The following is a 144,179-nucleotide window of genomic DNA, read 5'->3' as shown; positions in this document are numbered from 1 at the left end:
ACGAGGTGGGGCTACTCTTCGTTGCAGTGCATGGGCTTCTAATTGCAGTGGCTTCTCTTGTGGAGCATAGGCTCTAGGCACACAGGCTTCAGTAGTTGTGGTGCCCAGGCTTGGTAGTTGTGGCTCATGGGCTCTAGAGTGCAGGCTCAGTAGTTGTGGTGCATGGGCCTAGTTGCTCCGCGGCATGTGGGATCTTCCCAGACTAGGGATCGAACCCGTGTCCCCTGAATTGGCAGGCAGATTCTTAACTACTGCGCCACTAGGGAAGCCCCCAGAGTATTTCCACTGCCCTAAAAACTCTCTGTGCTCTACTTATATATCCCTCCCCCCTTCCAACCCCTGGCAACCACTGATCTTTTTACTGTCTCCATAGTTCTACCTTTTACAGAATATCATATAGTTGTAATCATATGTAGAATATAGCCTTTTCCGATTGTCTTCTTTTTCTTAGTGATATGCATTTAAGTTTCCTCCAGGTCTTTTTGACGATTTAATTTTCATATGGTTACATATGAAGAAATAGATTTTTCAAATATTTAAAGCTGTTGTTTGAATCATATAGCTAAAAAGTGATGAAATTAGGACTCATAACCAGATCACCTTCAACTCATTTGTAGGTTCAATTATCTTCCCATTATATCTTGTTTCTTCCATATGATGTTTCTATTCATTTCTTTGTATTTAATATTTAGGCGTAGGATTTTCTGAGGGCCTTATAAAGATATGTGAAATTTTAAGAAGGACTACATTTATATTTAATAGACTACTCCATAGAATATTGGACACAGGAGGGTAGGTACTCGGTCTTTTTTTTCCTTTTCTTTCATAAGAAATTGACTGTCTAGCACAGAATCTGCCATATAACTGAGTTTTAAATAAATATTATTGTATAAACGAATAATCCAATGAATGGATGACTGGATATTACCCTTTGTAGGAAGCATGTATATCCTTTCTGTGTATAACTGATAAGTCTGTTCATGGGGAAGCTTAAACATTTGTACTGCTACCTTCATTTCCATCTTCTAATTATTTTCTTCAGACATATTATCATGGACCCAGATTTTCATTTTTTTAATACACAAAGTAAAAGGGTGTGTCACAAACTCCTCCCAAACGAGAGGTATGTCACCCTTCCAAAAAAAAAAAAAAAAATTGACGAGTCAGTAGTCCAAACTCCTTGGGAACAAAATGTACGGTATAACAACTACAATAATAATGATAGTTGACATATATTAAACACTTGTGCCAAGTACTGGACCTGTTACCAGGGATTTCAGAGTGCACAGTTCAAATTGGTGAATAACTAAAATGTTGACCAGGTTTCTTTACTGCTGGACTTCTTTGGAACTTTGATGTACTAAAATGTGTTGTAAATTTTCATTAGGGAGATAATGTGTTATATTTATAAAATGTATTTATTTGACCATGGATATTTTATTTCACATGACTAGTATTCTCTGGAACATACTTTGGGAGAAGCTGCTTTAAAGGTTTGACAACGTTCACCCCTTTCATTCCAAGAAGTAACCAACTGGCCATCAACCCAGCCTGCCTGTGACACCAGAGACATGCTTGATTGAACTTGGCTATGCTCTTCAGTGTGAATGGAATGTCGTATTTAAGCAACTCAATTTAAGCCCATGTTTAATATCAGAGTTCTTAGGAAAATGAATTATTCTTTTTCAGTAGATTTATAGTTAGTCTCTTAGGACACTAGTAAGTAACGTTAACTTAGCCAAATTTTGTAGAATACTTTAGAGTTTATGAAGCTCATATATTATTTCATTTCATCTTCACAAAAACTCCATGAGGTCAGAATTATTTTACCCTCATTTTGTATATGAGAAAACTGAGTCTTAAAATCGCCTTTTAGTTTTCTCAGTTTCTCTTGGTTTCACACAGGCAGTGAATAATGAAGTGGTAACTCAAGTGCAATTCTTCAAATTCTAGTACTTCCAAATTGTCATATTAATTCTCTTCACTCAAACCACACACCTTCCACCTTCTGGAGTGGCTAGAGAATATACCCTGAGGTTTTCTTCTTCTAATCCACGGAGGAAATCATTAGAACATTCTCTTAGCCTTTTAGTTTCTCTCTTCATGAATTTCGTCCATCCCAACTTTTCCTTTTTTCTTTTATTCTCTTTGCTTTTTTCCTCTATTTTTGCAGATTTTATAAAGCCCTTAGATATACCAAAATTATTGTGTTTTCCATCTTAACTATTCACATGATGCCAACTTCTATTTTGTCAACGATGGAATTCCTAGCCCATGGATTTTTTCATGACACAGCTGAAGAAAGTTTCAGTGTTTGGGATGTTTGGTTTTTCTTTCTCGCAGGTTGACTGTTAAATTTGTATTGTACATTTATCAAGGATGCTCTAAATGGTAGTAAAGCTGACAGAGAACAAGCAGGGCCTGATGGCTTCACTCCAGTTACAGCTGATTAAAGGCTGCTGAGGCCTGAGGGCCCAGTTTCTGAAAAAGGACCACTAAAACTTGACCAAACAATTCCAGCCTGAACATTTTATTCTGGCTACAGTGGAAATGTCTGGATCTTGCACTGGTAAAAAGGGCTGTGCAGAATGAAAGCCAGCAGTATAATAGCAGAGAACATGGGCTTAAATTGAGTTGCTTCTTCTTTACTAGAAGAGAAATGCATAGTTTGGAAAATAAAATAAATGCACATGCCAGTGTACCAAGTGTGCAGGTGTACAATATGCACAAACAGAAAGACCGCATATAAACTTACAGACATGCCTACATTTCTAATGATGCCCCTTAATGATTATTACCAACTATTATGATGCTAAGTAATTGATGCACAAGAATACATAATAATAATAGGTCTTATATTTGCCTAGCACCTTCAAGTCCCCAAAATGTTTTCACATCTGTTATCTCATTTGCTCTTATCTCATAATTGCACAAGCTAAGAAGAGAAATCATTATCCCTATTTTACAGATGAGGAAATTAGAGTACCTCAAGTTTAGGTAAGTTAAGAGTTATTGCATGGCAAAACTGATAATTAATTTAACTTTCCACTCTTGCTCTTTCTGTAAATCTAGTGCCTATATTTGATAATTATAGATTTGGATCATTTTTTGCAAATATTACCTGCACTACAGAGACCACTTTGCTTATTATTGCGTTATGTCAAACAAATTCTCTATTTGTGTGTCTTTGACATTCTAAGATTCTAAGTTACTTGATGGTAGTATAGAATCGCAAATCAAAACCGCAATGAGATATACCAGTTCACACGTACTAGATGGTTAAAGCAAAAAAAGTGGAAAACAAGGATTGGCAAAGATGTAGACAAATTAGAACCTTCTTTCATTATTGGTGGGAATATAAAGTGGTACAGCCAAAAGAATTGAAAATAGGAATTCAAATAGATACTTATATGCCAATGTTCATCACAGCATAATTCACAATTTTCCAGTGCACAAATTATTCAAAAATTTCCAATTTTTCTACCTACCTTAGATATATTCCCAGGTAAAGCAAATATCTACATACCCAAATAATGAGCCCAATTTATTATATGCATTTAAATATTCCTCTCTTTATAAATTCTCTTATTTGGGGTGATGTATTTATCCTACTAAATCTGTAACTTATTTGCTAAAATGCTTTAGTTAATCTAATGGGATCAATCAGGCAAATGATAATTTCATGCATCACACATATTGGTTATTTTTTACTTTTAAATCAGTTGCTTTATGCTGCTTGGGAAACCATTTTAATAAAAGCTTTTCATTTTAGGTTTATTTTTCAGTCAACATTTATATTATTCTAGTAACCATTTGTGTTTCTGGTTCCCTGTGTATCATGCCATTACATAAGTTCTTCCATGTAAAGAGATTTCTAATGAATATAGGACATTTTGTCACTTTTCTTCTTGCTTTCCTTTCAAGGATTCTGGACAGATTTTACTGTGCTAACTCACGCTGGCCAAGAATTTAAATTTTGGCATATCTTGACTCTACAATTGGTGATTGTTTTCCAAATACTAAGGTACCTTGTGATTGCATTTATGCATTCAGACAACCATTTAATAGTGAAAATGTAGTTTACTTTAGCTTTTTCCAAATTAATTTTATTTGGTATGGGCCATTGACCATTTTCTTCTGAAATGTTCATAATTTCCAAACATTCATACAAGGGTGTGTATTTTTAAATGTTTTTGCTAAAATCATTAGAGTATTTTTTCTTTTTCTTTTTTACTATTTTAACCAGGAGCTTTTCATTACACTATCCCACCACATTTTCCTCTTTAACTCTCAGCCTTCATTTATTAGTACCTGAGGACTGATTCTCAAAAATACTGATAAAAACTCCCCACATAGTCATTAGAAGACCTCAGCTTAATACAGTACTTATAAAACATGTTTGAAAAAGAGAAATTATTGCTTGTGGTTTGAGAATAATGCCAACTATAACTATAATAGGTCAGAGAAACATAAGCTGCTATTTTCCTTTATATTTAACTTTGGGTTTATTATAAAATTTACTTAGAGTGCTATTTCTCTATTTGTGTTTTAATAGTAAATCTTAGAAAATGATAACTAAGGTATTTTAATGTACATACTTAGAAATTCTATTTCGAAATACAAAGCTATAATCTTGAAAAAACTTTCTCTAAATATGACAAAATCCACAGCTACTCTAATTCAGAATCTTATTATTTCAGTTTTTTTTTTAATCACAGATTTTAAAAGGCAAAAAGTTTCAAAATATCTTTTCAAGTATTCCATCTTACAAATTTTTAATTTGTTTATTTATTCACTTGTTGAATTAATATTTGCCAAGTGTCACATTTTACACCAGTTTCTGTGCTCAGTATTCATGTAAACAAAGAAGAATAAGACGTGTACAGTGACCTAATGATTTACTAGACAAGAAGGCTAGCTAGGATGTGGACGTCAGTACTAGCAAAATGCTTTATGAGGTCAAAGAATTGATTCCTCCTAGAGAGTCATGGAGAATTTCCTCAAGAAGGTGATGTTTAAGATGTGCCTTATCAGGTTGAACAGGGTTCTGACCAAGACAGATGGAAGAGGAGTGCATTTTGGGTAAAGGGTCTGGAATGAACAAAGCCCCTAAGAAGTGAAAGCACCTGGGGCATTTTGTGAATATGTGGAATTTGATATGGTAATAACATAAGATGCTGTAGGAACGAGGGTAGGACACAAGACTGGAAATCTAGCACGGGGGTATTTCAAGAAGAATATGCATAGGTTTACAAATGAAGATAAATTTGAGAGTTTTCCTTTGGCTCTTCTTACCCATTATATATACTTACACTAACAAGAAAGCCTAAAGAACACACATATTCACCCCAAAGTAAGCTGTTATAAATCCATAGAGGTAAGTTCTAGGAACCTTCAGCTCTTTACTAAAGAGACAAAGTGTTTTCTCCTTCTTCTTCTTAGACCCAGCGCTGCTCTGCCAAAACTGAGTCCAAGACGTGAAAGGGGATGAAGCAGAGAAGAGTGAACAAGAAAGAGTAGATGGAGATGAACGCAAACCCCCAGGGGAGGAGGATGTGGACTAGGCAAGGGACAAGGGAACATGAGATAAAGAGATCCAGAGTCTAGACCAAACTATGCAACATCTGGTCCCAAGGTTTGTGAAATTTGCTTAACCTTTCAGAGGTTGCATTTCCTTTTCTGAACCAAGAGAGTTGACTTGGCAATATTGGACGTCCTTCTGGATATAATATTTCATGGCTATAAGACTTAGGATTATGAAAAGGACATTGAAAATCAGAAAGATAAATTTCAATCATAGCTTTGCCTTTAATTAACTGCATATCCTTGAATATCTTCACCCAGTTTTAATATTTATAATATAGGTTAATAATAGCTATATCTACTCTGCGCATGCATACTTGAAAATACATGGGGAGAATTTCACAGACTACACAAGGGCTGACGTTTCTATTTTTATAACGGAATTTAACTAAGTGTAAAATCAGTGTGAAGGTATGCACCCTATTAGGTCCAGTTCTACCACAGCGTGAACAAATTGAGCAACCTCTGAGAGGCTGAAGGCAAAAGGGATCAAGGTTCATGCAAGATTAATTGTCCATCTCTTACTGGAAATGCTCCACCAAAAATCATGGCCAAAGCAGCCAGGCAAAGGGTAGCATTAACAGAGCACCTCTCATGTACAATCCATATCACATATACAATCATAACCAGGCCCATAAGTTCTGACCATTTAAATAAATAATTCCATGGCCAGAGTCCCTTACCTTACAAATGATTTTCTGTTGTGACTGAGCCAACCATTGTTCTGGGTCATCTGATAGCCTCACATAGGCTGACGAGAACTTTCACCAAGGACAGAGTAAGAACCATGCTATGGACTGTGACAGACACAGCTAGAACAAGTCATTTATTATTTCTTTTCAGCTTCTCAACAACACTGAAACATAGATCCTCTTGTTCCCACTATATAGATGAGAAAATGTTGAGTCCCAATAAAAGGAAGATTTTTTTCCCAAGGGCATACAACTAGCACTGTCACAAGGAGCCTTTGAATCTCCTTCTATGTGATGAGAAAGACAAAATGTAGGCAGGTGCATGTTTGTGTGCATGCATCATACATGTATGTATGTGAGTGTGTGTGTGTGTATGTGTGTAACTTATTGAATGATGAATATATAGTAACATCTTTTGGTTACATGAGGTTAATGTGGATTGAATAAGCATAAATGGCTATCTTTTTCTCACAAGTCAAAAAGAACTATTTGTCAGCTTTGAAAAGCACTTCTCCCGCTAATAGAATTACATTGACGGTGGAATCCATTTATAAGAAAGCTACACATAAATGTCATTTACCCTGATCATGTCCATAAATGGGATGTGCAAACCGAAGTGGGAAACATTATTTTAAAAGAAAAAGCAATGCATATTTGTTTTGCAAATTGTTTTCAAAATATACTAGATGAAGGATCCTTCTTTCTCCTAATAATGATTCCTTACCCAGTAGCTAAGTACAAGTCTACATGTCTACTTACTGTCAACTCATCTTCCTTCCCAGTAATCGAGATTTATGGTACATCTACTTTTCTCCTTCATCTGCGAGGTCCTAGGACATTCAGGTAGCCAATCTGCCCTTAAATATGTCTCTAAGGAAATGGTGCTAATTAGTATTGGAATTTACAGCCTTCCATTTTATTGACTTGTCCTACTTTCTTCGATAATTAACTAATGAGTAAAGTAATGAGCTATGTTAGTCAGTCATGCTGTTCAATTAAATGGCAAATCAATTATTGAAAATAGTTTCGGACAGCTCTAATGTTGGGATGATGTGTGCGTGTATGTGTGTGTGCATATTGAATGCAAGTGTAATTATGTCCTAGATATTACAAAGTCAGTCTACGTGAGGATGTTATGACAGAAAAGGCCCTTCCTTTATGACTGCAGTGCAAAGAAGATCCGATGCCGAATACAAATACGTCATTATTTGTCTATGTCCATTCTACAGTTTGTAATTTTTACTTGACTGAGACATTGTAGCTTCTTTGGCTTGTGTGAAACACATTACAAAGCAGTGTCTAGTGGATGGGTAATAAGAGAGAAGGTGAAGAAGCAGGGATCAACTTTTTCACTTTAAAAAAGTGTTAAGGGCAGTATGGTTGAAGTGGAAAATAGGTCTAGTGGTGATTTAACTCTTTAATCTCAGGTGATTCATCTTAGATATTTTCCTGTTCTTCTTTAATTATATTGGAAACATCCTTAAGTGTGAAAAGTTTGTCTAAAATACAACAGATAAAAATTTATTGGGCATGAGAGCATAATTCAATCTCACTATAGAGTGGGAAGAGAACAGGTACACACACACACACACATATCTGGTAGACTAAAAGCCAAATTGGCAAAGTGCAAAGAGCCTTTGTAAGTCTCTGGCCTTGAAGCTTCCCTGGAAGATAGGTAAACTGATAGTTGGCTCCTCACCAACCACACTGTCATTTTATAACTGAGCAGGACCCTATGGGGCCTTCCCAGGACAGGCCCTCCCCCATATCCTCTGCTTTAGTTCCTCTCTGAAGTGCCTAGATTAACAGTACCTGATGCACATTTCCTGAGTTGTCTTACAGATGCTAAAACCACAACCAAATGGAAGAAATTAACTACCTGATGACCAAGAGTGTGTAGCCCCCAGACCTACTGGAGCCTAAGGATTGGTTGTGTAAACCCCTGTGGCTCCACCCTGTGACCTCACCATCAACCAATCAGAGAACTGTGAGCAAGTTCGTCACATATCCTGGGACTCCCCTTCCTTACCTGGCCTTTAAAAACACTTTGCCGAAATCCTTCAGGGAGTTCGGGGTTTTTGAGCATGAGCCACCCATAATCCTTGCCTGGCACCTTATAATAAATGCTGTACTTTCCTTCACCACAAGCCGGTGTCACTAGATTGGCTTTACTTAGTGGGCAAGCAGACCCAAGTTTTGGTTCAATAACAATTTGTGATCTTTTCTACTTTCAGTTTCTCACTCAGTTTCTTCAGATGTGCCTGCCACCTACACATCTTCCCTTTGCATTGCCTTGTACTGGTAATTTACTGTGAGTTTTAGACAGAACACCCTATAGTTTTTCCACCTGCTCTATATTGATCTCAAGTCTAAGATATAATCACTCATTATCTATCAGGACTTTTTCCCTAATCATAAAATTACAGTGTAGAAAAAAAGTTGTCCCAAATGATGATAGCAAAATTCTGCTTTGAGAAATAATTTTAAATATTTTAACAATTCAGGAAAATGCCAAATGAGTAAGATGTGAAAGGAATATACCAATTAAATAAAATAATAGAACTTCTGTTATTAATTGAATAATTCATTGATTAAAGAAGTTTTTGTTTGTCTGTTCCCTCTCCTCCAGCATTTATTACCTACAAAGAGCGTTATGTTAGAAGCAGGAGATCCCCCAAAATTCAAGAAATACAGATTCCATGTTGTGGGCAGGGATCTCAATCTAAGGACAGAAAACATATTAGCTAGACATTAGGTAAGAGATTTTCCTGGATATTTTTGGTATACGTTACATGTTCAGCCTAGTGCATTTTTTTTTAAACATGGCATATCTTAGCTCACAATTCTTCAAAAATATCAGTTACAACACCAAAGATTATTCAGACTCATAATAATCTATCACTATTTTTAAAAAAAGAATTTTTAATTTGAGATCTGCTCCATCCTTATTTCATTTTCATGACAGCCTGTTACCAGCAAGACAGTAGAATGATTATTATATTTTCCTTTAATATAACTTATGAAGATTCTCATTTTAAGGTTCTTAGATTCTTAAGAATATCTTCTTTCAGGGAAAACTTGAGTAAAGCTTTAAATGATAAGACTTTTGTTAGCTTGAGAGAATGCAGTTTGCACCTTCAAAACATCCTCAAATTCTTTAAAGGTGTAAATATTGTTTTTATCCCCTAAAGTACAGTTTAAAATCTTAAGCTTCAAAAGTGATTAAGCACTATTATAGGAAAAGCAAAGCAAAGCAAATCAAAACCAGGTCAAAAAAGGCAACAGCAAGTTTTCATTTCCAAACAGTTTTAATTCTGTGTTTGTGTTCTTGCCTGAAACGAGGCAAGGAACACAAACATTCCCATATGAATCAAATTAGAATTTACATATGAATTACATTAGAAATATGAGCTCCATCAAGGAATAATTAGCACTGTCCTGGGTTATGTGAAGGCGAACAAAATTAAATAAGAACGATTTCAAAGGCAAGTTTTGTTTTGCTTCTTCAACTAAGCTGGTTTAATCAGTGATAATGACTGAAATAAATCCACTCCATCTAAAGTAATGTACAGCCTACCATATTGTGTGAAATGCCAGTACTGACTTAGTAAATCATAAAGTCAGTGAGAGGACATCACTCATGAGTCTCTGACGTGGTTACTTTGTGCTTAATGCCAAGTGTAGGGGTGGGAGAAGTTGAACCAATCAGAAAGCACAGTGGGGCTAATGTTACAAAAATATTCCAGGGAGACATCATAAAAGTCAAGGAGACTCGTAGAATCACCTCATACCTGTTTCGTGTTGCATTTGTTGATGTTGTTACTGCAATTGTTATTTTATGCTCACTGAGGACAAAGACCGAAATTTCTCTCTACAAAACGGTAGTGCTACTTAAGAAATAGAGAGAATACAATACCAACTGGAATCAGCCCGGTGACATAGATGTGCTTCAGACACTAAACAGGGCTATGGTTTATGAGTGCCTCCTCTAATGAGCTAAACTCCAGTGACCATAAAACTGAAATATAATTATGACATTAAAGATGCCTATATTTGAACTTAATTATTAATTAATTTAATGAGAGGAGAGGAGGTTGTAAAATTGCTAATTAAATGGCTCTGTAAAACTGCAGACGGTGGAGGATTTACCAAATGATGAATCCCACAACAGTATTTTTGCTATATCAATATTCTATTAATATACAGTATGCCAGAGGAGCTAGCTAGAAGGTGGTTGTTAAGTTGATGTGCAGGTGTGCAGTGTGGCATGACCTAAAATTCTAAATGACAGCAACCTTGAGGATACTTCAGCCCCTCCATTTAGAGTGGATACTGGAGTCTGTTAAATGAACTGAGTAGGTCAGGACGCAGCTCATCTGACTGCAGGTACACAAAGGGGTTATTATTTTTTGGTTGAGCCACTGTCTTAGATCTTGTCTCGTGATGATTGGAGTGTCAGGGTCAACTTGCTTTGTATTAACCAAAAGTGTGGGTTTGCAAGAAGTCTAAATATTAATCCATCTTAAAAATAAGACAACACTTCATATCACATGCTTGTGGAAATGCAATTCAATTAAGATGGCAATTCTTGGCAATTAATGTACTGGAACAAACAAACTTGGATTTTAGCATGAGATAGACATAGGTTCAAATTCTGGCTGGTTCTAACCCATCAGCGAGGTGACCTTGGGAAAGCAGATACACTTCTCTGGACATCAGTTTCTTCATCCGTAAAATGGGATAAATATTCCTAAAGTCATAGGGCTATTGGGAGGATTATATTAATATAATCTGTAACGCAACTAGTTCAGTGCTTACCCATAGAAGGTGCTTAAAATGAGAAATAAGTAAAGCAAAACTCTAGGTGTTCAATTAGGACTTGAGAGGGGCAATTTGTGAGATGCGCACACCACACCATGGTGTGAAATGGTCCTTTAACCTCAGCACATAGGAAGCAGTATTCAACTAATGGCAGGCTTTAAACCTAGAGTCATCAGGAGAAAAATGTCCCTTTTCATTGTTCAATCTAATTCAGAGGAATTTTTATTGAAGCATTTTTACCCTACTGAAGTCAAATTTGAGCTGGAAAAAAATATTTAATGACACATTTCAAAGAATAGCTAAGTGAAATTCAAGGTAATTAAAAATATGGTATGCTAATTGCTCATACAAGCTTTAAAATGTCCTTATCAATTTGAAAAGTATAGTACACAGATTTTCTTATCATGAAAAGATACAAAAATGGATTCAAATTAAGTGCATGACATTGTGTGAATTACTTAAGTAAATCCAAAGTCCTTGCTCTTTTTTCATCCCCTCTTATTGTACAAACAAGCATTTCTTATTAATAAGGAAAATGATTGTCCTTCTTATACTTAGAGTAAATGTTCATTACACTGACATTCCCACTCTTCCACTACCTAGTCAACATGAACTTCAGTTCTTTCAAAAGCCAGCGACCATTATAAAAATCAGAATAATCAATGAGTTAAAGAATCTACCTAGGAGGGAAGGCAAATCTTTCTATTTACTAACAAAATGAATAACTGAAAATGCTATTGATTATATTAGAGTGGCAAAATGCATAAACATCCTTGAAAAACTTGGGCTTTTACTAAAAATCCATTTATGGGTGAGGATTTAACTATACACATCTCATGCTGAGCATGTCTTAGAGGTCTGCTTATGATTTCATGATATCTTGATTCCTAGAGGGGACTTATGATTACAAGGAAAGTCTGAAAAGATTAACTAACTAATCTTGGATTAGCTACTTTCAAACTAACTGAACAAGGGAAATAATTCAACTCATCAGCCAATTCCCTGATTGGTATCATACAGCACAAGATGATACAGCGTATTGTATAATTACAGTTGAACGATGTCACAGTAAAAACTTCAGAGGCAAGGAAGGGCCTTTTCCTTAAGTCTGAAATAAGTGGAAGGATTTATGGTGAAAAAAATCAGTGTATCAGTAGCAAGAATATGACGCGAGAGAAATATTATTCATAACGAGGTTTACACGTAACATTTTAGTCTTTCCCTACACGTGCATGCACACAAGCACATACAGGCATATTGATACACAAATACTGGGTAGTGGAAGCATGTGAACATTTATTCTAAGTACAAGAAGGAACAATTTCCTTATTAATAAGAAATGTTTGCTTGTTTTTTAATGAAAGCGTTTGATGAGTCTTAAAGGCCGGATGAATATCTCAAGGGGATCCCAGGAGGCCCCTCACCCAACCACTTCAAGATGGACAGCATGGACGCCCTTCATGCTGAGAATCACTAACAATATCCTTCCATCCCTTACCCTGTTAACAACAGTCATACAGCTCAAGCTTTTCCACTCACTGCTTTCCTGGGTCCACCTGCCAGCACCAGGGGCTGCAAGGAAAAAGGGGAATCCTGCTGTGCACAGAGGCCCACCAGCCTCCAAGAGATTTCAGTTCTAGATTCACTGTACCTCATAAACCCATTTCACATAGTCATCAAGAAAGCTTAAACATGTCGGAGCTATCAATTTTGTCAAAGACTATCATCACCTCTTCCTCACTTTTAATCCATTCTCTATAGGAAGCCAGAGGAGTCTTGATCTGACAGATCAGTGCAAATCTGATCTGGCCATCTTCTTTTAATGACTTACCATTGTTTTTAAGACCCAATTCCAGATCCCTACACTGACTACCAGGCCAAGGCCCAGGAAGAGTTACCCAGCTCAAACTGTGGCCAGCATCCCACTCATTGGTCCACGTGACTCTCCAAGGATCTTCCTGCCTCAGCCTTTTGCAAAAGGTTTTGCTTCTGTCACGTATGCTTTTTCTCCCTCTTTTCACCAGTCTAACTCACCACTGCTTGCTACCAGGTGTTCTTAACAACACAGTATCATCAGACTTTGTAGATCACTGTTAATCTGAGGGAAGACGATGTGTATCTCAATGATTTTAATATTTTAATATACCTTTCTATTATTATGCATGACAATGAACATCTTTTCAAACTATGTGTACTCCCATTCCTCTGAACTGCCTATTCATGGCTTTTCTTTTTATTGATATGAAGGAGTGCTTCCTGCATCAAAGTAACTAAACTTTTCTATTTGTTTTACAAATATTGTAAATATCCCCAGGATACTCTTTGTTTTTGACCTTTTGTACTTTTTCCACTTCAGATTTTTAATACAATTTTTATGTATTCAGATTTTAAAACATTAACTAAATAGTTTCTGGGTTTTGTATCATTCAAAAGGATTGATACAAAGGATTCCACATGTATAAAATTATAAAAAATAAATATTTCCATGTTTTACTGCATAAATTTGTGGTTTTATTGTTATGTTTGAATTGTTAATCTACCTAGAATCTTGAGTGAGTAATGAGAAAGAGATCTGTATTTTTTTAAGGTGGACATCCAGTACATGTACCATCATACATCTTCACTAATACGAGTGTCACCTTTATTGTAAACCATTATATTTCTTGGGATCTATTATTGGAGTCCATTATGTTCCATTGATGAATTTCTTACTAAATGTTTGTAATTATGACAGCTTGTTATATCTTTTTCCCCTAGAATTTCCTCAGAAATTGTATATGTTCATTTTTTTAATATTTATTTCAGTATAGCTGAAGTAGTAACAGAATAATCATTTTGGTATTTTTATTGAATTTTGTTACCTGTGTAGATTAATTAGGGGGAATCATTTGTGTTATAATGTAGTCTTACTTCATAAGATGAAACAGATGCTTTATTTATTCAAAAATTTTAAAAGTTTTCAGTAAAATTATAAAGTTTTTTATATAGAAATTGTATATTTTTGTTGTATTTATACCAAGGCACTTTATATTTTTGCTACTGTTATAAATTGAATCTTTTCTTCCATTGTATACATATGTTTTCCAGCTTTGTTGAGGTATAACTGACAAATAAAATTGTACATGTTTAAGGTACACAACTTGAGGATTCGATGTATGTATACATTGTGAAATGATTACCAAAATCAGGTGAATTAACACATGCCTCACCTCACAAATTTACCTTTTTTGTGTGTATGGTAAGAATACTAAAAATCTACTCTCGGCAAATTTCAAGTATACAGTACTCCATTATTAACTACAGCCACCATGCGGTGCATTGACCAGCATCTCCACACTTCCCCACCCTCCAGCACTTCTCAACCACCATTCTACTCTCTGTTTCTGAGTTCAACTTATTTTAGGTTCTACAGACAAATAAGACCATACATACAGTATTTTTCTTTCTCTTCTTGGCTCATTTCACTTGGCATGATGCCCTTTAGGTTCACACATATTATCGCAAATGGCAGGAGTTCTTTCTTTTTTATGGTTGAATAATATTCCATTACAGATATGTTACATTTTCTTTATCCATTTTATTTTTTAACTATTGGTTTTATAACAGGAAAGTTATGGATTTTTCAAAGTAACTTTTTATTAACCTTATTAGGTTTTTTTTCAGTTTCTCAATTGCCTCTATTGGGTCTCCTACTTACATAAAATAATCTTAATAATAATATTTCCTTACCTTTTCATTTTATATGCCATTTTGTTCTCTTGTTTAATCGTATTAGCTGGTACCACCAAATATTACTATCTTTTAAATGGTAAGATAGTGACAGTGGACATTTTTGTTTTCTAACAATTAAATATTAAACTGCAACTACATCAAAGTACATGTTAGACACTCTGAGGAGAGTCAAAGGATACCTCGTGATATTTGGATTATGTTATTAGAAAATTTATTGCATAAGAGGAGAGTTATAACTTAATAACTCTAATTTTAGATAAAAGCTCTAGGTGAGAGAAAAATGAAATACTGTCAAAGTTTAGATAAAATAGAGATTTGTTCTTCTAGGTAGGTAAGTTTATATGGCACCAGTGCAGTAATGCTGAGCTCTTCACAGTAGCACTTGAGGTCAAGGGGTCATATTGATCAAAGGTTTGGAGGTGGAATTGCTCGTATGCATACCAGGAACAGTAGTTTATGATAATGAAGAGACTGGCTAACCACAGGTTCGATGTTTAGTGTGGACACACATCAACTCATAATAGTTACATGCTAGCGAATATCTTCTTCCTCTGGGTGCACAGGATTTACTCCTTGACTTTTCAGCTTGGGTGGTTCCCATCTAAGCTCTTCATGATTAATAACATGTATTCATTTGTATGTACTTTATGTCTTTTATTTTCTGATGAGGGAAGTGTATGGAACTAGAATAAACCTCAGTTCCTTAATATCCATGTTACTTCTGGAGGAAGGAACTGAAATTTTAGAACAGAGGACTTGTTGAAACGAGAACAACAAAATCTCGTAAAAGAAATTCTTCAGTTGAAAAAAACCAGATTAGTTTATTGAGTAAAGTAAGCATGATTAAAGTAACTGTACATTCAGATGTAATAGACTGGTGAGGGTAGGAAATGGGAAGTATAGTGAGTTAGGACCTGTACCTAGAGTGGAGTGAAATGGATGTAGTAGCAGACAAGAAATTTTAGAATTCTAAACTCAGCTCTGTCACTGGGCAGCTGACTGACCAAAATAAAGTTATTCAATTTCTACACGTACCCTATATCTTACAAAATTAAGGAAACAGCTCTAACCCACCTTTTCTTTAAAGTTAAAGTAAAATCAAGAATGTCTATATTAAATACGTTACCAATAAATCATAAAAATGTAACCACAGCAAGAGACTTTCTGAGTTACAACACATGTTGGTCTTTATCTATGGCCCACTGCCATTTAGGAAGAGAGCTTTATTTTTAAAAGCTATAATTTTTTTAAAAGGACATATGGGAACTCAATGCATTCTCCAACAAATAAAAAAGCCAAAACATCTGGTATACCAAATGGAGAGGGAGAAGAAAATGGGCTATTTAGGGACGCCATCTTTTAACAGTGCAGGTGTATATTGATAATTATTTGGCTAGAAAAATGCTCTGCCATACCTGGCTCCAGATTTCCGCTTTGAAGGAACTGTAGATAATTGAGACTAGGTTATAAAAGCTTTGCTCTCCATTCCTAATTATGACATAAACTTTCTACCTACTGGGCTGTTTTACATTTATGACCCTGCATTTGTAATCTGAAAAGTGTTAAATATGCTTCGCTTTACAAGCACTTGATCCATCATAAGTTAAAAGTTGCATTGGGGAGGTGATGAAATGTCCCATAATGTGGGTACATAAAGAGAAGACAGTTTTTCCTATATAAAAGAGAAGAGTCAAGAGGGAGCTGATCAAACTGTTGAATCAAGGAACAAATGAAAGAAAGTTGGGGCTGGGAGATTATTCATGACTACTTCCTTGCATGGTCTTAAGAAGAAAGTAGAATATCAATAAGTAATGTGAGCAAGAAAGGAATGATACCTTGTCCATCTCTCATCTATAAATTCATCAAGTAACATTACTGTTCCTATTCAAATCTCAAATGTACGAAGGAATTTGAGATAGTGGTACTATTAAAACTTTATCTAAAATAACAGTATTTATCTTAGATTAAATGCAAAACATAATTTTATATTAATATTCAATAAAATAATAAGCAAGGAATTAAAGGGTATTAAAATGTTATCTCCCCATATAGTTCTGTGATAAAAATTGTGTAGGAAATTCTAGGAAGTTCTTGGTAGTAGGAATTCTAAAGATCTTTAATATAATCCATTCATGTGCATTATAAATCCCCAAGAGAAGAGAACTCTAATGCTGTATTTCCCAAAGGTATTTTATAATGGAGCCCTTGTACAATGACACAATGGAACAAAGGCTCTGAGGCTCTTTCTAGCTCCAAGATTCTTCTTTTCCATGAAATCTCTTTATTCAAAAAACTTTTGAAGTAAACTCTGTATGGAGTTTCACATTAGAAACCATAGATGGACACAAAGGAACGTTAAGTTATTGTCCTCAAGGACCTGACAGTCTATGGAGAATGGAGGGTGACTAGAAAGTAATATCAGGGAAGGCACTGATTTTTGTCTTTTTAAAAAATCACTGCTGTATTTCCAGACTACTCTCTGGTAGATAGCAGGCATTTAGTAAATACTGAATGAATGGATGATGGTATGTGAAAGGGCTAGAATGGTAAATAACTGTACTTATACTGGATTGTTCTTTCTGCAGTGAATAGGGAGTAGTTTAGTTCACTTGAGCAGGGAGTGTTGAACAATCCCTCTTTTACAGAGAGGACTGTACGCAAGCTGTCTTAGAGCTTGCCAATGAAGTATGCAAACTAGACCAACATGAAGCTAATAGGATTAAGTAAAGTTTACATATTTTATTATCCACAATATGTAATTAAAATGAACATAAGCAAAATTCTCCACACAATGGCTATTCAGTTTTCACACAAAGGTAAAGCCTCAGAAATATGAGTTTATTTTTCAAAGACCAGACCTCCAAGTGACAAAGATATTGCTCTTATAAAATGTTGTTACATGACACGGATATATTTAGGGACTTTACAGTGAAGTAGAACTGGATTCAAATCTTAACTCTCCTTCTTAACTCTCCTACTTACTATATAACTTCTCTTATGTTAATTTTATTCACTAAAAGATTTTAATAAACCAATCTACCAGGGAATTCAGCCCGCTGTTTTTATGCCATACTGTAAGTCTATTTCTTCATACTGTGTCATCAGTGAAGAAGAAGAGCTAGTTTCCATTCTCTTTATTGAAGTATTTTAATGTGTGTATGTTTTTATACATTTTCCAGTTCTTTCTTTGTACCTTTAGTCACAATTTGTATTTGAGGTATTTTACTCTGTTCATTTGTCTTTTCCTAGCATATTCATATCTTAACTTTAATCACCTCAGTGAATTCTTAGGCTTAGCATACAAGGTGGCATACATCCAAGGTTCACAAAAGGATCCAAATTTATATATGTATAACCAGAAAAATATAATAATCACAACCACAAGAACAATGGCAAACAAATGCAGAGACAGAAATGAGATCTAAAGCAAAGGTATATTAAATAAATCATCCGTAATACACCCAGCTGTAGTAGAAGCACCTGAAGCAGACCTCTCCACCAGGCACAGACTTAGTCCGATAACAAATCATATTCTTAGTGAGATATCCCCAAATTTGATTTGCATTTAAACACTGAGTAAATATGAAAAGACTGCCAAGTCTCCCCCAGCAATCTCATATATTTACATTCTCTGTATTTGACAATAATAAAGGAGAAAATAGGAGATATTTCAGTTGTCAAGAGGAAATACAGACCATGCAGAAAGAAAGAGAAGGGGCTGTTTTGATGCTATAAAACATTGCTCTTATAAACTAAATAACACCTAATATTTACTGAGTACTTATTATATGCCACACATTCTGTCTTATTCTTTATATTCATGATTTTATTACAGACTCTCAGCAACCCAGTTAGGCAGATAATCATTAACCCCATTTTAACAGTTCCAAGGAGTGAGTCTTAGTAAGTAGCTTGCCTGAGATTATTGGACTAGTGAGTGAGTGAAGAGAGATCTATAGTAGGACCGTCTAAGTACAAGTAACTACACTGATATTTACATTTTCTTTTTTTGACATTCTATAAGTAATTATTTATATTGGACTTTGAATAAGAAAGCTTAGAGAAAGATGGGTTTGAAGAGGAATGTTATAGAAACAGACACCCAGCTAGGCTTTTCTCAATATCTACTTATAATATAAAAATCAATTAGAGTCAAATTTGTAAAGCAGGTAATGTATCATACATGGTCTTAGTCACCGTGGTTACTTACGTTAAGCTTTCTCTCTGGTGCTTCTTGCTTTTTGTTTCTGCTTGCAATTAGGCTTACCCAAGAAGAAACGTTTTCTGTTGTTATTCGGTACTTTTATAAAAAGCCATGGACGTTGTCATCCAAACGTAAATTTGTTATGAGAGCCATTCAGTAGCTACCTAGGCCAACATATCATCAGAAGATACCAGAAGGCGAGCGCGTCTGGAGCCTGTGCTCCGCAACAAGAGAGGCCGCGATAGTGAGAGGCCCGCGCACCGCGATGAAGAGTGACTCCCGCTCGCCACAACTAGAGAAAGCCCTCGCACAGAAACGAAGACCCAACACAGCCAAAAATAAATAAATAAATAAATTTGATTTAAACAAATAAAATCTCATGAAATCAACGTTGAACTTCATCCCAAAGATAAGAAAAGACTGTAAAAGTACACTTGTTTAAAAAAACAAAAGAAGATACCAGAAGGCTTGTTAAAACACAGCCTGCTGGGCTTCTGACTTACTAAGTTCCGACTTCCTCGTTCTGGGGAGGGACCCGAACATCTGCATTTGTTAACAAGACGCCAAATGATGCTCATGCTTCTAGTCCAGGGACCACACTGTAAAATAAAACAACTGTGAGGTTAGTATAAAGTTGTTTAGTTGGTCACGTTCTTGTGCTGTAATATTTTTGGCAAGTGGTTCTAGTCAAGAAAGCTCAACTGCATATCAAATTGAGCTGCTGGAGAAAGAACTAGATCTTGCCCATTCCTAAACTGTAGAGACATAAACATCTGGGATGGACCTGAGCATTCCTGAAAGAGGTTCACTTTCAAGGAGGGACAGTGGGGAGCCCTGAAAGGGAACTCACGGTGTCACAGTAGTAGAGTACGAAGTCTAGGAAAGGGAGCCTGAATTTGTGGAGACAGTGGTTTCAGAAGAGGTAGGTGCTAGAATTTATCCCAAACCAGTGACCCCCGTACATGTGTGGTTTCTGGAAGAGAGGTACTGCATTTGATCATTAAAGAAACCTAAGAGTAAATGCTACCATATTTTCAGGCTTAAACAGCATTCCTGTGGATCCCTAGCTTAGGGTAGCTTAAAGCAACAGAAGTTTATTTGCTCACAGTTCTGTTGCCTCTTCTAGTTTCCAGGGCCTGCCAGCATTCCTTGACTTGTGGCCACATCACTCCAGTCTCTGCCTCTGAGGTCACACTTCCTCCTCCTCTTCCTTCTGTTAATTCTCCCTTTGTCTCACTCTTATTAGGACATTTGTCATTGGATTTAGAGCCCACACAGATAATCCAGGATAAATCCTTCACTCAAAATCCTTGACCTAATCACATCCTGTGCCATATAGGGTGACATTTATTCTTTTACTATATAAGGTAGTTGTATTAGTCAAGGTTCTCCAGGGAAATCAGGAAAATGGAACCAAGAGGATATATATATATATATATATATATCTTCCATATTTGGTTTCCAGACTTTTGCATTTTTCCACATTTGGTTACATATATCAATATACAGAAGGATTCTTCATCTAGTATACTATGAAAACAATTTGTAAAACAAACATGCATTGCTTTTTCTTTTAAAATAATGCTTCCCACTTTGGTTTGTACATCCCGTTTATAGACATGATTGGGGTAAGTGACATTTATGTGTAGCTTTCTTATAAATGGATTCTATTTTCAATGCAATTCTATTAGAGGGAGAAGTGCTTTTCAAAGCTGACAAATAGTTCTTTTTGACTCATGAGAAAAAGGTAGCCATTTATGCTTATTCAATCCACATTAACCTCATGTAACCAAAAGATGTTACTATATATTCATCATTCAATAAGTTACACACATACACACACACATTCACACACATACATGCATGCATGCACACAAACATGCACCTGCCGACATTTTGTCTTATCACTCTTGCTTTTATATTGAGAAATTTGAGTTTCACAGAGTTTAGTCATTTGCCTCAAATCATACAACTTGTTTACGGCAAAGCTGAAACTTGATTTTTAGCACAATTCTCTCCACATAGAGGACTTGGAATATTTCTTTTATTTCTTTTCGGTCATTTTCCCTTTAACAACCCCTAAATTGACAGCTGAATTTGAAAATGCATTCTGGCATATGAAACGTGACTCTCTCTCGTTGAAAGGAGCTACTAACACTGTTCTCCCACCAATTGAAATCGGAGATGCAATATTGTGTTATTTCTACCTGAGAAATGGTAAGGAAATCTGTGGGTTTTCATTAAACTCCTTCTGGTATATTGTGGGACGGAAAACATCTTCAAAATTATATTTTACAATTTGATACATGCTTTGGAGGAGAGTATAATTTAGATCAGTTAGCTCTGTGGTTCTATTTTTGGAGCCACCAAAATATAGAGGCAATGATCTTAAAACATGTAAATAGATAACAGAGGAAAGAACTGGTTGGCTGAGCTTGGAACGCATTAAAGTTCTGGTACTGCAATACTAGAGGTAGGTGTGTGGTGGTGAGATGTGGCACCTGCGTTCAGGACTCAAGGGGTCTTAGGGCCATAGATAACTACGAGTGGGTGAGGTGTGGACAGGAAGAATGGAGCACTTCAGAAAGAACAGAGAATTATGTTTGATTTCACTGCTCAACGTTTATAAAATTTTTCTGTATTTCTTTTCTTTTTTAGCTTTTTTTTTTTTTTTTAAACATCCTCCTCCCCTGTAAATTTTATGTGCCTCCATAAACCATTGATTCTTCTAACCAGAGAAGGAACACAAGCTGAGGGAGACCAATGGCAGGGAGGACAGCAGTGTACACTGATCTAGTGTCTATGAGAAAACACGGTCTAAAGGTAACAAACTTATCTATAATGTTTCCCATTTCAAATTATCCTTATAAATCCCTATATCAAAGGGGGAAACGGTATGCAATTAGAAACTACTGACCACTTGACCTCCTTGTACTCCTATTACTTCCCTGTTGTCTCTCTTTAATATAATTTAAAATGAAATTCTGACAGATTCTATCTCTCCTTGCCTCGATTTACTTATTTAATATAGTTTATTTATTCAACAAATACATACTGAATAATTTGCAATCTGGGTGACATACGGTTGGTGGCAGAACATGAAACAAGAAATCCAGCATTGGAGTCATAAGCTTAAAATGAAATTAGATTATTTATCAGGGACTGTTCAACATCAGTAGATAATGACCTTCTAAAATAAATGTCTACAAGTTATGCTATACCTAGTAAAACAGAGATAAAAATTTAACTAAATCTACATAATGTGCTAACATAAACTTAAATAATAAACCATATTATTCAAATGTGTTGAGTGAAATGTAACTGTGTGTAGGTGTGTGTTCTTTTGATATAAAGATGCCACTCCAGCAGATCTTGTGATCTTATCATATTTTACTTATTTCATTTATTCGAAAAAAATCACAAACTCATTCTATTAAACATAATAGGTGTAATAACTGAATTCTTAAGAGGTCAGTATAGAGTCAATCGTGACTAAGATGGGATTTTGATAGGCATTTACAAATTCTGTTAAATGCTTGCCCCTGTGACAGATTCAGATACCTAAACAAGTGAATAAGGGTTTCCTGCATTGGATTAAATTCAAAAAAGATGATCTAGGTCCATCCACTTCACTACAAATAACTCGGGAGGATGGAAGGGAAGCTCAAGAGGGAGGGGATGGGGGACATGTGTATGCATATGGCTGATTCGCTTTGTTGTGCAACAGAAACTAACACAGTATTCTGAAGCAATTATACTCCAATAAAGATATACTAAAAAAAAAAAAAGATGATCTATGTTTAATAACACACAGTAGAACTTCAAATACAATTTAAAAATTTAGGTAAGCACTGCTCAAAATTGCCTACGATGACTTCTCACCTACTGTCTATGGCAGTATTTATAAAATAATAGGCAAGGTTTAAAATGATCATTGATCACTTGACACTCTTTACCTGGATTGATCAATGAAAGAAACAAAACAAAACAAAGCAATTCCATGACATTAGACATACATTGAAAATCACTGCCAGGCAAATTTTGGAAAATATAGTTAAAACAGCACACCCAAATGAACCCTGAGGAAATGTAAGCCTTACGAATGTGTGTGTGTGTGTTCACTTGTGTACTAAGTACACAATTAATCTCAGTAGATTAAATCCTTTATGTATTTAATCTTATTTAATCTTCACGCTGATTTACAAATTCAGTATTATTGCTATATTACAGAGAAGTAAACTGAAGCAACAAAAGGTTGTCCAAGAAGGAAGACTTTGGGTAAAGTCCTTTTATACAGTGTCTCTGATGCCAGCAATGATAAACCTGCTTTATTATGGGGAGTAGATGGGATTGTCTACTGCTGTTGTCTATTCTTTTCAAGTGAGATATATACGCATTTTTTGGTCTCTCCTAAAATTTAAAATTCTAAGGAAGAAAGCAGTATAATGTCTTCAAATTCCCCTCACAAGTCTTTTTTTTCCCTTAGATCTCCTTTTTTAGAAATGTTATTTTTAAACTGCGCTTATTTCTATAAATAGGAGAAATTTGCCTCTTTGTGTTCTGAATACATGTCATAAAATTGAGGGCCATTTATTTTAACCTGAGGATGGTATCTTAGTCCATTTGGGCTGCTATAACAAAATACCACAGTTTGGGTGGCTGATAAACAACAGAAAATGTATTTCTCACAGTTCTGGAGGCTGGAAGTTTGAGGAAGGGAGGGTGCCAACATGATCAGGTGAGGGCACTCCTCCAGACTTCCCATTGTATCCTCATATGGCAGAAGGGGTCAGGGATTGTTCAGGAGTCTCTCTCATAAAGGCACTAATCCTATTCACAAGGATCCCACCCTCATGACCTAAGCACCTCTCAAAGGCTCCACCTTCTAATACCATCTCTTTGGGCATTAGGAGTTCAATACATGAATTTGGTGAGGACACAAACATTTAGACCATAGCAGAGATGGCTACCAGGTTCTGCTGGCAGAGATTCAGGTGCTGGGATTCTTGCTTATTCTGCAGTCCTAAGTCATTCATACACTCGAATATTTCTGCATTCAGAGAAAGGAGAGCTCTATAAGATATCCTTTGACATTACTGGATACTGAATTTGGTAGGGACAGCAGAAATATTTTGGCTGATTTCTGTCTCCTGGAGACCAGTAATTTTTATCTTGTGTGATAAAAAGTCATTTCTGATGACTTAAACAAAAGGCAAACTGTGGAATAGTCAAGCTACTGGGAAGTACAAACCTTCTGCTCTTCATGCAATGAATTTTTGTCTTACTTGTTTTAAGAGCATGGCTTGAGGAGGGTAACATATAACTTTTTAAAAAACTTTCTGTCCAAATGAATACAAGTTTTTAGTATTTCAAACAAGACTCAATTCTCTATGTTGTATGGCAACAAATTTTATCACTAGTATAATAGTTTAATCGGCAGTCGACACACAGAAAATTTTGAGTGTGGGCTTCCCAGGAAGTGTCTCTGCCCTGTCTTTAGGTATACACTCCAGATCTGAGACTTGGCAGGATGTTGAGACTCAGTATAAAAAAGGAGCAGTATGTGGTGGTATTGACATTTGAATGATTAGTGTTATTGAGGACCCATTTGTAGAAGAGACTTGTGATAGCTGGGCAAATTCCTTAAGATCATGGAGCAAGAAGTTATCTTGTCAGACAAGCCTTTCAAAACATAGTATCCAAGGGAGAAAACTGTTTAGAAGTAGAATCACTGAAATATATGAATAAAGTTTAAACAATGAGATTTAAGGCCCTAACGCACAGCAGAGTAAAAATTAGAGGCAACATTTGAGTTGGCTTTTCCTCAATTTTTCTTCTTCTATGACTTCTATGATTCATTCTTTCATGCATTTATTCACCCAATAAACATTTCTTTGTTGTGATGCATAGAGATATATACTGGTAAATATAACAGACACAGTTCCTGTGCTTTTAGAGATTACGGTAATTTAGGGATTACAGTTACTGAGGATGAAGCTCTGAGGATGAAATTTCAGTCCATGGGGAGAGACAGAATTCAGAGATGAACCTCTTTCCTATTATACCAAAAATCACAGCACATAACCATTCCTCTTTTCACTGGGAAGGGCAAGTCTCAGATGAATTCTCCAATGAATGTTCCAACTGTTTAAAATTTCTTAAAAAGAAAAAGTTAGGAGTGAAAAATTTAAGAGGCTAGAATGTATTGTTTCCCCAGAAAGTAAAAGACAGTGCTCAAAGAATCATGCTAGGGTGTGTTAAACGGACAAAAGAGCCAACTTGAAAGAGCCCTGAATAGTCAAATATAGATAATTTAAATATCAAAATAAATTATTATAAAAATGGATTGTAACTCATTCAATAAAATAAAACCTAATAGCCCACATGAATAAAATAAAATAAATGAATAAGTAAATCAACAGAGAGAAGGAAAATCTCTTCCCTGAGCAGAAAGTTGACTAATAATTATGTAACTATATGTGGTTAGAAAATCATCAATAAATAATAAAACTAGTCATGAAAATGTGATAAAGAGCAACATGCTTACATAGACTCATAGTATCTCCCAATAACTTTCTTATTAATCATGGAGGAAATATTACCTTTATACTGTAGAAACCTAGTGGATACTAATTCAGTCTTCAAACATTACATCACTAATATTTGGACAAACTGACAACAAGCACCTTCTAATAAAATGAACTGAGAAGGAAAGAGCATCACTTTTGTAATATTCCTACCAAAAACACATAATCTGAATTGAATTATGAGGAAACATCAGGCAAACCCAAATTAAGGGACATTCTACAAAATAAACAAGAAACAGAAAGACAGAGACAGTATTCCAGATTTTAAAGGTGATTAGCTAGACATTACTCAAATCAATGCAATGCATAATCATGGCTTTGATCTTGAACTGGTTAAAAAAAAAAGTAGCTATGAAGGGCATAACTGGAATGATTGATACAATTTGAATAATGACTGTAAATTAGACAAAAGTAATTTATCATTGTTAAATTTCCTGATATTGATAACTGCACTGTGGTTCTGTCAGAGAATGCTCTTTATTATCAGGAAATGCAGACTGAAGGAAGTATTTACAGGACATGCTATTTACATGTCAATGGGTTGTCAATTGGTTTAACTCTCAATTGGTTAGGAAAAATAAGTATCTATCTACTTATCTACATTATCTATCATTCTATCATCTATCTATCTATCTATCATCTACCTATCTATCGTTTTATCTGGAGAGAGTAGAAAAGTGAGAACAAAATGATAAAGCAAATAGGGCCACATGTAAACAAATAGTGAATAATAATAGTAAATGGTAAAGGGTATATAGGAGTTCCTTTACTGATTCTTGAAACTTTTCTGTGAGTTTGAAATTATATCAAAACAGAAGACCATGAAAACAATATACAGTTACTTGAACTGTCTGAAGAATGTAGGTGAAATACTACCTGCAAGTAGTAACAAAGTTGTTTCCTTGTTGTTATTTTTAAAACCAGGTTTCTTTCTCCACCCTTGAGTTTGAATTGAGAGCTTTTCATTTTTTTCAACCCTAAACATCAAGTACACTTCTTACTTTACCTATGAGCAAATATACCATTTGTTCAAAGGCTCGCTCTCCATCTCCGTATCCCGTTATATGTGTGACCAGAATCCCACCACACTTCTAACAGGCAACATGCAGACTCTAAAATTCACGTTTTAGACACTTGTTCAACTGAACTTTTCAAAAATAAACCCAGAGAGCTTTATAAAAATAAATAAATATGAGACTTCTTTGAATAATAGTTTTTAATAATTTTAAAAATTAGGTGACCAATAGACCAATAATTTAAAAAATTAGGTGAAATTGATAATTTTCTGGTAAAAGATAAATAACTTAAAATGACCACACAGAAATACGGAACAACAGAATAGATGGGCCAGATGGTTTTCCAGGAGACTTTTATCAAAATTTCAAGAAAGAAATAATCTATAACTTATGTACGCTGTTCCAGAGAGTAGGAAAAACCAACTCGGAAACCTCTAATGTATGAGTCAAGATAGCTTCAATATCAATCCTAGGTAAGTACAGCACAAGAAATGGAGTCACTTATTAATTCCTTTTATAAGCATAGAAACATCTATACAATTAAATACCAACATAGATAAAATAATTATAAAGTGAATCTGCGGTACTAGAAATATTCTAGCTCTTGATCTCTTAATCTGGGTGGTAATTACATGGATATATACATACCTAAAAAAAAATCCAGCTGTATAATTAAGACTTGTGCAATTTATCCATTCACTTGCATACAACATTGGGATGCAATAAAAAAAAAAGTTTTAAAATATTAGTGTGGATTGGGGAGAGTGGTATATCACCTTTGCTTGTATAAACACTTAATTTTAAAATCTCTTTTTTGTGATGTTTTAATATACATTATGTCATTTTTAGATGTTTCATTGGATTCCAAAAGGTTTTAATCCCATCCCCTCACTTATTCCTATAAAAACCCATTTAACCTTTGCTCACAGGCATTAAATAATCTAAATATACAATCTTAATTGCAGATGTTGAAAGACCGTGAATGATAAAAATCAAAAGGATGAGTGATGTTTCTTTAGCTTGCATAAATGGCATTTTTGATTTCCCCAAACTTTATTTTCTCTTAGCATTTCCAGTCTTTTATAACTGGCTGTATGGCATGGCAGTCTTCCAATGCACTTAAAAAGCTCGGAGGAGCCGTCCAATGTATATTAATCCACTGTGAACACAAATAACTTGAGTGCTCTCTCTCCTGCAGTCTCAGTCACTAATGTTGGTGGTTGGTATTGACGCTACGATCTGTGTGCTGCCAAAGCAAGGCCTTGGATGGAAACTCTCTCTAGACATTCCAACGACTTTTTTTTTTCTCCTGGTCTTGGGTACCAGCTACATTTGATATCAGTTGCTTTCTCCTCGGTGCAAATCTTACCTTCATCCCTCAACTGATAGATGGGGACAATTACAAAACCACAGATAGTAGCTCTTCTTGATTTAGGCAGGGAGACTCTGGGAAAGATCTGGCAACACTAAAGGGAGAAGCTCCATGGTTGGGATGCATCAAATAAAATGTAACCAAACCAACAAAGAAACAAAATGAAAGCTATTGGCTTTCCAGCATTACATCTATTATGATATCTTTTCTGAAAGCCACCCAAGTATAACTATTTATTTTAACTAAAGTAATCGAGATTAATGTCAGCAGTTATGACACACACTGTTTGCTAAAGAACACATAGAACAATTGCTCAGGGCAAGCTTCATTAAGAAATCAGATAAAATTAGTAAAACTGATTATATTTCAAAACTCAGCAGCAGCTAAAATTGCCATTCAGGAGCTTCCAATTAACACAATTGGTCTTGTTCACAATCAGCTATCCTAATCTCATTAGCTTATTATATTTTAATCATTGTGATAACAGCATGGCAAAATTTATTTTATTTTGCCTGGGTGGAGACTGGCCAGGTTGGGTGTGTAGCCTACCTAGTATTAGACACACACAAGCTTTTGGAATTTGGCATCTCTTCCAATATTTTTGGGAATTATCCTATCAAGTGTCAAATGCACATAGAGCCCCCTACTCTACCAGTGAGGGGGCATTACGGAAACAGACATCTAATTTGGCATCCACTGATGGGAGGATTAATTATGTAGCTGACACTGTGACTGAAATCATTTTGTAATGGCATTTGGAGAAATGACAGTTTATGGAAGAGAGAGAGAAAGAAAGAGATTGAAGAGAAAAGAAAAAAAAAGGAGATAGAATTCTCTGAGTACCTGCATCTAATTACTGTACCTCTTTGTTTTCCTACCTTGTTTTATAAATATAGTTCTGAAGATACTAGTCACTGTGAAAACACAAAATATTTCCATCCTTTAGGTAGGAGCGGTCAGCACATGTCTAAAAATACTGTTTCATTGATATCAAGTATTGCCTGCTGCAATGAGATTATGTTCTATTCATGGGAACTGGGGTGTAACAGCCATCTACAGAAAGCGATAGGTTGCCCTCTTTTCTGGCTGAAAATGCTGCATGTTTTATGAACTGCCTCTATCTTGCACACCAGGGATGTGTCTGTGGCTAAGGCCATAATAGGATTTTCCTAAATGATACAAAAATACAAATATTCAGACCAACCAGCTTGCAGAGGTTGCTTATTTTCCAGCAAGTTTTCAGACTGCATTTTGCCACCATCTTTTAAGAATCTTTTTGATTTCCCTTTTCCATTATCAACGCTTCCTGTAAAGTCATCCATGATCACTAATTGTGTTCTGCAAAAGGGAAACAACAGAGGCAGGGCGCCAACATACGTGAAAATCCTTGTTCTTGGCAGGACCATGTACAACAGGACAGATATGAAGAGGTGAGCATGAAGAGAGGTGCACACTGGGAAGCTCAGAAATCCTCTGTAATCTCAAACCACCACTATGTGTTTTGGAGTAGTTGATACTAATTCTGTCTTTAAAAAACAGCCTCTCAGTTCCTGATATTATTTTTAAATTTTATTTTATATTATTTTTTATACAGCAGGTTCTTATTAGTTATCCATTTTATACATATTAGTGTCTACATGTCAATCCCAATCTCCCAGATCATCCCCACCCCACCCCGCTTTTCCCCCCTTGGTGTCCATACGTTTGTTCTCTACATCTGTGTCTCTATTTCTGCCTTGCAAACCTGTTCATCTGTACCATTTTTCTAGATTCCACATATATGCATTAATATACGATATTTGTTTTTCTCTTTCTGACTTACTTCACTCTGTATGACAGTCTCAAGGTCCATCCACGTCTCTGCAAATGACCCAACTTCGTTCCTTTTTATGACTGAGTAATATTCCATTGTGTATACGTACCACATCTTCTTTATCCATTCATCTGTCAGTGAGAATTTAGGTTGCTTCCATGACCTGGCTATTGTAAATAGTGCTGCAATGAACATTGGGGTGCATGTGTCTTTTTGAATTATGGTTTTCTCTGGGTATATGCCCAGTAGTGGGATTGCTGGGTCATATGATAATTCTATTTTTAGTTTTTTAAGGAACCTCCATACTGTTCTCCATAGTGGCTGTATCAATTTACATTCCCACCAACAGTGCAAGAGGGTTCCCTTTTCTCCACACCCTCTCCAGCATTTGTTGATTGTAGATTTTCTGATGATGCCCATTCTAACCGGTGTGAGGTGATATCTCATTGTAGTTTTGATTTGCATTTCTCTAATAATTAGTGATGTTGAGCAGCTTTTCATGTGCCTCTTGGCCATCTGTATGTGTTCTTTGGAGAAATGTCTATTTAGGTCTTCTGCCCATTTTTTGATTGGGTTGTTTGTTTTTTTAATATTGAGCTGCATGAGCTGTTTATATATTTTGGAGATTAATCCTTTGTCCACTGATTCATTTGCAAGTTCCTGATATTTTAATGTCCATAAATAAATACATGAGGAAAGTGCCCTTATAAATCCCAGGAGAGAAAGTTAAATGAAAATGGAAGACGAAGTCCTTCTGTGACTGTCATATTACCATACCTAAGCACTAAAAAGGTGAACGTTCATCATTATTAAAATCATTCAATTTGTGTCTTTAATTATAACTTTTGGGGGCATGAATGGCTCCAGAGAAATTAGTCTTCTATTTGCTTTATGAAAGAATTTAATAAGTAATACATTATGTTAACTGATTTTTAAAAATCCATTTAATTTTTCCCTGAATTCTATTTTAGGATGATGAGTTTTGATATCACAGAAATTCTTGTCTAGCATCTCCTGCTTAGACAGTGACAAATTTGTGTTTCTTAAACCATAAGGTCCTGGACTTTGTTTATTTATGATCTAAGTTCTAAATTACTTGTCAGTCTTTCATAATTTAAGCCATGGCCTCCTTCACCATGTAGTAAGCAGCTGCAGTCTCAGATTCTCTTTATGAAAATCCACACGAGTTGTTTGAATGATGGTCTCAGGCTGCCTCCAAGTCATTGTCTTCATTTCTAATGGTGACAGTTGCATATTTAGATCAGCTCAGTTGTGCAATCAATAAATCTCTTTTCCCTGTCTATGACTGATTTGCAGATTAATATCCATGTGGTATGGAATCTGCATGGGTTTAAGGACAAAAAGAACTTCTCATAATCCTTCACATCTATTCTGATGACAATAGATAATTATGGAATTCTCATGTGCTACAGCACTTACAAACCACTTTGCAGAATGTAGCTTTGTAAATTCGTGATAAAACTCCTATACCTAAAACGAACAGGGAAGGCAGGATTTTAAGATTCAGCATCTTACTTCATGCAATTTCAGATAAAGATGCTTTTTATAGGCAGATTATAAGTGCACATATCAGTATAAATAGGTACATGTGCATTAAAGAAAAAATATGGTTCTAACTGTTAAAGAAAACAGTTTTCCATGACACTTATTAAAGAATGGTAAAGCAGACTTTATTCAATGGGTGGAGTGGCATCATGTTGGATGTAGGGACCACGGCAACGGGGTCTTACATGGGACAGAGAGATTGGACTCAAGTTCAATTGTTAAAATTGGGGACAAGTGGGGATTTATAATGAATGAGCAGTGTGGAGGGTCAGTGGGTGAAAAATCACTAAGAGAAGGCCTCAGGGTTAAGGGGGATTCTTGTTAGATCAACTCAGTAGAATTCCTGCTGAAGGCAGGCCAGGATAATAAGATATTAAGGGTGGTCAGATATTAAGGGTGTGGGATTTTCCCTAACCTGATTTAGCAGAATTCTTGCTCAACTGGATTCTACAGGATAGAGAGAAAAGCAAGATCAGGCCTAATCCATCAGAGGGTTCAGAGGAACCTGAATAAAGTTGGGTCAGGAAGAGAGTCTGTATGTAGTTTGTTACAAATAAATATATTAGTATATTTATATCTATATTTAAAGAAGGCTAAATATATATAACTTTCTGTGTTTACACATACACATACCCAAGTATCATTTGGTAAAAATCTGCCAAATATGAAAACACTAAGTTTTGAATATTTAGCATGAAAAATATTATTACAACTATCGACCATCGCTTGTTCAATGCTTATTGTGAGCCAAATATGTTCCATTCAACAACTACTGTCTGTTTCTAAGCATTACAGCATGCATTTGCTGCATGATATTGAAGACTTTATGCAAGTGTCATAGGCAGAAAATTTCAGCAACACATGGCAATGATTTTTGGTGAATTTTGTTGTTCTTGTTGTTGCAGAGAACTTTCTTCCAATGAAATCTTACTTAGGTGAACAATTTTAAAATAGATGAAAGCAAAGTTTCCGTATTTGAAGTGAAGCTGGACTCAGAATCCCCTTTACTTCTCTCTCTCATTGTCACCCACTCTGAAACTTTAATAAAATAACAGTTCAGTACCAGTTTGAAACCGACCCTAATACCATCAACTTGGTGCAGGTACAGGATGCTATTGTGAAACAGGAAAAGAAGGCATCTGGTCTAAAAATACGGTTCAGTGGATGCTACATGGAGATGATGATGCCTGAATTGGAGTAGGGGTGAGAGTTGACCAAAAGAGTAAACAGTGAGAATGCTATTAAAGGCGAAGGGAACAGTATGAGAAAAAGCATGGAGGATGAAACAACGCATGTGGGCAGCAGGAACTGGAAACTGGTTAGAAATTATCAGAGGGCTAGGAAGTGGCAAAATATGATGGCGGAGAGAACGGTAACTGGGATCAGGGATGGTACTGAACCCAATACTAAACAACTGAATTTTAGCATATAGGCAGTGGGGCTGCAATGAATATTTTTAGGCAGGGGCATGGCGTGATTAGGCTCTGGCTACAAGATGGAGAATTAATTTAATGGAGGCAAGACAAGAAGTAGATGAACTTATTTAAAGATTTAATGAGGTTAAATAACTTAATCCAAGGTCGTACAGCTAAAAATGGTGGTGGCAAGGGAAAAGCAAGAACAGACTTGAAAACGTGCAGGTGGTTGTATAGGCAACATGGTCATGAAATTAGTCAACGTCAGACGCATAGGAGGATAACAACTAACAGACTGGTGGTAGTTAGGAAGGGGTGTAGAAACAGAGACGTTAAGTTGCAAACATACTGCATTGGCGGGATTAGACATATTGGCTATTCATGTCTGGAGCTTACAGGAAGCAAGCACCGGGATGGAGAGAACAGATTATAAAGAGTCATCAGTATGTGGCGCACACTTAATAAAATTATGAATGTAGCATGAGCTGGTCCTAGTAAAAACTATAACAGAATGAGCAGACGATAAGATGATTTCCTAAGTAATGCCAAGGTTAAAGGAATAAGGCATATGAGGCAAAGAAAAGATCAGGGAGACGGAAGGCAAAACGTTAAGTGAGAACCGACACTGAAGCCAAAGAAAAAGAATCTTGAAAAATGGCTTGCGCTTCCATTTTGAGTTTTCTAAATAGTCCTTTGGAAGTCTGTTCTGCCCAAGGGTTTCTTGCCATAAAATAGGACCAGGCACTTATTCATATTTTTCTCAGGTGGATTTCTCCACTTAAACTCGATACTATATCTGAGGCTACAGTTACTGTTATTTATATCCAAATCCTCTAACTCAACCACAAGATCCACATCTTCTGGGATCTCTATGCCAGCCTGGGATTCACCTTAATTAGCCTTTATCCATGGCAGGGTGCCCCTCTTTGGACTAGAATTTCTACTCCTTTCTCCAGGTAGTTTCTCTCCTGCCGTTTATCCTTTCCCTTCACCTACTTCATAGCTGCGTAGTGGAATATATACAGATCCATATGCATCAGCTGAAGCTGACAGTGGATTATCATGGTTACTGATTAGGAAAATTGCTCTGTTTGCACAAAGACGTTGTTGTATATGTTTTACCTCATTTATCTTACGCATCTTTTATTTAGGTTGAACCATGTAAAATTGCCATTCTTGTAGGTCAAAAGGTTAAATATTAGCAGTTTCATAAGTTTTGACCTATTTTATGTCTCTAACTTAGTTTTGCTTCTCAGTCTTTGAAACCAGTATGCAAAGAAGACAAAGTACAAAATATCCATGAACTTCTTGGTAGCGGATTATTTTGGATACGCTATTGATCATAAAATGCTCCAGGTCTTAAATGTATGCATCTGCCCATAAACCATCAATTGTCTCTTACACAGTAAGGATTGTACAGGTGAGCCAACTGCTTCTGTGTGTATCAGTACCTCTGAGGTCTGCATCCGCCCTTTAAAATCCCTAAGGTATTTGTCATTAAACCACTCCTGCTGGGCTTAGTGACTGAGAAGATTCAGTAAACCTCTCTGAGTGCGGACATCCCAAAATAGTTAGCTCATCTGTTTATTCATTCAATTAAAAAACAATTATTCTTCTGTTCATTAAGTGAACATTTATCTAGTGGCCACCATGTGCCGTTTAGTAGTATCTGGTTCACGGGTGATTGCAGGATTTAATCTGAGCAGCTGGGTGCCTTTTCATTTTACAGATTATTATTACCAGATAATTTTTAATAATTTCCAGCCGCTGGTCACAAAAGTGTGACAAGCTGAATAGACAAGCCCTGGAAGTCCCTTTTGGTTCAACCCTGCCGCACCTGCATGAGCCTTTGCTGGATTCCCAGTTTTCACAGAACTGATGGCCAGGCCAGTTCTGTCCCTGCCTCCCCACTACCATCCTCCCAGCATTTGAAGTCAGGGCTCCTTTTCCCATTTTCACCCTTGGCACCAGAGTTTCTCATCCTTGCCACTATTGCCATCTGGGGCTAGATGGTCGTTGTGGCGGGGCGGGGGCTGCCCTTGCTTTGTAGGATGTCTAGCTGCATCCCTGACCTCTACCAACTAGACACCAGGGACACACCACCCCCCAACTGTGACAATCAAATGTGTCTCCAGACATTGTCAAATGTCCCTTGGGGGTGAGGGGAAAATCCCATCCAGTTACGGATGCTGCTATAGACTTAACAACAGCGTGTTTCCTTGCAAGACATCATCCAAGGGTTTTCCTCCACCTTCATGACCTCAGGCTACCGAAGACTACAAGCAAAATTGGGCATCCCTTTACCACATATATACTTCAATGGTTACAAAAGTGTGTGTATATGTATATATATACATATGTATGTATACATATACATATATATGTATATAGAAATACATGTATATTTATATATTTACATATAGTTTTATTGGAATCCAGAGGAGAGTGATCTTGCCTCCTGAATCAAATCACATGACGTAGCTATATTACTATAGCTAGTATAGGCTGACCTTGAACCCCCTCCATGAGCAAATCAAGACACCCCAGCTTGCCACGTGTCAGAGCTGTTATCATCATCAAGCATGGTGAGATTGTCTCCGTGAATGTAGATGATGGAAGATTTCCCTGTTTTTATTCCCTTCTTTGCTAATAAAACCAAAGTGGTACAAATGCTAAGCTCTCCAAGTACAAAGCATTTTAATAGTTTGCTTTGGCAGGCTGGGACTATAGTTCCATTTCAAGAATTCACCTTTGCACGGCTTCCCAGGGGTATTTGGACCCCTTGATGTGAGCTGAGATCTATAGGAGGAAGTAGAGATACAGGGAAGGACAGGCCTTGGTTCCCTTCCTTCATCTCTCACAACTAAAACTATATGACTTTTATTTCCTAAGGAAAACAAAATTAATTTGGAGTCTTTCAAAAATCTTGGCATGTAAAATAATGCAACAGAACCCCAATTTTGGGACTGCTGTGATTGCATTCCCTAGTTAAGCACCCTAGATATCAATACTTAATGGTATTCTCTAAGCTCAGCCAGTGAAGAAAATAGGGTTGTTATCTATCAAAGCACATTTTCGTTTCTGACAAGTAAAAAGCAGCATGGGGAATGCAGGAAGGCTGAAATGAAAGCCTAAAAGAAAACTCATATAACATCTGGTGTCCTTTATCCCCTGTTGGCCTTTCATAGTATGATATGATGGGCTTGCTCTGATTTAAGACCTGATGATTTGGTTTGAAAAAAACAGGAGGAGGGGGCTAGATGCAGCCAGGCTGGCAGCAAATTGGGATACAAAAATCTGCTCAAATAATTGGAAACACGACAGACTTTTCCTAACTGCTGCCAGTGGCATCTTAGTTTATCCATCTCTCTCAGCTGAATTTGTAAAGTGCATTATCTTATTGGTTTTAAAGTTTCCATCTCACTTATTTGCAGGGGGAAATGTGAGCAAATCAGTCATGATGGATTGCCTAATTTTCTGGGCTGAATAAACCAGTTTTATGAGATTGTTGATTCCTGGGTTATTAGTTAATAGAAACACTGATCAATTTTTAACCTAAGAAAAGCTTATCAACTTATTACACTTAAAATGTTTCATTATTGTTACCATAGTATTGGTAATGAATATGCTAATTGAAGAATTGAGAAAGGATTTCATAAAGGAGTTTTTCTTTGCTTTTTAAATTTTCAGTCCAAATGTTAACATTGTCCTGAGCCACAGATGTCAGAAGATTAGTAATTACTCTACAAGAAATCATCTTTGATCAAAAAGCCAGAGGAAGGGGCCGAGAAAGATCATTTCCTACCTAGAAAATACAGGCCCAATTTAATCCATTGCAAATTTCTTACTGCTTCATTTACAAGAGCCGGAAAATAAGGAGAACCAAATACTACGGAGCCATATTTTTTAAATTAAATGAATCATTTAAGGTTCATTGGACGTGGAAGTACACGTGGTAATTAACAAGGAGAAGAGTTTTTATTTGCTAATTTGAACCTTTGACGAGAAATTGGTCTCATGGATGCTCCAAATTTTAATGCTCCAATGAAAGCATTTTTCCAAAACTTTCTTAAAAATATCAAAATTACCAGATATATCTATTCATCAAAAAACTATGTATACCGGGGAGAATCCCAAATAGAAAAAAGAAAAATTGTATCATTTTTTCTCAAATTCAAATTATAATCATAAAAAAAAAAACTTCCTTTTGCTTCTTAAAACTAAAAGTTATAATAACTATGCCATGATGGCTCAGGAATAATGAACATAAATCCAGGCATCCTTTTTTGACAGAAAAGGTGTTCCTTTTTGGTTTTTTTTTTTCCTTTCTGTCCAACTTTTTCATGGATGGGTTTCATCTTTGTGAATATATGCTCTTCCCAGTCAGAATCACAAGCGAAGGAAGTAGTTCCTTTATAAAAGGAAAGAAGGGAGTTAAAAACTTTTATGCAAGCAGACTTTACTGTGAATTGTTATCTTTTGTTAGTTTAAAGGTTCCCAAAGATATAAATTCTTCAGAATTGCCCTGAGGTGCTGGGGATGTAAATTGAATACTTTACAATTTGTAGACTGTTCCTGCAGTAATGTGTATCTCCTCTGTGAGTGAGTGTTTGGGGATTTTTCAATTACTGGAGTCTGAAAACTCAGAGATTCTTTAGGGCAGAAAAAAAGACTCTTCTCAAAGTTGAGTCACTGCTGTTCAAATTAGCTGCCAAAAGCACTAAAATGATCTGTGTTCCAGATTTCGCTAAACAAGGAAAAATGGCCCATTTTTGTCAGAGGGAAAATAACCTCCTCTAACTGCATCCATGGATAACTGCAGATGGGCTATGGGATAGGTTAAAAGTGAAATAAATTGTTGATATGTGCCATATACAATAGGCCAATGTTATTCCTAAAAGACTCAAATGAGCTGCTTTATATTTTTTTAGAGTGATAACTTAAGCATGGCTTTTTAGGCTGTTAACAACTTTTTAGAAAATAATGAATGAAAAACGATAGAATGGTATATGTGCATTTAAAATTTGGCATACTTCAGAATTATACAGAATATAATTATATTATATATCATATTATATACAGCTGACAATCATGGGATGACTGAAAATGATAATTCCCAAATTTCCATCTGATTCTCTGAAACTTTTCTTATTCTAGTATCTTTCTCCCTTCCCCAATTTAGTGGAATTGACTGGTTTAAGTTTCTTTTTTTTTTTTCCTATAGTAGAGCTGCTAAGCATTAGTAAAACACAATACTAAAAAGTCAGCAGGAAGAAAAAGTCATGAAAAATGAGCAAAGAAATAGCTTAACACTGGTACCCTTCAGCCCTCTTGAAAGGAATATGTTGTGAACAAGGGCAATCTGAATTAGAGAAACATCTCTTATGGGATTTTAAAACAGGCTAAAAGGTGTTACCAAGCAGTCATCCTTTTTTTGCTAAATGAAGGATCTATTTTAATTAAAATATCTAAAAGGATTTATTATCATGCAATTTTGAATTAAAATACATGATTCCGTATTGTTTAAAACAGCTTGTTCTTCTAAGTAGGTCAAGCTATTTTCCTTGTGTTGTCATTTCATACGTGTTTTATGTCCTTTGTAAGTGCAAACTGATTTTGAAAGAAAAAAAGCCGCAAATAAAGCATTCTTTAACTGTCAGAGTTAGACCTATGTTCATGTCAGATGCTCAGGAAGACAATCATTTTGGGCAGACTGGGTTTTATTCTAACAGAAAGGAAGAGGGAATTTTCTAAAGCCTCCATTAACACACTCACAACCTCATAGAACCTTTAATTTATGGGACATTTTCTGACTCACTTTTTTAATAGAAAGAGGCAGAAGATTACAAACTAAAAAGGTAAGACTAAGATGCAATTACATTTCTGCTTGAATACTTACTAAGAAGATGGGTTAAAACCTTTTCAATGCTAGTTAATAAACATTTATTGAGAAACTACTGTCCTCCAGGCAGCACAACTCATGCAGCAGGTACAAACCTAAAAATTCATCTTTGAGCATTTTAACTCCAAGATCTTTACTCTGAATAAAATATGCAAAGTAGAACTAAGACAAAAATGAAGCAATGGGTGCTGAGAAAATGTTCAAAATATCCAGTCTTGGGAACTTGGGAAGGTTTTCCAAGGAGGAAGGGACATTTAAGTTGAGCAAAGATGAAGAAAAAGAAGATAAAAAAGGGCCCAGGCTAAGGTCCTTATGACAGAAAGGCCTGTGTAAGTAAACAAAGGTGCAGGCAGATAACAACATGGTGATTGTAGGGAACTATTACAGTTCAGTTACTCAGACAATCAAGTTGTGAAATTGAAAGAAGTAAGGCTGCTGGAGCGAGTAGAGCCAGTTACAAAGAGCATGTTTTATACATTTTTTAAAATTATTAATTAATTAATTTATTTTTGGCTGTGTTGGGTCTTCGTTTCTGTGCCAGGGCTTTCTCTAGTTGAGGCAAGCGGGGGCCACTCTTCATCGCGTTGCGCGGGCCTCTCACTATCGCGGCCTCTCTTGTTGCGGAGCACAGGCTCCAGACACGCAGGCTCAGTAGTTGTGGCTCACGGGCCTAGTTGCTCCCCGGCATGTGGGATCTTCCCAGACCAGGGCTCGAACCCGTGTCCCCTGCATTAGCAGGCAGATTCTCAACCACTGCGCCACCAGGGAAGCCCATACATTTTTATAATCACTGCCTCAGTAGGTTTTAGTTCTGAACTTTTGTCATAAGACCAAGGGTCCTCAGCAATCCCACTCCTGGACATAGACCCTGAGAAAACCATAATTCAAAAAGAGTTATGTACCACAATGTTCACTGCAGCTCTATTTACAATAGCCAGGACATGGAAGCAACCTAAGTGTCCATCGACAGATGAATGGATAAAGAAGATGTGGCACATATATACAATGGAATATTACTCAGCCCTAAAAAGAAACGAAATTGAGTTATTTGTAGTTAGGTGGATGGATTTAGAGTCTGTCATACAGAGTGAAGTAAGTCAGAAAGAGAAAAACAAATACCATATGCTAACATATATATGGAATCTAAAAAAAAAAATGGTTCTGAAGAACCTAGGCGCAGGACGGGAATAAAGATGCAGATGTAGAGAATGGACTTGAGGACACGGGAAGGGGGAAGGGTAAGCTGGGACGAAGTGAGAGAGTGGCATGGACATATATACACTACCAAACGTAAAATAAATAGCTAGTGGGAAGCAGCCGCATAGCACAGGGAGATCAGCTCCGTACTCTGTGTCCATCTAGAGGAGTGGGATAGGGAGGGTGGGAGGGAGACGCAAGAGGGAGGAAATATGGGGATATATGTATATGTATAGCTGATTCACTTCGTTATACAGCAGAAAGTAACACTACATTGTAAAGCAATTATACTCCAATAAAGATGTTAAAAAAACCCCAAAAAGATTAAGGGTCCTGAGCGACTCAAGGTCGTGATTGGAGATATCACCTTTCTATACTAAATTAGTGGATGTCACTGATTTATTTTTAATTAGGTCAGATTGGCATTGTTCAACAATCACTTTTGCTTTCTGAGTCATTCAGAATTTTTAAAGCCAATTTAACAAAAGTCAGCTTGCCAGAAGGCTATTTAATGAATAAATGATAAACCAAATGACCAGTTCACCAAAAGGCAATTCATCATTTTCTCTGAGTGAGCCTTCTTGCCAAACTTTCCAAATATATTCAAGACTATGAAGATGAAGCCACCCATGAACCTTAACTTTCCAGAAATACAGCACTCCTTAAAATGAATTTTCCAAGAAAAATTTTCCTTAAAATATTTAGTAAATAGAAAAAAGTTGCTAAACTTGTCAATTTATCTTTGGACAAATGAATATCCTTAAACAACAGATACATTTCTCATATTGATCAATAGTCATGTGCATTTAACAGCTTGGTCTATTGACAGAATTTGGCCCAATATCTTGTTATAATTTACCAACTCTGGCTAAGTAGATATTTAATGATGCAAAGTTCAAAGAACAAAATAGCAGTAACAAAAAAATAACAAAAAACATGGCAGCTGCTCTACTATAAATTGGGGATATAATCTTAGAAAATATTAACTTTTTGTCGGTTTGGAAACTTCTAATACAAAATAACATTAGCTGGCTTTTAACTGATGAAAATTCATTAACATCAGTTTTCATATCTTAACTCTGATCCCTTACATGTGTACATCTACACTTAATTTATTTATCTAGTAAAGAAATATACATGTTTATATAATTTTAATGTGACTGTGTACATTATATAGTCACATTGGTGAACCAGTAGTTCATTTAATGTGTTCTTAAAACATCTTAATACCATATTTCCTATGTCAAGGGCCGACTACGTTTTTCTCCAACTAATTTTAACTTTTTAAGATCACAAAACATTTTCCATACTCTACAATTTGTTCTGCAACTGGTAGGCCATTCTGGTTTTGTTGTAAAAACATCCTGCCATGCAACGCCAGATTGTGTTAACTCTGGGTAGAGCAATAACAGATGTGCTGAGTTGTCCTGTTTCCTGGAAACGCCAGCATCTCTCTCCCCGATAGTTCCCTGACTACAAAGATGACACGAGCAGCAGTGCACTGGTGGTTCCTGGCAAGGGTCCCATTCCTTGGCTTCAGTCTCTGCTCACATCCAGTCGGCCCCAGTCCCACCGCACAGTTTTCCAGGGTAACAAACAGACCGAGGTTCACGCAAGCTCGTTAGCACAGCGAGGCGGCTTTCCAGCCTCGCCGCCAATGGAGTTGTGGCATCCTCCAAGGACCGCGAGGGAAGAGAGAGGAGGGGCGGGGGATGGGAGATGGGCGGAAGCTGTCCAGGCCGGGGCGTTAAAGACCACAGTGGCCCAGGCTCCGGCGCTGACCGCTGTCAGGGCCGTGTTCCATCTATTTTTCTCAGCTCCCCAACCCCGCGCTAGGCATCCTGCCTCCCAGTGAAGTCAAGCAGTGGGCAATGACAGAGAAAGCTCATCTATCTGTGAGGAAAGAAGCCACGTTGACGGTTCCCTAGTGGACGTAATTGTGCTCATTACTGCCCATTTACATTTCATCACTTGATTATCACAAATGCCTCATTACTGCTGAAAAGGGTTTTCTGGTGAACTACTTGCTAACTATTCATTCCTCAGCTCCGATGTCACCAGACAGGCTGATTGGAAACGGAGGGGGAGAGGAGGAGCCGGAGAGGGGGGAAGGTGAAAAAGGTCTTCTATCAGATTTGATTAAAGGCCGTGATTTAAATCGATATTTAATAAAGTGGCTGCTACCACATAACACGGGCAATTCCCCATGCAGTCAGAGTCGTGATTAGGAGCCCCTCACTGCCTGCTACATAACTCAATTGGGTTTTGTGCACTGGTCTGGCACCTGTGTCCCTTAGCGCTGCGCCTCCAAGGTAATAGGTTTATGAGCCGATGAACAGAGCTGATAGGTTCTAAATGGATTAACTAGGTGTCTGCAGTCTGGTGATGAATACATCAGGAAAAAAAAAAAAGTCCGCATAAGCAGGCAAGTGATAGGGAGTGTTGACAGACATGGTGTGTGTCGTGAGCCCCACAGGGTAAACACTGGCTCCGGGCCTGTCATTCAATGCGCTCTCTCTCAGAGCAATGCGTGAAGATACCTGGCTGGGCTGCTTAACGGCCTGTCCTGTACCAGGGAACAGAGCCCTGCTTCTGCAAAGGCTTCCGCAGGCCTCCGCTGGCCCACCAGCTATAGCCAGCATAAGAATAAACCTCCAAATGCATGTTTTTAATGTCCCAAGAATGACAAATAGATAGAAATTCCTGAGCTAACTTTTAAAAAAAATTTTATTGGAGTATAGTTGCTTTACAATGTTGTGTTAGTTTCTACTGTACAGCAAAATGAATCAGCTGTATGTATACATAGATCCCCTCTTTTCTGAATTTCCTTCCCATTTAGGTCACCACAGAGCATTGAGTAGAGTTCCCTGTGCTCTATAGTAGGTTCTCATTAGTTATCTATTTTATACATAGTATCAATAGTGTATATCTGTCAATCCCAATCTCCCTGAGCTACCTTTAATTTGTAGTGGCTGCCCAGAGCATGGTGTTAAGAAAGATTCTGAGGTTATATCTACATTCAGCAGAAGACTGATTAAATAGCACTATCTGCTATGGACAGCACAGGGAGGAGTGAGGTGTGATTTCCATATAGTTTTCATCTCTTCGTTTTGTTCTCCACCCTCTTTAGACGCCTGAAATAGCTAGATTTGTATATTTTATGGTTTCAACATGATAATGCAAATACTTGTATACATATATAGCTGAAAGGGATTTAAATTAAAATTCAATTTAATAATCCTTATCAGGTGCTCATAAAGGAAAGTACAGTATAGTGGGGGTTATCATGCATTCCCAGTATTCCTAAACTCTTTTAAATAAGATCATAAAGCTACACTTTTTAGTTAGGTAAAGCTGGTATAAATGTAGAAATCAATTACATGGCAACTTCCCCCCCAAGTCTTATCAAGCTATTAAGTTGAGAAACAGTGCCATTCATGGAAAAAAAAAAAAAAGAGAGAGAGAGAAACTGACTTAAAGATACAAAAATGCAATTTTTTGCATTGAGTATATATTCATGAATGATTCAGTAGATTTAGTCAGAACCTATACTGACATAAAGAGCAGTGAATGTCATGACCTTTAAGAATTATTATGGAAACAATCCTGAAAGCATTAAATAGAGAGAAACTATGTATCATTTGGTGAAACTGCTTAATATGTAATAATTGAAGAAAAATTGCTGAGAAACCTAAATTTGGTTCCAATGTCATCTGAAAATAAGAATTTTATTTAGAAATAAGAACAAAATAATATTTAAGAAATGGCTTTATGGATTTGGGAGAATCTCAGGTCCAATGTGTTCTTAGAGTGAGACACTGTCAATGCTTTTCTGACATTTCTGAGTTCCATTAATTGCCATCTCAGTCACTTTTTATTTTGTAATTTTTATTTCCCATAAACATCAAAACACAAGTGGGTGCTGATGAAATGACAGACAGCTATAAAATCTATGTGTTTTCAGTGTCTATGTAAGAGAAACTGAGGAAAACAAGAGGATGTCTTTAGGACCTAAGAATTCAGAAATAACCAAAGACACTCATGAAAAAAATAAAATAAATGTAAAATTAAAATTAAATTGTACATGTATGTTAAGGGTGGGGAGAGAGAGCAGACTAAGGAAATCTCAGAAAGTTAGGCATCATATTTTTTAAACATTTCACAGGAACAGAAGAGAGACTTCTAGAGCTATCCTAAAAGTTTCCTAGAAGTTGGGAAAGTATCTTAAAGTAAATTTTCCCTCTAAAAGTTAAGAAAATTAATTTCATGTAAAAATTAGCTACAAAAGAATTAAGATCAGCCTATACAATGTTATCTTAAGGAAAAAGAGATTAAATAGAGAATAACATTCCTGTAGACAGTGAACATCTTCCAGAAAGGCATTCCATAAAACCGAAGAAAGCTATTATCAAATATTTCCAGAAAAAGAAAAAAAAAAAAACTAGAAACTAAAAATCCTTAAGAAAGTAATACAAGATATGAAAGTATAGTAAAATAAGAATTAGAGAAAAGCTCATAAATTTGGTGACAGACCTTCAGAAAAAATTAGAAATAAAAGATATGTCATTTTAGAAACACTAAACTAGAAAACACACAAAGTGAACAAACTCAACAGACAATTCCTTAAAAGATATAGAAGATAAAATAAAAAGTACTTAAAATCAAAAAGAGAAAAAGAAATGAAGAAGAATGAAGAGAAAGTGACACAGAAACCAGGCAATCAAGATCCCAGCCCGCATATAATGGAAGTCTCTAAAGGAAGAAGACTAAAACTGGGAAAGAGAATAATTATAAAATCACAATTCTAGAAAATTTTTCTGAAAAGAAAAAGATTCAGAACTATACATTGAAAAGGCATAATTCATATCTTGGAAAATAAATCCAGAATTACCAAAACTGAGATGTAGTCTAGTAAAATCTTTGGATTTGTAAAACCACTGGGAATTAAAGACAAAGAAAATCATTTGAGTGTTCAGTACTTATAAAGAAAATCAGTTTGTCATCAGACATTCTAACAGCATCGGCTTATGCCAGAAGACAAAAGAATATTAATTATAAGATAGCCAAGAAAAGAAAATGTGAATGAAAGATTTAATATCCAGGCACACTGACTTTTACATATAATGACCACAGATAAACTGACTTTGCATGAAACTCAAACAATATTGTTTCCATGAGCTAGCTGTTCCTTGGGAATAAATTAGAACATAAGCTTCAGACAACCAAAATAAATGTAGAGACATCAACATAAAAACCAGTTATAAACATTAATTATGCTTACCTATAGCACTGAAACTATCGAATTTAGATTTATAAGTTAGAGATTATAGCAACTAAGACCCGTATGTACATACAGTATAACTGTAAGCAATACGGAAAGAAGAGGAGGATTATATGCAAAAAAATTTTTTTAACTCTTTTTAGTAATCATATTATTGGTGGTAGTACTGGCATCTCATTTTATGTATTAATATAATTCTATCATCTCTGGCATATTAAGAGTCAATAGGTTGAGAGAAGTAGCTAGTTGTAGGATAGAAGAGGTTGAATAAACAGCCTTTAGTCCTGACTGCTAAGTGGAAATATCAATATGAAAGCAGAACATTTTTTCTCTTAAAAATAAGAAAGAAATTTATCATTCAAAACTCTAAGTGGATTTATAGGTATATATTTGCAGACACGTTTTCAAATTCAAATTTAAATTAAGAATTTTAAGATGTTTCCGTCACTGAAAAAGACTAGAAGCAATGAACCACCAACCTGGTAGAAACACACATCACATCCCAGTGTCCATTTCTTATTTTATTTTATTTATTTTTTCCCAGTGCCCATTTCACATGGGCTTCTTGGAGAAAGGACTGATTGCAAGTTGGGGGCAGGAAGTGTGCAAGTTAAGGAACTTGGGATAGTTTATCATTCTAGATAAGAAAAAAGTCTTCAGAGATTATGGAAAGGATGTGGGAACCTGCTTGGGAAGGATCTTACTGGTCAAAAATTGGACGAATTAAGTACCAATAAGGACAGGTAGAAACACATCATATGAGTTCATAATCACAAACACATGCATGAGAACACACATGCACACACACATATAACAAACAGAAAACAAAAAAAATTCTAATGGGTCACTTTGGAGGATAGTAGGGAAGCAATAGCTGAAAAAGAGTAAATAAAGAGATAGAATCAAGAATTTATTCTGCATTTCCTTTACAAAGTATATCCATTGGGAAACCAAAAAGAAGGTGGCGTAAAGTTTCTCTTTGTAAAAGCCCCCCAGCAAAGAAAGTGTTATCAGTTAATTATCATAAGAATGAAGCATAATAAAACATCTCCTCAAATCTCCAAGTCTTAAAATAGCAAACATTTATTCTCAAGGATCTGAGGATCAGTTAAATGTTGGCTGACCTAGGCTGGGCTCAGCTGAGTACTTGACTTCAAGCTGCAGGTTCAGTTGGCCATGGCTATTCCATAGATGTACATTCTGGGGCGCAGGGTGAAGGTATGATTGACATTGTGATTCAGGGGAAGCTTTTCTCATGGTGATGGCAGAACACAAGATGGAAAATAGAAATATAGGAGGCTCTTAAAACCTAGGCATGGAACTGGCACACTGTTAATCCCACCTACATACCATTGGCCAAAGCAAGTGACATGTCCAAGGTCGAGGTCAAGAGGCAGAAAATGCACTTTGCCTTTGTGATGCCAAGGCAAGGGTGTACAGTGGGTACAGGGAAGGGTGAAGAATTGGGACCAATACTTCAATCTTCCTCAGATATAATTAGAATATTATTGTTTTGCCACCACGAATAAATGAAAGAATCTATGCATTGATGTCAATACTGACAACATCATGAAAAGAGACAGTCTCCAACACAAATAAATTAAAGGATCTAGGCATTGATGTCAAAACTGACAACATCATAAAAAGAGACAGACACTGCACACCTCTTGTTGAAGAACAGTCCACCACTTATAAAGTTATCTTGTCCCTTCCCCCCAAATAAACCAGATTACATGTGATTAACTCTCTAGATATAATAACTAATTTACAGGAAATATTACGTGAAGAGGAACATGTTAAACTATATTGTGAGAATGCAACCAGCAAAACTCAGACTGAAAAACTCTATAAGAAAAATGATCAAGCTTCTTCAGTAAGTACAGTGAAAAAATAAAAAGGTAGAGAGTAAAACTTAGCATTAAAGTATATGTGTGTATATATATATATATATATATATATATAATGTATATATTCATATACATATGTATACATATATACTATATATAAAAATTTTAAACTATAGTATTACCCATCAATTGCATTGTTGGTATTTATCCCAGAGAACTGGACATGTATTACGTTCACACAAAAACCTGTACACAAAGGTTGAAAGCAACTCTACTCATAACAGCCACAAACTAAAGCAACCCAAACGTTTTACAATGGCACTTTGAACTTTGGTACATCCATACTGTGAAATACTACTCAGCAACACACAAGGAACGAAATATTGATGCATGCAACATTTGGATGGATCTCTGGGGACTTACGCGGCATTAAAAAAAAAAAGCCAATCTCAAAAAGTTATAAGCTGTAAGATTCCCTTTCTACAACAGTCTCAAAATTACAGATTAGAGAGAACATGTTAATGATTTCCAGGGGTTAATGATAAAGGGAAGAGGGAGTCTGTGAGTATAATGGTGAAGGGCTGGAACCCAAGTTTTGTATCTTGACCATGGTGATGCTCCGTGGTGATGGTCACAGAAATATACACATGTGATAAAGCTGTATATTGGTGAAACTCAGATAAATTCTGTAGATTGGACCAATGTCAATTTTCTAGCTTGATATTTTACTGAAGTTACGTAAGATGCTATCATTGGAGGAAACTGAGTGAGGGCTAAGTGGGATCTCTCTGTCCTATTTTTTAAACATTTTATTGACCTATAATTATTTCAAAAAGTTAAGAGACTAAAAGCTATACAATTTGGAGACATACACTAGGTGATAAAATTATACAGGAAAGTATAAAATTGAATAATAAAAGTCAGGAAAGTTGTTACCCTGGTGGAAGAGAGAGGGTTGGGATTGGGTGGTAGTTTATAAAAGGTTCTGGGATGGCTGACAATGTCAATTTCTCATGATTTTTGATGTTTATTGTAGGACAAGGCATTCGCCTTATAACATTTTGTTAGGCTGTGCATTTGTTTTACTCAGTTTTCTGTAGTTGAGTTATATTTACCAATAAAAATATTTTAAATTACAAATAATTAGAGTGAAATCAGCTAGTAATTATTTGGATACTGAGGAGTAACCACAGCACAGTAAATGGTGTGGGTATTTTCTGAGTTAGGGAAAGAACAGGTTGGGTAGCATGAAAATAATTTCGGTTTGAGAAAGAGGAAGCTACTCGGAGGCAACTTCATCTAGCAAAACAATGTAGCCCTTGAAGTCTGCCAGTCGTGAGTTTGAAACCTGATCTGACCAATTACTACTTCTGTGACCTAGGACAATTAATTTCTTAGTTATAATGTCCTCAAATATATAATAGAATTAATATTATTCCAATAGATTTCCAGTAGAATTATGTAATATATATAATGTTCTTGCACAGCATATGATACTTTACCAGTATTTAATAAGTATTGGGGACTGTTATTTTTAACTAATTCATTATGTAGACTTAGAGTTATGAATATGAAGCTCTGGCAGGCTGGGGTATTGGGCAGAGGGTTAGCATGTTGGTAGCAGTTAAAACCAAGAGAGTACATGAGATTATCCCAGGAGAAGGCAGAGACTAAACCAGAACAGTGGAACTAGAGGACCTTGAAGATCGTTAACAGTTAAGTAGCAGCAAAGGAAGGAGAGTCCACAAAAAGGCCAACAAGTGCAGAGTCAGGATTGCCAGAAGTTAACAGAATTCTGGATACCAAGGAAATGGAGTAGTAGCTCTTCTTCGTCAGTCCCCACACTTTCTGAAATCTTCTCAGAGCAGGACTGTCACATACAGTGGTACAGGTTGTGTACTGCACAACTCTAGAGATGGGCAGCCTATGTGAATGGAGCACTCAGAGTGATACAGTACACATCCTGCGCGGCCACAGTCAGGACCAGTAAGCCTCCATGACAATCAGGACTTATGGGATTCTTTTCACTTCTCAATGCACTATTTGCTCAGATGTTTACTCTGTCTCGAGTACATTTTTATTCTTCTCACATATCCCTTTGCCTTGGAGTCTGATGGCAAATTTATACTAGTCTGTGAAATTTTGTGGAAAACTACCCAAACTCACTTTGATTGAGTAAGTTTCCCTTTGATGTCTGCAAGGTCTCTCAGGAAAATAAAAATCACTATGTTTTAACATGCGTTCTTTGCATATTTGTCTTGATCTTACTTTGAGAACTTCTTGAACACAAAGGTTATATCTTAATATGGATAACCTCCACAACTGGCACGTCGAGATTCAGTAAGTATTTGTTGAATAAAGGAAAGAATGAACAGAGTAGCCAACACTCACCTCTAGACATGGCTCAGTTACATCTTAACATAACAGTCATAAATAAAATCTCAACAAGACATTATTTTTGAGCAATTAACTCTGTTATTTATTCTATAAAATCAGAAAAGTTCCCTTATATAAAATACTCTAACCACCAATATGCATGTAAGATTGAAGCAAAGAGAAGATTAAAAAAAAAAAAAGCAGTAATAGCCTTGTGACCTTGCTTCTGTAGAGGCTAAATCAATGTCAGAAGATTTCTCTGGTGGATTTAGAGACAAAGCATGAAATTTCTTTGATGGATTTAGACAAAAGCCCCTCAGATAAAATAGCTTAAATGATTGTCTGTTTCTAGGGCCTGGAATACTCACCAATGGATAGGAATACTTGAAGTCAATTAGCACAGTAACAGATGCCCACTAATGTGGCTTTTCATGTATTATTCTTTCTCCTGTTGATACCCCTTTTCTCCCTTTAGACAATTTAATATCATTCTTGATGCCATAGTTTTAACAAGTGAATAGGGCTAATATCAAAGGCTAGACATCTCAAAGGAAATGGTGCCAACTATGCATTTACCATAAATTGATTTGGCTGATGATTTTATATTTTAAATTTTGTCTTCTAATGTTCAAACTTTCTCCTCAGTCCAGTTGTTATCAGTGATTAAATATGACTAAAAAATAAATGTAAAATATTGTTATCTATTTGTCACCACTTTTGTTAAACACTACCCTTCCTCACTTTTTGATGCTTGATGACTTTTAGGAAAATACAGCACTTACCACTTTGAACACAAGAGAAATATTAATACAGGAGAAGAGTGCTAAACTGAAAACTACTTGACCATACCACAGCTTGAACAGGAGGTAGACTGAGAAAAAATTGTCCCTTTCTGATGCTGCCTTCATTTTCTCATGAATGATGCACCTGTAGGTTTCTGGCAACGTACCTTCTAGGAAGACACCGAAATGTAGAGTCACCATTGTGTCTCGGTTGCCTCTGGTGGCTTTTGCCATATTTGTAACCAACATGTCTGAGCTTCTGTGCTGTAAATGCACAGGAAAGGCAAACATACGAACTTTTGCCGGCACCTTTCAACTGCCCTCCTGTGAGCAGAGTTGAAAGTCATGGTCAAGATGTATAGGGAAATTACACTAGATTTATTTACAGAAAGCATTTATGTTGAACTAGCAGTTTCCTAGTGTGCCAGCAATTTTCTATTGCATTTATTTGTTACTACAGTACTTGGCAAGAGTGCAATCCTATTAAACCTGTACAATACGTTACCCAAAATTGTAATCATTTTCTATTTTATAAAATAAAAAGAACTGTGAAATTTATACAACTGTGGAATCCTAGTAGATTTTCAAGACACAAATGTATAGTCTTGGGCAAGCTAGTGCCAAATGCACTCTTCAGTTCTTTTCTTATCTCACTTCCAATGTTTTCTCTTTAGTTGATATGAACAATAACCTACCTATGAGACCTGACTTCGTGAATCAAAACGAAAAGAAAGAAAGCCCTGAAAGCAAGCACTTTTTTCTTCTCCAGAACACTGGCTCAGCTTGTGTTTTCCATAAACCAACAGCCTGAAAGCTTATTATTTTAAAATAATAAGCTATTGGCATTTTCAGTGTTATGTTTTATGAAATGTTCTTATCTTAAAATGAGATTAAGGTTTACATTAAATCATTCCTTGATATTAAATTGTGACTAGTCCCACCAGCCAACTGCTGACTGTTCTTGCCCTGTTCTGCAGCAGGTCCTGAGCAACTCTGGCTCTGCTCCACTGAAGAAAGTCCACACCCAGCAGTGAGCCTGGTGTGCAATCAGTGTTGCCACCGCAAAACATACGTGGTGTACCCAGGGCAGCAGGCTCCTGTGTGCCAGCAGAGCTACAACACTCCATGCTATGTCCCAATAATTTGGCATAGCTTACAGAGGACAGGACTTCCGGTTGATTCCCTGTACAAGACAAAGGGCGAACCCTATGTAAACTGTTGGATTTAGTTACTAACCAAGTATCAGTACTGGCTCACAAATTGTACCAATGTACGAGAAATGTACCAATGCAAGATACTCCTAATAGGGGAAACTGGAGGTGGGGTGAAGGGGTATATGAGGGCTCTCTGTACTTTCAGCTCATTCTTTTCCTGTAAACCTAAAACTGCTCAAAAAATAAATTTTATTATTTTAATTGCAAAACTAATAATTTCAGGGACAAGAGGCCGTAGACCCATTTTCTCCTCTTCCTCCCCACAAAGCACAACTATAAACCCTGGAAAGGGCACAAGTAACAGACAAAGGAGAATTCTGAAAGGTGAGCTGGTTTGGGACCCCAGAGGTGGAGGGACAACACAACAGTAGGGCATGTCTGTCCTCCCACCCAACAGAGAAAGGCCACCCAGATATGCCATTTTCCTTCTCCAAACCTAGCAACAGAAGGCATTCCAGCTAGACTCATTTCTCCTCTAGATAAAATGCAATTCCCTCTGACAACGTCAGATAAACCCTATGTCCCCACCAGCCAGGAGGACTGATTGGAAGCCCTGGCAGAAATAAGTGGTCAGGAGAGGTACTCCCTTCTCTGTCAAGCTTCAGACTCCTTTTCTCCACCAAGAGATGCCATACTAAGTGGAGTGGGCAGAGATGGCAGAAAAGACCCAGCTACAGCAGGCAGCCTCGTCCAGGAAGCCTCCTTGTCCCTGGGGGCTCAAGCTCTCCTCCTCTGTGGAGGGACACCAGAGCAGCTAGGAGGCAACTATAGGGTAACGCATGTACCCCTTTCCTACAGAGAAATACCCAGCTTCCCAGGGGAAAATCCTTCTCAGACAACTTCAGCAGAGATCACTAGGAGCCCCAACAGGCCCAGATAAACCAAACAGGTCAAACAGCACCACAGAAGCTTGGAAGGGTGAACTGCCACCGGAACCACAGCCTACGGAAGTAGGGCAAGATCCATGTAGAGAACCTAAACAGGGTGACTGCCTGCTGAGATAAACTATTTGAGTAGCGCCCAGAGTCTCCAAAACCAAAAGAAAAAAACAAAAGGAAACAAAAACCGAGCTGTCGTACAGAGAAGCAAGAAAATTACAAGTTGAATGAGATAAGCCAATCAACTGATATCAAGCCTGATCAATCAGATGTTGGAACTGTCTGACAAGCACTTTAGAGCAGCTGGAATAAAAGATGCTTCAACAATCAGTTACAAATTGTCTCGAAATGAATGAAAAAATAGAATGACTCAGCAAAGAAATAGAAATTACAAAAAATGTGGAAACTATAGGACTAAAAAATACAAAAAAGTAGAAATAAAAGAAGACTTACTAGATGGTCTCAGCAGTAAAATGGACATGACGAGGATGGAATCAGTGAATTTGAGTACATATTAATGGAATTCACCCAATTTAAACAATAGAGATAAAACAGACTGGAAAAAAAACCAACAACAACAACAAAAAAACAAGAACAGAGCCTCAGGAACCCGTGGGACAACAATGAAAGATCCAACATTTGTATCAGCCGTCCCAGAAGAAGAGAAGAAAAAGGAGGGCTGAAAGAGTATTTGAAGAAATAATGACTGAAAACATTCCAAATTTGGCAAAAGTCACTACGTTCAGATCCAAGAAACTGAGCAAACTATAAACAGATTAAACTAAAAGAAATCTACACAAAGACACATTGTAATTAAAGTTTTGAAGACTAAAGATGAAGAAAAAATATCTTGAAAGCAGCCAGATAAAAACGATTCATTACCTCTGGGTAATCTATCAAATTTCTCATCTGCAACCATAGAGGCCAGAAGGAAGGGGTACAGTATTTTTCAAGTGTTGAACAAAAATAACTGTCAACTATGAAACTATGGAGAAACTCTTGTTCAAGAATAAAGAGGAAATGAAACAAAAGCAAAAGAAATTTGTCTCTAACAAACTTACCCTTAAAAACTGGCTAAAGTAAGTTCTTCAAATAGAAAAGAAATGATAAGGGGAGGCTTTTGAAGCATTGGGAGGGAAGAAGGATTGAAGATGGAAACAAAAATGTTAACACTACCTGGTCTTTAAAACATTGATATATAGAAAAGGGGCGCATAAATGTAACCAAATAGAAGTGAGGTTTTCACACTTTACTCAGGGTAGTAAAATGCTGATACCAGTAGACTTTTATAAGTCATACCTGTGTACAGGTGGTCCCCGACTTATGGGTCGACTTAACGATTTTTTGACTTTACAATGGTGTGAAAGCAATACTCATTCAGCAGAAATAGTACTTTAAAATTTGTGCGCACACACACACACATTCACACACCACATACACACAACTCTTAGTAATAAGAAGTGAGTTCAGCAAGGTTGTAAGATACAGAATCCACACACAAAGATCAAGTGCATTTCTATAACTAACAATGAACACAGAGACCAAATTTTTTTTTAAATTGCAAGACCATTTAAAATTGCCCCAAAGGAAAAAAAAGTATGTAGGTATAACTCTAACAAAACATGTACAATACATACATGATGAAAATTACAAAATGCTGATGAACTAAATCGAAGGAGACCAAAATAAATGGAGTCACTTATTGTGTTCATGGATTGGAAAACTCAACAGAGTGAAGATGCCAATTCTCCCCAAATTTATTTTTGCATTTGAGGCAATTCCAACCTAAATCCAAGAAGGCTTTTGGCAGAATAGGCAAGCCTATTCTAAAATTTATCTGGAAAGGCACAGGCCCTAAGAATAGCTAAAACAATATTGACACGTAAGAATAAGAAAATGGATATCCATAGTGCAAAATAAATACACAAAAAAACCCTCGACTTAAACTTCACACATTATACAAAAATTATCTCTAAATGGATCATAGAGATTAATGTAAAGTGTAAAATTATAAGACTTTTGGAAAAATTGAAGAAAATATTAGGGAGCTACGTGTAGGCAGAGTTCTTAAATGTGACATCAAAAGTGTAATTCATAAAACAAAAATTAGTAAATTAGACCTCATCAAAAATTTTAAAAATTGCTCTGTGAAGACCCATGTGAAAAGGATGAAAAAACAAGCTCTCAGCTGGGAGAAAATATTTGTAAAACACATATGCAACTAAAAGGTGGCAGAATATTTTACCCCCAAATATGCTACTTTAGCATAAGGATTATTTGGGGCTAAAGGTACTTATAAAAGAACAGATATAAGAAAGACATTCTAATCTCCCCTTTTCTTCCTAAAAACAGGATATAAAACTTCCACGTGAAAGATGCCCTCCCTGTACCAGAAAGAAAGTACTAATATTCTCATCAAAAAGGACAAGAAGTTGAGACTAAGAGAATTCTACACAAACAGACCTTGTTAAAATAACTCTTATCATCCCTTAGCCTCCCTACATAATTCAATTAGTTTTCCACAATTGCCTGTCTTTGTTCAACCTAAAAAACTTGTAGGTTGCAACATTTCTTTGGGTCTTCATTTCCTTACAAGGACTCCTGTGTCACATAAAACTTATGTAAATGTGTATGTCTTTCTTCGGTTTAATCTGTCTTACGTCAGTTTAATTCTCAGGCCTGGCCAAAAAATCCTAAGAGGGTAAATGTAAAATTCTGCCTCCCCTACATAACAAAGGACTAGTATCTAGAATATATGAAGAACTCTCAAACTCAACAGTTTAAAAAAATCCAATTAGAAAATGTACAAAAGACATGAAGAGACATTTCACCAAAGAGGATATGCATATGGCAAATAATCACGTGAAAAGATGTTCAACGTAATTAGCCATTTGTGAAATACAAATCAAAACATACTAATATACAACTGTGATACCTATCAGAATGGCTAAAATAAAAAAAAATACTGACAATATGAAATGCTGGTGAAGATGCAGAGAAACTGGTTCACTCATGCATTGTTGGTGGGAATGTAAAATGGGAAAGTTTGACATTTTCTTAAAAACTAAACATGTGATTACCACATGACTCAGCAATTGCATTCCTGAGCATGTATCCCTGAGAAATGAAAATTTATGTTCACAAAAAAACCTGTACAAAAATGTTCATAGCCGCTTTATTTTTAGTAGTCAAATACTAGAAGCAACCCAAACGCTTTTCAAGAAATATATGGTTTTGTCTTACTCTTTCTGACTTACTTCACTCTGTATGACAGATTCTAGGTATGGAATTTAAAAAAGCAGTACTGAAGAACCTAGGGGCAGGGCAGGAATAAAGACGCAGATGTAGAGAATGGACTTGAGGGCACGGGGCGGGGGTGAGGGGGGAGGAAGGGGAAGCTGGGATGAAGTGAGAGAGTAGCACTGACATATATACACTACCAAATGTAAAATGGATGGCTAATGGGAAGCTGCTGCATAGCACAGGGAGATCAGCTCGGTGCTCTGTGATGACCTAGAGGGATGGGATAGGGAGGGTGGGAGGGAGGCTCTAGAGGGATGGGATAGGGAGGGTGGGAGGGAGACTCCAAAGGGAGGGGATATGGGGATATATGTATACATATAGCTGATTCACTTTGTTGTAGAGCAGAAACTAACACAACATTGTAAAGCAATTATACTCCAATAAAGATGTGGAAAAAAAAAAAAGAAATATATGGTTAAACAAACTATGTAACATACCTTCTATGGATTACTACTAGGAACTAACTATTGATAGATGTAAAAGTTTGAATGAATCTCCAGACAGTCATGCAAAGAGAAAAATGCCAGTCCTAAAAGCTTGATACTGAATGAGTCCATTTATTTAACTTTTTTTTAATAACAAAGTTTTAAGATGATGACATATTAGTGGTTATCAGGAGTTATGGACTGGGGTAAACGGGGTCATGTGCAGGATGTTGTAATAAAAAAAAAAAAATAGAGATCTTTGTGGCATTGGAATCGCTCAGTATCTTGACCATTGTGTAAATACATGAACCTACAGGAACAACCCAGCTGCCCATTAGCAATAGAATGGTTACACTGAACTATGCATAGACAAGGGAATATTCTATGGCAATTTGAATTGGATGAATTACTGAGAAAGCAACAGAATGGATGAATCCCACTAAAAATATTGAGCAAAAAGTCCAGTCAGACATAATGCCTGATTCCATTTGCACAGAGCTCAAATATGGGCAAAAGTACTATAGGTATTAGAAGTCAGGATAGTGATTACCTTTGGAATGGAAGGACTAGTACTGACTAAGATGCGTTGAAGAAGGTGTTCTGGGAGCTAGAAATGTTCTATTTCTTGATCTAGGTGTTGGATTAAATGGGTGTGTCCATCTGGTGAAAATTCCCTGAGATGTACAACTATGATTTGTAGTTTTCCTATAGATGGTAATCATTTGATAACGTCTATGTATATTAAATCATCACCTTTGTACACTTTAAAAAATATTTTAAAAAAAAATTAAACAAAAAGAAAACTTCTGACTGTGCTGAGGAGGGGCCATAACAAGAGTCTCAACAATCATTCCATTTCTTAGCCGTCCCTCTCAGGGAGTGACATTATAACGCACAGTTCTTATCTTGAACCCCCTCCTCAAAAACCCTCACCATTCCTCATTAACTGAAGAATACCATTTAGACTCAACAAGATGGCATGTAAGGCTTTTTGTTATTGGATCCCACTCTTTTTTGACCCTCCACTCCCCTCACCCCACACTCTGCATTCACTCATTTTTCACTAATATTTGTTGAGGGCTTCACTGGTGCAGGGCGCTGTGCTAGGTGACAGGAATACATTTTGCAGCAATATAAACATCTCTTCCTCTCTTTCAGGGTTTACTGCCCAGTAGGGAGGACATAGTGTGAAATAGTTAATTATATTTAATAAGGCTGAGTGCTATGATAGAGGAAAAATAGGATCTTATGGGAACATAAAAAAGAAACATCTAAACTTATCAAAAGAAGGCTGAAAAGACTTCTCATCGGAATTAAGGCTGTCTCTGATAAAAGCATTAATAGATGCTCACAGGGCACGATGCTATATGTGTGTGCGAGAGAGAAAAAGAGAGAGGGACAGAGAGAGAGAGAGAGAGAGGGACAGAGATCTTAAGTAGTCACTGATGTATTTATTATGAGTGATTTGTCTTAGATGGTTACATTGAGTAGAATTAAAATAAATAGGTGGAAGTCATAGAAGTAAAGATTTAATATTTTTAAATAAATTTATTTATGAAGAATTAGAGCTTTTTGAAATTAGGCTATTGGTTGAATTGTTAATTACAGTAGCTTTTGAAACCAAATGACATAAAATATTATTCCTCTTACCTGGGGCATCTAAACAGTTAAACGTATAGAAGTAGGCAATAGAATGATGGTTACCAGGGGATGGAGGGAGAAGGACATGGGAGTTGTTCAATGGGTATAAAGTTGCAGTTGTACAAGGCAAGTAAGTTCTAGAGATCTGCTGTACAACATAGTGTCTGTAGTCAACAATAAAGTATTGTGTACTTAAAAATTTGTTTAGCAGAGATTTCATGTTTGTTTAGGAGAGATTTCATGTTAAATGGTCTTTATACACACACACACACACACAAACCCAAAGGGATACACACACACACAAACCCAAAGGGACACAAGTAAATTTTTGGAGGTGATGAATAAGTTTATCACCTGCCTTGTGGTAATAGCAATATGAGTATATACACTCATGTACTCACCCTACTGCACACTACAATGATTATATGAAGTTTTCATATACCAATTATATCTCAATAAAGCTGGAAAAATAACATTATTCCTTTTATTTCAAAAACAAACAAACAAAAGAACATTTCATCTTAAGAAGGGGGAATTGGACTAGATCCCTTCTGACACCATGATTGTACGATAATCATATACTCTGTTTACTACCTATTGGTCCTCAATGATTCATGAAGATGGCACTGCTTCTAAAGGCCACATTTGGGTTATGCTTTCTCAGTGGATAGCACCCACGAGAACACAGAGGAAGATTAAGACACTGCTTATATATCCTACGAAAATTACAAAGCAGTGGCTTATCTTTCACAAAAGTTCCTACCACATACTAAATCATAATTAAAAGTTAACTTACATATGTTTTTCCTCTAAATATCTACTTTTTCCCCCTTCACTTTGTAGCTGGCAGTATTTACTATCTGACAAACAACAAGCAGACCATGCTTTCTTAAGGTGTTCTGAGTGGTTAGGGCTAGGAAATAAGGGAACATCATGAAGCCATTCTGTTTTGTTGTCTGTCTGATAGTCTAGCCAAGTTTCTAAACCAGGGAAGCTATGCTTTGATTGTGCCTGTAAATTGCTTTAATGGAACCTTCTATTAACTGGAGCAGATAATTTATTGGTACGTGAGTATTTAAATATTTGGATTCTTGCCAATGAATGAGTACATATGAAGCTGGGCCTTGCATTTTGAGTGATCATGAGACTCTTTAGATTTCTCATCTTTCATTGTAACTATCATCCAAGTCTGATAATTTTCTTCCTCTTTTCCTTTATGCAACCACCTCCTCTCAGCGCATACTTCTGAGCCTGAAACTTCTTTGGACCTGGCTGGGAGATGCACGGCATATGTGGTTATGGGACTGGACTTGCTACCCCATAGAAGATCCCACAGAACCCAAGGGTCAAGGGCAGCAATTAATCACCAGCTCACATGCTCAGTTCTGTTCCATAACCAAAATAAATTAGAAAGAGGAAAACAAAGAAAAAAAGGCATATATGTTGGGGGACTGAGTTTCGGGTCTCCATTCTGTCAAGGACTCTGACTGGGTCCTACTAGAGCACAAGCAAAACAAAATAAAATTGTTTGACCTGAAATGACCAAATTCAAGACAAAACTGGGTTTGGAGTATAGTCACAGTTGATTAATTACTTCTTCACTTCCCATGGCCAATATACCATTAGCTTTGGAGAAGGAACTCTGGAAGCACCAAAACCTTTGTTTAAACATTTTATTAAACCTATTTCCAGGTCTTTTCTTTTTATTAAGGAAATTTTCCAATTATCTGATAATATATTTCCATATCTAGATTTAAAAAAGAAAAAACCCGTCTTTGGAATTTCTATCCAGCGGATTTGTGTTTCCTCTTAAAATTCCGAGTTCTAAAATAAATAAATAATAAGACAACAAAAAAAAAAATCAATACATAATTTAAATTGTAAAATCCCATTACATCTTCATTAAACTGTCCTGTGTGGCCAAGTTTATATTATTGTCACACATGGAACATATATATCTATCAAAGCAAAATACAGTCTTCTTTTGATGTAAAAAGTGAAGCATGGTTAACTTTTTATGAGATAGTGACACAAAGCATTATTTTATCTTTATGATCTGCATCTAAAATGTTTAACTTAGCCTGGCTCATACATTAAAAAGAAAAAAAAAAAAGGAAGGAAGGCAAGAGGGAGATAGGAAGGGAAAGAGGGAAGGAGGTGAGAGAGAGGACAGATGGAAGGAAAGGGAGGAGAAGCAAAGAGTAAAGATATGAGTAAAAAGGAAAGAAAGGTTGGAACATCTATTTGAAGCATTATAGAAGAACCTGTAAATCAGTGTTAACGCTGACTATCTTTGGTGTTATGCTATTAAGGACACACAAGGCAATATCAAGATGTTAGGTCTGGACTCACAAAGATCTACTATAAACTTACCTTAATTGGAAACATTAGCAACAGGTGTTTTTCCCATTAAATATCTATCCTGCAGCATTAGAACTACCAGCCTAAATATTTAAATATTTTTCTCCTGTGGTTGACTGTTTACATGCCAAATAATAATTAGCACTAGCCAGATCGACTTTATTTGGGCATATTTGGTTATTTGGTTATATTCTTTAATTAACTGTTATGCAAAGCAAGGTGTGTGAACATCTGTTTTCCCTCTTATATATATTTTTAAACACTTCGTCTGGAATGTTAAACCTCATACGGAAGAAATAACATATTAGTATTGAAGGTATTTGCAAACATATATGCTATGAATCATGTGTTAACATGATAATTATTTCCACACACACATACCTACAACCCACAACAAGAGTTATTAAAATAATTTAAGGGAAACTTACCATAAAACTTAGAACTCATATTTTGAGCAAGCTTTTTTTTTTTGGCTAGCTGGTAAATATATCATAAGAAATCATTAAATTTGTAGTTTTCTTTGCATGTTTATTCATGCTAATAGCTTCTTTATATCTTAAGAATCTCTCTCTAAACTCTCCATATACAATTGTAACTTTAAAATGTTTATAATTAGGGCAAAAATGCAATAAGGTAAAAAGCCACCAAGTTATTAACTAGCCAAAATTAAAAATATTTGCCCCAGATTCTGAAAGTTAAAAATTTCAGGTAATGAAAGACTATGAGGAAAAGGAAATCCTAGAGAGGGATCTCTTTTATCGAAATGCAGAAGGCCTGGAACTTATCCCTCCATCTCACATAACTTTTCCACTCACCTTCCCCTTATGTTACTAGCAAAACAAGGAAAGGCCTTTGGGTCACCAATAAGATCAGTTTTTAAAAAAGAAAATTAGAGCATGCTAACCAGTAACACATGAAGGTGCACAGCACAAGCATTCTCTGTTGGAATTTGAGCCAAGGACCCTCTGGGTCCAAAATATCAGTTTTACCAAAATACATATTGTCTTTCTAAAGATATAAGCAATAGGACTCCATTAAGATTTGTAATATCCAATAAACAAATCAGGAGCAGGTTTCTAGATATGAAATTATTTAATAACGCAAAGGAAACTGGACACAGCCATTTGAAAGTTACAATAAATACCATGTTTAAAGTTCTCGTTGTTACTGAGAGTTTTGCATGAAGGTGTGTTTTGGTTTGTGTTTCAATTTCTCCTCTTCACTGTGACCAGGACAGAGTCATGAAAAAAGAAAGGCCGAGAGAAAACTCACTATTCTTTCCTTTGATAATAATGACAGTTAATCTGGTCACATTTTAACCTTAAGGGAGACATAAATTTGACCTAAATGGGGGAATCATATTCGTTTTTTTTCAAATACATTTATTTATACCATTTTTAAAGTGAACAGTGCAGTCAAGTACCTAACATAACTGACTTTTAGAACATTAGTTTTCCTCCCAAGTCCCAAACTAGTCTTGGGAAAGTCTCTGTATCAAAGTTTCCTCACATCAATGCTTTCTTCCCATCTTTTGTATTTATCAGAAAATACCCACTTATTTTTTCTTAATTCTTTGGGACAAAAAAGTCACATAAACCAAAAGAAAGAGAGAGATACCGTCAGGAAATCTAAAGAGTGCCCTGAGAAACGTAGAGTACAAGAGGAATGTTATACTATAATATTTTTGACATCACAAGAAGTCTAGAAGTGATTATCCAGGTGCTCAGAGATGCTTGAAAGGTTTCCAAAGTCTCAGGACATTTTTAGCTTTCTCATCGCCTGTACCTTGTGGCTACAGTCCTCATGCTCACAATATAGCTGCTCCACCTCCACACATCACAGCTGTGATGTGAAGAAAGGAAGAAGAAGAAATGGTAATGGTGAAAAGGGGTGTGTGTGTGTGTGTGTGTGTGTGTGTGTGTGTGTGTGTGTGTGAGAGAGAGAGAGAGAGAGAGAGAGAGAGAGAGAGAGAGAGGGGGAAATTCTGTCTCTTTTTAAGAAAAAAATAATAGTTTTCCAGAAACTCTACCCAGTTGAACTCTACTCATTCCATTTACATCTTATTGCCTAGAGCTGAGTCACATGATTACCACAAGCTGCAAGCATAAAGTAAGTATTTCTAACAGAATAAAGTCAAGGTTCTGTAGATAATGGAGGAAGGAAGAGTGGACATGGAGAGGCAAACGTCAGTGTCTACCCCCAGGGATGAGACTGCATCCTACTGATTTCTGCATTTCCACCTAAGTCTTTGGGAAAGATAGGTAAGAGGAAGGAAAAGTTGGATGAATGAGGGAATGAATGAATCAATGAATTCGATGTCCTTGAGGACAGGGGATATTATTACTGTTTATAATCGTCCCATTATCTAGCAAAGTTCCTGGATCAACATAGGCTCTGAGCACTTATTTTAAGTACTGAACTTCAGGAAAGTGAGTGCTCTTCTAAACCCAGCACACACCTGTCCGGTCTTGTAGCCATCTGAATTTAAAGTTCAAGGTCAAGGCTGATGTTTGAAGACAAAGAGACTAACAAGGAAGGAGAGTCTGAGTTTCTGAAAAAATGTTCACATCTTAAATACACATACGCACACAATTAAATGTAGGAAAATTTACTTGTAAATGTAGGAAAATTTACATAGTTTGGGGTGACATTGAAAGGATAGATTTTTGAAATTTTAAATCTCTACCTTTTTAAGCTAAATCTAGCAATAATATAAAAGATATTAATCTTAGTTTATTATTTATTTTTAAATCTAATTTCTAAGTCACAGTGTGTTTTCAGTAATATCTCTTACTAACTTCCTATCCCTTCCTTCTTTTTCTTTTACTGTATACTGGCTCAAAAAAAAAATCTGAAACCTGTATTTTTTCATATTTCAATGATTATTTTTGTAAATGCCTTTAGATGAACAATAAGAAATCTTAGTATTATTTCTAAAAGCATAGAGTAAAACCCATAGCATATGAACAAATATTGATTCCTGATGTTATAAAATTCAGCATCTTGTTGTCTTCTGAAAATTTACTATGATCATAGGAATTATGTATCAATAAAATTATTACCTTACATTTTCCCCAGCCTCTATGGTGACTGCTTTTAAAAAGTATCACATAGCATAATACATACTCATTAATATGAGGGATATTGACATGTGGCATATTTACACTTTTTCATATTTTAAACTTAATACAATCTTAAAGTGAATTTAAATATCTTGAATATATATTTTATTTCAATCATCTACATTGCTGAATTCAAGTGATGATAACATAAACACATTAAGGTCTTAGGAAAGCTATACTTAGGAAATGATCTGTTTTGTTCCTCAAATATTCATTTATTCTGACTTTTAGCAAGCTGCAGAAACCTAGCATCAAATCAAAGACTCATCATCAGTGACCTAGAAACTGTGTCTAGTGAGTTCAGATGGTTGTTATATAATCATTGACTAGATCATTATGGAATGTTTTGTCTTTTTCTCCCTACTCCCAAAACATATTAACCTCATCCGTGATATCCAGGCATTAACATGCATGCTGATAGTATAACATTTAACATAAAGAAGAAACTTAAAGACCACTTTTTTCCTAGCTCTCCCATTCTTCAGATGAAAATCTGAACTTCAGAAGGTTAAAATTCAAAAGGTTCTTTATCAAAGGACATTTTAGTTGGTTGGGGAAGTTTGACCCAAAACTTCCAACATCCTGAGCTTTTCTCTATACTCTACCGCCCCATTAACCACAACAATGTCTCAGGTCTCAGAAGCTGGGAGTTAAGAGAACCACTGGAGTCATCTGTTTCAGAGGTTCTCAACCAAAAGTAGGCAAACAGCAATTCTCAAAACCAAGGACGAGTCTCTTCATCCCCAAGGGTGGGGTTTGTGGTCTCCAGACCCCATGGGCACGTGGCCTATACATGTCAGCTACACGTCAGGCGGTTCCGTTGTTAACTGTATACACTGAACAAGTATCATAATTTTCCATGTGTGTCACAGCAGGAAAATCATTGGGAAGCATTAATCTATTTCAACATACCTCTCAAGACAGAATCCCCTTTATCTTACCTCCAAATGGTGACCATTCATTCCTCCTGGCTGTATATATTCAATAGGACAATGGCCTGAATGATGCAGGGTTAATTGCAGACGTGTTATCCAGGTCCCTGACTTTGGCCAAGATCCCTCCACATTTTCTCCATGGGCTGAAGACTGTGGTGTACTAAGTGCAAATGCTTATGGGGTCTCTTTAACAGACCCTATTTGAATTTATCTGAGAGACAACCCTAGACCCATCCCCAGCTCCTTTAGGTCAACCTCAGCGTGGAATTAAAAAAGCAGCATCACTCAGCACATCGGAAAGTAACACTTTAAATAATTAGGGAAATCCACTTGTTGTCCATGTAGTCAGCATCTGCTAGTCAGAACTATTGTGCAGTGACCCCTGGCTAACGTGATCTGGGAAAAAGGGCACAAACATTACCAAAGACTGGAAAAATAACTCAAGGGGCAAGCTCCCCTGATGGTGGCTCATTTCGATTATAAAAGTCAGTATTAGCATTTAAAGTACAAATATGCTTAAGCTACTTTTATAAATTTTAAAATTAAGTCCTGTGCTCATGACTATGGGGAGAGGATACCCCATGTGTGCTCATGCACACATCAGCTAGCTTGTGATGCAAAATAAGGCACCACAGAAATCCCAGTGGTGTACGACAGTAAGCATTCCAGGTGACTGGCTAGACAACTCTACTGATCCTGGCTGTGCCCGTCGCAGGTCCAGGATATGGCTCGCCTGTAGCTCCCCTGGGAGAGCTGGGGGCACTGGGGCAACCTGGCCTGCCCTCAGGTCTCTCTAGCCAGGGCATGTGTTCATGGCAATGGCAGAGACTCAAAAGAGACCAAGCCCAGTTGTGCAAACACTTCTCAGTCCTTTGTGTGTATCGTGTTTGCCAAGAGTCTTGGGGCTAAAGCAATCTCGTGGCTGAGGGCAATGTTAGAATAGATTTTCATTTCAAACTGATATTTGGAAAGGTAGAGATTTAAGAAGGGCTGAAAAATTGAAGCCAATTTTTCAATTTACTGAAAAATGTAGCTTTAAATTACATTGTAAATCAAAATTTCACAGAAAAAAACTATTTCTAATGTTCCTTCTGTAAGAACACAATGAAATGACAAACCTCAAACACCAGGGTAATATACATTTGCTTTACTTGTGAAAACACTATACTTCCCTTTGGCCGTGAGAATCATATAATCACTTTTAGTACCCTGTGCCTTAGCTGCCAAGAAATGCAAAGTTTTAAAATAGATGTTTAATAAGCTTTTTTTTTTTTACAGAAGTCTGTTTTTTGTATACTTCTTTCCTTATTTTAATGTGACTTAGAGGTTGTATTTTTAATCATATGATCTTATCTCTTATTTTACGTGCGTTAATTTAAGCCATTTAATAAAGTAGGCAGATTATATTTTGTAAATAAAGAATGCACTGCAGCATGATATTGTGACTTGTAAGGCCATGTCCTGAGTTTCTTACTGACATCTGACTCCTAGTGGAATAACTAGAATGGAGGGTCTCTATAGGAATTCAATTGATATAACAGAGCTATAATCAAATACCGTTGTACTTCCATAATTCACTTCCCTTTTGATCCAAATATCAACCACCCAGACATGCTTTTCTGGAATCAAGAATTTACATTTGCATTTTTAGTTTTCATCTGGTTGAGGGGAAATCAGTTATACTTCTCACAAAGGGTCTGCGAAACTCTTCTGTAATATTGAGCTACATTATAGGAGAAAATGTAGACATGCTAAGGCCAAGTGATTTACCCTGTCATTCAACTAATCAATAGCAGGGTAAGGAGGAGACCACAGTCACAGCACTCGTTTGGCAAGTGAGGCCTTATTAAACAGTGTGGACTTATGTATATCTGACACTCAGCCCAGAGTATCGAAATTGGACCACTGTATCACACAGGTGGGAATGTGTGTACAAGGTCTATTAAAAATGATATATTCCTAATGTACTGCAATTACTGAAACACCTGTGGCATAGAACACACTCTGTTCTTGAGGGAAAATGTGTAGCTCATTCAAATAGTTTGTTTCATATTTCATTGCCTTTACCTGCGGTTATATGATCTAGTGATTCCATGTTAGGGTAAGTTCCAAGAACCATTTCTTAATTAGAATGACTCTGGGGTGTGACTGTGTTGATTTGTGGGCTGTATTTTTCTTTCTTAGAATTTTTGCTCGTGTCAGTAGCCTGTTATTAAAAAAATGTGTTTCAACTGCGTATTTGACAGCTCTGGGAAAGCCATCTGCCTAAGTTATCAGTGGGTGGAAAATACTCCCACACTGAAATAGAATTCAACATCCACTTAGGATTTGGAAATTTCCCACTTAAGTCCTTGGGTTCCATAACATGCTGCGGGCACATGCTGCCCAAGAGGTGGAAATCGGTTTGACAGAGGGATTGCAGTTCTCTTTCCATGACACACTCAGCCTTCGGGAAGCATATGTTTATATGTATATGTTTATACAGTTAGATAAGTTCAATCCCTGATTGTTTGTGAGGGATAAAAGGGTAAGTGGGAAAAATATAAATAAAAAGTGTGATGACATAACAAAGGTGAGAAGAAATAATTCTTACAAGTCAATCTTCTGGTCAAAGAAGGGAAGAAAAGCATTGTAGCTATATTTTTTCATAGGTTTAATGGTAGTTTTCAGATTTTCAGGATTCTGTTGTCTCGCTTAAATTTCCTATATAAATGGTATATTTATAATGCATCTAACTACATGCAATAATAAGAGATGAGAGCATATGGTTTGTGAACAAAGTTGGAACTTTTTTTTTTTAGCAGGTGATAGAATCCCATTGATACTGGGTTTTTACTATATCCATCACAGTACCATGCAAAGAGATAGGAGCAGAGTTAGTGCATAAAAAATACTAAAAAGCATAAATTATTAGGCTGGAAGAATGTTTCAAGATAATATAGAATAGTAAATGCCCACCCCTAGCTCCCAACCCCACAACAGATAACAAACCTTTGAACATCAATAAACCTACCCCAGGCAAGAAATGATGTGCACTAAGCCCAGACTACCTAGAACAGATAAATTTTGAATATAGGTTTCCTGATTTCAGAGTCCACTTCTTTTCTACCATTTCATCTCATTCCATTTTTTTTTAATAAATGGTTTAGACAAATGTACTTCTATACTTAAATTGAGTATTATGTGTATCTGTTCCCTCTCTTCTTCCTCTCTTAAAAATATTCTGAAGATCCTAAAATATTTTAGAGCCAGAATTATGATTAAAGAATAATATAAAATCTGTGTTCCTAATAACCATGTATGAAATTCAATACTAAACATATAAAGAGATGAAATTTCCTTTGCCGCCCTTCCAGTTTGACCGGCAGTGGATATCTTTTTCCTTTTTGTGAATGTCAATCATTCTCATACTTCACTTTACACTTTTACTACATGTGTAAACTTCTTTAAAATTCCTAAATCTATGCAGCATTCTTTGCAAATTAAACTTCTTAAAATTATATCATACCATGTGTGAGCTACTGACATTTTCTTTTTAGTTTTGAGACTTGTCTATACTTATCTATTTAGCATTAGTTGGTTATTTTTACTGCTATATGTTATCCTATCATATAAACATAGTTCACTTCAGTATCTATTCCCCTGCCGATGGATAGTTGTGTTGTATATGTAATGACTTAATGAGATCTTTTGAGTTTCTAGGCTTTGTTTTTGTTTTGTTTTGCCATGTGTGCATACATATATATATACACATATATACAAATACTGCTTAGCTAGTTCACCAGCATCTGAAGCTATATATTCTTTTGCTATTACATTCAATTTAGAGCTGTGTAACATCAACACTAAGGTTCAACATCATAAGAAAACAGATGAGCAGTAGTTCTGTCCATGATCTAAGTGAAAGGTCATGGTAGGGGAGAGGAAGGTAGCAGTGAATAGAGGAAGCCGTGGACCAACCTGCCTGAATTCAAATCCTGACTACCACTTACTACCTGCTTGACACTAGGCAATTTACCTCATCTCTGGATACCTCAGTTTACTTCATCTGAAAAATGGCCATAATAATAGTGGCGACCTCCTAAGGTTGTTACAATGATTTAATGAGTTAATGCTTATAAAGAGCTTGTAACAGTGTCTGCCATGTAACAAGAACTTGGTCAATAATAGGTATAATTATTAGCTGTTATAGAGAATAACATCAGAGCCAAATATTGCTGCAAGAGTTTTCTGGTGATGCCAGGATCCTAACAGAAAAATAAGCAAGATGAGAGAGTAGGGAAATGGTTCAGGCATATTTTTTACAACACACTGTAATCTAGCATCCTCTTACCATCATTAAACTTCAAATTTTTTAAAAGTAGGGCTCCTTATTTACTTTATATCTCCAGTTCTTAACATATCGACTGGCACACCACTGGTAATAAGTGTGTGTGTGTGTGTGAGAGAGAGAGAAAGAGGGAGAGAGTGAGAAGGAAAAGAGATTCAGACATAAGTAGCACAGCGGGTGAAGAATAATCACTGCTGAGCCCTGTAGATTACAGTGAGAACACATTCAGCTGTCTCTGCCAGCAGACTTATTGGCTAGAATCTGTTCCTTATGACCTCATTCTGTTTGGTGGCCTGCTTATTTCTTGTTTGATCAAAAAATGGCCTCTATTAATGGCCTATGTGCTATTGATTGTCTTTCAGCATAAAAACTATTGAAAGAGAATTATCCTGTTCCACATTAATTTACAGAGAATACCTTGGAGTACATTTAATGCAAGCAATTGCTTTAAAAGAATTCAAAAACATTATAAAATTAATTCTTTTTATATGTAGTATTAGTCATTATTTAAACACTCAAACTTTAAAAATTTGTGTGATGCTTTCTAAATCTAAGAAATGAAAATCTGAGTATTCTAATCACATTTCAAGGTAGATTATGTGTATTAGATTCAACACTACCAATGTACATAAAAAAATAAATCAGTAGCTTTGCACAATTATATTATACACTGTAACTGCATTGAATATAAAAAAATAACAAAATTGCTTTAGGAGTCAGAGTTGGATATTTAATGGGCAGTTCATGAATTTTGAAAGTTCTTTCGTACATTGAATGTTGCTCTCCAAAGTATAGAAATTAGTACAATTAATAACTAGGGAAATTTGAATAATAGGGAAATTATATCCACACATTTTCTTGTTATATATTTTAAATGAAATAACACTTTCTCTAATTTTAAAACCTTCAACCACTAAGCTCAAAGAAGTACTCTACGCCATAACCGACTACTTCCACCCCCGCAAGCAAGAGTGTTACAGTTCTTCAGCCAAAGTTAACATTGCAAAAGAACTCCATTGCCTGCGATTTAATAATTTTCTTCATATAGCAAAAGAAAAAAATACAATAAAACAAAAACTTATAATCACAGGTGGTTTCCCAGTCTTCAATTTTCTTGGAATAAATAACATTTACTGGTTTTTAATGCTATGAGGGCACAACAGAATATAGCACATTTATTATTATAAAGTCAACAAAATATACATTTGAAAAGCAAATTTAATGCACTCTTTTGCCTTTGCAGAAAAGCAATTATGACTGTTTATTCTTTATTCACAAAAAGGCTGCTTCAAGACTTCAAAGTGTTATTTTTTTAAGCTGTTGGAAATTGTTTTCCATTTTCACCTGTATTATGAAAGTTTTGAATAAATCTGTTTTCAGCATCTTTACTGAGTGTGTTTCATCTTGAACGTCGTCTGCCAAGTTCACATGGAAATGCTAAGGTACAAAAGAAACCTAGTAATTCTGCATACTTTCATTCAAACTATTCCAGATTGAAAGTGATGTATAAAACCTTTAAAAGTGTAGCACAATATTCCCAAAAAAGCAATGAATAAATACTAATGCTCTCCTGATTAATTCTAGTTCTATTCAAACACCTTTTCAAAGCAAAAATAATATTAAAAATAAAAGTTTTAAATGTAAAGGTAAAGATAGCTTTGTTACACAGTGTATTAGTTAGGAATGATTTTTAGCTGCTCTAATGAAAATCCCACAGTGGCTTAAACCAATAGAAAAGTATCCCTTTTCCATGTGACAGTCTAAATATAAGTAACCTGAGACTGACATGGTGGTTTCATTGTGTTTCGGACTCAGGCTCTTTCTATTCTTCAGTCTGCCACCCTCAATGCATGTTTCATTTCCTTGTCTAAGATGGCTGCTCCAGACTCCATCCCTGCGTCGCGGCATCCGAAGGTGAGAAAGGCAGGGCGTGCATGTGGTAACTGCATTCCAGAGACTAGAGCTTCACCATATGGTTATTTCTTGGTGCTGCTGCTTCTCCGGCACATGTAGTCTTTATGCCGAGCGTCCAAGTGCCCAACAAAACACAGGGCTTCATTACTGAGGGACGAATGTGAAACTGGACATTTGGGGACAATTAGCTATCTCTGCCATAACATATTAAAAAATTATGAACCCAGAATATCTATTTTATCTAGCCTATGGAAAAAGAAATAAATTCGTAGTATTTTTATAGAAACAATTTCTACTGAACTTGAATGACAATTTTAGACTTAATGTCTGTATTCTCAGTATCTAAGCATTAGGCTTTTGACCTTCTCAAATATATATTCCATTCTCCAAGAACACTTTTCCACACTAACCTTGTTTTGAGTTTTGAATACATTGTTTTTTCTTCTAGTTTTACTTTCTTTCTATATGAGTGGAACATTAAGTACCCAATAATATAACAGCATAGATGGTAAAATTAGATGTTAATAATATCATACTGCTCTAGTTACACCCTACAATTCACTCTTATTTAAACACCACACTTGGTACATGACACAAGACTAGACCCATGCATTAAGCAATGTATGCAGAATTTTACTTCAGAGGGATATAGAAAACTCGGAGAAAACCAAAAATAATATAAAAAGGATGAAAAGGTTGGGAAATTGCCCCTTTAATGAAAGGTAAAAGAATTGGAAAGGTTTAGCAGTAAAGAGAGAAATGAATAGATGGTTTAATAACATTATTTACATCTATGAGGTGTCTTTTTTTTTTAATGAAAACCAAGTGACATTGGCTCTTGGTTTCAAATAAGAAAAGAATAGAAAGGAGTAAAATAAACTGAAACATACATAGACCAATGAATACCAAATTTTTCCTAGAGGTCATATAATTCAGTTAGGAGAACATAGACTTTAACACCAGAAAGACATGTAAAGGAATATACAAACCCAAAAGACTTCAAAATCTTTCGGTTGGGTAAAATGGCTACCCAGAGGAAGGTTTTATAGCAGATATACTGGTGCCTCATTGGATCTCTATGTTGGAAACAATTGCCAGGAAATCCTAGAGATGCTTTTGAAGTAGAAACACACTTCAAAGTTTAGAATCCTTTAGATTGTCTTATTAAAGGAAGAGAAATAGACTGAGAAAGGGAACTTTATTTTTTGATGAAAACTCTGATCAGATTTTTTATGAGATGTCTTTATAACATGGTGATAAATCAAGATGAAAATATTTTCTGGGGCTGAAGCTTTGAACATTTCTTGGATATGGCTAGAACATGGCAGATAACTTACTGCAAAGAAGTGACTACATCCATACTTTTGTCCTTACCCTAACTCATTTGTTGTTCATTTCTCAGTTTACACATGTCTCAATATACTTCTGGCCTAGACTATTAAGCAGAAATCACGAAGGCTACAGTTTTGCAGTCAGGCTTTGTTGGCTCCACTAACTTGCAGTGATACCTCAGGCTCCTTTAACCTTTCCATGTCTTAGTTTCCTCAGCTGTAAGTGGAGGTAAGAAAGCTAACCTACACAGACAGGTGTCAGATGGATCAAAGAAATCACTATTTTAAGGGCACATTTTAATGCTATGATTAATCTTTTGATTCCTATTGGTCATGGCAACCTGTGAAATATACCCACAATCTCCTTATACACCACTATTCAAAACACTCATTAGTTTACCAACACCTAAGATTTTGAAATGTTGAAAGATTGTGTGTAAATTAAAAGTCAAGCCCCCTCTGCAGTTCTGCAACTCTTCTATAAATTAATTTTGTGATTTACCATATTCTCATGTTTTCAGTAAAGGTCAAGTGTATATTATAAGATGATAAAAGTAGAATGCAAGACACTAATTTGTTCCTAATGATATACTTAATAAAATTATTGAACTTGCAACTTACTGTGCATCCAAAAAAAACCAACATGCATTCACACCCTCTCATAAATCAGTGGTTGAAACTGCAGGGGTGAGGATGTTAAAGGCTCATGTTTGGATGTAAGCGTTAACCTGCAGTGAGTATTTGGGGAACCAAACCCCAATAAAGATACTTAGTTTCAGCCCTTCAATGTGGTGAATTTCTAAAATGAGCAAATTTCTAACTTAATCCACACAACTGTGTCCCTTCTCCCAGTCTTCTATCTTTTGTCTTCCACCCCAACACAATACATATTATTTTCAGTAAGAAGTTAGATGGTTCATCATTATATTAAGCATGATGCCTAGCAGTTATTATATCCAAAGAAACATAAGCATGCTTAACATTTAATACTTACTCAATATATTTTCAAGGTGTTTTCAAAAGTCACTAATCTCACAAGTTTAAAGATTTCTGAGAGGCAGTAATACTTTAAATGTTTATTTGTATGATGTTAGTAATAAAGTTGTTAAATGCAGTTGTATTTCTACTTTCAGCCACGTCCAGCCATTTCCTCCTTTTTTAATCTTTTCATTTATCTTTGGTAGATAATTCAAGTACACGTTAGACTAAAACTTTCTTCAATAAATTTATATCAAAATGTATTTTAAATAAGTACAACCTTGCTTGGAAAATGTAGAATTACCATGTCAACTTCAAGGTTAATAAACTTTAAGTACAATCTTAAGCTAAACTTTATTCCTCCAGGGTCACCTGGATATTACGTATGACAATCTTTCATGTAAATAAACTGAATAGAAATCTTGGAACTGAAGCATCATATAAAATTTTAAGTGACTGCATCAAAACTGAAAGAGCTATTTTGCCAAAAAAAAATTATTCTCCTCATTTATGCATTTCTTTGAAAATACTGATATTATAATTGATATTATTAAATACTAAATATTGAAGGTATTTTCTGTTTTTTGTAGTAATGTGTAGAAGTATTCCCAAGTGTATTCACATCAAATTTCTACTAAAACAAGTGCTTGTTAAAGCAGGAATTGTTGAAACCAAATGTATAGTCAAAACATATTTTGACCAAAATGTTCTCAAACAAAAATGAACATATTTAAATAACATACATGTTTATAGGAAAACATTATTATTTAGAACATACTTGTCAATGTAGAGATAAGTCTAGCGCTCATATCTAACATGTGTTTTTCCATAAAGCATTTTAAGGACATGTCATCATCCACTAAAAAAAACGAAGGGACATTGAAATGTCAGAGTCCTGAAGCAGAAATCCCCTTCACCATCTCCCTTTTTCCATGGCTTCCTGACTGGAGGAATCACAATTTAGTCAAAGAGTACTGCTATCATTTTTAGAATCACAGTCTTAGAGCTGTAACCTACCTTAAGGAATGTCAGGTGTAAGTTTATCATTGTACGTAATTTTTTTTCAGGTTCATTGAGATATAATTGACATACAACTCTGTATATATTTATGGTGTACCGCACAATGACTTCATATACTTATATTGTGAAATGAATACCACAATAAGTTTAGCTAACATTCATCTCCTGATATAGTTACCAAAAAAACCCAAAAAACAAAAAAAATTTTTTTTTCCTTGTGACGAGAACTTTTAGGATCTACCCTCATAGCAACTTTTAACTATACCATACAGCAGTGTATACTGAGCTGATTGTTTTAGATGTAATGAAAGGAGATCGCAGGGAGATTAATTCAGAAGTAGATGATCCAGCTACGCACATTTCTCACTCCAATTTATTCTATTACCCCTTTATAGTTTGGTTATGCTCTCTTCATTTCCAAGATCAACTTTTTAAGTTTTCCTGGTCTAGGTTCAAAGTTCTGTTGTCAATGTCTAGAACATAGTGGAAGAATTTGTTTTCCTTAATTATTCCCATGACTGATATATTTTCATGATGGTGACATCACTTACACCATATGATGCAGTACCAACCCTAAACTGCCGTAACAATGAAAATTCAAATAAATACACAGGAAATTCCAATAAAACATCTCTCTTACTATACTTGTCATTATAACACAATAAAAGTTATAGAGTGATGTCAGGAAAGTTACAGGCACGTTCTGACTTATACTTAGTGAACAACTTTATTCTAACATATAACTTCGTTTGCTTTTAATATAAAAAAAGTGTCTCAAACTGTACTATCTCATCTTTCACAAATGTGATATAATTCAGTGTGCTACTGATGCTAGGAGATTTCCCATAAATTGGTTGATTCATTAATCAATATATAATCCATTCACAGTAAAAGAGAAACTATATTAAACTGTACTTCAGGAATGCTACTCTGAAATTTAAATACAAAATTAATTGTAGTTAGTTTAATGTTCACTGTTTGTTAGCATATATTTTAGTATCAATGCATAGGTCTCTGCTAACTGATGCATGGGGGTAGAGATCATTGTTTACTAGTGCAATACCAGCTCTGTCATTTCCTAGTCGTGTGTCATTGGATAAGTTTTTAACCTCTTTGAGACTGAATTTTAATAGCTGGCTTTTAGAAGCATCATAGATAATGTATGTAAAATGTAATATATGTAATTAATAAGCTTGCACCTGATGTTTCATAATGTTCCATAAATAGGCATTAAAAAATCAACATCATTAGTTTTAGTAATAACATAACCACACGAACAATACCCATTATCTGATGGGATCATTAACAATTAGAAAATATACAGGTAAAATGTAAAAACCGTGTAGAACATAAAAAAATGCTTCTGCACTCATAAATTTACATAATTAAAAGATTATTCAGACAAGAGGCTGAAATATTTCACAGTTCTCTACAAGTCAACTAATGATTTGTTTAGTTGAAGATATCTGTTTCCTGTTGTGTAAACCATTAGACACAACAACTGAAATGAAAAAGTAGAGAAACTGGATTTGTCCTCCAAGATGACCCATTTGTACTTTACTATAATATATATTGTACTTAAAAATATACTGACTCTTCATAACAACAAGAACATGGCCTTATTAGTCTAGAGTCCTCTTTTTCTAATTTATGATCATTTTTAAAATACATATCTGAATTCATTTTAGATCACAATGGCATTTATAACTTATGATATATAAAACTCATAAACTGCTTTTTCCTTTATAAGCTTTTAGGGTCCTCAGTTATTTTCAAGCATTAGTGTTCTCTCATTCAGATATTCTTAAGAGATATAGGGTTGCTGTCTGCCTATGTTGGACTACTTCCATAGACACTTTAGCAAGCTTTGGGTCCTCTTTTCTGAAAACCAAACAAAGAAAATAAATTAAACTGGTCATACAGCCAGTTCAAGAAGAAAATCAGAGGTTCACTCATTTACCCATTCATCTATCTGTGTTTTGACTCATTCACTGAAGATCAATAATGCATCTATCAACCCTCAAGGAGCTGGCATGAGAAATTGTTCTTTTCCTGTTCTTTAGGAAACCATCAGGGTACACCTCCTACCACCACCCAGCCTGAGTAAAGGAGGTTGTAAGGAAGCAGGGTTTTTAAATCCATAATTAAAATAACATACTTTTTATACAGAATCCTATCATATACTTCATGTTAGCAAGCATTGCTAAAAAAAAATTTGTATGAAAAGCATTCTAAAATTGATGTTCAAATTTAGCATTATTTCATTGAGGATCTCTCCATTCAAAGTTATATTTTTAAAAAGATCCAAGTTTCCTGTCACAGACCATGAGAATTATCATAGTCCTGAATTTGTGAAGTTCAAGGATCCTGAGAGACCAATAGAAGCTGACAATCTATAAATGTGAGTCTCACAATTTTCTCCCTTTGTATTTAGATGTTTTGCCCAAGATATTTCCACTAAGCACAGGGACCTGGAGTTGTCTAAAGCTAAAGTAAGAAACAGAGCCTGGAAGTCTCAAGGACTCTCCTTCCAGTTTCATCATTTGCTGTAAGGTCTTAGGCAAGTCATTTAACTTCTCAGAACTTCTACTGTCTCTTTTAAAAAAGCAGACAATAATTACATCATTGGTTATTGGGATAATTAATTGATAATGTATGGGAAATGGCTAGTCACTATTAAACTGTCAGTAATTATTCCATAGGTCACTATTGAAAACTTACTGGAAAAATGTTGCACTTCCTTTCCAACTTCTTTCACACTGTGTTCCCCTCCCTATTAGAAAAACAAATATTACTGAACATTTTGTTACTTAAGATTTCCAGCCACAGAACTGTCACCAAAACAATGTGAAGAAGATATTTTAACAATTGCTTCTTCATCTTTAAATAATATGTGACTGATCTTTCTGGACATAAGTGGCCATGGTGGGAGTGGGACCTACCTTCCTGAAGTTCATTAGGAGCAGATGAAGCTGATGCAGCCAGCTGCCCCAGAGTAGTTGTCATTCATGGATCCATGTCATAACTGAGATGACATTAGGCGATCTCTAGAAGCTGACAGGTCATGAAGGCAAATTAAGTCCATATTGTGAGTGGGTGTAAACCTCGACAGTCTTTGGCAATAGCTGGAGGAAGAGCTCCAGATGGTTACCTCCTAAGGCTATGGAGAGCTCATCGTAACAGAACCAAGTTGGAAGGGGGCTGTTAGGCAGATCAAGGCAAGTGAGAAGAAGAGTAATCTAATCTGAACTTTCCACAATTTGACCCATATCAGATGTCCTAGGAGCACTGATTGACAGGAAGGGAAATAGGGCATCATGACAAATATTGACACATGAAGTCAGAACAATGTATCCTTAAGGCTTGAGTCAAAGTAATGGTCTGCTCTTCTCCAGAGCTTACTAGACATGGTTTTCTAATGATTAGCATAGGTGATTAGGCCTGGCATATGTAAGAGAAATGGTGATGCTCTAATGCACCAATCATGTTTCAGAACTTGCTATCCTGTTGTTTTTATAGAAAGACCATTGTGAAGGGTTCAGTCAGGAAGGGTGACAGAGATACTCAGGAACATAAAGAAGCAAACCAATCATTCCTCCCTGGGTGCTGCTCCAGGGCAGAGTTCTTGAACTTCCATTTGTCACATGTATATTCTTGAATTAGAGCCTGTAAACTCTGCAAAGACAGGGATTTTGTATCCTTCATCTTGAAGCCCTACCTATCTTTCTGACGTTCAATTCTTCACCCAGGACCTGTCACATTGCGTAGGAGCTCAACATATGTAGTGACTTAAATTTAAATTAAGCCACAACAGTTCTTGTTTTGAGGGGTGATACAAAGGCATACTACTACTACTAACTACCAATAATAGGTCATCAATTGACCTGCTGCTCCTGACACAGTCAGGAATCTGCCAGCCACCTGATGAATATGGAAATTTCATTAAAGCTTGCAGCTCAAGGACCACGCTGCTCTGTTGTGATTTGTGCCAGTAAAATGGATACCTCCTACTCTTTCTCCCTCTTGCTCTCTTCTGATTTCACATCTTACAAAACCTATGTCACATTAGCGACATTATTTGAAGTGAATCTAAGACCTAAGGTTTTAGCCTTTCAGCTTTTTCAGGATAGAAAAACACTAGCCGTCATCAGAGTAGCTGTGGAGCAAACCAATCCACAGCATCTGACAGTGTCCTTATCTCCACCTGGAACAGGATTAATTTCTGTTTGTTTTTTATTATTTGCCTCCCACAGGTAGGCTGTAAGCTCCAAGACAGAAAAGATTGTTTTGGTTTTGTTCACTTTTGGATCTCTATACCTGGAAAAGAGTCTGGCACTTTTTGTCCACTCCTTAAATATTTATAAATGTAGAATGAATGGATCATTTAAATAATGGATATGCAGCCACACTTGAGAAGGATGAAGTTTAAGTTGTGTTTTTAGAACATAGCTCTGGGCCAGAAGGTTGGAGAACACTGATGAAATAAATAGAGGAAGACACCAAAAAAATGGAACAATATCCTATGTTCATGTACTGGAAGAATTAATATTGTTAAAATGTCCAAAACGTACTATTCAAAGCAATGTATAGATTTATTGCAATCCCTATCACAGTTCCAATGACATTTCTCACAGAAGTAGAAAAAACAATCCTAAAATTTGTATGAATCACAGAAGACCCCACGCAGCCAAAGCAATTTTGAGAAAGAAGAACAAGGCTGGAGGAACCACATGTCCTGATTTTAAACAATATTACAAAGCTAGAGTAATCAAAACAGTATGGTATTAACATAAAAACAGACACATAGATCAATGGAACAGAATAGAGACCCCAGAAATAAACCCATGAATATATGGTCAATTAATTTATAATAAAGGTGCCAAGAATATACATTGGGGAAAGGATAGTCTCTTCAATGAATGCAAGGGTATTTTTTAAAGGGTTAATGGAACAAATTGCAGTTTTTATTGTTTCACCTGGACTTGATGTTCATCATCTTAATCTCCTACCACCCTTTCTAGAATTTCTACACTTTCCACCAGTGTTTAGACTCATCTGGGTAACTTGATTGACATGGAAACCCACATCTTCATTCCTGAATAGTCTAAGATCATTGCATCTTGCCTTTGTTGGACTATGGTTGCTGCAACTGTTCACTTACCGTTATCACCAGGAATAGAAACACCAAAAAACACCCCTGTGAATCCTGTGGGTTACAGTTATAGCCTTTCCTGTCCTCAGATTGTAGTAGCAACATGAGCTTGTTATGGTTATTAGAATGAATTATCCCAGCTTTCAGGCAATTCTTTTTCTTGTACAAAGGTGGTGACCAGGTGGTAATCATAGCTACAAGTTCAGTGGAAAACTTGCTGGGTTTCCTGGTGGAAGCATTTCCCCTTTGTGGAACCAGGAGGTAGAGGTCAAGAATGTGAAGACAGGATGTTCACATTCCATAAATAAATAAATCACTGGGAGTAGTGTTGGGAGATTGGAAGTAAATGCGTGGAAAAATACACAGCAAGTAAATACCAATAAGGCTGGAGTGACTATGTTAGTATAAGATGATGGACTTCAAGATAAAATGTATTACAAGAGATGAGGAGAAACATTTCAAAATGATTAAAGTATCAATTTATCAGGATTTTTTATAAGCATAAATAAGCATGTGCAAAATTTGACAGAATCAAAGAAATAAATGTATAATTCTACAATTACAGCTACAGATTTTAATTCCCCTCATAGCAACTGACAGAGCAAATAGGCAAAATATTAAAAATCAGAAGACAAAGAACATAAGATATGAACACTATTAATTACCCTCATCCAATTGATGTTTACAGAATACTACAGACTACAACTGCAGAATACACACTATTTTCAAATACATTTAGTATACTCTCAATACACTTAACATGACTGGGATCTTACAGAGTATGTTCTCTGACCCCAAAAGAATTGAATTAAAAATGTGTAACAGTGAGACATTTAGGAAGATCTCAACTATTTGGAAATTAAATAAATAATATATATCTGTCAAATCTATGGGTCAAAGAAGAAATCACAAGGAAAATGAGAAAATATTTCAAACTGAATGAAAATGAAACATAATGAAATTTGGGGAATGCTGCTAAAACAGGGCTCTGTGTGTAATCTCCTCTAGAAATCCTCTGCTACGCTGCTTGATATTTCCTAAGTCATCGATGGGTAGGACACTAACAATTCTGGTACAAAATCTGGAGTTTATATTCTTGCCCATCTTGCGGGGAAAGTAGCTATTTTATCCACTGCTGAAAATACTGGTTTTAAATTTCTTCTTTCTCTCCTAAGAATTATTGGCAATTTGAATACATAAGGAGCTCAAGATATAATTTCCATGTAATTTGAAGCTATTTAGAGGCAGCTTCTATGATCTATTTTTACTTACAACACTGCTGACACCAAACGTGTAGGACTTTTTTCACACTCACAACCAATTCTCTAACTCTACGGTCACCAGCTGGGAGTCTAATGATTCACTTCAATTCTGACACTAACTACCTGGGGTTAGCACAGAACCCACAGGTTCAGGGCTCAGTCCCACAAAGACTGTCCCCACCCCCATTTCAGATGCCAATCACAAGGCCTCCTGTACTTCTGATTGATGGGCTACAAATTGAGGGTGCCCAGGATCCTGTCCTCGGGTTCAATAATTTGCTAGGATGCAGGAAAGCACTTTACTTACTACTACTGGATTGTTGTAAAGGATACAACTCAGAAAATTCAAATGAAAGAGACGTGTGGGGTCAGTTATTTTCATGGCTGGGCACGTGGAACTTCCACGCCCTCTCTGGGCACACTACTCTCCCAGCACCTCTGTGCGTTCACCAATTTGGAAACTCTCTGAACTTTGTCTTTAGGGGCTTTTATGTAAGTTCCATTACTAAGGGATGGTTGATTAAAATATCGGTTATAGGTGATTAACTCAGTCTCAGCCCCTGGAGTTCTGAGATGGGGCTAAAGTTCTAAACCTCTAAGCACTTGGTTGATTCCTCTGGCAACCAGACCCCGTCCTGAAGCTATCTAGAGGTCCACAAAGAGTCACCCTTATCACCCAGGAAATTCCAAGGGTTTTAGAAGCTCTTGTGCCAGGAACCACAGAGTAAGATCATATACATATTTCTTATTACATCTTCCAATTATCACAACTTCCAATTAGGAAGCCAATCAAGTCACATTCAGCTGTAGGGTCCTTTCTAGTTAAATCAAAGAGGGTATTTTATGAATCATCTCTTGGTCTCACTGATTGGCTTAAGCTGCTTGGAATGAAAATGTGTTAAATTGTTAGGAAAATTAATTTGTTACTATATTCTAAAGTACATAATTTCTTATTTCAATCAATTATCAAATTCCTACTATGTGTACAGAATTGTTATGTGCTCTACACAGTTTTATATAGCTCAACCAAGTTTGGCGTTATTTCTCTGAGGAAAAAGTCTTCACTTGAAAATTTATGTATTTCATTCAGAATGTAGCTGACAAGGAATGCAGACAGAATTTCACGTAAGAATCTCTCTTTTAATACGCAACATAAACTAGTGGCTTCTTGTTTCTTATTCTTTTTATGGCTTGTTTGACCTGTCCTGAAAGACTAAGTACAGTCCACATTTAGAAATTTTCTTAGATAAAAAAAGTTTCCAGTAGAGCAACTAATGAAATGCTCAATGGGATAAGGGCTGCATTATGGCTCCATCATTGTGCGGATAATGTGTGCCACTAGCGTAAGTACTGTATTAGTCAAATGCCTAGAAACCTGTTCACCTCCACTCCTGACTTGAAAATTACAGAATTATGCTCCCTCTAGGTTCATTTGTACACAATTAAACAAAAGGCACATGATTTTCCAAGTGCAATAATTTGTGTTTCACTAATTTTTTGAGTAGCGAAGTTGACTTGAATAAAAGGCTGCTGAGATGTTACAGGTCTCCACTGAGTTTGATTTGTATATATTTTAGAGATAGGTTTGTTTAAATTCAGTCAGGCAGGCAAAAGGGCATACGATTAAATGGCCTGTTTTAAACCAAAGACAACGTTCGCATGTGCGTAGAGCCATAAGTGGGAGAGAAGGCTGGAAACACTTGGATTTATACTTTTCGCCATTGTATTCTGAGTAAAGGATTCTTTTTCAAAGATGAGGAAAATTTCCCCTCACTTTAACGGAAATTACAATGTTTCCCATGTAAATAGAAATCCTCATTTTATGTCGATATCGTACGGTAAATTAACAACCACAGTATCATTCATGTGCACAATCCATTTACCTTTTCAGCAAATGGATCATTTGTTCATCTCAAAGGAATTTCTGAGAGCAGAAAAAGCAGAATATGTATGTAGAAGAAAATAACAATTTGTACCAGAGTATCAGGAGTTCAGCTTATAACTTTACAAAAGCTTATTGATAAATACAACTTCACCCAACTTGTTATGCTTGCTATTAAGTACTGGATATTTTCTATTTCAGTGGGAATCCATTAACTGTCTGGTGTTCTGTGGATGGTGTTGTACACAATAGGGACATTTGCTAATTCCTTCATAGATAGAGACTGAATTTAAAATAGACTAAAGTAAAAATTCCTGTGTCTTTTGTTTGATGTTAGAGCAGAGTTGGGAGGAAAAGGGCATGTACATTACATAAGCATACATGCACAAGCAATATGATGCACTAGCCAGAATGTTTAGCTGTGGCTCTTCACTGACAGACAGTGCCCTTTAAACGCATAGTGGGAAACAGCCTTCTGTATCAATCCAGGGCATCTTAGGTAGTTCAGCAAGTGAGGGAATGAGAGGGAGCCAAAGAAAATAGAATCTAGAGGACAGCAGTCTTGGTTCCAACCATCTAGAGACACATTATATCTGTCATCGGTCGAACAAAGACTTCTGAAACATAAACCTGAGGAATTCTAGAGAAAATCAGCTTCTACCTAGAAAGAAGGTGAAGCCTGATGCTGTCTTTACACTCTCTCAATAAGTATCCTGTCATAGATATCCTTCTTCTCGGTCTTCTGAGGGTTTTTAATTACCTCCAATGTGTGACACACTCAGCATAGTTTGAAGTGTGTTCTCCTTGGGATCAACATGCCTGAAGGCTGAAAGGAGACTTTCTGTTTTCAGCTGGCTTTGTAGGCTGCAGGCTTAGCTATAAACTAGATGATTAAACTTGGTTACAGTGTAACACTTTACACTGATGCACCAGGGGCTACTTTTGAGTAAGAGTGGGTTTGACTTGCAGTTGTCATTTCTTTAAAAATAGGTGGTGCAGCCACTATGGACAACAGTATGGAGGTTCCTTAAAAAAGTAAAACTAGAGTTACCATATGATCCAACAATCCCACTCCTGGGCATATATCCAGAGAAAACTCTAATTCGAAAAGATACATGAACCCAACTGTTCATAGCAGCACTATTTATATACAATAACCAAGACACGGAAGCAACCCAAGTGTCCATCAACAGATGAATGGATAAAGAAGATGTGGTATATATACACAATGGAATATTACTCAGCCATAAGAAAGAATGAAATAATGCCATTTGCAGCAACATGGATGGACCTAGAGATTATCATACTAAGTGAAGTAAGTCAGACAGAGAAAGACAAATATCATGATGTCGCTTATATGTAGAATCTAAAAAAATGATACAAATGAACTTATTTACAAAACAGAAATAGACTCACAGACACAGAAAACAAACTTATGGTTACCAAGGGGGAAGGGGGGAAGGGATAAATCAGGAGTTTGGGATTAACAGATACAAACTGTTATATATAAAATAGATAAACAAAAAGTAACTACTGTGCAGCACAGGGAAAATTCCTGGCCACATTACGCATGAGACAGGACTACATCCAGCTGCCCTCCAAGAGGGAAGGCTATGGTGGTCTCCCCAAGCAATGGAACATGCAACCTCTGAGACCTGCTGCCAGAGACGTTTTTCACACACGGGTACCCAGTCACCATCCAAGCAACTCACTTTCCTTTTCTGCAAGAGTATGAGCTGCCTGAAGGAGGGATAATGTGTAGCCTTTATCTTCTATCTTTGTGTGGGACCCTGCTCTTTCTTGCCCTCTGGCCTACAGGGGAAGACAGCTAACATCAAACTCCTTTGGGTCTTACCTGTATCTACTAAGGCTGTCTCTGTGTAAAGACCCTCCATTCAGGAAGAAACAAACTATCCACAAAATCTTCTTCCATTCCTGACAGTTAAATATCATTTCCAAATCAGATTAATTAAAATGGGATGTTAGTAACCTCTCTTAAAAACATCAGTTATTGGTTCAATGAGAGGCATCAAATTTGTTGAGTGACACCCCACAGAATCACCAGAACAGGTGAGCAACGCCTAGGGTACCACTTCTAGAGCAGCCTTCCTAGGCAAGGCCTTCTCCTCCCTTCTCATCTCACTCAAATTTGTTCTGTCAGAAAGGGGCATCTTATCATAGCTCACTCCTTCATTTAGTCGTATTTGACAAGACTGTTATACAAAATGAGAGATTATTTTCATGGTACCATTTATTCCTAAAACATATTCAAACATGTATCTTGCTTAGTGAGATAAAGCTTAACATACTAGGAGTCAAGGGGTTTTTGTTGTTAGGCAAAATGATGGTCACGGTCAAGTTATCTCTATTTTATTTTCTCAAAAAATGCATTATAAAGTAAGACTTATTCTTTCTGAATTTACTTCTCCTTTTTTCCCCCAGGTGAGCCATTAAAACCAGTGTAACATACTCCTTTTAAGAAATGGACGTCTAAATAAGTGGGATAAAGGCCATTTAAGAGAGTCCAGCCATCTGTGTCTGAGTGGGTCTCTTGCTCTTGTTTCTATTTCTTGCAGAGCCCATTACAGAGTCTGGTACAGCTATTACTAAATCAAAGGCTTAATTTTACTTCTATTTTCAAATTTGTGTTAAAGTATTATCCTAGTGACATGTTTCCAACCTGGGTTTTACAAACCCCAGAAGGTTTCCATTTGCCTCAAAGGATACCATAATCTCAAAGTTTTCTCTTGACAGTGATTTTTTAAAATTTACTTTTAGTACTAAAGACTATGATTTTACATGATCCCTTGAAAATGAGAAAATATTGGTGAAATTTCTTAAATGGTCTTTGTTTGGCTCTTCCGGAGAATTAATGCAATTTTAAAAATCAATACATTTTTTCACAGGCCATATTTTCCAGCAGATTATGATGTGTGAAGTAAGAATGCTTATAAACTGCTGCTAATGGTAATTCTGCAAAATGTGTACAAAATCTTCCATAGTCACTAATTATCAATCAATTCATATGAGGTTAAATATGACTTTGAAAGTCAGTCCCATTATTTACTAGTTATATTTTGTGGTATTTCATTCACTTAATATAAAAAGCTATTGTTTGAAACATTGAGTACCAGTTGATATATCAATGTATAAAGACATATTTGCCAGTAGGAACCTGAGTAGCACAACTAGACCAGTAGCTACCGTCTGACATAAATCATTCTATAAATATATGCTACATAAGTAAAAGAAGAAATGAATAAATGCATTAATCTAACACATTTTCCAGATTATGACCTTATTTAACACTGAATTAGCAACCTCAGAATTAAATATTTGGAATAAGTGACTGTTTATACTCTGGGTTATATATTTTAACAGATAATGGTGTGTGTGTACGTGTGAGTGTGAGTGTGAGTGTGTGTGTGGTGGCTTAATACCAATAAAGTGTTCTCTGACTTCTGAAACAGATTTCTCCTGTGCATAACAATTAGGAATAGTACTAATATAAGTTTGAGAGTGCTTAGCACAAGACAGCCCTACTCTGGACCCCAAAATTATAGCAAAGTGATGAACTTTATGTCCTCTCCTCTCACAGAAAGACAAGGTCTGTGTATTGTAGTTATATGCAGATACTTAAAAAGAGTATAAACTGAGTAAAGTCCAAGGACATTTAATTTCCTGTCTTTTGAAATGCAAAGTTAATTTCATCTGGACTTTGAAATTGATGTATCCCAGAACTCACTGCTCAGTTCTGCAGCATTACAATATTGTTTTTTCTTTTTAATACTATTCCCCCACTATGCCTAGAAAACAAATATTGCCCAATTATTAACCAGCTACCCAATCGTCCTAAGGAGTCTTTCCTATTTTGAAAGCAGCAATGCAATGCTGAAAAAAAGTGATGAACTGTGATTTCTTGTCCAAGTCAACGGATCGTACAGTCTTTAGAATCAAGCTTTCCAATGTGCAGGTTGACATTTCCTGAGACATTAAGTCAAGTCATACTGTACACAGCTTGATTACTAGATGTAATCAACACCAAGCCTGCTATTTTGGACTAGAATTTTCCAGCCAGAGTAAGCCCTGTTATTGCCTACCTTTGTTTTTCCTCCTTTTCAACTGATTCACAGGGTAAGGAAACAAATGTAAGCAAGAGAGGGAAAAGTAGGCTAACCAGGAACTTGCCATAGATCTGGCCTCATTTTTGTCCTACCTTCTCCATATCACAAACGCACCCCCGGGAGCAGGCAACAACAGTATGCAACTCTAACTGCAAAAGTAATAAACAGAACCTACATGGATGTTTCTCTCAAAGTTAACTCTTAGTGTCAGACTGGCAGTTGTCGAAATGTCTAATCTCTCATCGAATCAATAGTAACCAATTTTAGATATAAGAAAGGGTGAGGGAGTGCAGGGAAACAGCTAGGGAAGAATGAATGCCATTTTCAGATTTTTATGGCATTCTCAGCAGACCTTATTGATATGTGCTGGCAGGCTGAACGAAACAGCCAAAAGAATAGGATTTTTTGGTCCATTTTAGGCTCTAGTTTGATCCACTTAAATGTTTTCATCAGAATCAAATAGGTATTGGCTTGCTCATTTGCATTCAAAACAAAGCAGGGAGAATTGAAACACACACACACACACACACTCCCAACGTTGTGGTAAAATTAGGGTAAGTGATTCGCATGGTGAGGTCCAGAACAGCAGCGGCAGCATCTAGGAACTGGCTAGAAATACCAACTCTCCTACCCTACACCAGACCTCAAGAACCAGAAACACCGGGAATAGGACCGGTTGTGGTGTTTAAACACACCCTCCAGGTGTTCCTGACACATTCTGAAGTTTCAGAACCACTGGATTAAGATACATCCCCCAGTTTACGAATAAAGAGGTTCTTTTTGGGGCCAAATTTTCCTAAATTTGAACCAAGTAATTCCAAGTAATCAAAAAGAAGCAAATGTAATCAAACTCTTGTTACGAGTTTTTATTTATTTTCTTCTTGAAACAACTGATTTTAGTACATCATTTAGACAAAAATGAATTCAAATTACTTATGAAATGAAATTAGTAAGAATAAATTATTTTTATAACTAAAGGGTAAATAACTTGGGAATCTTGAAGGTGGGTCTACCTCAGGCTATCTCCACCTTGGCTACATTGATAACACAGCCAGTTCATTCCTTGCTGTGGGCAGCTGTCCTGTGCATTGCAGGATGTGAACATCATCTCTGGCCTTTATCCACTGATGCTGGAAATAGCACCCTCTCCCCCAGGCTGTGAAAACTTGAACTTGCAAATGTCCCTTGGAGAGGCAAATTGCCCCCAGGTTGGAACTACTGATCTAGTTGATTATTTAGAAAAACAATTTATTTGTTCACTGACTTCAAAAACACAACCTGTATTAGGCACCTACAATAAGCAAAGCATTATGCATTGCATTAAAGACACATATTCTACATTGGTATAGAAATGTTGATACATCAAAGTGCATTCTGACACTCAGACAAAATGATTTGGTAATGAGGCACTGCGGTGTATTGGAGAGAGCAGCGATTAGAACTTAGGTGACACGGCTTGTCGTCTTATCTTCGTTACTAATTTGTTGTACGGTCTTAGGAAATCACTGAATCTTTTCAGGTTATTTTCTAATATGTAAACTGAGGCTGGTGGGTTACATGATCTCTATGATGACCTTGACTTTTTCTGGTGCTATCAATAATGTATACCAGTCACACCCAAGTGTAATTGGTCCTTAGCTAAGAGTTTTTAAGAGCCATGCTAAGCACATATACTATCTCCTTAACCCTCCCCAACTCCATGTGAAAGCTGTTATCTCCATTTTCCAAACAGAGATACTGAGACCCAGTCCCACTGTACACCTCCCCACAGCCACGAGGCACCCCGACTACGGCCAGGGCCCTTCCCCCTGTATCGCATCTGTCTTCAGTTGTACCAAAGCTAATGGCTGGGAAGACATGGAATGACTGCCATGAAAATATACTAGAGGAGAACGAAAGTCGGCACCAGCTATCCTGAAATGACACGTGGTTTCACTTCCGACAGAATTAATCAAAATGAAGACAGAATAACACACGTATGGAGATAAGGCAGGTTGCTACCTTTCACTCCACAAAAGGTTTATGGAGCACTTTTGACGTGTTAAGCATTATGCAAGTGCACCAGGATATGGAAGTTTCTAGATCTTGACTGCTCTCAAGTTTAGCAGTCTGCACAGCACACACCCCCTGGAAGAACACCCTGGTTGGTTTTCCTTTAAGCATCAATGATAACAGTACAGGCAGGGGGCTGCTGGACAGGCCCTCTCTCTTTTGCCCGCCTGGGGAAGCAGGTGGAGAATGAAATTGCAGTAAGTGAAGACAACCATAAGAACATTTGCATGGCTTATCCTCTTTTGAATGAAAAGCAGGAGGAATAAAAATTCTTAGGTTTCCTAATAGACCTTTATTTATCCCCATTCTCATTGCCCCCAGAGGCAGAACTTACCATGGGTACCACCCATATATCTGCTTATCACTTAAGCAGTGGCCCAAGGATCCTGCTGGATTTGCTAAAGGGATCCTCAGCTTGCAATTTTAACCCATTCGGTACAGGTCGTGCGAACCTGAGAACAGGTTCTTACCCAGCTACTTCTCCAAAATGTTACTTTGGGGACCAGTTTATCCCAATTCATGAAATCAAACCTGACCATTTTATTCAAATTTTTCATATCAAAGTTGACCCTAGGAAGACATGGGGTGGGGGAAAAGTAGGATCGTATCAATGGTCATCTACTTTTAACATTAGGATCACCCACAAGTTGCTAATGTGAACCATAACTGTCGAATTGGTATTAGTAGAGGATTAAAAAAATTGAGGTGAAATCACTTACGCAATTTAGTCCAGAAAATTAAGTGAATCGCAGCCAATATGCCACTGACCTATATGTCAGAAATCGCATTCTTTTTGTTCTCTCATAAAAGCCATGGCTTATTTAGCATGTCTCAGACTTTGTCTGACAATGACTTACTCAAAATTCAGCCGAGCTTTAAGGGTCCCATTTCTGCTTTTATTCCGTCCACAAGAAGGATCCTGAAAACAACAGACAAAAAGCGTCCAGGTGAGTTTCACTGATTTTATTCTGTTTTTCCAAACTTGAGAAAAAAGCTTTGTCAGTCAATCTGTACGCAAAGTGCAGGACCGTTGTGAAGCTTGGCTGCCGGCAGGGCGCCAGGGTACACTCTCAGCGTTATTAGTATTCCTCATGGCTCTTTGTTGTCTGCTGGGGCAACTATCTTGCTTTAATTTAGGTCACTAATGATGTTATGAGATAGTTTGATGGTGGTGTAATTTCTTTTGATGTTGTTTTTGTTTCTATTGCTTATATCAACTCATTCTGGTTCCATAAAAACTGAATTCTATACCCACCGAGGGAGGGAGGCGAGGAGAGGGTGGAGGGGGGCACGGGAGAGGGAGGGGGGTGGTGAGTGAAGCGAGTGGCAGGGCTGGGCATTAGGATCTGGCACGGTGCTTCCATGAGGAGGGTTTTCTACTGTGCTGGTCTGCTTCTCTCCCAGCATGAGAGCTGAAGGCTAGGAGATCACACCACACTGCTCTCTGTCTCGTCAGGTTTGAAATTATTTCCGACAGGCTACCAAAACAATTGGTCCCTCACGTCTGCAGCTTTTGCACTAGTTGAAGTCTAATTTATAAGACAGATCATTCGCTTCAGTGATTCCATCTCGGATCCTCCTAAGCCTCTCATGTGGAGACCTCATTTGGGGAACACAGAGCTTTTTTCCAAACCCACCTCCTCCTGTCTCCTTCCCCCTTCCCTACCTGGCCCCCTTGCATGGGCAACTTGGAGGCTCTAATGATTATTGTTCAATATAAATTCTTTCCTTGGCACTCAGCTTTATTTATTTATTTTTAATTGTATGTAAAGCCACAGCACTTACTTGAATTGCATACGTACTGGTTTTAAATGTGATTTAACACAAACTAGCTCTAAAATGTACTATTCTGACTCATTCCATCCTTCTGAATACTGAAGAAGGGATGCCTTTGTGTTCACCTACAGAGATATTGTCCAGTCTGCTGTACAACCTGGGTCTCCTGACTCTTTGCCTGCCAGGAGAGCTACAGTGGATATAGAAACGCAATTCAGAATTCCTAGCAAATTTTCTGGTAGAGGAGAACCATGCATTCAAAAATATCTATAGGATAAATGAAGTTAATTTAAACTTTGAAATGTTATTATTAGATAATATTATTTAGATTACATTATGTAGAAAACGTTATCCTTTAGAAATATTATTATGTAGAAGTAACACTCCAGAAATATTAGTAAATCAATCTAATAGCATAAAAAGAAAAAGCTGAGGAGTCATGTCAGCGAAATGGCAGCCCAGGAACTTGTACTGCTTGCCCCTCCAGAAACACCATCAATTTGCGCAACTATCTACACATCAAAATACTTTCACAAGAGTCAAGAATTCAGGTGAGGGATTATAGCATCTGGGTGAAGCACAGAAATAAGAAAGGGTGCGCCGAGGAGGGTAGGAAAGATAGATTCAAACCACACCCATTTCCCCAGACAACCCAGCCTGGAGGGAGACGTCCTCCTCACAGGAGAAGGAGAGTAAAACGAGCACGGGACTCCACCAGGGACCCCAAAGCCTGCCAGCCCCAGCCCCAGGCCATCTCCCAGAGCCTTCTGTGGCTCCTTACAGGCTCCCCTGAACCCAGGATTCCCACCCTCCTCACCTTGGCACCTGCCAGCTCCAATGGCCCTAAACGCATGTTCTTGGCATCAAGTTCCCAGTGGGCTTCCATGAACCCATACCCGGCTCACGGCAGCCTGTCTTCTCCAGTGACCCAGGCGCCTCCCAGGTGGCTACCACAGCAGGGCTTCTGTGATGTCAGGCCCCCAACAGTTTCCCCTGAATCAAGAAACCTGTTTAACACACCATTGTGAAGCAATTATACTTCAATAAAGATGTTTAAAAAAAAAAAAAAAAAAACCTGTTCACCCCGCTAGGTGCCTCCCTCCCCTAGGTCCTCCCTGCAGCGCCTCATCCTGGTGCCCGCTTTACTCCAGCAGTCCAGGCAGTGTCCGTGGCGCCACGGGCCCAGTGGGCTCCCGTGAATCAAGAAGCTGGCTCACCCCATGCCTGCTGACACCAGGACCCACGTGGCTGTGAAGACACCCGGCTGCCTGAGGTGCCGCAGATGTAGAGAATGCACTTGAGGACACGGGGAGGGGGAAGGGTAAGCTGGGACAAAGTGAGAGAGTGGCATGGACATATATACACTACCAAATGTAAAATAGCTAGCTAGTGGGAAGCAGCCGCATAGCACAGGGAGATCAGCTCGGTGCTTTGTGACCACCTAGAGGGGTGGGATAGGGAGGGTGGGAGGGAGACGCAAGAGGGAGGAGATGTGGGGATGTATGTATATGTATAGCTGATTCACTTTGTTATACAGCAGAAACTAATACACTATTGTAAAGCAATTATACTCCAATAAAGATGTTAAAAAAAAAAAAAGCCATATGCAGTGCAGTTCAGAAAGAATTCCAGTGAACACACATTTTACAGCTTTTCTCTAACCAGAAGAGTATACTGCCTGCCACACAGGACTGCTTTAAGCTTCTATTCCAAATACTGGCCAGGAAAGCTAATTTCTCCACATTTGACTCAGATGCCATCGACCCCAGTGGCCACTGTTCTTAGGACCATAACAGACCCCAAGAGCCTTCTTTTCACTTCCCCAGATTTATTTGTCCACCTACTGGGCCAGGTACACATTTAGGTATCTGAAGATGTGGGAGGGGATTTATCTATGTTACTGGTCTGTGGCTCACCTCTGAGGTTATAAAAGAGGACTGTTCCTTCTGAGGATCCTGACAGAGCTCTAGCTATTGAGTATTTATTGAATCACTACCTCTTAAAGGTGATGGGAGTAAAGGTCTCAGTGCTCTTTATTGGTGAAGTAAATATTTTTTAAACTAGAAGTACTATCTTTTTATTTCAAGTTTCTTCCTAGCATACCCTTTTTCAATGAAGTTTTAGTTTTACTCCAAAATGCTTTTTTAAACTTAAAAATAATTAAACAAGAATAAAGGGATTAGGGTTATTGCCCAAAATATGAATACATGAACACCACACGTGGTAAATATAATGTTTTAAAACCAGTAAGTAAACATGAAAACGAGAGCATGAATCCATGGAAAGAAGCAACTTATGTGTCAGACACTCTGCTAGGCACTGAAGTTAAATCCTCTCATGAAATTTATATTCTATATGTGTGGCCAGGTCAGGAAAATCAAAGTTTCTCGAGGAAAATGTAAAATAAATTGTAAGGACCACAAAATACTTTTTAAAAAAATTAATTAATTTATTAATTTTTGGCTGCGTTGGGTCTTCGTTGCTGCATGTGGGCTTTCTCTAGTTGCGGCGAGCGGGGGCTACTCTTCGTTGCGGTGAGCGGGCTTCTCAATGCGGTGGCTTCTCTTGTTGCGGAGCACGGGCTCTAGGCGTGCGGGCTTCAGTAGTTTCAGCACGCGGGCTCAGTAGTGGCAGCACACGGGCTCAGTAACTGTGGCTCGCGGGGTCTAGAGTGCAGGCTCAGTAGTTGTGGCGCACGAGTTTAGTTGCTCTGCGTCATGTGGGATCCTCCTGGACCAGGGCTCGAACCTGTGTCTCCTGCGTTGGCAGGCGGATTCTTAACCACTGCGCCACCAGGGAAGTCCCCACAAAATAGTTTTGAAAACTGCCTATCATACTTAGCTGAGTCATTGAATAGACCAGTATAATATATGGCATACTGACTATGTGATAAACTTTAACGGGCTGGGGTAACCTTAAGTTATTTGATTTAGGGAAACAGCGCAGCAAAGTCACTTAGGGCAATTTGCCTGTGACTCAATGGAGAAAGAATTCTAACAATTTATTTTCACCTGGAAAAACTTGGCTCATTTATTTTACTTTTTCCACCTTCCACACCAGTATAGGGATAGAAGAGTACACACAATGTACACGAACCACATGCAGAATTTTATAATCCCTTTATTTAAAAGTCAGTTTTAAGCCTCGTGGATTTTTGATACTATTTTAGATAGTATCAAAAATGTGGATCAAAGAGAAATCACAAATTCTGTTTCCCTGGGAACTTATGAAGAATGGAACAAACAAAAAGATGACTACATCTTAATCTCATGTGATTTGAGAGGGAGGCAAGATGATATATTAAAACAAGACTAACCTCAAATTAAAGAAAGCTTGATCTTAGTGAGGGCCTTTCGTGACTAACACTTTATGATTTTCATCAGGCCATTTCACCTCTCTGAGCACTGATTTTTCTAGCTTCCAAAATGAATGAACTTGAGTAAATAGAATCTAAAGTCACTTTCAACTCTCAACTCTTATGGTTCTTTTACACTCAGTTGCAAAGCGAGATTGGGTTGGTAATACTCCTTGCCTGGTTGACTCCGTTTGAGACTGGAAACCTAACAACTTTTAGTCTTAGTGTCAATTCCCTAAACCTTCATATCTTTTGGAAACTTCTCCTGTTTGCTTCATAAAATCCACCAATGCTACTAACATCTTCACATCAACAGGCAAACCAAGCTAGAAAAAAAAAACAGGAGGTAGACATAGAAGTACTCTAAATTAGCTTGGTTTTATGGAGTCTTGTTTAAAGGAGAACTTCCAAATTCCAGCTGTGTACTGTTTAAATGTCTCCTTACATGAAACGGACAGAGGGAGAATAGGATCCAGTTAATAACAGTTTCCTTTCCTTGCATCTGATAAGTTAACATCTGTGCCTTCTGATAAGGCACACTAATTTTTTTAGCGGCATTTGCACTATTCAGTAGTTCCCTTTTAGTACAAATAGCTGCCTCCAAAAATGCCCCAGGGCTACAGTGAATTGTCAGACAGATGGGAGGGAGGCACCACCTGAGAAAAAAGTCTCCCCAGGTATACACTCGGATTTCCACATTAACAACATACATTGAAACGTGAACGTAAACTTTGTTAGTCACACTGGGTATTTTAATACTCCCAAATAATGATTCACTTAATATAATAAGAATACGATGATACTGATAATGATGACAAGGTTAATTACTAATTTGTAGTTATCTGCTGATTCATTTAAAGGTACACTTAGTATTTAAGAAAACACTGTAGTGTTTTTTTTGTTTGTTTTGCTTTGCTTTGCTTTTATCCCCTTGTGATTATGTGTCCCTGTTTTGGACAGGAGAAAATTTTTTCTTACCCTCATTCCCAAATGTCAGGCCCTCAGGTTATAGTTTTGTTTGCAGAATTCTCACCCCTCGTCTGATTATTCTGCCAACTTCCCTCTGCTCTATCATGTCTGACAATGTCCTCTGGAGCCTCCATCTGTCAGCAAGCACCTCTATCCTTCTGTTTCTTCACATAAACTTCCTTCTCCTCTGTCTTAAAGGAATTCAGGAAACACCAGTTCCCTTACCGTCAGTCCTTTTACTGAGAGGCCACTGGCTCTCACAAGCACAGCCCCTAATTACCATGAGGCCAAAAGGCAATGTGTCCTGTGCAACAACCTCTTCCCTTATGACCATTCATTTCACAATAACTCAGTCAATCTTTTCCCATCTATTCATCTTTTAAAAGCACAAACCTATTTAACTCTAATGGGACTACTAAGAGATTTGGCCCAGAACTTTGTGTTTGAGGTATCTCCCTCCTTACATATCCTATAGGTTCTGAAAATAATAGTCCTAATCATTTGCTATTTGCCCAAGAGGAGATACATTACTTTTAATCACAAAAAAATTTTTATAACAGGAACACTACAGGAGTTTGAATGATGGGTTCCAGGAGTGATAAGGGTGTTCAGAAGTCAACGACCAAGGCATTGCAATACATCTCCTTTTCTTGTCATTGTTGGGCAAACAGTGATGGCCTGGTATTTTTCTCCCAGAACATCAACAATACTAAAGGATTAAGAAGCTGTTTTTTGGGCCTTCCCCGGCAGTCCAGTGGTTAAGACGCCACGCTCCCACTGCAGGGGGTGAGGGTTCAATCCCTGGTCGGGGAGCTAGGATCCCGCATGCCATGTGGCACGGCCAAAAAAAAAAAAAAAAAGAGAAGCTGTTTTTTAATTAATGGTGATATGACTTAAGTATCTATAGAGTCCAGACCACTGTGACTCTATCGTGATGGGTAGAGAATCTATTTTATATTCTTTGCAGCTCTAGAAGTCTATCACTCAAATTATCACTTAGTTATTAGTCAGGCAAAACATGTGAAATATATGTCCTAACATTTGGTAGCAAGCAGAGAGAGGAGAGGGCATATAGTCAGTTGTGGGATGGGCTTCACACTGAATGTTGTAACTAGCAAGTATGAGAAGTAGGACCATTAGAGAAGCATTATGGAAGTAATGTCCCATATCTAGAATGTTCCACATCCATATTTCTTTAAATGTGGACTAGACTGTGGACTTCTAGTGTGAGGAGATGTCAGCAATTCCCCTCCTCCTGAAACAACTCTGAAATTGGACAAAATTGTCAAAAATGATCACAGCTCTGGAAAATGACCAAAGTAAACAGCAAATAGGGAAGCATTTACTCATGAAAAACCCCAGAGCTCCAGGTAACAGTGTAGTCTGTTCTAACCTGGGAATTTTTCCCTGGGAATGTTCCATTTTCCCCTTCCTCCAGTTCAGTTGAGGTAATAGTGCTATTAAGACAGGGCTGGCTGTAAAAATGAGCAGCTTTGTTGCTAGAGAAGGCTAATCTGATTTGGCACAGGGCAAAAATCCTACACCAGGGGCATTGTTAATAAGAGCAGCAAACTCAATAGGAAGCAAAAAGGGAAAACAAGAAGGTTGAGTCCTGCTTTGGGGGAGCAGCAGATTGGTGGACTAGCCATTTAACCAGGAGATCTTGGATATAAGAGCCACAGAGGGACTAAGTAAGCTCTCTGCACATGCCTGGCTGACTAGGAGGCTGTGTGTCATTTAAATGCATGACCCAAACCACATGCAAACCTGTCAGGAGAAGGTGGAAGCCTTCTTGGCATGAAGTTTGTGCACAAAATCTGGCCAAATGTGGCTCACCACTAAACTATGCAGACATTGGTGTGATACTTATGATGTGAGGCTATAAAATAAAAATAATAATATTAAAAAAATAAGTGAACAGAGACCCAGTGGTCACACACTTTAAGGAAAGAACAATCACACAGATATAGTCCAGGCAAGTTTTTAAAAACCAAAACAAAACAGAAACAATAACCACAGGGGAAAATAACCTGAATCCAGAGTTGCTACAATAAATTATCTAAAATTTAATGTTTTCAGTCAGAAATTGTAGGGTATGCAAACAACAGGAAAGTGTAAGTAATACACACGGGGATCAAAAGTAATAGAAACTGTCTATGAGTGAGTAAAAATGTTGCTTTTAGCAGACAAAGTTGTCAAAATAGCTATAGTATATATGCATGTTCAAAGAACTAAAGGAAAATATGACAATGACAAATCAACAGAGATCATAATAAAAATGAAAAGTATAGAAAAACCAAGTAGAAATTCTGAAGTTGAAAAATACAAAAACGAAAATGAAAATTTTACTACATGAGCTCAACAGCAGATAACAGATAGCAGAAGCAAGAATCAGTGAGCCTAAAGAAAGAAATCATCCAAACTGAAAATCAGAGAGGAAAACTGTTGAATAAAAATGAACAGAGAATCAGAGACTTACAGGACAACTGCAAGTCTACTAACATACAGGTACAATGGGAGTCCCAGAAAGAAACGGCAGAGAGAAAGGGGCAGGAAAATATTTAAGGAATACATGCTTATAATTCCCACAATTGGATGAAAGAAATTACTATACAGGTTCAAGAAGCTCAATAAACCAAAAGGATAAATACAAAGAGACCCACGCCTACCACATCATCATTAAGCTGTTGAAAGACAAAGAGTAAATTCTAAAAACATCAAAGAAAACTGACTTGCATGCACAAGAACAACAATAAAATTAAAAGTTGACATTTTATCAAAAATACTGGAGGCCTAGAAGTAGTGGAATGGCAAAATTAAAGTCCTGAAAGCAAAACAAAACAAAACAAAACAAACTTGTCAATCAGAAATTCCATGTTCAACATTCTGTTCTTCAAAAATGAAGGAAGAAAAATAAAATACAGTGTGTGTGTGTGAAAAAAAAAAATGAAGGAAGAATAATGGCATTCCTAGGTAAATCATGGCTGAGAGAATTGATTGCTAGCAGAACGGTTTTAGATGAAATACTAAAGAAAGTCCTACAGACTGAAAGAATTATACCAACTGTTAACTCAAATCAAGAAGAAGAAATAAAGAGCACTGGAAATGGAAGCTATGGGATAAATATAGAAGAGTATATGACTATCTTTTCCACTTAAAAATTTCTTTCAAAGTTATAAGCAATAATTATAGCACTATATTCATGGCTTTATAACATATCCACATGTAATATATATGACAATCAGAGCTGTAAGAAATGGACAGGAAAAGGAGCTGTATTGGAACAAAGTTGCTGTATTTCCAGTTAGTGCTGGAAATAAGTCAGTATTAACCTTATGTAGATTGTGAGAAGTTAAGATGTATATTGTAATCCCTAGAGCAAACACTATAAAAGTAACTTAAAAAATCAACAGGAAACTAAAATTTTACACAAAATTTCTACACAAAAATACAAATTTTACACTAAAATAAACAAAAGCAGTAAAAGAGGAAGAAAAATTAGACATACAGAAAATAAATGGGAAATCGGAAGACAACTCCATCCTCATCAATAATCACATTAAATGTGAATGAACAAAAGCACTCTAATCAAAAAGCACAGATTGTAAGACTGGATTAAAAAAATGAAGATCCAAATGTCTACAAGAGAAACACATTAGAATCAGAGACACAAATAGGTCAAACGTAAAGGACAGAAAAATAGTAGCTATAAGAGAGTTGGAATATCTATGTTAATACCAGAAAAAAATAGGCTCTAAGAGAAGAAAAAAATATTACTAGAGGTAGGGACATTTTATAGTGATAAATATGTCAGGAAGATATAATAATTATGAAAGTTACACACCCAAGAGAAGAGCATCCAAAATAAATGAAGAAAAAACTGACAGAAATGAAAGGTGAAATAGACAATTCAATCATCAGAATCAGAGTTCAATGTCTTACTCTCACTATTTGATAGAACCAGACAGAAAATAGTACACTTGAACAACACTGTCACCACCATGATCTAACTGATATTTAGAGAACAGTCTATCCAGGAACATCAAAATACAATTTTTTTAAAACACATATGGACTAACCTCTAAGCTAGACCAAACGCTAGGTTATAAAACAACCCTCAGTCAACTTAAAATGGACTGAAATTATTCAAAGTTATGTTCTCCAACCACAGTGAAATAAAATTAGAAATGGGCAACAGAAAAAAATTTGGAAAATCCCTAAATATTTGCAAATTAGACAATATACTTCTAAATAATTCATACCTCAAAGAAGAATTGACAAGGGAAACTAGAAAGCATTTTGAACTGAATGAAAATTTAAACTCAATATATCACAATTTTTATTACACGCTAAAACATGGATGAACCTCAAAAACATTTCCCCAAGTTAATGCAAAAGAGCACGTATTGTGTTGTTCCACATATACGATATGTCCTGAAAACTCAAACTTATAATGACAGAAGGCAGATAAGAGGTGCCTGGGGCTGGGAGTGGGGTGTAAGATTGACTGTGAAAGGGTGCAAGGAAATTTTTGAGGTGATAAAAATGTTCTAAAACTACATGTGGTAATGGTTGCACAACTCTCTAAATTCTCTAGGAATCATTCAATTGTATACTTATAATGGTTCCATTTTTTGGCTTCTGAATTGTACCTGAATAAAGCTTTTGAATAAACAAAACACACACATTTATCGAAAAAAAATTAAATTTGGTCAAAAACTGGAAAGTCTTTTATAATAATTTGGTCTATTTTTGTTTATTTCTTGGAAATAACCCCCGTAAGTGTTTAAATTAAAAACAAAGCCTTAGACTAAAATATTGTTACAAAGCCCCATTCTTCCTAGAGAAAAACAAAGGATAGCTATGGCATTCCAAGTGTTCACAATGGGTGACTAGCTGCTGTGTGCTTCTGTGTACATGGATAGGTAGAAGCTCTCTTATCCAGTCAATTTGGAAGGAATCATTGACTAGCAGCTTGAAAAAGTTCTTTTAAAGTGGGCACAAAATTAAATCACATGTCCTTTAAATATTTTTGTTTTAATTTAAAACATAAACATAAAAATAATTATGCAATAATTATTCTGCAATCATTTCAATGTTAGGTCAATTATTTGTGTTTGGGTCCATTTACTCGAGTTTCCTGTTATTTTCTGGGATAAGCCACATAATGCAATTTTTTCAAGTTCACACTTTGGTTTCGTTAAGGTAAACCATGAACTCGTACATTAATTTCAAAATCAAATGCTAGATTCTTACTAAATTTCCTCATGTATGACAGCGAAAAACTTAAGGACTAATTTTCTATACTGTTCAAAGAAACAATAAAATGTGCTTTCGAAGAAACATTTTAGCATATGGTTTATCTCTTTTTGTACTCATGAGTCTTCTAATTACGTGATAATTAAAGTACAAAATTATAATAATAAAAGCCACTGACATAAACAGGTATAGATACAAAAATGTGAGGTAAGCCAAGAACTGAGCTGGTTGAAGCAGCAGTGCATGGGCTTCAGTTAATCTGGTCAATAAATTGAACGGATACTGTTCTGCAGCAAGAATTTGAAAAAGGTGTTGCCACCTATTTGGCTTCCATATCACTACCCCATATTCTCTGAGGAGCTCCTTTTTCTTGTATCACTTACTTATTGCCACCCAACAACCCAAAACACCACATTGGAATCAATATGAATAGGAAATATTTGTGGTCTACAATTTCACTGGAACCCTCAGTGTGGTTCTACAATCCTGAGCCAGGATCCTGATGGTCCTCATTCAGTCCCCGTGGGACCTTTCAGTAATGGTCCCACACAGTTTCTTCTCTCCTCACGTCTCAAACTGTTTGTGTCCCCACAGCTCCATCATTCAGAAGATAAACTTGTTTTCTTTTTCACAAAAATAAAAGTCTTCATTTCTCCTCTCTGAAATACATGTACCAAGAAAATATAAAATGTGCCAAATTTTACGGTGGCTCAGAATGAATCAAATGTTCTTTGACAAGTGTTTAACCACATAAGGAAAATAAACTTTTTCAAGAGCTAGTGGGTAGTGTTGGCTTTGACTTTCTACTTTCGAATAAATTACTTGTAGGAAATATAAGTCATACAACACTGACTAAAACCAGTTATAAGTGACATTTTATTAGAATGTTTCACTCAGGCTATTAAATAAGACAATTACATAACAAGATCTTTTTTCTTTAGTAACTGTTTTCTTGTTGGATGGGATTAATATTTGCTAATCTTGTAGAGCAGTAGTTCTCAGCCTTTTAGAATTTATAGTATACTTCAAGTACTGGAATATTAGTTAGCAGAGCCGAAGTAATGTAAAGTTTCAAAACAACACACGATAAGCAAAAACTACAGCACAATCATACTCTGGTACGAGTGTTTTAAAAAGGTCTATAGTTAATTATTCGCTCTTTCAGAACCACATTGGTTTTGTGTAGAAGAATTTCTGCCTTGAACCTGCTTTGTTATACTCACAAGGAATATGTCAACAATTTCCAGTAAACACCAAGCTATTACCTTGCTACCTGCCTTCCGTTAGACTAAAACTAAGTCTCTTAACTCTTGCTTACAACAGACAACAGATTGAATTCTGCTCTTCTTCATTTCACAGGATCCATTCCATTTGGTGTTCTGTTTGAAAAATATTATTCTAATACAATACATACTTAGCTTAAGTATCCCCTCCCCCAAAATCATTTCACATTTTGAATACATTTGTCAAGGGCTCAGAACATACATGTGGATTATAATAGCCTGGCTGCGAATGACTTTTGCAGAGAAGTTAGAATGAGTCATCCAGACTGTAAAAATCGAGATTACAGATGATTTGGTTTAGAGGCAATTCCATGGGATCCTACTGAAGATTTTTAGAATACAAATTAATTTATAATATTTAAGGGCATCAAAGAGAAGGACATTTTAGAACATGGGAAAAATCAAGTCCAGGAGAAGATTCTATTTACTTCTCATACTAAAATGTTTTGATTTTAAAAAAACAGATAAAGTGAAGAGCAAGATACTCTTAGAGCTCAGAGTCCCATAAGATAAAGTTTCCTTTAGTGATGAGGTTGTATAGAGCATTTCAGTGTCCATCAGCGTCAAAAGGATTAAAACAGGAATAGAATACAAGGGGTTCAGAAGCACATCGAGAAGTAGTGCCCTTTTATCTGGCAGAGTAGAGTCATAAAATGTTAAAAAGCCATGTTTCTCTACTTCCTGCATTACATGAATTCCTCAAGACAGGAATAATGATCATCTCAGAAACCTATATAACAGAAAGACTGTAGCATTAATTTACCAATCAATGAGCCATTTCCGTTGATCCTCCAAGCAATTGGGAAGAACTAGACATCATTATTAAACAAAGAGCAACATTCTAAACGCCAAGCATACATCATAATTTTAAATAATAATACCTTACATTTGTGTAGCACTTCATAGTTTACAAAGCAGTTTTAGGTACATTATTTCATTTATCAATCTCTAAAAGAGGAAGAAAAAATTAAGGCAAAGAAAAGGATTAACATTAGTGTTGCACTGGATAAATGAGGGTGAGTTTCTAGAATAACAGAAGTCCTCAACAAATCGTTATCAGAAACTGATGAATTGCTTATCTCAACTTCATTATCCTTATCATGAGCACTTATGAGAGAAATGAAAAATTGATGAGTACCGCCATAATCAAAGAGAATAAATGTTTCTCTGTTAAAGTGAACGCATAATCTTTCCAGGAATAAAATAACAATATTCATTCATTATTAAATTCTGATAATACTGACACCAAATCTTATTTCAACCATTGAAGCGAATTAGCGATATAGAAGAATACTATTTGGATTTGGTGTTAAACTGTATGTACATATGTAAGATATTTTCGCCACTAAGATCGAGTGCCTTGTCTCTACCAATTGGGGAATATTTTTAGAATCTATTTATGATAGAGTGAGGGCTCATTTTTTATAGAAAGACTGATTACCTTCTAAAACCAGACTGAACAAATATCAAAGGCCTTACTTACAGGAGAAATAACAATGTCATCTTAAAACAAATGGGATTTTCTTGAGTGATCAGTTTTCATGAAAAGATTGTCATGTTTTCTTTTTTGTCCCCTACACCCTCTTAGCCCAGCTTTACACAAATATAATGTAAGAAGGATAATTTACCCCATTATGTAATTGCCTACTTTCTCCAGCTGATTCTATCAATTATTTCCATTAAACTGATGGAAATTAAAATAGAAAAAGGTGATATTATGCCATTAGCTACTTTAAAATGTCCATCAGTAATGTACTTAAAATACAACACTTTTGTACCATGCCCCACAATCCAACTTTCAAAGAAATGCCAAATGTAAGTAAGCAAAAGAAAAAAAACAAAAGTGTTTCTTCTACTGAGAGATAACCACTGAAAAATGCAGGTTCTTCACTCCTGATTTTTGTGATCATGTATGTGTGCATCTTTGCTTGTGTCTGTGTGTGTGTGTCTGTATGAATCTCTGTGTATAACTGTGCATGTGTGTGCATAGTCTGTAGCTGGGCACGTATGTAACTCAGCTAAAACATGAAGGTTTCCATTTCATACACTAGGGGACAGTTAGCTATCTCTACAGCACTAATGCTAAATTAGAGTATACTCATTCCAGACATTGCAAATCATTATATCATTAAGTGTTTATCGGCAGAGAAAAATATCCATATCATAAATGAAAATATAAAAATAATCATGATGCACATATAATATTGTAACCTCCTGAAAAATCATGATGCAAAAAGGTTTAAGAGATTGAAATTATGGTTTAATGACATGTATTTAATAGAGATCATATTAAAATTATCCCAATAAACATAAATGTAATAAACTCTGAGTACATTTCTTGTGCCTGAAAATGTATTAAGCCTTTAAAATATATTAAGTATGATCCTACATCCAACTTTATTACACAGACTGTATTATGCAAAAGTAGAAATGTCTCCTTTTCCACCTTGCACTTAAATGTCATCTTAGGAAAGAGAAGAAGAAATCATTTAAGAGGGCTGAAACTTACTCTTGTCAGTCTTGTGTGGGCTCTGGCTTAAAGAGTTTTATAGGTATTACTAAGGCAATTCAAATCTTAAACTCTTTATTAGTTCTGTTTCCCCCTTGAAATAGTCCTCCTCCCATGTTAGCATTTGGGGTTAATGGCAAGTAGCCTCCCAGTGGTGTTGGAAGGAATCCCTAGGTCTTTCACTAGGCTGGTGTTGCTGAGGTGTCTTGCTTGCCTGGGGGCACTGTGATGGCATTCACTGTTGAACATCTTGGGCCTCACTGAATTAATGATGTTTACTGCTTCATTCAGAGGCCAAGCACCACCTAAAACAAAACATTAATGCTCCGCTTTGAGCTTAGAACTAAAAATATAAAATCTTCAATGAGATTTTAGTCTTTGAAGTCTAAAATTCTTCAAAGAGAAAACAATGTTGTAATTTCCCTAGATCTTCTTTTTTAAATCAGGAGAAAAGCTTGATGTTATGAGTATATAGTTTTACTCTAAGCCACGGTATTTAGAGGAAGAGAGACATGAAATAAGGGAAGTTGCTTCCACATAAGAAGGGCAAAATTACTGCTGGTGCTAGGAGAACCTTGGAGAAGGATTTGGAGGGGAAAAGTCCAGGGGAAGAGCCCTAATTAAATGGGGCCCTAACCTCAGATGGAGCTTCACCCCAAGAGTAGGGAGGCAAGATGATGTATATAGAGAAATATACCCTATTTCTAGTTTCCTGCAATCCTCTCAGGGAAGTCCTACACTCTGTATCAAATAACAGCTATAAGGCATCAGAGAGGAGAGAGTACAATAGCAAACTAGACCTCAGATCACTCATATGTGTGAGTGTTGTGAGTGGTGGTGAGGTAGATTCAAGAGTTCAGTATGATTCGGTTATGAGAAGTGGATGCACTGAGACATGCAGAGTATCTGAAGATGCCCGAGATTGGGAGGGGAAGATTCCGTGAATGAGACATCATGGGAGGAACCATGACCTTCATATCAGGTGCCACTATGAAATACCATAATTCCAAGCGGGCCAGCCACATCTCATGAACACAGAATGAGGCAGCCATGACCCAGTGGGACAAAGGCTATCAACTACCCAGAAAACAGGTCAAATACTAGAGCATCTCCCTGAAATGCTATGAATATGCCCAATTCTTGAGGATACCTAGGGAAAGAGCCAGGCAAAGGAAGAGTGAGAGTTGCTGATAGACAGTTGGTCCTTGAAATTGACTGAATTCTCCAAACTGGAAGAAATAAAGTTTCATTCACTTGGCAAGTCACTTAGGTAGAAGTTGAAAAGAAATGAACCTTTAAAGAGCACAGTGGTCAATTTCTTGAAGGACTTTAGCCTTTCAAGGGATTTTGGACTATAAAATTCTACAGTTTCTGGAATTGTCCACTTGTCTTTTGAAGTGAATATTTTGCAGCATTTATGATTTCTACCTTAATTTGCAAAAACTAACTTGTTGTTAACAAGTAAGATTTCACTTCCAAAGATTGTACTTTTCATAGAAACAAAACTTGTAAGCAATTCCTTTACCTCTAGCAGGAGATATTCTATCATATTAATTCAGAAACATAATCTTTGAGGTCATTTTGAAACTGGAAGTAGACATTTATCTTAGTTCAGAGTGTTTCCCTTTTCTAATCAATTTCATTAATATCAGAAAAGTTTCATATCTTTAATTTGAAAAAGGTACAGGAGAAAAGAAAATATTTGAATTAAATATAAATTTTAGATATTAGATTTTCAAAAGAAAGAACTTTCGATCATCACCATTGTCTTTTCTCTGTATTTTGAGTTATGTCAAACAAAGCATAGAAATGAACTTATCCTTCCCCTTGAGGAAATTACACAGTAAAACAATATGCACAATATTATGGCACAGGCATCCACACAATGTAATATCACTGACCATTTAAATGTTCTTGTTATTGCTAAGTAAAAATGTGGTTTTAATATAGTGTGTACTTATGATCCCATTTTGGAAACATATATGTACATCTGTTTAGAAAAATGATTATAAAACTGTGTTTCAGAATACCAACACTTGTCTTTTTTCTCTGCTTATCTGAACTTTTTACATTTTCTTTAAAATGTGTCACACATAGTAGTAGAATTTTTTAACTTTATAAATGGAACAAAAAGAGTTTACTGTTTGTGTTGTTAAAAAAGTTAGTGAATCTCTGTCCTGAAAAAAAAGGACAATCCATCACATAGAACTAAACATATACTTGATGTTATAGAGCAAATAAGAAATTGGAAGTTGGAGAAGTGATCCTTGACTGATTCTTTGATCTCAAGCAAGTCCATGTTTCTTTTCTTTTCTCTAGATATCTTTTCTTAAACCTGGTAGTCACAAATTGGCAACAGACACTTGATTCTGTGCCACTTCTGTTTTCATTCAGGCAGCTGCTCGAATGGCTAAAATTTTGAGAGGTCAACTCAAAAAGATGATGAGACCAAAAGGAACACAGCAGGCAGACCTTGCCCCAAGTCATCAAGTGCAATGAAATACAGTACAAAAATCTAACATAAATAAACTGGTACGGAAAGGGGGCACCCTTGAAATTCAGAGGAAAGCTTTCAGCTCAGGATAATGTTCCTCTTCCAGCTCCTCCTCAATGGAGGGAGGGCAGGACCCACCAGTACTACACACAGCACTGCGAATACAAGAGAGCAAGACATTTTCAGAAGGAAAAACTTGACAGCTTCAGTGGCTTATAATTTTTTTTCCTTTCTCTTTTTCAAAAATTTCCCCTAAAGATTAGGAGTGTCAGACATTGACATCCGTCTCAGAGAACTGACCCGTAAAGTAATTAGAAGAGGAATTCCCCCCATGCCCCACCCTCTTGTCTCAGAGCTGGGTCAGATGAAAGGCACCTCTGTTTACTTCCTGATCTGTCTAATTTCTGTAACAAGGACCATCCCAAACTCATCTCCCAGCAGCTGCTATAACTGAAACTCAAGAGATTGCCCCAGGCACCATGGCACCTCCTTAGAGCTGCTCGACCCTAATGGATTAGCTCTCCTTAGCACAGGTGGCAATTTAACAGGAGACCAAACTTTTACACTAGTAAGAGACCACTGAAAATTACTTCAAAGACCATAGGTCTAAAGCAGAGCTAAGAAAACACAGGATTTTCTAAAATGCGTATCAACTACCCATCCTCACACCCCCACTTTCCAAGGGAAAATGATTATGGGAGTAGCAGGGATGACAGGGAGCAAAGATTGATATAATTTCAAAAATGGTAAAAAAGGAACATATTTCATTAGGAGTTCTAAAACTGCATGTTTTAACCATTCAATACAAATTTAACGACCCATATCTGCATAAGGACTGAGTTATATTTCAAACAAAATATGACTAAATTTTTCCCTGATAGACTGCTTACAATGTTACAAAAAGCAATATCAATGATCAATTTATTCTTTTTTACTATACATTTCCCATTCATTTTAAGATACTAAACACCTTAAAAAAGTAACAAGCCATGTCATCCTTTTCACAACAGCCCAGCATTTTAATTAAGCTGCTTGCATAAAAATGTTGGTAAACAGGGCATAACACGTATACCATAATATTTCCTAACTTCCAGTGAAAGCTCACAAAAATATTTAGAAAGCAGATGAGTTAGATAGTTAGACAAAAGTCAGATTAGTCAAAAGACAGATTGGAGGCTGAGAAAAATGATGCTGAAATGCTGACAAAAGACTCTAAATTATGGATAATGCACATAAAAGCACTTTGACACATGTAAGAAAAAATGTAGCCATTATTAGGTTAGTAATTAAAAGGGAAACAACAGCCCACACACTGGCATTCATGTATATATACATGATATATGTATACACATGATGAACTCTCAAAATTTTTCCTTAGTTTTTTAAACATCAGGTTTTGCAAATTCTAATACAGAAATTAAAGTGATTTGGGGATTGATTTCTTTTTGCATTTAAAAAATAAGATCCCAGTTGTTGAAATCAATGGAAAAGAAGTAAAGCTTATAACATGCCTACTTGGAATGTTGTGAAAAATGTCAGATTTGTCTTACCTTTTTAGATTTTAATCTCTTACTAGCTGACCACTACCTATGTGCACTACTGGAAAGAATCCTTTTCAAAGTGAAGCAGATGTGGGGAAAAAAATGGAAATGAAAGCATGTTGCATAGGAATGAAGTCTCAAAATGCTTCAGAGCTCATACTGACTCAGATTTTAACTTCTTTATCTTCCTTAGGGTAGAAAATTGAAATAAAAATATATGGTATCTATTAAGACATTCTGGTACCACAACTGTACATTTTTTAACTAAAAATACAATTTCTACTCTTATTTCTCAGATAAAGCTGTGCATTTTCTGTATCTGCCAGAACTTTCTCTAATATTAATTTTTTAAGTAAGTTAAACTTGTGATTTCCTTCCTATGCAAGCAAAAGCATCCTAAGGGGTTTGATAATGATCTGAGTAGGTTCTTAGGTCCGCAAATTGACCTTTTAGAACAGATTCCCTTTTTCTTTATTGCACCTCACTTGCCCTTCAGGAAACAGTGCTGAGTTCCACTTATAGACAAAGCATTTTTCCAGGCATGTATGGATCCCAGAATCCTGCCTACTATTTTAATCACCCAGAGCTCATTTTATGAGGTTCCATGGAGATGTTTATGAATTAAGTAGCAGGAGAGAAGTATGCTGGAAAAAATACTGATTTAAATATCTGAAGGCTGGGTGGTGTGACATGAACCAGCTTTGTGAACCTGGACCAATCATTTCATTTCTGTGTACCCGATTTCTCACTGTTAAAATGAGCAGATAGGGGTGGATTTGATTTCTAAAGTCAATTTTAAGATTAACATTGCATCATAAGATAAATTATATTTGAAGTTTTAGCACCCCTGTCATATTTTATAATACTGTTATAATTTTGCATCATTTTCTCTTAAAGTTATCTTCATAAGTGAGCTGAGTAGTCATGCAATGGAATAATACAGCCACTTTTGTTTTTCTATTTTTAAAGGTAACGGAATAGACTCTAAGTTTGTGACTCACTGCAAGCCACAAAACAACTTAGTGACAGACTGGAGAAAGGAAACCAGGACCCCTAACTTCCTAATCAGTGTTCTGAATTATAGATGTATTTGTTTAAGAGACGTATTTTGCCAGGAAGTGCCAATTAAGAATAGGATTTGACCTTTGCTACCATTGCTGGCACATAAAAACAAAATTGAAAAAAAAAGAGGTTGGATTATGCTCAACCATATGCTTAAATACTTCTGGAAGTAAACAGGGTCCCAGAATATGAGTAAATAACCTGTCTCTCTCTCTCTCTCTTTCTCTCAGAAATAGCACCCATTCTCCACTACCCAAAATGACCCTTATATAATCTAAGAATAATTAATAGCATCTTTATTGTTTTATTTTATTCCTTACAACTTTATCTTAGATTATTTATTATAAGATTTTCTATCACTGTATCTGCCAAGCATGGCTGAGAGCTTTTCAGTAAATATATGCATGAATTTCTCAATCACACAGGTGCTCACACTGCAGTTTCTATGCCAAGAAAGACCTGTTTTTAAATCCCCACTTTGACATTTAGCCTTGTGACCTTCAGCAGATTTTACTCAAATTCCTTGAACCTGAAGTTCATCGTTCCTACCACACAGGGTTATCATAAAGATGAAAGGAGATAATGCAGGTGAAGCCTTTTAGCACAGGACTGTTGGTTCTTCTTGTTGTTGTTAATGTTAACATTTTTATCATTATTTATGTCTATCTATTTCTTCTTTTCTCCCCAAAGATAGAGACATATCTTAATATCTATATGCCATCCCAAAAGGAATTCAGTTAGTTTTGAATTCATTAATGCATAATCATTCTCTGCTTATACCAATAACTTTGCTAGATGCTTTTTTTTTTCAGGTCAGCTCCTGCCCCTGCATCCTGGTCATTTATCCTAGTTTAAGGGAGACCAGTGAATGGCCCCACTGGGCACATACCAGGGAGATGAGAGAAGCTGCAGAGAAAAAAAGGCTGGGAAAGAGCTGGCTGATGTGAGAAGTAAGAAAAGAAAGAGAGGAGCCCTAAGAAATGCCAATATTTAAAAACTGAATCACTGGGAAGAGGGTGATGTCATCCACAAAAATAGAAATCACAGAAAGAGGAATGAGATTAGGTGGGATATTAAAGAGCTCATGTGCAATCTTTTAGCAAGGAAACAGCATCACAGGCTGAGATGGCAACACACAGGCGAAAGCGCAGGACTGCAACCTGGGAGACAGGTCGGCCTGGGGTTGTCATCTGTTTCAAGGTTTTAGTTGAAACCAGAAGCTTAAGTTAGGTTGTTAATGAAGAGAGAATAACTGGAGAAGAGATGGTTGAAGACAAATTTTGGGGAAAATATCCATATTTATGGGTTGGAAGGAGAAGGAAATATTAATTTTTCAACACAGCTACTAAGCACTATATCCAAGGTTTATACAGGTTAACTTTATAGTAGTAAAAAAAAATTGTGTGTGTGTGTGATAAAAATATTATACCTTAAATGCATTACTTATGCACATTTTAAAGTAGCTAATGGGAAAATATCACCTTTTCCCATTTAATTTTCTGTTTAATTTAAATACAGTTTCCCATACCTCCATGGCCCAGGATGGGCTACATTGAAAGTCAACACCAAATTATACCTCCTTCTAACTTCAAACTTTGCTGCACACTAGGATGACTTAGGGAACTCTTAAAACTCTTGATGTCTAGGTGGCACCCTGTGGCAATTAGATCAGAATATCCGGTGTGGAAGCCAGGCATTAGTGGTTTACTAGACCCTCAGGTGATTCCAATCTGCAATAAAGTTTGGGAACCTGTTCAAAGGAAAGTGTGAATGAAGGGATCTCTGTGTGTGAGATGGGAGTGTCAGCATGTGTGCTTTGCAAGGGAGAGCCGACCACGATTTCAACTGGTGAAATATGAGCTTTCCAGTTTCGCTTGGACCAGATCCTGGACCATCAAAACTACGTGGAACCATTAAAATCTTAAGCTCACATATTTTTTTATATGAAGAAAGAATTGCAGAAAGACTTCATCTGTGATTAGGGAATTAAACTGATATCTGAGTTTAAGAAGTAACTCTTCTGGCTTGGAAGATGAGTCTCTGTTACTTGACTTTGGGAAAAGTATTTGGATTATTTATCTGGGCCTTTATGATGAAGTCTGAAGAACTTTGCAGAGTTTGCAATGTCTAGAATTGACTGTAAATGATTCACAGTAAGCAAAACAAAACACAGAAAATTATATATTCTCAGTAGCGTATCGAGTTTAGGAGAAATAAATTTTTATTTCAAATGCCATTAGAATTAGCATGTATTAATGGAGAAAAAATATCACTCACTAGAGTGGTTTTGGTTATTTTACTTTTTTAAAAGGTGGAACAAAAGTATATTAGTTCTTTATATATATGTAGTTTTACAAACTTCTTTTTTAACAATACTATACCATGAGCATTTTATTTCCCTTTCTTTCTTTTTTTTGGGGGGGAGAGGGACATTTTAAATGACTAAGCAAATGTCTGACATATAGATGGACCAGTATTTATCTTAAAAAATCCAGTTATGTTAGATAACTTTTGTTTCCAAAATAAACAATATTATAATAAATATTTTCACACAGAGTCCTTTGTATTTTTCATTATTTTTAGGATAGATTCCTAGAAGTAGAACTATGACAGATACAGTAGGGAAGATAAAGGACAAACTCTGAAGGTTCATGATACTTATTGACAAAATATTTTCCTGAAAAGTTGTACAAATAAAAACTTTCACTAGTATTTCATGAGTATATGTCTCATTCTACCCATTCTAACATAGACTATTATTGCTTTAAATATTTAATATAACTTTACTCCTTCAATCCACATATCATCAATTATTAGTAATAATAATATTAATCATGAATAAAACTGATTTATAACTTCCTGTTTTGCAACAAATTTAGAAAAAGTGATAGTCCTCTATTTCATTACTTCTTTGAATTTCAGAAACCAGAATACAAATTTACTGATTTAAAAAAATGCAAATGAAAGTCTTTAATTTTCCCTGTGAAACTGAATAATGATGGCAATTTTCAAAGGCAAAGGAAAAAGACGTAATATTTTTGAACATGTACTGTATATTCTTAAAGTTATTTTGGGATTTTGTTGTTATTTTAGCTGATGAAATTGAATCTCAGAAAGTAAAGTTTTCAGGAATTTTCATTTACTAAGTGGCATCAATGTTATTTAACATCAGTTTTTACTTCAAATTCTATGCTCTTTTGATTAATTTTAAATAAATAATGGTTTATTCTTATTTCCATGGTAAAAAAATGTGGGATTTAGTGAGGGCATTGCTTTCTCAAAGGGCAACCTTCTTAGATACTGTGTTGAAAATTAAGAATATTGTAATGAATAAATGTAGTGAATTAAAAAAAGAGATGTTTGCCTAATACAAATATTACAAAAAAGCGACAAAGAAAAAACATATTTTAAATTTTGTTGAGCCACAAATGAGTTTAAATTAATTGAGACAATGAACTTAAACACTGTTTCTGTCTCAATCCAAGAAACCAAGTGTTTTTTTTTCTAGGTTCATTTCTTATTAAAATATGATTCTACATCACAGAACCCCTACATATCACACAAAACTTGAATGTTTCATGTTCATAAGCCACAATAAAAGCGAATGAAATTGTTATATTTAAGTGTATAGAAGTTCTTTAAGTTTCAAAGTAGCAGAAATGATAACGCTGAAATTCAATAATGAGTCAAGTATTCCTATAAAGAAGAAAAACATTTTTATTCAAATATAATTTCTCTAAAATATTTCTTTGTGACCATTTATTTGTAAGGATAATAAAAATTATACTTTGTTTAACATGTAATGCTGCATCTCTTGATACTGGGAATATATTGAATATATATATGTGTGTATAAATGTATTTAGATTATAGATTGAGATATATTTTCTCCATGCATATAAACATCATATATCTCTATGAATAAAAATGGAATAGTCAAATATACACTTAGAAATGTAAATAAAAGGTTTATATTCTCTATTACATATATACTTATTTGCAGATTATCTCTATACTATATAAGCAATCACATATTATTCATAACTATGTATTCTTTGCAAGTGTATGAAAGTAAGTTCCTTTCCCCTTTAAAAATAATGTTATACATTTTATTTGGAACAAAATTAGCTCTGAATTTCTAAAAAAAAGAATATTAAATAACTGCAACAAGGACCCAGCATGTAATCATGAAATCCAGGCTGTAGATGTAAATTTCCCAAAATAATGAAGTATAAATGCAGGAACAAATTTTAAAAAGGGGACAATATCCTTTATGCTGAAGAACATATAGATGACTAACTTTCTTTTTCTATTTCTATATTTTCGTCATTTGGCGGGAAGGGGGAACAACCTTCAAAAACCAAAGGTAAAGCAGTTGTACAAGAGTAAATAAATGTTTACTTAAACACTTAAAAATAAATGTTTCCCCTTTAAAAATGTGTTCACATTTACTTTGAAAATAAAATTAGCTCTGATTTTTTAAAACGATTACACATAAATGTGAAAATAAGTGGACAAGGACCCAAGATGTGTGCATTATTTATAAAAATCTCTATTAATCATACCTGCCACACAACTTATTTTAATCAATAATTTATTGAAGGTCAGGACCCTTCCTTTGTCTGGTGCTGCAGACAGCGGGGCAAACTCTTCTTGGTTATAATGAAGGTGATTTTCTCATGGTGGGGTTGTGGTTATTGATTCTGAAGTGCTCCTGCCCTGAAGATCTGTAAACTAGCCAAATTTGACTTTCTGGCTTAGGAAATCACTAAAGTGTAAGCCTATTATTAGATAAGGTTCTTTGTATTTTTCAAAACCAAATTAAGTTACAAAATATCTGTTTTAGGACTCAGAAACACACCTCATACTTATGTGGTAAGCTAGAAAGGCCAAATGAGATCAAAGGAAAAATTTACATTTTCCTTTTTGACAAAATATCGCTATTAACATTCCCCAAATTATTACATTTTACTAGGTTTCTTGGCTGGTTTTAGCCCTCAAGCTCACAAAAGTATTAAAACTGAGACTAAGGAATCCAAAAGAAGCACTAAAATTCAAGCATTTGTACATTAAGAAAAAGAATGCTATCTATTTAATTAACATGTCACCTCCTGGAAGGCCAGGTGTTCCTTAGAAGTTACCTGTGTAAGTATTGATCCATCTAAACTTCATACAACTTGACAAGATAATGTGGTAACAGAAGCTTTGTCTGAGGGGAAAAAATATGTCTAAAGACTTGTTTACTACTTCATCTCTTAAGAAAGGATCTCAGTGTGTCTTTGTTCCTAAGTAGGATAGTGCCTTTAGTACAAGTTTATGCTTGTATGCTGATAATTTTACTGTGATTGTTTGTTGTTCATTATTTAGATGTGTACTTTAGAAATGTTATCAGCGTTTTCCAGGCTATATTCCACCCCACCCCGCCCCGCTATGTGGGTAACATATTGGCTATATTTACATATGGTAGGGTTGATTTCAGAAAATAAGAAAATGCTGTATAAAATAGCAAAAGAATGTCTACTTGCCCTTCATATTTATTTGTTTAATTACATACTTTTATATATACAGATATGCACACACACATGCATGTTTATGAACTACAAATATATAGCTATGCATATATTTGTATACTAAAATGTTTTTATGCAGATTCATACATTTATGAGAATCATTACTGTAATTGGGATAAATTTTTTTTCATATTATTGAACAGTTCCTCGAGAAAAAGAAAATATAAATATGACTGACTCACTACTTTAAAAATGCTTAGGAGTAATAATAATTGTGTAATCCATAAAATAAATTTAAGATGAGTGTAATAAAAATATAAATGGGTCCTAGTACCAAGCTTTTATTGTTTAACCAAATGTAAAGATGCGACCAGTAGGTGCCATTTCAGAAATGAGGCTAACCAAGCCCTAACTACAAAAGACAGTGCTCACCACTTACAAAGAACTTCTGTTAGATAACCACTTGCACTGCAACTGTTATATGACTTATTACTCACTTTCAAGAGTCAGGTCAAAATGCTTTAAAGTATTAAAAAATAAGTAATTTTAAGTCTGAGAAACTAAATGTGAAAATGTACTATCATAATCTGCCATGACTCACTGAATTGACTGGCAAGCAAAATGCAAAGGGAAACTAAGAGATCTAGCCAGGCCTGTGTAAGACACAGAAATACACACAAATTTTGGTGATTAGGAGGATTTAATATAGGGTGAAGTAGGAGCAATTGTCCAGGGTCTACCATATCATAAAGAAAATATTCCACTATGAATCCATATGTTCAAATTTTGTGATTTCTTAAATTAGGTTCTTTTTCAGTTGTCTATGTGACAGATGACTCTTAAGCTTAGTGGCTTAAAATACTGACTATTTAAATATCTTTCATCATTCTCCGGTTGTCTGAGCTTAGCTCAGTGGATTTTTTGTTCTTGTGATGTCACCTGACTGGACTCCTGCACCTGGTTGGCAGTTGGTGCTGGCTGGCCGTTGTGAACTCACATGAAACTTTTGAGAATGCCCCATTTCTCTTCCACTTGACTCCTCCATGTGGTTTGGGCCTCTCACAGAGAGCGACTAGGTTCCAAGAAGGAGCATTCAAAGAAGACACATTCCAATGTATGAAGCTTATCAAACCTCTGTTTGCATTATGCCTACTGACATCCCATCAGCCAAAGCTTGACACCAGGCCAAGTTCAACATAGATATAGCAGAGGACTACACAGGGCATGAATTAAGAAGGCATGGGTTCATTGGGGGCCTCAAAAATAACTGTCTTCCATAGTTTACCTTGTATTTATATGTTTTAATAGGGGAGAAGTGGATTCAGGGTAGCAGGATTTGGAGGGCAAAGGCCAGCAAGAATAGGGCTCAAGCTCAGACTGATTGCATGGGAAGCTCTGAAGCTAAATTTCATACAGAGTTAGTCCAACCTTCTGGAGAGAGGGCCATGGGACTCTTAGAACCAAGCCAGTCAACTTTCAGCAGAGATCCGCTCTACCTCTTAAGAAGGGGATACAGTGGTACAGTTCAGGGCAATTCTCTGGGAAATGGGATCACTGTTAATTATTATCAGCTAACCGTCACAGTGGCTGGAGCTAGAACTACACCGTGGATATTCACCTGCAAAACTTGGCTTCCTTGTTCCTAGGGATATTGATCTCAGCAATCTTGATTCCATAAATACTTCTCCTTGTAAAATTGTCAGCCATTCTACATCTTGACTTTCAGGACCTAAGAGCTACATCCCTAACCACAGTAAAGCATTCTCATGAACTTGAGTCTTATTATCAGAAAGACCTAATATTTTTTCTCCCTACTCAGATATATGAGTATTTTTATATTTATTAGAATAATTATTACATTTTCTCTCTACTCTTATAAATCTATATAAAGGAAGACAAAAATAATCTATGACATTCTTATTTTTCTTTATTTTTGGAAAATATATCCTAATTGAAGAAATCACTTAGCTAATATGTTATCTACTATGTATTTAGTACATACTATGTAACAATCACCGTACTAGCATTCTACATGTATGAAATTATTGGGTCTTCACATCATTGTGGGTTGTAAGGATGAGGCTATGAGAGGCTATGAGAGGTGATTCTACTGGCAAGTGATACATCTAGTATGTGAATTGTGGATGGGAAAATAGGAGATATATCCATTATGGTATGTTGCCTCTCTAGGGAATAAGGGCTAGATATCTTTTAGACCATTTATTAGTCAGGGTCCAATCAGGAGAGATATATCACACAGTAATTTAGGGACTTTCCTGGTGGCGCCGTGGTTAAGAATCGGCCTGCCAATGAAGGGGACATGGGTTCGAGCCCTGGTCCAGGAAGATCCCACATACTGCAGAGCAACTAAGCCCGTGTGCCACAACTACTGAGCCTGCGCTCTAGAGCCCGCGAGCCACAACTACTGAGCCCACGTGCCACAACTACTGAAGCCCATGTGCCTAGAGCCCGTGCTCCGCAACAAGAGAAGCCACAGCAATGAGAAGCCTGTGCACCGCAATGAAGAGTAGCCCCCACTCGCTGCAACTAGAGAAAGCCGGTGTGCAGCAATGAACACCCAACACAGCCAAATATAAATAAATAAAATAAATAAATGTATTTAAAAATATATATATCACTCAGTAATTTAAAAAGAGGAAGTTTAATATTAAGAATTACTGAACTATGATAGAAGGGTTAGTACAAAGATGTAAAGAGAACTCTGAAGGGCTCCCTAGGGATGTGAAAGTACTCAAGAAAGGACAAAGTTTGAAGTGAAGCCCTTTCCCAAGGCAGAGGTTCAGATCTCATTGGAGAAGGTGTGATTTCTGTCCACCGTATGGCAGAGAAATTGACTGGTTTTTCCCAGGCCAGGGCCAGTTCATGGTCACTGTCTAAGCAAGGAGAAAACTTCCAGGGTGTAAGCAAGCTAAGTCTCATGGGCAGGGATGGAAAGGGAGTCGGGGTGCTATTGTGAGTGTAAGACCAGGAGTATGTGATATCTACTCTGGGAGAGACACAGAAAACAAACCTCTGGAAAGCAGGTGAGTGAGCCTGGCTGATACAGCTCTCAAGGTTGGTGGGCAGTTTCTCACTGGGAGTCACTGTACTGATGCAGGCAGGAGTCTGGAGTATGTGGAATCTGCATTGGGAAGGCCCAAGGCAAGGTCATCTCAAGCTCCGGCCCAGGTTGTGAAGTCACTGAGGGAGTCCCCTCTGGGTTCAGAGCTGGGGCAGTGCACAACCTGATGTCTCCACTCACATGCCCTACTGACTAAACATGTAGCAGGAACAGGAAAGAGCAAAATAAAGCCCACTGGAACCAGGGAGAAAAAGCCCTCTCCCTCCTACCGTGTCCCTACTGCGCCCTCTTCTGACCAAGCTTTACATAGCGGTCACTGTGTGGGAGAAATACTTGAGTCCAGTAGTTATCATGGGGCTGGTACTGAAGGGTGAATTTGCAGATGGGATGCAGTAAAGCCATCACTGGCACAAACCATAAAACAACTGTTTTTATAGAGTTGATTTACACAGCTTAAAAATCACTGGAGAACAGTTACACTAATATTTAAAATTATCTTTTGAGAATAAGTTAAACATCTAAGGAATGGCATAGGCTCTCTAATAACACCTAACAAATTTTACGACCTAAATTGCCAGGAATGGTGTACCCCAAATCTAACAAGCCCTGAATGCTCCCAACTTCCTTCCAAAGCACAAATTTCTCCATGGAATTATTACTATTATTATTTTTGGCTGCGCTGAGCGACTTGCAGGGTCTTAATTCCCTGACCAGGGATTGAACCCAGGCCCTCGGCAGTGAAAGCGCAGAGTCCTAACCACTGGACCGCTAGGGAATTCCCCTCCATGGAATTATTGAACAAACCACTTTCTTAGTCCCATTCAGGAATTCTTTCAGAGCGAAAGGCTTCAGTCATCTCACAGTAACAATACTTTTAAAGTAATCAATACTTGTGACAACTCTTTGAAATCCCTAGGATGAGTTCTTTCAACTATGGACATATTTCATGGAAGATACATAAATTCACCAGGAAGGAAATTAAAAAGTCAGAAAAGTTTATGATTTTCTATTATAATTGCCTTTTAGAACTGAATGTGATTTTGGTCCATACCACCCAAGTTCTATTCTAGTTTTGGGTTTATAAGATCTCGAACAGAATCTAGAAACTGTAAATGGTTGCTCTTGGTTAACTTTTATTATTAGCAACTAATCAGAAACTCATTTAATGTATCTTAAAGTTTCTGAAATTGGTTCTCATTTTGTTTTTGAATTATTTTTTGGAAGAGTAGAAGAGTAACTACTCTTAAAAGTCATTTTCTTTAATGTATTTCAAAGAAATAAATTAGGACTAGACAAAAATTGAATTATAATTTATGTTCCCATAAATTTTGCTAGGTTTTAAATACTTATTTGCCATAAAATTTTTAGCCAGTTTTATGTCCTTAACATGGAACAATGCGTTACAGAATTCCCCATTTCAAATGATTATACTGTTTTAACTACACTCCCTTTCCTAATCGCAAAGGAAATGTTAAGTGGAGAATCTTTTTTTAAGATTTATATATTTTCCTCTAGTTAAGATCAGATATATTATGTGGGGGAATAAGAGAGATTTAATAACTAACTGGCTTTCCCTGTATCTGTCACTAAACCAGTTCTTTTTCTTGGTTATGTTTAGGTAAGTTTAAAAATTAACTACTTAAAGTTTATATATTTTATTACAAAGATCTGTTTTCAATAGCAGCTTCCTTAGTTTTATAAAAAATGGAACCTAGATATATACTAGGTACATTATGTACTTAGCATATGACCTATGAGCTCAGCAAAACAACCTATATGAATTGCTATAACAGAATATAACGGGAATATTAAAAAATCAAATTTAGGAATTTTATTCACCTGTAGTGGAATTTCCAAGGCCTGTTCTCTCCCCTCTCCTCCCTCTTTCTCTCTCTCTCTCTCTCTCACACACACACACACACACACACACACACATGCACACACAACACAGAACCTATTATAAAAGATTTCATTATTATGAACTTAACTATGTCGTATTATGATACAATTCATCTTTATGAAACATAATCACATAAATTCCATATAACATAGTTAGTAAAAAAGGTGGATACAAGTGCTTTCATCACTTTGTTTAAAAACAGTCCAGGATGCCTTATATTTCCCTTTAATTCCTTTGCACATTAAAGAGTAATTTTCACTTCTAAGCAGCGTAACATAGAAAAGATCTTGTGACAAACCCATGTGAAAAGGCCTCTATTAGAGTTAAGATCAGAGATTTAAAATAGATATCTCAGTTTTATGAGATAAATTATAAATTTAGATTCATCAAACTTATCAAAATTACAGATTTTGAGGTTTAAATCTCAGTACTGCAACTTCTAGTCCTGTGGTCTTCATCTAGTTTTTATGAGCTTCTTTATGTCAGTTTTCTCGTCTAAAGTTTGGGTGAAAATAATACCTACCTCGAGAGTTGTGAGTATGAGGAAGGTAGAGTACATACAGAATAGTGTACAGATATAGATAGATAGATAGATATACACAGATAGATGACAGATAAAGTGGTGAACCACGCACAATGCAAGATGTTTATTGAAAGGTTAGTATCATTGCAACTTTCATCTTTTTCTTTTCATCACTATAATATAAAATGTTGCCTAAAATAGTCCGAGTGCTCAATAAATACCACAAAGTACCTCCGAGTAAAAAAAAAAAATGCACAATATATTTTGATATACATTTTTAAGTGAACAAATAAATTAATGACTGTTCTTAACATCTTTCCATTTTTGATGCTATACTATAAAATCTAGAAAGGCAAACTATTGATATATTTAAGCACAGAAATGAAGACTTATTTTCTCTTAGTCAATGAATTAAAGGTGTGTGCACCAGTTTCTCAGCAGTTGATAGAATAATTAAATCAAAGAAAAATCAATAAAGACAAAGATGATCTGAACTAGAGGAACAGCCTAGACTTTCCATTCACTGAGACAGATCATATACTGGACCGTAAAACAAGCCTGGATGTTATCAAAACAACTGAAATCACAGAAAGTATGTTTTCTGACATCAATGAAATTAAACTAAAATCAATAACAAAAAGATACCTAGCAAATCTCAAATATTTAGGAATTAAACAGCACAATTCTCAATAATTCACAAAGACAAAATCACAAAGTAATTAGAACCATTTTTAATTAAATGGCATGGAAAATACAACATATCAAACTTTATAGGATGCAGTTAAACACGTTTAGAAGAAAATTCATAGGTTGACACTCTTTTAACAGAAAAGAAGAAAAGCTAAAAATCCATGGCATAAGGGTCATCTTAAGTAGCTAGAAAAAGAAGAGCAAAGTAAATCCTAAGTAATGTATGTAAGAGCAGAATTCAATAAATTTAAAAGAGAACAAGGATAAAACTAACAAAGACAAAAGTGGTGCTTTAAAAAAATCAACAAAAGTGACAAATTCCTAGCAGATTGTTCAAGAAGTAAAAAGAAGAGGGAATGAATTACCAACACCAGGTATGAAAGAGGGATTTTGCACTACAGATCCTTACAGATATTGTAAGTAATTATAATTTATATGTAATTATAAAATAATTGTAAATAATTATAATGTAACAATTATAACTTTTAAATATTAAATAATTATAAAGTAATTTTAGGAACGTAATGAAATCTACACACACACACACACACACACACACACACACACACACACGTATGCATGTACATCACAGAGGGCCTGATACTTTCACTGGTGAAGTCTATCGAACATTAAATGAGTACCGATCTTAAACTATCTCAAACAACTGAAAAATATCGATTATTTCTCAACTGCTTTTGTGAAAAAGAAATTAATTACCAAAACTTGAAAAAGACATTACAAGGAAAGAAAATTATAGGCCAATAACCCTCAGGAATTTAGCCCTGAATGAAATATTAGCAAATAGAATCCATTTATGATGATACATCATGACCAAGTAGAATTTACTTCAGAAACACTGGATTGACTGAACATTCAAAATTAATCAGTATAATTCACATTATCAGAATAAAGAATCATATGATTATTTCAATAAATATATTAAAAATTTGACAAAAGTCAATTCCCAATCATGTTAAAAACTCTCTGTAAAGTAGGAATAAGAGGGAGTTTCCTAAATTTGATAAAAAGCATATGTAAAAAACCTCCAGGTAACCTTTCACTCAGTAGTGAATTATTGCACAAATTTCCTGTAAGCTTGGGAATGAGGAAAAAAATGAACACTTTCACCGTTTTTATTCAACATTTAACTAAGTATGCTAACCACTGTAATAACTAAATAAATAAGCTGAAGACACAAAGATGACAGAGGAAGAAATAGAAACTCTACTTGCAGACGGCATGATTGTTTATGCAGAAAATTCTAAGGAATTTATAGAATAGCTTTAAAAACTAATTAATAAATTTAGTATATTCACAGGGTATAAGGTTAATAAGTAAAAATACATTATACTGATACATACTAGCAGCAAATATTTAGAAAATAAAAATTTTAAAAATATATTTACAATAGGTCAATTTCATATAATACTTCGGAATAATGATAACAAAGCATATGCAAGTTCTCTCAATGGGAGCTATAAAATATTGCAAAGAAAAAATGTAAGAAACAAATGGAGAGAAGTATGATGTTCATGGACTAGAAATATTATTAACATGCCAATTTTATTGTACTTGATCTATAAATTCAATGAAATCCTCATCATAACTTTTTTGTTACCTTCAGAAGAGTTTTTTGGTAGAAACTGATGAATTAATTTTAAAATAGATATGGAAATGCAAAAGACCTGGAATAGCCAGAGAATCTAGAAAATGAAGAATAAAATTAGAAGAACTACACTATCTGACTTTTAAGATTTATTATAAAGCTGCTTGAGAGATGGTCAACTGTGGATATATCTTGTTCTTCTACACCATTTAGAATTCTGAACCATCAATCACTACATATTATTCCAGAGGTATATAAAAATGAGTGCCAGATAGTCACACTTAGGAGAATCTACTGAATATGAAGAGAAAAAAATTAAATAGCACACACATAAGGCGTTCATAGAAGAAATTAAATAGGATGTAGGGTTCGGAAGGGGTTGGTCAAGGTTTTTTCAAAATTATTCTACAAAATACTGCACCTATAAGATATAGTTTTTAAAAACTGCTCTGTGCTCAATTAAATTAGACAAATTTTGCATGGATTATCCGTCTCCTCATAGTCACCCCAGGCAGAGTTGCAACAAAGAAAAACTGACTAAACCTATGGAGAAAACCTGAAGTAAATAAACCTGCTTATTTTATCGAGATTCAGTTGTTTATCAAGCTCTTTGTTGTTATTATTTAGTTAATCATGGAATCCTTTTTCCTGGGAACAATATTAATGTGTTAAATGCAGCACACTCTGGGAAGGGCTGGATTATTCTAGTAAAAGAACTCTGCGGAACTGCGAGTTTGTGGGAATGGATGATTATGCAGGAAGGAGGCAAAAGGAAAAAAAAACTTATCATCTTTGGCAAGTTTCTTTCACCTGACTTAACAGGAGTTTCTGTTTTCACATCTATTTGCCCAGATGAGTATTTTAACAATAAGCCTGTGAATAGCTCAGTAGCATGGGTAATGCAGCATACTTCTTAAACTTACCCAGAAGTTGGGAACCCATCTCACCTTTCCCAACAAATCACAAGTGAATAAGAAGAAACCGAGGTTTCTGAAGATGATACAAATTCAAACTTGTGAATTCTTAACCATCAGTGCAAGCCTGGGGTTAACTGGAATCTAGGCTTAAGAGTACTTTGAAAAATCATGTTAAGTATTATATTTTTAAAAATAATAGTATTTGAATATCAATTATAGAAGTAAACCCTCATAAAAATATTCCTGACCAGAAGTGATTTGAGGAGATAGATGTTGGAGTACCTATATCGGTGAGTCATAACCATTGGGAAAGTGGGAGTATGTGTCCTACTGGATACATACTTAGAAAAGAAGAAAAAGGTAAGAATTCTATGTATTTAAAAGAGAGCAGGCAGGGCTTAAAGTATTGAGAAACATTTCTATCAAACCAGAATTGTTCTGGGAATTGCACAAATTTCTCCGATATTGATGAGATAAACCTCCACCAGGCACCTTACATATTCCTATTGCTTTTCCATTTCCAGGTCCCCATGGGTCCCCTGGACATTTAGAATTAGACTCACCAGAATTATTATTCCCAACGTGGGCTGTGATCACAGCAGCACCCTATTAGACACAGGAACTTCAGGGACAACAGAGGTCATCATTACGTAGCTCCGAAGCAAAGAGCCTTTGTTCCACTGGTTGGGGGTTTAACATTCTCTGGCTGTGCTTAATTACTGGATGGCCTTTACGCATTAGAAGAAAGGTCATTTTGGTCAAACATTTAAATAAACCATCTCTCCTACACTCACAGAGCACCTATGACTCAGAGTTTTATAAGAATCAACTGATGGTAAAATAGAGGACAGTCAGCACCTGTGAGATCCTGAGCAATCTTGCTTTCTAGAGTTCAATTTTGCCGCGTGTATTGTGAGAGAATTGGAGTAATTGGACTCCGGGATCCCTCCCAAACTCTAAAGCAAGCAAGCAAACAAACAAATGAGCAAAAACCACTATAACTTTATTGAAGTCAGGGATCTAAGTGGGAGAAGGAATACATTCCTCCACTGAGCAAGTGGACCTCTCCAGGAGGTACCCTGCCCCTTCCTACTGGGACAGCTCTAGCTTCATTGTAACAGTCTAAATACTGAAACACAAATCTCACTCAACCTAGCATTTTAAATGTTCTAATTCATTATGGCCACTTAAGGAACACTGTATATTCTCTTTTCTTCACTTGAATACTAAAAATAGTAACATAAAGAGCAACTGTTTTGTAAGGAGCTGAATTTATTGAGGGAAGAGGAAAAAAAGATGAAAAGGAGAAGTCTTTTATTTCTCTCAAATAATCTGTGTGGCACATAAATAGATGTCACATAGCTACTAGAAGTATTTTTTCTAAAATGTGGGGAAAACTGTCTGACTTTCTAAAAGGTAGGTAAAACTCCTTGCAAAAAGCTAGTCTTCATTACACAGAAGAAAAATATTTGATCAAAGTTTGCATCCTGAGGTACAGTACAAACTATATAGGTCATAACTTAATTTCATGCTGACTGTCCCAGATAAAGGCTGTAAGAGGGAAGGTTAGCTCATATGTTTTGCTTTCAGATTCTCTCAGTTAAGTCTAGATCCCCCTTTTTCCATCTGATGACATCCCAGCATGCACTCTGCCAATGACATCACATAAACCAACAGGAGACTAAGGCACCCCAGCATGAGACAAATAAACAGCATTCTGTCAAACTTCCAAAGGTGATGTACTATAATACATTGAAAAAGCAAGCAAACTTGAAAGACAATTGGAAAGTTAAGTTGATCATCAGTGGTGTGGGGCAGGCACAAACTATTTTGTGAAATGAGTGCTTTGAATTAGGATAAATATGAAAGCTTAAGGCTGATTAATAGCTACTGTATTCAAAGACTTCTGAGATATATTTCTTAGAACTGTGGACCAGAGTAGAATTGCAAGCAGGTTAATTAACAGTAATGTTTTTGTTTCCATTGCACGGAACCAAACAGAATAAGCAAGTTCTACATGAATAAATATTATTTCCCACGGAAATTGTGTTGCAAGATCTTAGTCATAGATGCTTTTATTGGCCTGTGCCCAGATGTCTGCCATCACAAAGTCAGAAGAAGAAAACCACTATGTGGTAACAAACAAGGAAATCGACCTATAATGGAAGTTAGAGGGTTTTCCTTCCCTAAATGCTGCTCCAGTCTTAGAAAGTTCTTAACGTTATTTTGGAGTGGCAGGGTTCTGACACGGGTTTTTGTTTTTTTTTTTTTTTTCAGATAACTAAGCCAAGGTACTGTTTTTGGAAACTTTATTTTCTCCATGTCATTTCTCATCATTAACCCTACTGAAGGATGTGGTGCCTGAAGAAATACAGATTATCCAGCTTTCAGATGACAAGGTTAGAAATGGGATTCAGTTGGCACCTGGAAGAATTTCTTTCTTATTTTTTTTCTTTCCATCACTCATTTCCTTTCAGACCCTGCTATGGTCACAGTAGAGGATTTCCCATAAGCAGGACCAGAGAGTATGACGTAAAGGACTGTCAGTATTGCTCTTTCTCTTTCAAGCATGGTCACCATTAATGTAAATACAATAAAAAGAATGGAAAAAAAACTGTTACAGATTCAAAACAATGCATCCCTTCTGAATCCATGTCTGAGTGCTCTGAATATGGATATACTCAGATTGTCTTTTCACTCATTTGTTCTTTCCTTCTGTTATTCATTCATTGCTTCACATTTGGTGACTCAATAATCATTTATCTCTTGCTTTTTTTTTTTTTAAGATAAACACAATGCTACGGCCTAAGGAGAAATACAGATTTTCTCTTGTCATCAAAGATTGTGCTGCTTTTCCTGAATGGTGCTTCCAAAACACATGGAATTGGTTAGCTTTATAATGAATGTGTTGAAACATAATGGAACAATACTCTGAATGTTGGAAAATCAGGCTCTCAAATGATTTTCTATGCATTTCATAAGTAATTTTAAGCCTATGGTCAAGTACTACTTGACCTATGCTAATGCCTTGATTTCCCCAACAGCAAAATGAAATCAGTAATACACAGCATTTGCTTACTTTGTGGGAATATTTGGGATCTTATGAGAAAGATGATTTTTGCTATTTTGAAGAATTATAAAGTATCCTGACAAATTGTTTTATCACATTTATCGGATGAGAAAATATAAAAGCAAAGAAATTTCAAGTAAATCCTTTATACTTAAGACATTTTAATTGGAACAGTAAGTGCATGTGTAAGAATGACTATGTATCTATTATATAAAGTTGTTTTATATGAAGGAGCTGTACTCCATAGCACTGAACCAGGTATTAAATATTACAGCCTGCAATGGTTAAAAAAAAACTAAATTAAAACACTACCATATTTTGTTGTTGTTATTTACCTTTCCCTTTTTTTTTTAACTTCTTTATTGGAGGATAATTGCTTTACAATGGTGTGTCAGTTTCTGCTTTATAACAAAGTGAATCAGCTATACATATACATATATCCCCCTATCTCCTCCCTCTTGCGTCTCCCTCCCACCCTCCCTATCCCACCCCTCTAGGTGGTCACAAAGCACCAAGCTGATCTCCCTGTGCTATGCGGCTGCTTCCCACTAGCTATTTATTTTACATTTGGTAGTGTATATATGTCCATGCCACTCTCTCACTTCATCCCAGCTTACCCTTCCCCCTCCCCGTATCCTCAAGTCCATTCTCTACATCTGCATCTTTATTCCTGTCCTGCTCCTAGGTTCTTCAGAACCATTTTTTTTTTTTTTTTTAGATTCCATATGTATGTGTTAGCATACGGTATTTGTTTTTCTCCTTCTGACTTACTTCACTCTGTATGACAGACTCTAGGTCCATCCACCTCACTACAAATCACTCAATTTCATACTTTTTTATGGCTGAGTAATATTCCACTGTATATATGTGCCACATCTTCTTTATCCATTCATATGGACATAAAGACACTTAGGTTGCTTCCATGTACTGGCTATTGTAAATAGAGCTGCAATAAACATTGTGGTACATGACTCTTTTTGAATTATGGTTTTCTCAGGGTATATGCCCAGTAGGGGGATTGCTGGGTCATATGGCAGTTCTATTTTTAGTTTTTTAAGGAATCTCCATACTGTTCTCCATAGTGGCTGTATCAATTTACATTCCCACCAACAGTGCAAGAGAGTTCCCTTTTCTCCACACCCTCTCCAGTGTTTATTGTTTGTAGATTTTTTTGATGATGGCCATTCTGACTGGTATGAGGTAACACCTCATTGAGGTTTTGATTTGCATTTCTCTAATATGAGTGATGTTGAGCAGCCTTTCATGTGTTTCTTGGCAATCTGTAGATGTTCTTTGGAGAAATGTCTATTTAGGTCTTCTGCCCAGTTTTGGATTCAGTTGTTTTTTGATATTGAGCTGCATGACCTGCTTGTAAATTTTGGAGATTAATCCTTTGTCAGTTGCTTCATTTGCAAATATTTTCTCCCATTCTGAGAGTTGTCTTTTTTTGTTTTTTGCTGTGCAAAAGCTTTTAAGTTTCATTAGGCCCCATTTGTTTATTTTTGTATTTCCATTTCTCTAGGAGATGGGGCAAAAAGGATCTTGCAGAGATTTATGTCATAGAGTGTTCTGCCTGTGTTTTCCTCTAAGAGTTTTATAGTGTCTGGCCTTACATTTAGGTCTTTAATCCATTTTGAGTTTATTTTTGTGTATGGTGTCAGGGAGTGTTCTAATTTCATTTTTTTACATGTAGCTGTCCAGTTTTCCCAGCACCATTTACTGAAGAGGCTGTCTTTTCTCCACTGTATATTCTTGCCTCCTTTACCAAAAATAAGGTGATCATAGGTGCGTGGGTTTATCTCTGGGTTTTCTATCCTGTTCCATTGATCTAAACTTCTGTTTTTGTGCCAGTACCATACAGTCTTGATTACTGTAGCTTTGTAGTATAGTCTGAAGTCTGGGAGCCTAATTCCTCCAGCTCCGTTTTTCTTTCTCAAGATTGCTTTGGCTATTCAGGGTCTTTTGTGTTTCCATACAAATTGTGAAATTTTTTGTTCTGGTTCTGTGAAAAATGCCATTGGTAGTTTCATAGGGATTGCACTGAATCTGTAGATTGCTTTGGGTTGTATAGTCATTTTCACAATGTTGATTCTTCCAATCCAAGGACATGGTATATCTCTCCATCTGTTGGTATCATCTTTAATTTCTTTCATCGTGTCTTATAGTTTTCTGCATACAGGTCTTTTGTCTCCTTAGGTAGGTTTATTCCTAGGTATTTTATTCTTTTTGTTGCAGTGGTAAATGGGAGTGTTTCCTTAATTTCTCTTTCAGATTTTTCATATTTAGTGCATAGGAATGCAAGAGATTTCTGTACATTAGTTTTGTATCCTGCTACTCTACCAAATTCATTGATTAGCTCTGTAGTCTTCTGGTAGCATCTTTAGGATTCTCTATGTATAGTATCAAGTCGTCTGCAAACTGTGACAGCTTTACTTCTTTTCCAATTTGGATTCCTTTTATTTCTTTTTCTTCTCTGATTGCTGTGGCTAAAACTTCCAAAACTATGTTGAATAATAGTGGTGGGAGTGGACAACCTTGTCTTGTTCCTGATCTTAGAGGAAATGGTTTCAGTTTTTCACCATTGAGAATGATGTTGGCTGTGGGTTTGTCAAATATGGCCTTTATTATGTTGAGGTAAGTTCCCTCTATGCCTACTTTCTGGAGGTTTTTTTTTATCATAAATGGGTGTCGAATTTTGTCAAAAGCTTTTTCTGCATCTATTGAGATGATCATATGGTTTTTCTCCTTCAATTTGTTAATATGGTTTATCACATTGATTGGTTTGTGTATATTGAAGAATCCTTGCATTCCTGGGATAAACCCCACTTGATCATGGTGTAAGATCCTTTTAATGTGCTGTTGGATTCTGTTTGCTAGTATTTTGTCGAGGATTTTTGCATCTATGTTCATCAGTGATATTGGCCTGTAGTTTTCTTTCTTTGTGACATCTTTGTCTGGTTTTGGAACACTACCAAATTTTAAATTATTAAATAATAAACGAAGTATAGCAGTTTAAAGGTAGACATTCTTTTCACGTTTATATGGATTTCTGTTTCTTCTTAGGTCAACAACCTGGAAAAAACAAGAGTAATCTAGAATATTTATGTCATGTCACCTTGAAATTGATGTTTGAAAGTATATTAGCCTTTTTTAGTGTAAGGGAAAACAACATGATTATTTAACTTTCCAAATATCATAATGCAGAATTGAATGTGATTTAAAGATTCTGAATGAGTCTCTTGAAATCCACATACATTAAGTGATCAGAGTGGTAATTTGATGAGATTGTAGGCCATTTACATTACCATGAAAGTCCTGGATTATTTCTTTTATGATTATTTAAATGCCTGGTGCCTACATACATAGCCAAGCTCTTCTCTGTATACTACTATTTTGAAATAAGAAACCATATGCTAAGGCAAAATTTTGAACAAAGAATAAAACAAATTGCTTAGTATAGTTGTCACTAGTTTCCTCTTATATAAATAGAATATCTAAATCATAATATTTTAAGCTAAAACAGCAGTTTTGAAAGTTCAAATTCTCTTGATCTATAAAAGTAATTTATGACTGCACAGTAGGCAAAACAAAGGTTACCAATCCATGGCCCAAATTATTAAGTAGAAAAGACCAAGGTGGGCATAATTATTTTTACTTTTCTGACAGATTCAATTTTTCACATGCTAATGCTTAACTACATGATGGGAAGGGTTAGGAGAAGGAGATTGTCACTGAAATCGAGATGCACTCGTAGAAAATGCTTGGTGGGATGCAGGAATGTGTTTTGATCTTTTACATACAGCTCTCCATATAGAAAATCCAATATGTAGTGTAGATATGGGGAAAAAAATAACCCTTTCTGCTTGTTTTTACTTATAATGATTTTTGGTCATGTGGCTGAAGCTTGAACATCTGTTTAAAAAAACAACAAAGTCATTCCCAAAAAGTAGTTTTCAACTATGAACAGCTTATAGTTTGCAGGTTACTTCTACCCTATGGCTTTTAGTTCCAGAATCCATAAAAGGAAGAGGCTGCATTATATAATATTTAAGGTATTACCAGATCTAAAATTTTATATTTTATTAGAATGAAGTCTTCATGGATTGATGAAAGATACACATGTGATAAAAGAAGTACAGTAAAATATTAAGTAGATGGTATGTGTACAGCATTTGCTATATTTTTAAAAATTTTCATGATAAAATGCTGAAAAATGTAACTTAATATTCTGTAATTGTATACTGATATATAAAAATGAATGCATGCCATCACATAATTTAGTATTTACATTGATAACTGAAGTATAATTGAATTTTTTCAGCTCCATTTTATAAATGTAACTGAGAAGGGAAAGGACTTATCTAAGGTCACATAACTAGTTAGTGGGAGAATTTTTTTAACAGCCCCTGTTGGTGGAATTAAAGTTCAAATTAAGCATTAACATATATCCCCTTCGTGAGGCAGGCATAGCTATGTTGAGCACTTATTAAATGTGCACAGCAGCACACTATGGACACCACAGAGTTTCATGGGACTTTATAGTTTCACATACATTGCCTCATTCAATTAATTAAAAAAAAAAAACAACTGTAAGATAGGTCATCAGGAAGTATTACCTGCATTATAGCAATGAGGCCTCTCAAGCCAGAGCAATATCATGACTAGCTCAGGATAACAGAATCAGTAAAGATAAAAACAGATATGGGTCCAGAATCCTGACTGTCTATGTCCTACTGGAAACATGAAGACTATGAAAGAAGATATGGACTTTACTTAGAAACAACTAAAAGTCAAATTGGTGAGATGTGATATGTTTTATGAAGCAACCAGAAAATAAATAAAAACCATTAGCAAATGTTACTGGTTGTGTAAAACCAGACCCATAGGAACTTATTTACTAAAGACATTCAAATTAAGAGAAAAGGGTGCTTAGAAGACTGTTACTCTCAAAGGACAGAACCTAGAATTTCAGACATTGGTATCAGTTCTGAAAATTTTGAAAATAAAGTTCTAGGCTTTACTGGTATTTCTCCAATTCTCCAGCAAAGTTGATAATATAGTAATGATCACTTTAGTTTTCTAAAAAGTGAATCTTGAGATAGTTCACTTATAAACTTGACTAATCTCTTTATTTATATTTAAGATAATACAATAAATGTTCATATTGGTCCATCCTGAAAAGGTTTGCTGTACATCACCACGACCTCAATCTGGTCAACCTATTCTTGAAAGGAAGGACTCCATGACTGTATCTTTATCAGCATATTACGACTATTTAGGAATCTGCAGTGACTTTGAACAATGCAAAGCTGTAACAACAGAAGGACTCCATGACTGTATCTTTATCAGCATATTATGACTATTATGACTATTTAGGAATCTGCAGTGACTTTGAACAATGCAAAGCTGTAACAACAGAATACAGAAAAAAAAATGAAGAAAACTTTTTCAAACACAGCTACAAAATGTTGTTTTTGGAAATGTTGGATTAAGAAAATTAAATTAGGTGGTTTGAATATACTCTCTTGTGTTGATATAACCTCAAATTGTCCAAACGAAATTTAAATAAACTATATATATTTTCCATTGTGCATGTTCATGGAGAAGAGGAAAAATAAAAATAATAAATTGAGTTTGGCAGAATAAATTATAAGGTTGATTTAAATTGGTTTATTAACTAAGATGTTATTATTATATTATTATTGAATATTTTTTTAAAAAATAAAGGTGAGGGCTTCCCTGGTGGCGCAGTGGTTGAGAATCTGCCTGCCAATGCAGGGGACACGGGTTCGAGCCCTGGTCTGGAAAGATCCCACATGCCACGGAGCAACTGGGCCCGTGAGCCACAACTACTGAGCCTGCGCGTCTGGAGCCTGTGCTCCACAACAAGAGAGGCCGCGATAGTGAGAGGCCCGTGCACCGCGATGAAGAGTGGACCCCGCTTGCCACAACTGGAGAAAGCCCTTGCACAGAAATGAAGACCCAACACAGCCATAAATAAAAATAAATTAAAAATAAATTAAAAAAATAAAAAGGTGATTTACATTTTCTTTGGTGCCTGCATGCAGATTTCATTCTGACAGTCAGCTATCTATCTACCTATTTGCCATTGGTCAAAACAGCAGAATGTGGGATTATATCTCTACAAATATGGTATAAAATCTGTATAATAAGGCAGTCACAAATGCATAAAATAAGAATTCTAATGTAATTATAGATCATTATCACATAATCTTTAATATGAACATATAATTTAGAATATGACACAATAAAAACTCCTTCAAAATTGAAGGACACATTCAGGTTCTAAAGATAATGACATTCCACATTTAAGGGGCAGCGACCCGACCCTGCATAAAATTGTTAGACATTTTCCTTTTCTCCTATTCTCTTCTCTAATCCATGGCAGAAGGTAGAATGTTGGCACCTTAAAAATCTTAGGTAAAGGCATTAGTTTCCTCATTCCCAATCACTTTAATTGAATGTGTAGTGTGTATATAGAACTGTAATTCTGTCCAGAGGTTGCTTGTCAAGCCATGTTTTTATTGTAATTACCTGATTTGTTCAGCTTTAGTCGTATTTACTTTTGAAGGTCATCTGTCCTGCTCAGACACGGTTAGTTGAAGTAGGGAAAAATACGTAACACCCACAGACAGAAAGCCTAAAAGAAAGAAAAAGGGGAACGAGTGCAGTCTTCCCATATGGACAAAAAAACAAGATAAAACTGTCACCTAAAAATTACTGTAAACTAACAGATCACATTATTTTCTTTCACGTCATCACATTTAATATTCACTTTTACCATTTGATACTAACTTGTAACTTTGGGAGGAGAAGGCTTATAGTTCTACTTTGAAGATTTAATTACCTTTATTCTCATTGGATGCCAACAACACTTAGGAGGAAAAGCTGAAAAAACAGACAGCATCTCTCATTTTCCTGGTTTCCCCTTAGAAAACGTAGGTCAATTTTCCATCACATTTCTAAGTGTTGTGAAAACCCTCCCAAATTCATACATCTGGATATTGGTTAAACTTTGGTGGGAAAGAGAAATTTTAACATTATGACTCCAACTCATGCCACAGATCTTCAGGATTATTATAATCATGTGACAGCAATTACAAATACCTATGAGGTGATGGATGTTAAAACTAAAGTTATTGTGGTAATCATTTTGTAACATATATATGTCAAGTCATTATGCTATGCACCTTAAACTTATACAGTGCTATGTGTCAATTATGTCTCAATATAACTGAAAAAAAAAAAAACCAAACCAAACAAACAAAAATTTCAAATACTTTAGTTTCTGATGTGTTGACATAAAATTAATACAGAGCAAACTACTTGATCACATCTTGAAATTTTTCCCAGCAGGGAACCACTTAGCTAGTGGCTTCATGTTGGTATCAATCTCAAAATAATATTAATAGTATGAAGGAGAAGAAAAAGAATAGTAAGACAAAGGGAATTAGTATTACAAAGCAAATTTTAACCAGTATATAAGAACCTGTAGCAGGATCTGATGTGAAGCATCTAAGGCAACTGGACACTTTTTGTACAAGGAAACAAGCAGATACCCTCCAGAATTGTAACCAAAAGGAAAAACAAGGAATTTCAAGACAAAACTAGCACCATGATACTCGTTTTCTATTCCTGCATAACAAATAATCCCCCAACTCAGTAAGTGAAACACCGACAATCATTTTGTTATATATTTTATACATAGTTTGGGGAGCTGATTAGGCTCAGTGAGGGGTTTCTGGTTCTTGCACCCATTTGCAGTCTGACAATGACTGGGCCTAGAGCTATTTCAAGAGAAGCTATCTCACTCACCAGTCTGGGACCTCAACTGGGGCTGTCAGGGAGAACAGCTACAGATGGCATCTGTGTATGACCTGGGCTTCCGAGCGTGGTTTCTGGGTTCTAAGAGCAAGCATCTAAGAGAATCAGACAGAAGCTGTATTGTCCTTTATGACCTAGTCTCAGAAATCACATAGCATCAGAGAGGGTCACTTCTACTACAGTCACATTCTTATCCTTACAGGGGAAGAAACAAGGCCCCGACTTCTCTGTGGGAGGAGTGTCAACGTCACGCTGTAAGAAGAGCACGGAGGGGGTGTGTGTGAGTGGGGGAGATCAGTTGCAGCCATCTTGGATAACACAAACCCCGTCATTCTCTGAAGGCTGATCAGGATTGCAGCTTAAAGTAACTTTCTGTCAGATAATCCAAATGAGCACTGACTGAAGGCTACAGGTGGCATGTTAATAGCTGAGTAAATGACTATAATATTCAACAAGTTCTTGGGAAAATAAATAAATAGATAAATAAGTAAATATATATATAATATACATGTATACATATAAATTCTATTTTTAGCCCATCTAAGGACTTTGTAGTTCTATTTTTTCCTCCTAATTCTAACAGATTTTGGCTTGCTCATTTTGATGCTACATTATCGGATACATATAAGTTCATGGTATTTCTATCTGCTTGGTATTTTCTTCCTTCATCCCAATTCATTCATTTCACCTTAAAGTCCTTTAGTGTGATATTAATAACTGCTACGGTAGCTTACCTTTTAGTAGAATTTGCCTGTTATGACTACTTCTATTTCTTTAATTTCAAATATTTTATGTAGTTCTGCTTTAGGTGTGTCTCTTTCAAGAGTATAGAGCTGGATTTGTTGTTGTAAGTACTTTTTAACAGCTCAGCAAATATTCATTCTTTTAAATACTGAGTTTGGCTCCTTTTGATTTATTGTGATTACGGTGTATTTGAACTTACAATTACTGTATTTTTCTTTTTTGGTAAGTTTTTTACTGATTCCTTTTTCCTACCCTGGTTCAGAACCTAGAGATTACATTTCTATTGTTTAATTGTTAGTGTTAAATGTTTGACATACACTTATATGTAAAAATTTTTACATAAAATCTAAAATTATTTTGCCCGTCCATTCTCTTTATTATGCTTGAATTTTCATTTAGCTCATTCCCATTTACTAGTATTAATCAAAATTTTAATCAGTTTTGTCTTTTTAACTCCAATGTTTACATTAAAATGTTAATAATTCTCAATTTATTAAAATGTTGTCAATTTCTGATTTCACTGTTTTTGTCTAGAGTTCCATACTTATTCCTAATTGTTACTAAAGAACATCTGTAGCAATTCTTCCACTGGTAAAATCTCTTAGTCCTACTATATCTGAAATATCTCTATTTTATACTCAAAGTATATAGTTTGAGTATATATTTCTAGATTGATATTTATATTTCCCTTAGCAATCTAAGATATTATTCCATTACCTTGTGGCACCCATTTTTGCTTCTCAAGTGTCTTCCAAATGACCCATTATTACCTTTGAATATAATCTTTCTTTCTTCTCTAATAATTTTAAATATTTTTCCTCAACGTTATATTAACACCAAATGTGTGGAGATGGATTTATTTTTATTCAAACTATTTGATACTCAAAATGCTCTTACCATTTGAGGATTCATATCCTTCATCAATTCTGGAAAAATTCCACTAATTTCTCCATAAACATTGATAGTCTGATGTTTTCCCATACTCTCTTCTTCTAAGATCCTATTTGATAACATAAAAGTTAAGATCACAGGCTCGGATTATGATAACTATGTTCAGTTCTTCCATTTTTTGCCTGTATATCTTCTACAAGAATAAAGTTTCTAGGTTATTGGCATGTCCCATCAAAAACTCTTTTGAATAGACATATCCTATGGAATAGAACCCAACTCCTGATTTAGCATCCATGAACCTGAATAGAATATGGCCCAACTAAAACTCTTAAACCTAACTTTCCACTAACGTAATATTCAGGATTTCAGCTCAAACCAAGCTGACCTACTCACTGCCTTCTGAATTTACCATAGGATATTCCATTGCCACAAAGTTTTAAAAGTTGTTTCCCCCTCATAGAAATATTCTACTTATAGGAATCTTACCATTCTCTGCTGCCTTTTTCCATGAAGAAAATCCAAGTAGAAGTAATTTTTGCCTACTCTGAATTCTTTTAAGTCTTGTGTGTTGTTAAAGAATGAAGATAATGTGTAGTGTTGAAGTTCACAAATTGTAGGTCAAGATTGCTTAAATTTGAACACCAGCTCTTCCATTTATGAGATGTATTACCTTTAAAAAGTTATCTAACTTGTGTGTGTCTCCCTTTCCAAACCTGTAAAGTGGGATTAAGAAAAGTTTCTACTTCATAGGGTTACTGTGAGAGTTAACAAGTTAATACAAGTAAAAGTCTCTTAGAACAGTTTTTAACATGTAGTATATACTATTTAGCAGTGGTATATTTTCTGATATTTGTCACTGCACTGCAAATTCTTTTCTGCCACATTTAGGGTTGAATATTTCTCCTCACTTCTGAGGATTATTTCTAAGCAGAGGGAACTCAACTGGTTGTAAATCCTGGCCTCTTTGCTTTCTTTTACTCACATTGTGGAAGGGAATGTGGACTGACTCCAAGCTTTTCCTCTTTGGACTCAGGTTGCCACAGAGAACAAAATTTTTGTTTTGCTTTCCTTGAGCAGTTCCTGCCCCTACAGAGGGGTGGGAATAGATGGGGAGGCCAGCCCTGGTCAGTTAGCATAACTGGGTGGAGACAGCCATCAGACAAATGGACGCACATCTGGTCCATTTGGCTTTCACACTTTATGTTTACCAAGTTAACTTTTATCAGTAATAAAATTATTTTTCATGTGCCATGATTTGTTTTACTTCTCAAAGCATTCAGAACTCAGGAAGTGATGGGAGTCTCCCCTTCCGAGACTCTACCACCTTAGTACCTTAATGACAGTAGATAACTAAATAAATATTTGCTAGAGCCAATGATAACTGGCTCTACACTAGATGAGAAACATTGGATATACTTATATAAAGTTAATATAAATTTGTTCCTGAAAAGATAAATAATACCTTACAGAGCCTATTATTAGAAAATCAAACCTTAAACGGAGAAATCTCCATGAGGTATTGGGCAGCAATTCATAAGACTTCAAAGACAGCTGGATGGCAACATTATCTATTTTTAAAAGCATCTATTCTCTAATAAGATACGATTACTTAATTTGTGCTTTTCACACCATCTAAATCACATCTCTCCAACCCTGGCATTTTTCTCTGAGAGGGAATAACAATGGGATATGAGATGAGATGCCGACTTGGACCAACATTGGTTGAACAGACTGAAATAGGTGCTGAAGTAAAGACACGGTGAGCTAGCACAGAGTAAACTGAAATATGCACCTGAGTCATTGGCAAACTACCTTTAATCATGAGCTACTGTCCAGCCAAGCCTACAACTCATCCCATTCACTTTCCTATGGCAGCGTAAAGAGTACCAACATACTTCAGACATTTACATTTATGTTTCACTGAGCCAAATCTTCATGGGCAAGACTGACAAAACTCTAAGAGTCTTGGGCTAGTGTCTTCTTTTCCTTTTTTCTTTTTTTAAAATATTTCAGATATAATAAATTTAATATAGTCAGTATATTTATTCTTCAACAAATACAGAAGAAAATCATTTGTATACCATATAATGAAATGGGATACTTTTGACTTCTGATATGGCTCTAAGTAACTGAATCAATTAAGGCTCATTCAAAAATACAGAAACCGCTTTATGTCTTGAAAGCAGAGAAAATTGATTGTTGGGATTTACAACGATGATGGGAGAGCTGAGGAGCCCAAGAGGAGATAGTGAGGCAGTGCAGAGATCGACAACAGCAGCAAGAAGCTACTACTCTTAGGTCTGGATGGCATGGAGGTTGGGTCTTGCCAGAACCCAGATGTCAAAGCCTCACATTTAGGAGCTACCATTACAGTGGGGGCTATCCAGAATCAACTGGGACCATGGCGGAGTGGTGGTCTGGTGAGCTGGAGCTCCAGAGGAGACACTGGTCCTATCACAGGGATATCATACACTGGAAGCAAGAAAGGGAGAGACACCTTGGCTTCTGTCCTCTCCCTGCTCACCAGTCTCCCACTAGCACCTATTAGCTAAAAACAGTTGACCCTTGAACAACACAGGTTTGAACGGCTTGGGCCCAATTATTTTTCAATAGTAAATACTGCAATACTACAGGATCCAACATTGGTCGAATCTGTGGATGTGGAACTGTGTATATGGAGGGTGGACTGTAAGTTATATACAGATTTTCGACTGTGGGGAGGGTGGGACCCCTAATCCCAGCATTATTCAAGGGCCAACTGTATATGGGAAGCAAAATATCAAGGGATCTTGGAAATATTTTTCCCAAAGGCAAAGACCAGAGCAAGAGAAAGAGACGATGCATCTGAGATCAAATAGAAAAACGCTCCACACTAGTACTCTTTCAGTATCATTGTGATGTAGATGAAATTTATGACGCTATGAACTTGAGTTCCAGCTATGCTGAAGTTCATGACGTTTTCCAAACTAAGCTGTATCTTGCCACCCTGCCTTGGCTCAAGTTGCTTCCTCACCTGCAATGCTCCTTTCCTCACCATCCACTTGAGGGATAGCTACTCATCTTTTGAGATGTGCCACTCTGAGGCCTTTCCTAACCACCCATTCTTACTCCTGGTAGTTTTAAATTGCACACCCCTTTCTGCCACTACTGTGCTTTCTCTATAGGTCTACCATAGCACTTCATTATTATAGTTAACATGTCTATTCTCTCCTACTACATGGTACGCTCAAGAGAGCAAGGCTTTTATTTTCTTTGTTTCAACGTCCACAGCACCTATCACAGTGCCTGGCCTGTAATTTTGTGCATAATTAGTTAATGAGTAAATGATTAGATGGATGGTGGGTGGGGTTCCAGTAGATCTGAATAAATATTGAATGGCGACCTGCCTTGACAGTTGAATGTCTCCACCATGATTCCAACTCCTCACCCCGTGAAACTGATTTTAACGAAAATAATTAAATAATCGCAAAGAGGACAGAAATCCTTTCCTTCCTCCACAGATTCTTTATTGAACTCTTACTTGACTATAAAAAACTATTTTAGGAGCTAATGAAGGCTTAAAGAATGTACAGTCTAGCTGAATCTTTTGATTGATCTCAAACCAATCTATTTTTTTGCATGGGCCAGCATTAGTACGTATTAAAACAATCTGTATCCAGATTAATATATTTAGCTATATAATTGAGTATGCATTATTTTTTTTCTTAAAACTACTATTCAATAAGCAGATCACAAGTTGGTAGAAAATTTATATATGTGCACTTTACTCTGCCCTAAAACTGAACCCATAAACTGCACTGTTTATTTTCACTGAGTCAACTGAGCTACTTCATACTAATATAGCGTAGTTAATTCAGTATTTTGAAATTCTTTTTTTATTACTTCCCCAATGCAATAATTTTGGATTTCACAAATGAAACCCTAATGTTTGGTAATGAGTGGAACATTCTTTTTTTAAGACAACAAGAGTCTAATTAGATGGGTAAGAGGTCCTACAAGAATTATTGAGTTTGGGACAGTAGTTTTATGTTTGTTTGCTGGTTGAAGGATGGAAGAAATGAGTAAAGTACCAATCTAGAAGGGAAATTTCTATGCAAAATTTTCATTGCTGAGAATTTGCTAGTGAGCTGGATATTATTTTGGAAAGAAAGTCCAAAGCAATATTTTTAATATTTTCTGCCAGTACAAAATTTCTAAATTTTTAAGATAATGAAATTTTTTAAAAGTTAAGTAAAATCAAATAAATATGAATTAAAGATTTGACAGTTTACAAGAACTTCAACTTCTATACTGTATTCTAGTATTCAGGGTAAATTTTAACTGACACATAGCTTCTGCTTTAACATGATGATATTTCCCAGTGGTATTTTTATTTCTAAATTCCCATTTTCTCTATTAAATACTCAAGCCAACGCTATCTGCATCAAATATTGCACTGCCCCTGGAGATTTGTTTGCAGGGCTTTCTACTTTTATCAACTCTCTATTCCAAATAGATCTTACGAATTTCACCCTTAAGTCAAAAGATTTGGCAGAGGAAGACATTTCAGGGTAAAATTTAAATAGTAATGACAAATATTTTGAAATATTCAACAGTTGAAACTTTAGTCTTTTTTTCCCTAAATGTATAATACAAGCAAACACACTTAAAACAACGACAGTAAAAAGCCATTGTACTAAACAGAGACAGTCAACAGCTGGTAGAAAATTGAATTGAACTTTGTCCAGAGACAATAGAAAAAGGAAATTAAAGGCTTCAAATTGCTTATAGCAGGCCAGAGTAAATCCAACTGCTTTTTGAGGTCATTAAAACATCTTGAACGATTTTCCAAAGATTTTTGGTTCAAGAGGCCCAAAAAGATTTTGCCAAGCACTACTTTCCTCTTATTGTATTTCATAATAAATTTAATCCATATGTTTCTGATTCATTTATACTTCAGTCATCAAACAGTTCTTGCGCAAGAGCTATTTGATTTCTAAGAAATCATTTGAGCCTTTTATAGAAGTCTGCTTGTTTTCTTTGAAGTAAGTTTTGCAAAACTGAAAATACTTGATGTTCTGAACTGAGCTTTTACGGTTTTATACAATCATAGAATCTTAGATATTAAATGCAATCTATCCCAACATCCATCCCAAAGTATAATACTTCTTACCAATCTTTGGCAGATAAAATTTTGGTTGCTTCTTTACCATTTTCAGTGATAGGGAACTCATTATTTCAGAAGAAAGCTTATTCCATCAAGACTCATCCTTTCCTCTCTCCTGTCACAATAGCTTGGCACTTACACTATAAGGCTAAGTGTGGTTATGTGTGTGTGTATAATGACTTAGTCCTTTTTCTCAAATGCCTCCTTGTACCTTAATGCTACCTTCTCTTTATTCTGATAATTTGGGAATTTACCTGACGTAGAGAAACTATCTTGAAACACTAGTTTGTCTTGGAAAAGCTTCATTTTCTTTTGTTTAAATATGTAAAAGACCTATAAATTTTGCATAATGTTTCCATTTAATCCATATTACACCCCAATAAGAAAATACCACTGTCCCAATTTTTGAAGGGGGAACCTGAACTTCAGAGAATTGATTAATTTTAATGAGGTCACATGACTGTTTAGTAGCTCTTGTATTCAAACCCAAGACTTGCTGATTCCAAAGGCATGGATCTTTCTTCTGCACAGAACTGAATTTCCATGAAAATTTCCTCACAAGGTCTTTCGAGAATGAGGTATAGCAAAACAGACTGAGCTTTACACACCTCATATTTAACTGCTTCAGAACTGTCTACGTAATAGGTTGTGTCCCATGAAAGCACTATTTTTGTCCGTCAAAAACGTTCAATGTCTACAATTTTTATGACCCAGTTTAACATACAGATATTCTTGATACCATGTTTGCCTTAAGTTTTGTAGTAGAAAATTTCAGGTGGTGCATCCGTAAGCTCAGCAGGCTGACGAAAATGCCTGTATTAAGTGTTTTCTTTAAAAAAGTTAAAGAAATAACAGACCTTTGTTCAACTGTAAATACTTAATTAAACATTTAAAATCCCAAGGGACTGGCTCCAGGAACCACTCTCACAGCCCCCTCTCCACAATATCAAAATCTGGGCAGGCCCAACTCCCTTACATAAAATGACTTCGTACCTTCATCCTGCGGCACGCCAGCGGAATCCCAGTACCTTCATCCTGCGGGACGCCAGAAGCGGAATCCCGCGGGAAGTGAAATCCCGCGGAATCCCGCGGGACCGCGGGAAGCGGAGTCCCGCGGGAAGCGGAGTCCCGCGGGAAGCGGAGTCCCGCGGGAAGCGGAGTCCCGCGGGAAGCGGAGTCCCGCGGGAAGCAGAAGCGAAGAATGGAGGAGGGCTGGCTGCGCCTCAAAGGGTAAGTACTTAACAGATAATCAAACTCAAGTGCAAATTATTAGGTGATAACAAGCTTTGTAATCCTTCCTCCTCTGAATTCAGTTTATTTGTTGTGGACCAAGTATGTGCTAAGCCCAACGCCCCAGTCTGTGAGATACGAGGATAAATAAGTCGCTGTGCCTCTTTCATCAGATTTTTCAGTTTTTTTGATAGAGATTATTCTCTTTCACAAGCCTTCACACCCTGACTTCCTGGCTCTATTTTTTCCTTTCTTTTTTGAAAAAGTAAAAAGTTTAAAAACTTTCTTTAAATTCTCTTAATTCTTGGGTGACCCAGTGGTTTTCTAGTTGAAAATGTGACTTCTCCCAGCTCCTTTAAAAAAGTCTCTATAATTTTCTCATTTCCTGTTTTCATGAGGGCAGTAAAATCTGTCTGGCAGAAAGCATTCTCCTTACAAGTAAGCTCTGAATGCCAATTTCATAGTTAAGTATATATTAAGGCTCAAATTATCTGATTAATCTGCAGAACTTTATGTTGTTTTTAGACAACTAATATCATTTTTCATTCTTATAATGAGGTTTTCAAACAAAATATCTAAATATTAGACTATTTTAAAATAAGCACACTATTATACTACTAGCTGAAATTATTAAAATACTGATGTTTAAAAGTAATTTAATCATGATATTCACTCAGCATTCAGTGCTTACTTTATTAGGAACAGAAGAAAGGTGCAATATAAATTTTGAGTCAATCAAAGAGCCATTTTTAGGGAGAAGAATTGGATAATATGAACGATAATAAGCAACAACAGAATGTATATATAACAAATATACTTGTAGGGGTAGATTTGATTATAGAAATGATCATTTTGATGAAAAACAGGAATGGTTAGAGTTGAAGGAAGAATAGGCTATAGCTTGGCAGAATGCAGAAATAAACATTTTGGTACAATAAATAAAAATTATAGTGTGGGAGTAGATATATTTTCTAGGCAGGGAATATGGACTGAGGTATTGCAAGAGACTGAAATCAAACATGTCCACAGGAATTACAGAATCAAAAACTGTAGTGTAGAAGGTGCTTTAGAGATTACCTCACCCAGACATTATGAATTTACAGAGAATTAAATAAAAGCTCCAGCTTTTCCCAGGTACTTTCCCTTATAGCTGGGACTGGATTCCATGAACCAGAAGTCCAAATTCAACGGTTTTTTTCTTTGTGTGATTTATGTTGGCTTGTTCAGTGTATGCTGGAGGGAACAGAAGCTGAGGGCAAACAGAGGCATTGACAATTTATACTACAACTGTATTGATTAGTGAATTACAAGTATATGATACATTGAATAGATATATGAAATTCTTAAAGTAGAAATCTGCCCATGAATGTAAAAGTAATACATTATCCATTCATAAAAAATGTTTCTATTTAAAAGGAAAATCCAAAGTGAAATTTCACAACTAAACTCACAGTGTAATAAATTTTGAGTTTAACTGGAAATCAAAATGTTTGATTGTGGATCAGACAAGTTTAGTATCCAGGCAAGAAAAAACCTGAAGCTGGGTGGAATAAGTAAAAAGTTTGGCAACGGTTTTGTTATGGATCTTGAGTATTAAATATAGATTGTGTGTATGAGTGTGTATAATATAATCTTAAATCAAAGGCAGTCTTATTTGTGAAACTGTAATTACTGTTCTTTTAATTTATGATAGCAGCGTGCCAAAGCTCATTAAAAAAACATATAGAAGGATCATCATTTGGAAGCTTTGGAAAAGATGCCATAAGAACTTATCACTACTGGTTTTAGACTTGGGGTAGGGAGTTAAAAGTTGGGCAAGTTCTCACAGGATCTTAGAGCTGGTATGGTTTTTTAATCCTTCCATGGATAAAGGAAGATAAAGTTAAGAAACATTACCTACACAAGAAAGTCAGTTAGAGAATCAGTTTTATGTATGAATTGTTAAGATCGCATAGAGTAGCCTCTTCCTTTGTATCTTTCTTTTCTTAAAATTTATATATTATCATTTTTAAATATTTACTTTTTAATATTAAATATGTTGCAAGTTTCTACATAGTCATGACATAAGACTTTTTTGAGGCAATTTATAAATTGTGAAGGAAATTAAAGCATAAAGATTATGGAGATTTATATATCTTTTATTAACATACACTATCGTATTAGTTTTATTTATAGTTCTTTATAGTTGTTATTTATAAACCCTCAAATACAAACTCAGGAATTTAGAATCCAATGAAAAGGGGAAATAAAAAGAGGAATAGGAGGAAAAATTAAAAAAAAAGAAGTTACTTCCCTTTAAAATGATTATATTTTATTGTTAGCAATTATATCATTAGGAACATAGAGACGGAATGGGAGCAAAATCCAACTTCTGGAAATTAATTGAAACCTTATGCTTTATATAAGGGTAATTAAAGCCCAAACTCTTATGATAAGTCATTGGGTAGATCTAGGCTAGAATCCAGTTTCCAAAACCCAGATTCTAGGGCTCCTTTTTTGTCACAAGTCTTTCTACTGACATGCTAATAGTGAGTTTTAATAGCAACAACAATAATAATTTGATTTGCTTTTACAAATACAATGTGGATAGTTGCAACTAGAGTGTAATTAATGCTTTCAGATGACCATAAAGATCAGAGGGTCATTTTAAGCAGGCATATTTGTATAC

General features: G+C 36.0%; 1 long non-coding RNA gene across 1 annotated transcript; it reads right to left on the bottom strand.

Annotated features, from left to right (window-relative positions):
* Positions 1 to 68,498: 68,498 nt before the first annotated feature.
* On the bottom strand, positions 68,499 to 143,530 carry LOC309637984. Its single transcript, XR_014250917.1, has 5 exons — positions 141,275 to 143,530; positions 132,211 to 132,316; positions 88,968 to 89,029; positions 76,360 to 76,411; positions 68,499 to 75,519 (listed from the first exon to the last, which is right to left on the bottom strand). It is a non-coding gene; the product is annotated as an uncharacterized lncRNA (long non-coding RNA).
* Between the last annotated feature and the right edge of the window lie 649 nt (positions 143,531 to 144,179).

This window comes from Balaenoptera physalus (genome assembly GCF_965194825.1).
Source record: "Balaenoptera physalus genome assembly, chromosome: 11".
NCBI lineage: Eukaryota > Metazoa > Chordata > Mammalia > Artiodactyla > Balaenopteridae > Balaenoptera > Balaenoptera physalus.
This window is presented reverse-complemented; position numbering and strand designations above follow the sequence as displayed.